The 144,179-nt window shown below is 38.8% G+C and overlaps 1 protein-coding gene, 1 long non-coding RNA gene and 1 pseudogene across 2 annotated transcripts; all 3 read right to left on the bottom strand.

Annotated features, from left to right (window-relative positions):
• Window positions 1–5,844: 5,844 nt before the first annotated feature.
• Window positions 5,845–12,719, bottom strand: LOC149800150 (excitatory amino acid transporter 1-like; annotated as a pseudogene).
• A 42,779-nt stretch (window positions 12,720–55,498) lies between these two features.
• Window positions 55,499–85,353, bottom strand: LOC149800148 (large ribosomal subunit protein uL2). The gene is made up of 7 exons (XM_089959747.1): window positions 85,255–85,353; window positions 82,738–82,882; window positions 71,433–71,574; window positions 60,982–61,200; window positions 59,193–59,308; window positions 58,153–58,239; window positions 55,499–55,877 (listed from the first exon to the last, which is right to left on the bottom strand). The coding sequence occupies exons 2-7, from the start codon at window positions 82,873–82,875 to the stop codon at window positions 55,803–55,805; spliced, it is 777 nt and encodes a 258-aa protein (XP_089815873.1). The 5' UTR covers window positions 82,876–82,882; window positions 85,255–85,353; the 3' UTR covers window positions 55,499–55,802.
• LOC149800149 (uncharacterized) lies at window positions 76,412–78,142 on the bottom strand. Its single transcript, XR_016420944.1, has 2 exons — window positions 77,672–78,142; window positions 76,412–76,861 (listed from the first exon to the last, which is right to left on the bottom strand). It is a non-coding gene; the product is annotated as an uncharacterized LOC149800149 (long non-coding RNA).
• Window positions 85,354–144,179: the final 58,826 nt, after the last annotated feature.

The following is a 144,179-nucleotide window of genomic DNA, read 5'->3' as shown; positions in this document are numbered from 1 at the left end:
ATGCCTATTTTCTCCAACAAAACATGGCAGAGTATATCTCGATTTAACACTTTAACAGAACGAAACTTGCAGTGTTTAACATTGTTTTAATACTACTCATATGCACAAGAAAATACACCCGAACTCGGGATGTGGTCGTTAAAGTAGGATCAAATCACGGTGTGATACCAGTGATAGTGCACCACTAGATGTAGTAAGAGTCACACTAGAATATCTGAAAGAAAGGGCCGAAACAACAATATCATACACATTAAAGCAAACAGATGAAAGAAACATACAGATATGCGAACACCTGCGAATTTACTATAAAAAAACGCATATCATGCACAATTATACCATTTCTTTAAAAATCCTTAGAAACAAAAATGCATGTATTTCTAGAGTATGACTGTGGTCCACTGTAGTAAAAGCGATAGGGAGGGCTATTCTATTCGGGACTGGTGTCGCTAATTCGTGCCCTTCTCCCACTGTCAACATGCCCTAAATATTCTGACTCCCATCTCTAAATAAAAAAAAACTGTTCGTATATACATCAGGAACAAAGGGTGATACAAAGGGACATTTTGATAGAAGAGTCCGGGATGACCAGTCAGCTGGGACTGGCGTTGCTAATGCATACCCACCCTTCTGTCACTCCAACATGCCCAACCTATCGAAACCCCATCGGACACGTATTACTCAATATTGTTCAATTTTTCATTAATTATCTTGAGAAGAAAAAAAAATTGAATGTTCGATCATAAACGTATACACTTTTAGGTAAAGAAAACAAAATATAACAATGTAACAAAACCTATTTGTACACACACACACATACAAAGGACAAACTGATCCCTTGCAAGAATCACTAATTCGATTAGGCCGAGGCAACCGTATATAATGCCGTACAAACATTCATGCACGAATAAGGGCAGAAAAGAGACCAAGAAATAGGAATCTAACCAAGTCACTATCTCTCCACTCCCAAGAAAAATAAACAAAAATAGATTATCCCTGATTCAAACGTATAAAGCAAATCCTTTTTTCTTCAGAATCTTTAATTATGATAAATACCCACATGGACAGATCGGGGGTTGGGTCAGAAGCACAAATACAGGCACCATGTCAGATTCTCTCGCGCGAGTTCCCGATTGTCACAGAATAAGGCAAGAAATAACTTGGTTTTGCCTTAGAACGATTTGACTATCTTTCGTTGTACATGCGTACAACGTTACCTAGGGCGACTGTACTAGCATGTATCTCGTCGAAAATTACTTGCGACGAGAGACACTGAAACCTCGATATGCACGGGTATTTTAACCTGGCTATTACTCACTCTCCTATGGATTTAAGGTAGAATCCATTTGGAACCGACACTGGTCATTTTGGATCTTGTCAAGGAGTGAACGTTCTCCAATAAGTGCTCCAGCCATAGGGGTAATTTTTTAATTCATATTTTATTTGATACGTGAAGCTTATTAAAGTTTTAATGTCATATCGTATAATTATGCATTTACTACCACACAGATTTCAAACGTTGTAAACTCTGAATTACAAGTTGCTATTAGAAAAATGTATTAGTATATATCTAAATATTTTTTCTGAACGCATTATTATGACCAGTTTGGTTTTATTATAGCTGTCAGGGCTGCTTAGGGATGTCTGAAGCTGTTCAGGGTTGTTCAGGGCTGTGTAGAGCTGTCTGAAGTTGTTCATGGCTGTTTAGAGCTGAATGAAGATGTTATGGGCTGACAGTAGCTGTTTAGGGCTGACTGTAGCTGTTTAGTGCTGCGTGCTGTCTATACGTATGTGTATACGTGTCTGTACACGTGGTGGAGCCACGAATGTAGACGTAGCCAGTACAAGGGTGATGTATGCTGTCTGTACGTATGTGTATACGTATGTCTGTACATGTGGTGGATCCGTGAAGGGTGTGAGCGGCCGATCAAAGTGTGAGCGAACCCAAGGACTCGGTGAAACTGTGTGGTTCATGAGTTTATGAATCGTACGACTGTACAAGGGTCAAAAAGCATATGTTTGTTCCAAATGATGTTTCAATTGAGTACATTTTCAAATACATGAGATTATTTTGAATCTTATTTGTAATAGAGGAGATTAAGTGGAATCTCACTTACATTGCATACTATAAGAGATTATGTGAATCTCACTTACAGTGCACAATATTTTTTGAAACATATTTGAATTCCTTAAGATTATTTGAATTTTATAGTATTCCATACGTGATATTATGTGCATCTCTCTTACATTGCATATTATTATTTGAAACGTATTTGAATTCCTTAAATTGATTTGAATCTCACTTTCCATATATAAGATTACATGAAATCATATTTTCGTTTTTCAATTTGTTAATGTTTGTGTAGAGTGATTGGATCAATCGTCTGTTGAGAGAGTGAGAGGATCATTGCATTTAATATATATATATATATATATATATATATATATATATATATATATATATATATATATATACATTATTATTAATTCAATTTATAAATTTCTATCGTCCATCACATTGTGTTTGCGTTATTCATTTAATCCAAAACCCACTCGGTTACAATTATGTTACACCGATAACATATCAGTACTTACCTAATCAAGATAAACTTTCCAGTATAGTGTTACAGAATGGTTTTAACTAGGTTATGTAGTGATATATACATGAGATTAAAGTTTTGGGGTTCAAAATATAAACTGAGTAACAGTCAGATGTTGACCATCTATGACGATGACGAAGAACCAGTCTCCTCACCGTTTGCACATTACCTAGGAAACGTCTACAATTGCATACTGTTGATGTAAAGACGGGTATGATCTAATATTTTTTTCTTTCTATTTTTAGGGATTCTATTTCATTGTTGAACCATTTAATACCCTGAAGTAATGGCAACAACTATAATACAAGTCATAAGGTCATGTAGGAGTTTAGTACCGACTATTTCAGTAATGAATGCTACTTTTTTACGATGTGATTCACCTTATTTGTATAATCATATTCCTTTTTTTAAGGTCATTATTTACAAACTCTCCGAAACTTACAGTCACCAAAAAACCAAAAGTAAAGTTCGTGGATACATCGAATGAGGTCAGCTTTAAAATGTGAGTGTGTGATTTCACAAATGAAAAGCAGAATATCTTGAAAATAAAAATTGTACTACACTGTTATTTGTTGATTTGATCTGAGTCGTCTACTCTTGACCCAGTTTAGTACCTGACTACCTTTGTAAATGTCCATTGCGTTCAGTGTTTTTCGTCTGGAGTCATCCATACATAACGTCCTGCAATTTTTTTTTATTACCCCGACGACCACCTTCACAAAACCTCAGCCATCCCCTCCCCCGCCCACACACAACCCTCGCCCACACACACACACACACACATTTATTTCGTCACAAAACTTTGACACTCTCGTAATAATAACCTTAACGAATAAAACTGGTTTGAAATCGCTGTTTTCTAAATTGTTTATTTTTCTGGTAGAAAAACAAAGCAAACTAACCAGTCTTGGCATGGCGACTCCATACGAAATTGTTAATGTTCTTAATGTAACGTCATCAGTATATTATGATGCCTGATGCATGCAGCATTTTGACGTCATCCGTCTTCTGCTCATCCAATGCAACTTATGCGTTATGTCCCTTGTTGACAGCAACTTATGAGTTATATCCTTTTTAACTCCTGTTTCGCAAAATCTTCCCATTGCTTACTAAAGTCATCGTAGTTAAAAGGTCAAAACAAATGTTATCTAAAGTGAATGTCATGCCATTACGAAATCGGGTTTTCTTCGCGTGGTACTTTACCAGCAAATTTACATCGTTTTGGCGAGGCATGGCCCTAGGATGTGCGTGGCCCAAGGCAGCAAGCTATGAGCGAGGATCCCAAGCAAACAAATTGCATTTCGGAGTTGATTTCCTGAAAGCGCGGGGCCCAAGGTTCGCCTTGCACCAGGGCTTGGCCTGGTTGCGCCAGTTGTATTATTTTAAGCATGGGAAGTTATCCATGGTAAAACATATGATCATGATATATATGGCGCTCATGTTGTTTTTCGTCTTTCAGCTATACTCTAGCAATCGTCACCGGGTCATCGTGTCAAAGAATGTGCAGTCACATTTTCTTTACTTATTGTATTGCCAAAATATTCAAGCACGGAATTATATCCCTATAACTAATTTTCCATTCCTACTAATTATGACCATCTAAAAGTTATATTACTCTCTGATTGATTGATTTTCTTGTGGTATACGTGGTGCGGTGTTACAGTAATATTTAACCACGAATGAAGCGGCTGTGTACACAGTTTGTTTATTGAACTGCTTCTGTATCTACTTGTCTGCATATTTTACTTCTATTTGATATGCATCAAAGATCAATAAAAGTTCACACATGAAGTCGCATATATTCTGTTATTACTCTTAGATTAAACAATCCATCAACCTGTTTCAGTTGTTCTCTTATTTTAAATCAACTAAAATATACTGAACAACTGTCAGTTTGTACAGTCCATGCAAATGAAATACTAGCTTGGTTGGTTGTGAGAAGAGAAGAGGAGAGGAGAGGAGAGGAGATTTGGAATTTAACGTAGCTTTAACAATTTTCCACGATGTCTGCAGTGTGGCAGTTTATAGTGATGTCTAGCACTGAAGCATCATGCCGCAGACATGTAGCATCATGTCAAACTCAGTCTCATTATCCTGACACCAGGTCTTAACACTAACCTTTCAATGCTGGTATAACTCTGTGCCGGGGTTCGAACCCACAACTTCTCGCATCCATGGCAGACGTTCTTACCTCTTAGGAGTACGGAGCGGCCACAGAGAGAGAGGAGGTTGTCGGTCAATAATACGTATGCTGGTAATTTTACAAATATACAATACTTTTCACCTTTATGATCCTAGTTTTTTGTGAAGATGGAAACCAACTATGGAGCCTGGATTATGGTTAGCAAACTTACGAGTTATGTAGGTATAGACTGATGGTAGTGACAGACAGACAGACAGACAGATAGATGACGGGAAGCATATATTCAGCGAAAGTGTGTGTGTGTGTGTGTGTGTGTGTGTGTGTGTGTGTTTCCAATATCTAATATTAATATATGAAGTTAAAGATGCAAAGATGAGTTGAATCAAACATGAACTTTCCTTCATGGTTACCTGTAACTGTACCAAAACAAGAAAAGTTATATGTACAGAGAAGAAACCAGAAAGAAATACAGATCCCGGAGCTCTCATTCTTTATTTCTCCAAAATAGTGACTTCACACAAGATATAATTTTAAGACGGTATGAGAATATAAATGAAAAGGACAAGACTGTAAATTAAAACGAACCTATATAAAATGCAAAAAAACACTAGTGAAGTCCAACATGCAATTAAATATCACAAGCTGTGCTAACCATTGGAAGGTTGCATTCAATTTGCACAATGGGATGTACAATATGTGGGTTACTTGACAAGTCATCTTAATTCCCATATTCCACAAATGAAAGCTGAAAATGAATCAGTTATATTCTAATGAAACTATTCCAATTTGTATTGGAAATTACCTTTTGCGGAACCAAATCTCATTGTATTGTCATCACGCTCAAAAGTCACTAAGCTGAACTCACTGAACATTTTATTTTGTGTTTGAACTCGCATGTTTTCTACTTAATGTAAGCAACATTCTTCTCAGGTCACACAAATGTCCTGGATAAATCTGGAAAAAAAAGTAGTAATGCTTTTCTTTGGGACCATAGTAGTTGCAATAACCGCTGACTGACTCACTTGGTGTAATGATACGAAAGATGTCAAATAATGAGATAAGCATCGGTTTAGTTAATACAACCAACTATTAAGAGATGTTCCTTTTCCACCACTTTTCCATTACAGCTTTACATTCAACAGATCCTTATTGTAATCCTGGTTAGAAATACACATTTTCTCTGTTTCCTCTTCTACTTTCATTTCCATGTCAAGTTGCCTCAAATTTTCTTTACACAACTTGCAGGTTACTGCGGCACACATTGTATGACTGACAACAATGCTTGTTGTCCTTAGACGGTCCCTGTAAATTTGATATAAAGAATTAATTTAAATTGGAAATTGAATTAGTTGTTGTTGCTTTTGTTGTTGTAAGGTTTAACGCCATTTTTCAGCACAAGAAGACTATACATGGCGGCCAGTATAAGACTTTTACGCTTTCAAAATATTTGTATGCACAGTCTGAAACAAATTTAAAAACAAATTAGCGTTTGTCAGAATTTGAATCGGACATCAATGAAAATACATAAAATATTTCCAGTCTTTTGGGTGAGACACAGAAATACATATTGAATATCGGTATCAAACAACAGTGTAACAATTAAGGATCAAATGGGTGCGTAATGGATAGGACGCCATTATTTCCATTTAGAGAATGATCAGCTGAGAGAGGGTGACATATTGATGCTTACAAGATCCACTCCATGGCTATGAGAAGGGATACCATGTCTACTGGTAAACCGAGAGAGTTTAGGATCATGACGATAGACACAATGCTGGCACTAGGAACAGACGGGATAGCCATTGATGCAACAGTCGCCAGAATTCTAGTATAGATATGAAAATGCAATCACTTAATTAGCATCTTTTAATACCTTTAACATCGTCTTTCTGCAAGGAATAAACAGTTAGATGGATATAAGAAAATAGATTCGTTTATTAACTAAGCAAATAGACAGAGATAAATAAAAAAATAGGAATACGTGTCCACACAAGGACGCGTGCAAGAGCAACAGAGAGACAAAAGTTTGGGAGTTGGGTTTAGTGTGTCATGACGCAGTCAAACATGGGGGAATCCAAGATGGAAGACGATGACGTATGATGTAACCTGTAGTGTTGAAGTCTACAGTTCCTTGTAGAAACAAGAAATATCATTCCGGTTTTGGAAATCTGAATAAATTTTTTGCTGTCCTTGTTCAACAATTTCATATTAGCACACATATTTTCCAGGAAAAACGGAACATTAACCCTTCTGAATCCATGTAGTTTGAAATAACTCTAAACGACACAATAGTCACTTTCCAATGTAATAGCCCAAACGTGTTTCTCTAATACGATGGTTTAAACCTTGAATTTTACGCACCGGATAAGTGTCATGTGGTCATCTTTACATATAATTTAAAAAATCACGTAGCCTTTAATGCCCTTGGGAAGACCCAACCATTTTACTCTAAGAAATACAACTTTCAAAAATTGTTTACATCTTAAATCAGTTGTCCCATCATGACCACAACAAAAACCAATCATTTTAAAATAAAAATAGAACTTATTTACATGGTTGCTACTAATTTTAATCAAGATCAGGATCTAGGTCAACACCTGGTGTTTACTAAAACGAACAGCCAACGTCAGACTATTTTCTATAAAAAAAAATATAAGTTTCTAACAAACAGAACTACATCATTTTGACATATAATGAAAAATAAAAATACTTTAAAACTTACAAAAACTTAAATCAGATATAATTAAATCAAGTATAAATAACACGAATGCAAGACAACAGAGAGACATAATTTTTGGCGATGGGTTTAGTGTGTCATAACAAAGTCAAACATGGGGGTTATTTAGTGCGGGGGAAATTGTGGCCAAGCGCCTTATATACAGCGACACCACGCAAGTCAACTCCTGACTGATCAGATGGTAGCGTTCGAATCGACGCCCTTGCAGACATAGACCTGCGCACTCGCCACTGGGCCAACAGATATAATCGTGTGTATGTGTCTATATATATATATATATATATATATATATATATATATATGATGCAATGTATATATATATATACTGGGCCAACAGACATAATCGTGTGTATGTATGTATGTATATATATATATATATATATATATATATATATATATATATATATATATATATATATATATATATATGATGCAATATATATATATATATATATATATATATATATATATATATATATATATATATATATATGATGGAATGTCATGTATCAAACTACAAAGTCTACTATGCCATAGTCACATGACGCTATGTCGTGACCCCGATTAATCTGAATATTAGTAATACAAAGGAGTACTTACCCAATAAGGACGAAATCAAAAGCCGGACAGATTGTAGCAGAAAATGGATGCTGATGCCATGTAGAGACCGGAACCATTTGCACTAAGTGTTACACTAAATGGAATCACAAATCGCTTGTCTATCTTGTTTGTGTCTTCACAGGAGGCTATCATTTCTGGGATTGCTACAGCCCTAAGTAAAGATCGAACGGAACAGTTTATCAGAGGTTTTATTGAATTAAGTGGATGATAAATTAAGAAGCAGTAAATAATGCAATAATAAATTATTTCAAGTGTACTCTGGTTCATTTATTAAAATTTCTACCATCTGAAATTTCTATATGGAAATAGCTGTTAAAATCATCTGCTTTTCTGACTCAATTCGCATTATTTCAGTAGCAAAAAAAAAAGTATTCGTTTTCTCCCTTTGCATAAAATCTATTGGAGTTATTTCCCTTACTATTCCTGTACCAATCCTGTGAGAAGATGAAGAACATTAAGAACAGAGGAATGAATCAAAGCTAGAAATGATGGCAGCTGTAAGATAAATGGCAGTTCTACAATTATAAGATGGTTGGATATATTAGTACTAGTAGGATCTTTATCATTTTTTTGTTGTCAATGTTCTAATTTTGTTTGTTTGTTTCTAAAACCAGCAATGATTGTCTTGAAGAAATCGTCCATGGTTATTCATATATACCGTTCTTACCTCACAGATATACCAACTTTGTCCTCATCTATCTCCATAAAAATTTACTTTCCGTTCCGACTTATGTTCTTTATCTCGTTCTTCTTCTTCTTATTATTATTATTATTATTACAACTTCAATCCTCATCTACTACCACTACTACCAAATAATATGGAACTTGCAAGATACATCAGTAACATTGCTTGTGGCAGCGAAGGCGATGGACCAGAGTCACTCTTATCGACATGAGAAAGGCCTTTTGATTTATCCTTGCGAACGTACTCGTATTACCGCCACCACCAACACAACCACTAATAATATTTATGTTAGAGGTACCACTACTACTACGACCGCCAAGTACTACGGAACATTCCAGATAGAGAATTAACGTGTTTGTGGCAGCAAAGTCAACCATACAGGAGATCGCTATGCATACGATGAAGGCGTAGGAACTTCTTACAAAAACACTCATGCCATTATGTTCAACAACAGAACTACTACAACTACAACTATTGGTCCTGTTGTTGCTGCTGCCACCACTATTACTACTACTTGTACTACTACCATTATTACTACTACTGCTACTACCACCACTACTACTACCCCTACTATTAATACCACCGTCATCATCAACAATATTACTATTATTATTACCACTACTACTATCACAACTACTACCACTACTACTACTACTACTAGTAACAATATTATTATTGCTTCTACTATTACAACTACTAATCAAACTACCACTACCAACACTACCACCAACAATACTACTACCACTACTAATACTACTATCACTACTTACTACTACTGTTACTACCACTACAACAACAACTACTACCACCGCTAGTATTACCACTAATACTACTAATAACACTATTATTATTACTTCTACTACTATCACTACTATTACTAGCACCACCACCACCACTTTTTCTACTACTACCACCACCAATACTAGCTCAACTACCACTACTACTAATACTATTATTATTATCATTATCATTATTATTATTATTATTATTACTACTACTACTACTACTACTACTACTACCACGACTCCTACTACAACTACTACTGTCACTACTGCTACAGCTAGCATTATTAAGCTACATCCTCGATATACCAACTCACCTGCTTGTGGCAGCGAAGCCAATCACCCAGGGTCGCGCTATGGAGAGCAGATAGGCATAGGGATTTCTCTTTGTGAAAGCAAACAGTATGGCTGGCAGGACAATCAGTTACTGGATTACTATGGCAACCGCAACCGTAGCAACCACGATACCCATGGATCCGAAGACGCTAATGATGTCTGCAGTGCCCGCTATTGCCACGGCAATCAGACTTACCACGCCTATTAGTGTGGTCCTGATTCAAAATAAAATCACATCAATCTGTATTAAACGTGTAAGGTCATTTGCCTGACAGGTGGATCCCTTTAAGAATGTCTTGAAAATAAAATTATTTTGCTCAGGAAATATTTAGATGAATTATTTACTTGGGATATGTATTTCAAAATTTTGAAACTGTTGTTAATCCCAATCATAACAATTTTATGCTTTTGAGTCCTTTATTATTTCACAGGCAATCCTATATTATGTTTCAATTAGTGTTTAAAAACTTACAAAATCACAACACAGAAAATTCAAGGAGCACATTTTATCCATGTTTATTTGTCATTCAATATGAATCATAAAACTCCCGACTAAAGTATTAACTAATCTGAGGTAGCGTTTCCAACTGAACAATGCCTTTAAAAATAATTCAGTCTCTTTGGCAATATACCAACGATAACATTTTACAATATTTATATACTCACCATATGTATTCTTATGCAAATAAGAAGTGCCTGAAATAATGTACTACAAGTCAAGGATAACATACCACATAAACCACCTGACTATCACGATAACTATATCAGATGCCGAGACAAAGAAGTGTAAGAGTGGTTTCCCTTTCTCTTTCAACGTTGACGCAGCGATGCCAACAAGAGTGCAGGCGACAATCAGACCTGCAGAAACACAAGTGATTCTATACAAAATGACAACGCTTATTAGAAAGCATTCCAATCTTCGCATCATATCTTACACGAACCTAGGTTCTCAATACACGAAGTGTATCATATAGTGATGTCCTTATTTACAAGAGTTTGGAATGTGTACAGGTATTTGATAAGGCTGCTCAAATAATGCTAGGCATTTCCATTCCCACTTCTTCCATAATTCGTTTTTGTATTACCATCATCATCTTTTCTAGTGTACTTGTTTTTGTCTATACGTTAACCATCTCTGTTCAGGTATAAAAGTGTTCATTATTTAAACGTGTGGTCTTCACCGAACTACAACCTCGTTTTCGCAAGGAGAAACAACTTGATTTATAATTGTCAGACCATTCATTTTTGTTTTAAAATTCTTATATTCCATTATCGACGAATTTCTCAAAAATATTCTCTGGAATAAATTTCAGCATCTTATTAGGAGTACGTATTTAAATTCTGAAACAATACTAACATGGTAGAAGGATTTTATTCACCTTCATCGAAGTCCTCAACTTCAACAAGCCAGACGAAGCACTTACTCGAATCAAAAACGATAGAGGTTTTTGATTGGCTGAAGGATCGAGATACTAAAATGCCATAAATGATTTATTTCAAAAGAAATGAATAAATGTGATCGTTACATTTAAAGAGATAAATGACTCCAACAGTATTCGAACTAGATACCTCTAGATATAGTCCATTCACTTTATCAAGTGAGTTAATGTCAACAAAACGTACGGTGTGGGAAACTGTATATATTATCATGAAAACATTATCAGCTTAAACCGCATTCTCTGCTTAATAAAAAATAAGTAATACGTAAAGATTATAATCATTAACCCTAGTAATTTATCTTTAAAAATAAAACGTTTGCTTCTTCTGAGACAAAAAAGACCTTAAGACGTACACACTAGCGCTCTATGGTAAATGTTACGTTTGAAAAAACATAAACCGCACAATACAACATCCACGCACTCCCCTCAGCTTCAAAACTCAGACTGAACAAAAAGACATGTTGTACTTTTTTACTTCAAATTATTGCCGCAAAAAACAGTTATATTTATAGGTTGCCAATTTAAGATCTAGTTTATAAAAAAATATCCACAATGGGTTTTCTTTTTGTAAATTAAATATTCAAGTTCAAAACATGGCCTCTGTCAGGTTAAAAATACTCTTATCCTCAGCCTGGCCGTTGGACAAGATGAGAAAGACGAAAGGGGTTTACTTACTTGCTTAATCTTAGGTATGCTTTAGCAAAACCTCTCGTTATAAAAATAGCGTAGAGGCTTGCGATTGTATTCTATTATAAATCTTGGGTATGAATGCCTTGTGAGACCCCAGTTTGAAACAACGCTCGGTAGCATAACACACACATGAATTTATTCTCAAAAAATCTGATCGGAGTTGTAAATAAGTATTCAAAAGGTAGAAAAAGAACGTTCGTTCATATTCATACTAGTAAGTAAGCATGCTATATAATACAATGGTATTACTATGATTCATACTGGTAAGTAAGCATGCTATATAATACAATGGTATTACTATGATATAAGTAACTCACTTCAGGTGATGGCCACTATTACTTATCACCTATTACCGTTCAAACATATTTCGCCGCAGTTACACAACACTCAGCTCCGACAAAGTAACTGACAGTTGGATCGTCCTTAGATCGTTCATGTTACGAACTCATACCTATTATATTAGCGCTGTCTGTCTTTCCAACATTTTTCGTCAACCTTTCCACAGTATCAACTAGTATAGTGCCATTTGAAGTATTCCTTTCGACGGTCTCAGTCAGGGTGCTGTACCTGGTTTGGGTCTTTCGGAATGTAGCTTCCAATAAGTTGTCGGGGAAAAAGTCCCTAGAGTGCAATTTGATCCCTTTTAAATATATGAAAGCTGCATTTCCATTGGCTAATTCTAAGGCCATCAAAAAAGACAGTAGTAAGGTGGGGTACATTAGCCTCAATGGGAATTAGCATTACAGAGACCCCTGGGTCAGATTAGCGTCAAGGGAAATTTAACATGGAGAAAAATCGTGGGTCAGATTAGCGTCAAGGGAAATTAACATGGAGAAAAATCGTGGGACGGTTTAGCGTCAAAGGAATTTAAACAGGGTGGGACTTTATAGCGTCAAGGGAAATTGAACATGGGAATAGAGTGCGGGTCTATCTAGGGACTAGGGGAATTTAACATATGGAAATTGAACATGGTGGGTCTGTATAGCGTCAAGGGGAATTGAACATGGTGGGATTGTCTAGGGACAATGATGGTAGAGGGTCAAACACAACAGAGACAGAAACATACATACACTAGTACAAGCGTGAGATTTATATATAAAGCATTACCAAGACCTGAAATCTTGCTGGGGTGTTCAAAAATTTGCATAATTGTAATGATGCTATAAATAGCTATAATCAAGGAAATGCTCAACGACAAAATGGATGTGACTAAAAGTAACGCTAAAATGACGAAATTGTCCCAGAATTTAAAGGAAAATAAACATATCCCCGAAAATTAAGTTACAATGGTTTAGACTAAAATGGATAAAATTAGTAACTACTTACAATATCAACTTCTGTGACGATCGTGAATAAATACCTATGTATCTATAATCAGCTGAAATTCCTATGAAATCCCACTATCTATTTATAGCTCCAACTTGTGGGTTTTTCCTTTGGAAAATCCCACTATCTTTTTATAGCCTCAGCTTGAGTGACGTTCCTGTTTATGAATTCCAGTATATATGTATAGCTACAAAATGTGGAAATCCCCAAGTCGATATTTATAGTCTCAAAATTTCCAGCGTCAGTGACGTCACTGTACTGAACACTAGGGGATAAATGGCAACAGTGTTGCAAGTGGCTGCCCTGACTACGCGCTACTGTAGGTAGGTAGGTAGAGTGTACCTGATAGGGATAAAGTGAGTTTTATAGGGACAAACAGAGACCAATACACACACACACACAACATACGCGCGCAGACACACTCACACACACACACACACACACACACACACACACACACAGAGGGAAGAGGAAAAAACAAACCCCAAATATACTATCCACACTCGGGAGGAAGAAAAAAAACAACCAAATATACGATCCACACAACGTACGCGAACACACACACACACACACACACACACACACACACACACACACACACACTATAAAATGGATAAAATTAGTAACTACTTACAATATCAACTTCTGTGACGATCGTGGATAAATACCTATGTATCTATAATCAGCTGAAATTCCTATGAAATCCCACTATCTATTTATAGCTCCAACTTGTGGGTTTTTCCTTTGGAAAATCCCACTATCTTTTTATAGCCTCAGCTTGAGTGACGTTCCTGTTTATGAATTCTAGTATATATGTATAGCTACAAAATGTGGAAATCCCCAAGTCGATATTTATAGTCTCAAAATTTCCAGCGTCAGTGACGTCACTGTACTGAACACTAGGGGATAAATGGCAACAGTGTTGCAAGTGGCTGACCTGAATACGCGCTACTGTAGGTAGGTAGGTAGAGTGTATCTGATAGGGATAAAGTGAGTTTTATAGGGACAAACAGAGACCAATACACACACACACACACACACACACAACATACGCGCGCAGACACACTCACATACACACACACACACACACACACGCGCACACACACACACAAACACACACACAGAGGGAAGAGGAAAAAACAAACCCCAAATATACTATCAACACAGAAGGGAGATAATACAAACCCCAAATAAACTATCCACACAAACGTATGCGAACGCATACAAACCCAAAATATACTATCCACACAACGTCGCTAACGCATACAAACTCCAAATATGCTATCCACACTCGGGAGGAAGAAGAAAAAACAACCAAATATACGATCTACACAACGTACGCGAACACACACACACTCACACACACACACACAGAGGGAAGAGGAAAAAACAAACCCCAAATATACTATCAACACAGAAGGGAGATAATACAAACCCCAAATAAACTATCCACACAAACGTACGCGAACGCATACAAACCCCAAATACACTATCAACACAGAAGGGAGATAATACAAACCCCAAATAAACTATCCACACAAACGTACGCGAACGCATACAAACCCCAAATATACTATCCACACAACGTCGCTAACGCATACAAACCGCAAATATACTATCCACACTCGGGAGGAAGAAGAAGAAAAACAACCAAATATGCGATCTACACAACGTACGCGAACACACACACACACACACACACACACACACATACGCACACCACAGAGGGAAGAAGAAGAAAACCATTATACACTATCCACACGCAGTGAAGAAATAACCCTTTATATATATACTATCAACAGAGAGTGAAGAAAATAACCCATTATATTCCATCAACACAGAGTGAAGAAGAAAAAGTTTTTTGAAAGCACCTAAGCCCTCACCTGCAATGACCAACTCTGCCAAACACCTACACCCCACCCACCCCCACTCCCAACACTACAAAACCCATTTAACCCGTTATTTTATGGCATCAGTGTGTGATTTAGGAAACATCAAGACACAAAATGATGGACGAATAGACTGACTATTGTTTACGGACTTGCATGCCTAAAGAGCGTGCGTGAAGGAAAACATCCTTCCATTTCAATTCTAACTAAAACATGATCCAGAGGGATAGAGAGAGGTGAAAGAGCACAATTTCATAAAGTGTGAGTAAAAACAAAACACGCCATCCTTATTATACAATGTCAAGACCAAGAGACACTTACGTTTTCTTTCTGGTCTATTCTCTTTTAGAAGGTAGTATGAAATTTCACATCAGGGCCAACGCATCGGCTCACATTGTCAATTTTTCCATTTCCATGTTTTTACTGGCACAAGTTCTTCATCATCTTCAATTTCTTCTTCTTCTGAATCCCTCTTCTCTGTTTCGTCTTGTTTTTGTTTCTTCTCTTTTCTCGTAGGGCACTCTGAATTCCAGTGTCCTTTCTCCTGACAACGATATTAGGTATCTTGACTTTTGTCTCTCTTTCTTAGACGAAGCAGGTATTCTGGAGACAAATACCCATTTACCTTTGCAGATATAGCAAACTTCATTAGCACTTACACACTTTCGTATGACTCTCATCAAGTCAACGACCAAAAGAGTAAGTTTTGTTGCCACTTTCGCATGTGAATTATGCTTTCGTATGACTTTTAGCAAATATTTGACCAGCAGGTCGATCTGTGCTGACTCTTCCATCTTCTTGATCGTTTGAGAGCGGAATGAATACTCTGACGCTAAGACACTCTCCTTATATACATGGACCTGCTGCGTATGAAACCTAGTCAAATGTAATTTTGCAATAAGATGAAACGATTTCATTGAGGAAGTAAAAAGCAATGATGTACCGTATCGCCTCACACAAAACCTGAAGTTTTAGTTCAAATCCGTGTCAGCGATTTCGAAGACGACATAACTGAGCTTTAATCAATGCTCTCCAATTATGCCACAAAACCACGAGTCCTGATTCACGCCAAAAGAAATTTCGTTCGGTCCATAAAAAATAGTATCACATCTGAGAAACGCAAAAACGAACTTCCAGAAAACTGAGAACGACGGCTTACACCTACAACGTAAATGTGTGAGTTCAAGTAGTGCGTAAAACTTAGTCAAATTAGATTTTTATAGTCAAGACGAAACGATCTCTTTTCGAACAAGAAAGCAGACATCAAGCGACAATGGCGATCCGTGTCACACAACACTTTTCAAAATGTATATTATCAGAGGTTTGTTCTAGCGATCTGCACGGTTAAATTAAATGTTGATGTATTTTGCAATAAGACGGACACAATTTCCATGGGATCGCCCATGGTACGATTGTTCGTGCATTAGTTTAATTTTTAAAAATATTTTTTTTATATAAATCGCCTATAGGATAGACCCAGTAAAGCATGGCCATTCTCGTCACTGTCTGAATAGCTACTCAAGTCAATTCGAAGCGAACGCGGTAGGAAAATAAGTATAGCCAATGAAATGGCTTACAACGGGTGATGCATTGTTTTGTTCTAGGGCTGTGTGGCATAATAATCCCTATGTTCTTGCGTTGTTACCATTACAGTGCAGACAGACTGAAATGTGAACTTACAAGCCCTCTTTGTGTGTGTTGTACCATTTCCTCTTACCACATCAAAATACTGAGCGTCACAGTATTGGTTCGCGTTTTCAAGCTGACCATTTTTTTATATCTCACTTAAACATTTCGACATAAACACTCACATCGGTAGAGTCAGAACAGACGTGTTACAGTATTGAGGGGCATGTTATCTTTTCTTTTTCAAACTAATAAATTTGGGGTTTGTATGAAGTAAAGAACCGAAAGTACAGTGAAACTCAAGGATGATGACCCAATCTGTCTGTCTATTGATGCGTGTATTTACTTAAGAAGAAATATGACCGCTAAAACACAAAGAGATACGGCAAGCATGATTAGATTAAACACAACGATGTTTTCCTTCACCCCCGTGTAATTTAGAGTTTCAATCGTCTTTGAAGACAAACTTGGTCTCCTTTTGTAGGGCTTGAAATAATTTAAAAAACTGAAAAATCTTAAGCACTTTGCTATAGATAATTTCATCAACAGACCAAACAACATAAATACCGTTACAACAATAGAAAGCCTTAAATCTTCTATCAAAAAGAAATGCATGAAAAAAATTAAAGATTAACGATAACTAACCAATTAAACCGAATTTAACAAAGGCAATGACATGTGAAGAAATGCCTCTCACTTTGGAAAGGTAGGCGAATGTACTCTGTCATGCACCGTCAACTTGAAAAAAGTTATAAACAGAGAGAAATCTGAATTCAAAATTCAGTTGTTTCTTTTTCTTCAAAATTATTTCGTTTCTTTTTTTCTTTTTCTTTTTTTTTTGGAACAAATCTAAGCACTAATATAGAGTGGAAAAGGGAAAATGCACATACAAGCTTTGATATTTCTGAAAAAAGGAGGGGATATTCCTAACGTTCATAACCACCTATATATGCTTGGACTTGTCTGTGACTTATCCACAAAACAAGATATACATATTTCTGGTCAAGCTGCAAGTGTGTGCGTGTTTTTGAAAATGGTAAAAATTGGATATACAATTTTCTCGTGACACTTATAAAGTGAAGAGTCTGTGCAAGTGTCAAAAGCCAAAGTCATATAAGTTTTGTATTTTGTACGGCTTGTAAAGATTTCTACTTTAGAAAATGTGAAGTATCACAAGTTATTATCACAAACAGAAGTGGAACATAGGGGCTTGCAAGAAAGAAAATAACCCAGACAGTTGGTGTCATCAAGAGTGCTAGAGACGGTACCCGAACTTGCTTGCCTGCTTACTTGAATTAAAGTGATTTTCGCTCTAATGGAGCATGTATCACTGGTTTAATAACGCACCGCGTGATTTTTAATTACTCCTGGGGAAGGAAAGAGAGCCTCATCCCCCAGGCTTTTATGTACTCACAGATTATTTTTAAATTTAGCCACTCAGGTGTAGGACTAACTAGTCCTTAACAACCTGACTGAAAGACTTTAAACATGAGTGGGAATTGTCTCACCACACACTCATTTTTCTGTCCGAGCGTGGTAAAGGAGGAAAAAGGTGCTCAGCAAGACAGCCATGGATGTTAAGTACTCACCAAAACGCTAGCCCGTACTTATTTCAAATCAAGTCCCGTTTTTGCTAATGGACAATAAAAGGTACCAATAATGTGTTAACCACCTGTGCAATTAGTTCAAATCTAACGAGTCTGTTAAATTTCCTACTTCCTAACATATCTGTCTAATATTAGTACTTAGTGTACATAAAAATAGCCATACTGATCTTATTTTAAATTATTATGTCTAAGCGACATATACCAGTTTGGTCACTGTTGGGTTTAAAAAGTTAAGTTTGTTGTGGTGTTCCAATGGGTCAAGTTTGTTTCGAGAATAGTTTAGTCAAGGAGGGATACCAAGCCAAATATGGTTCCCTATTTAATAAAAAGCAATCTTTTGGAGCCCTAAAAAAAGTCTGTTTTTTCTGTTAGAAGGTAACACGTCTCTCTTTTGCTTTCACGTTCTTTCCCGCACTCCTAGTCTCATGATTCTTGATATCAGGAAATGCGTAGCCATGATGGGCGGTAATGTAAGCAGCGGTTTCTACCAGTTGACTGAGGGGGTATCCAGTGTAGGCTTGTCTGTAGAATTGGGGAAGAACTCTGACCCCTAATCCCCATTGAGAAGGTCTTGGTTTAAAGGTGTCTAGAGATTTGTAGGCAACGTATTGTATGGCTGTAATAAACTGCCCTGCTATGTTGACGTCATACAATGCTTGATCTAGCCCCATTTCGGTGTACTTCTCAACGAGGGTCAGCGTCCCCTCCTCCTCAATCGCCTCAATTTCCTCTTCTGGTTCTGATACTAATTCTTCAGTTGAGGTAGATAGTTTCAAATCCGCTGCTATGGTGTCTGTCGCTGTTATTGTTGTTGTGGTTGTTCTTACAGCTGAGATTGCCTGTAGTATCGGAGTGAGAAAAGAACGTAGTGCCTCCGATAATTACATTTGAGTTTGCCATACCGTTTGTGTAACATAATTGGACCTTTGTTTTGCCACCACTCTTTCCGGGACGGGTTGTTTGTTAGGTATAGTCGGCTGTTGACTAGCTGTTATTTGTGTTCTCGAGGTGGGTGGAGTGCTAACTGGCTAGGTCTGCATTTCAGGGCTACCCCATACTCTCGAAAAGAAATCATATTCCATTGCCTATGATACGTTAGTCAGTTAGAAGAAAAAATACAGAAGTGAGTCTATCAGCACATGATTTCTTTATCTTGGTTAGAAAGTGTGACTCTAAGTTGTTCGTTTCCGTCGCTTATCAAAATTTTAAAAATAGTAATGTTCTGTAAAAAGTGAGTGAGTGTTTCTTTTAGGTCTGTGCGTTTTGTTTTCTTTTGTTGGTGATAATATGGATAATGTAAGTTCGGGTACAACGAAATTTAAAGAATTAGGTCCAGAACTCGGTGTGGAGGGAAGAAATATACACAACAGCAGCGGGAGCAAAAAATGCAGACCTAGCCAGTTAGCACTCCACCCACCTCGAGAACACAAATAACAGCTAGTCAACAGCCGACTATACCTAACAAACAACCCGTCCCGGAAAGAGTGGTGGCAAAACAAAGGTCCAATTATGTTACACAAACGGTATGGCAAACTCAAATGTAATTATCGGAGGCACTACGTTCTTTTCTCACTCCGATACTACAGGCAATCTCAGCTGTAAGAACAACCACAACAACAATAACAGCGACAGACACCATAGCAGCGGATTTGAAACTATCTACCTCAACTGAAGAATTAGTATCAGAACCAGAAGAGGAAATTGAGGCGATTGAGGAGGAGGGGACGCTGACCCTCGTTGAGAAGTACACCGAAATGGGGCTAGATCAAGCATTGTATGACGTCAACATAGCAGGGCAGTTTATTACAGCCATACAATACGTTGCCTACAAATCTCTAGACACCTTTAAACCAAGACCTTCTCAATGGGGATTAGGGGTCAGAGTTCTTCCCCAATTCTACAGACAAGCCTACACTGGATACCCCCTCAGTCAACTGGTAGAAACCGCTGCTTACATTACCGCCCATCATGGCTACGCATTTCCTGATATCAAGAATCATGAGACTAGGAGTGCGGGAAAGAACGTGAAAGCAAAAGAGAGACGTGTTACCTTCTAACAGAAAAAACAGACTTTTTTTAGGGCTCCAAAAGATCGCTTTTTATTAAATAGGGAACCATATTTGGCTTGGTATCCCTCCTTGACTAAACTATTCTCGAAACAAACTTGACCCATTGGAACACCACAACAAACTTAACTTTTTAAACCCAACAGTGACCAAACTGGTATATGTCGCTTAGACATAATAATTTAAAATAAGATCAGTATGGCTATTTTTATGTACACTAAGTACTAATATTAGACAGATATGTTAGGAAGTAGGAAATTTAACAGACTCGTTAGATTTGAACTAATTGCACAGGTGGTTAACACATTATTGGTATCTTTTATTGTCCATTAGCAAAAACGGGACTTGATTTGAAATAAGTACGGGCTAGCGTTTTGGTGAGTACTTAACATCCATGGCTGTCTTGCTGAGCACCTTTTTCCTCCTTTACCACGCTCGGACAGAAAAATGAGTGTGTGGTGAGACAATTCCCACTCATGTTTAAAGTCTTTCAGTCAGGTTGTTAAGGACTAGTTAGTCCTACACCTGAGTGGCTAAATTTAAAAATAATCTGTGAGTACATAAAAGCCTGGGGGATGAGGCTCTCTTTCCTTCCCCAGGAGTAATTAAAAATCACGCGGTGCGTTATTAAACCAGTGATACATGCTCCATTAGAGCGAAAATCACTTTAATTCAAGTAAGCAGGCAAGCAAGTTCGGGTACCGTCTCTAGCACTCTTGATGACACCAACTGTCTGGGTTATTTTCTTTCTTGCAAGCCCCTATGTTCCACTTCTGTTTGTGATAATAACTTGTGATACTTCACATTTTCTAAAGTAGAAATCTTTACAAGCCGTACAAAATACAAAACTTATATGACTTTGGCTTTTGACACTTGCACAGACTCTTCACTTTATAAGTGTCACGAGAAAATTGTATATCCAATTTTTACCATTTTCAAAAACACGCACACACTTGCAGCTTGACCAGAAATATGTATATCTTGTTTTGTGGATAAGTCACAGACAAGTCCAAGCATATATAGGTGGTTATGAACGTTAGGAATATCCCCTCCTTTTTTCAGAAATATCAAAGCTTGTATGTGCATTTTCCCTTTTCCACTCTATATTAGTGCTTAGATTTGTTCCAAAAAAAAAAGAAAAAGAAAAGAAACGAAATAATTTTGAAGAAAAAGAAACAACTGAATTTTGAATTCAGATTTCTCTCTGTTTATAACTTTTTTCAAGTTGACGGTGCATGACAGAGTACATTCGCCTACCTTTCCAAAGTGAGAGGCATTTCTTCACATATCATTGCCTTTGTTAAATTCGGTTTCATTGGTTAGTTATCGTTAATCTTTAATTTTTTTCATGCATTTCTTTTTGATAGAAGATTTAAGGCTTTCTATTGTTGTAACGGTATTTATGTTGTTTGGTCTGTTGATGAAATTATCTATAGCAAAGTGCTTAAGATTTTTCAGTTTTTTAAATTATTTCAAGCCCTACAAAAGGAGACCAAGTTTGTCTTCAAAGACGATTGAAACTCTAAATTACACGGGGGTGAAGGAAAACATCGTTGTGTTTAATCTAATCATGCTTGCCGTATCTCTTTGTGTTTTAGCGGTCATATTTCTTCTTAAGTAAATACACGCATCAATAGACAGACAGATTGGGTCATCATCCTTGAGTTTCACTGTACTTTCGGTTCTTTACTTCATACAAACCCCAAATTTATTAGTTTGAAAAAGAAAAGATAACATGCCCCTCAATACTGTAACACGTCTGTTCTGACTCTACCGATGTGAGTGTTTATGTCGAAATGTTTAAGTGAGATATAAAAAAATGGTCAGCTTGAAAACGCGAACCAATACTGTGACGCTCAGTATTTTGATGTGGTAAGAGGAAATGGTACAACACACACAAAGAGGGCTTGTAAGTTCACATTTCAGTCTGTCTGCACTGTAATGGTAACAACGCAAGAACATAGGGATTATTATGCCACACAGCCCTAGAACAAAACAATGCATCACCCGTTGTAAGCCATTTCATTGGCTATACTTATTTTCCTACCGCGTTCGCTTCGAATTGACTTGAGTAGCTATTCAGACAGTGACGAGAATGGCCATGCTTTACTGGGTCTATCCTATAGGCGATTTATATAAAAAAAATATTTTTAAAAATTAAACTAATGCACGAACAATCGTACCATGGGCGATCCCATGGAAATTGTGTCCGTCTTATTGCAAAATACATCAACATTTAATTTAACCGTGCAGATCGCTAGAACAAACCTCTGATAATATACATTTTGAAAAGTGTTGTGTGACACGGATCGCCATTGTCGCTTGATGTCTGCTTTCTTGTTCGAAAAGAGATCGTTTCGTCTTGACTATAAAAATCTAATTTGACTAAGTTTTACGCACTACTTGAACTCACACATTTACGTTGTAGGTGTAAGCCGTCGTTCTCAGTTTTCTGGAAGTTCGTTTTTGCGTTTCTCAGATGTGATACTATTTTTTATGGACCGAACGAAATTTCTTTTGGCGTGAATCAGGACTCGTGGTTTTGTGGCATAATTGGAGAGCATTGATTAAAGCTCAGTTATGTCGTCTTCGAAATCGCTGACACGGATTTGAACTAAAACTTCAGGTTTTGTGTGAGGCGATACGGTACATCATTGCTTTTTACTTCCTCAATGAAATCGTTTCATCTTATTGCAAAATTACATTTGACTAGGTTTCATACGCAGCAGGTCCATGTATATAAGGAGAGTGTCTTAGCGTCAGAGTATTCATTCCGCTCTCAAACGATCAAGAAGATGGAAGAGTCAGCACAGATCGACCTGCTGGTCAAATATTTGCTAAAAGTCATACGAAAGCATAATTCACATGCGAAAGTGGCAACAAAACTTACTCTTTTGGTCGTTGATTTGATGAGAGTCATACGAAAGTGTGTAAGTGCTAATGAAGTTTGCTATATCTGCAAAGGTAAATGGGTATTTGTCTCCAGAATACCTGCTTCGTCTAAGAAAGAGAGACAAAAGTCAAGATACCTAATATCGTTGTCAGGAGAAAGGACACTGGAATTCAGAGTGCCCTACGAGAAAAGAGAAGAAACAAAAACAAGACGAAACAGAGAAGAGGGATTCAGAAGAAGAAGAAATTGAAGATGATGAAGAACTTGTGCCAGTAAAAACATGGAAATGGAAAAATTGACAATGTGAGCCGATGCGTTGGCCCTGATGTGAAATTTCATACTACCTTCTAAAAGAGAATAGACCAGAAAGAAAACGTAAGTGTCTCTTGGTCTTGACATTGTATAATAAGGATGGCGTGTTTTGTTTTTACTCACACTTTATGAAATTGTGCTCTTTCACCTCTCTCTATCCCTCTGGATCATGTTTTAGTTAGAATTGAAATGGAAGGATGTTTTCCTTCACGCACGCTCTTTAGGCATGCAAGTCCGTAAACAATAGTCAGTCTATTCGTCCATCATTTTGTGTCTTGATGTTTCCTAAATCACACACTGATGCCATAAAATAACGGGTTAAATGGGTTTTGTAGTGTTGGGAGTGGGGGTGGGTGGGGTGTAGGTGTTTGGCAGAGTTGGTCATTGCAGGTGAGGGCTTAGGTGCTTTCAAAAAACTTTTTCTTCTTCACTCTGTGTTGATGGAATATAATGGGTTATTTTCTTCACTCTCTGTTGATAGTATATATATAAAGGGTTATTTCTTCACTGCGTGTGGATAGTGTATAATGGTTTTCTTCTTCTTCCCTCTGTGGTGTGCGTATGTGTGTGTGTGTGTGTGTGTGTGTGTGTGTGTGTGTGTGTTCGCGTACGTTGTGTAGATCGCATATTTGGTTGTTTTTCTTCTTCTTCCTCCCGAGTGTGGATAGTATATTTGCGGTTTGTATGCGTTAGCGACGTTGTGTGGATAGTATATTTGGGGTTTGTATGCGTTCGCGTACGTTTGTGTGGATAGTTTATTTGGGGTTTGTATTATCTCCCTTCTGTGTTGATAGTGTATTTGGGGTTTGTATGCGTTCGCGTACGTTTGTGTGGATAGTTTATTTGGGGTTTGTATTATCTCCCTTCTGTGTTGATAGTATATTTGGGGTTTGTTTTTTCCTCTTTCCTCTGTGTGTGTGTGTGTGTGTGTGTGTGTGTGTGTGTGTGTGTGTGTGTGTGTGTTCGCGTACGTTGTGTAGATCGTATATTTGGTTGTTTTTTCTTCTTCCTCCCGAGTGTGGATAGCATATTTGGAGTTTGTATGCGTTAGCGACGTTGTGTGGATAGTATATTTTGGGTTTGTATGCGTTCGCGTACGTTTGTGTGGATAGTTTATTTGGGGTTTGTATTATCTCCCTTCTGTGTTGATAGTATATTTGGGGTTTGTTTTTTCCTCTTCCCTCTGTGTGTGTGTGTGTGTGTGTGTGCGTGTGTGTGTGTGTATGTGAGTGTGTCTGCGCGCGTATGTTGTGTGTGTGTGTGTGTGTATTGGTCTCTGTTTGTCCCTATAAAACTCACTTTATCCCTATCAGATACACTCTACCTACCTACCTACAGTAGCGCGTATTCAGGTCAGCCACTTGCAACACTGTTGCCATTTATCCCCTAGTGTTCAGTACAGTGACGTCACTGACGCTGGAAATTTTGAGACTATAAATATCGACTTGGGGATTTCCACATTTTGTAGCTATACATATATACTAGAATTCATAAACAGGAACGTCACTCAAGCTGAGGCTATAAAAAGATAGTGGGATTTTCCAAAGGAAAAACCCACAAGTTGGAGCTATAAATAGATAGTGGGATTTCATAGGAATTTCAGCTGATTATAGATACATAGGTATTTATCCACGATCGTCACAGAAGTTGATATTGTAAGTAGTTACTAATTTTATCCATTTTATAGTGTGTGTGTGTGTGTGTGTGTGTGTGTGTGTTCGCGTATATTGTGTAGATCGTATATTTGGTTGTTTTTTTTCTTCCTCCCAAGTGTGGATAGTATATTTGGGGTTTGTTTTTTCCTCTTCCCTCTCTGTGTCTGTGTGTGTGTGTGTGTGTGTTCGCGTACGTTGTGTAGATCGTATATTTGGTTGTTTTTTTTTTCTTCTTCCCGAGTGTGGATAGTATATTTGGGGTTTGTTTTTTCCTCTTCCCTCTGTGTGTGTGTGTGTGTGAGTGTGAGTGTGTCTGCGCGCGTATGTTGTGTGTGTGTGTGTATTGGTCTCTGTTTGTCCCTATAAAACTCACTTTATCCCTATCAGATACACTCTACCTACCTACCTACAGTAGCGCGTATTCAGGTCAGCCACTTGCAACACTGTTGCCATTTATCCCCTAGTGTTCAGTACAGTGACGTCACTGACGCTGGAAATTTTGAGACTATAAATATCGACTTGGGGATTTCCACATTTTGTAGCTATACATATATACTGGAATTCATAAACAGGAACGTCACTCAAGCTGAGGCTATAAAAAGATAGTGGGATTTTCCAAAGGAAAAACCCACAAGTTGGAGCTATAAATAGATAGTGGGATTTCATAGGAATTTCAGCTGATTATAGATACATAGGTATTTATTCACGATCGTCACAGAAGTTGATATTGTAAGTAGTTACTAATTTTATCCATTTTAGTCTAAACCATTGTAACTTAATTTTCGGGGATATGTTTATTTTCCTTTAAATTCTGGGACAATTTCGTCATTTTAGCGTTACTTTTAGTCACATCCATTTTGTCGTTGAGCATTTCCTTGATTATAGCTATTTATAGCATCATTACAATTATGCAAATTTTTGAACACCCCAGCAAGATTTCAGGTCTTGGTAATGCTTTATATATAAATCTCACGCTTGTACTAGTGTATGTATGTTTCTGTCTCTGTTGTGTTTGACCCTCTACCATCATTGTCCCTAGACAATCCCACCATCCATGTTCAATTCCCCTTGACGCTATACAGACCCACCATGTTCAATTTCCATATGTTAAATTCCCCTAGTCCCTAGATAGACCCACACTCTATTCCCATGTTCAATTTCCCTTGACGCTATAAAGTCCCACCCTGTTTAAATTCCTTTGACGCTAAACCGTCCCACGATTTTTCTAAATGTTAATTTCCCTTGACGCTAATCTGACCCACGATTTTTCTCCATGTTAAATTTCCCTTGACGCTAATCTGACCCAGGGGTCTCTGTAATGCTAATTCCCATTGACGCTAATGTACCCCACCTTACTACTCATGACCCCTAAGCGGTTGCTGCCAGATCTTCACTCAGGACGGTGGAGATCTAATTTGAATCAGATTGAATTAGACTTGGCTTGTCTTTACCTGACACACTTCTGATTTCTGTTATATATATATATATATATATATATATATATATATATATATATATAATTTTGAAGTCCAATGAAGCTGTTCCTGTTGTTAGAAAAAAATACAATCTTGTATATAATAACCCTCGTTTATCTTTCTCATATTTGTCCCGGCTGCCAAACAAGAAGTCGCAAATTCAAACTGGCAGCGGCATCTAACTTTTTTTATTTAATTTTCTTCTTTTTTTGACTGGGTTTTCTATGTTCAAACTTTATTTTAAACTCGCTCATCCCATTTTTCATTTATAATACTTTTTGATTTGTGTGTCCCGGCTACCAAGAAAGGAGGAATTCAAATATTTCTAATTGTTTCTAGAATTAAAATGTCTCTTCTGTCTTTCTTTTAAACTTGCTATCAACACATTTTGTTTTATATTTTATTTCACTTTTTATATTTTTATGTTGAAACAATTTTTATTATTTATTTCATACCTGACTACAAAAAATTAAAGCACACATATTAGATTCTGATAGCAGAACAAAATTTAAAATTGTAACGTAAATTAATAAGTCGTACGCAAATTACCCAGTTTCTGTTGTATAAAAAATAGTCAAACTTCTTTATATCAACAAGCGAAAATAAAAATAGCTGACGTACTTTTTTAATCTGCTGTGAACAGGTTACTTAAACTTCTTTCATATTTCTCGCATATTTCATTTACAATCAATTCAATTACGACATACATTAACAAGAATGTGGCCTTATCACGATCCTAAAATAACAATAATATCAAAGTGTACATCAAACAATTCTTCACAAGGTCAATTGCGAGAACACGATGAATGGTGCACTTCTAGGGTTATATTCAACGAAAATTTTACAAAAGCATTAAACATGAAATTAACTTTTTCAAAAAGTGTTCCAATTGCGTTTTAACGATAACGTGTTCATTTTAATACCTTTTATGACTTACGTCCTAGAAAGGGCAATTAAAGTAGTTATTAATACTGTGCTTGGTTTTGCTGCTGCTACCACTGCGTTTAATTGCTCTTCTGCGTCACATATTACAGCACCACCATCACTACAACTACAACTATTATTTAACGCATATTTTGTTCTCAGTTACTTTTACATTGATAGAAGGGGCCCCGAGAGACCGAGTGGTCTAAAGCACACTCCGTTACGGATCACTGCATCTCACCTCTGTCAGTGTGGGTTCGAGGCTTGGATTCGGCAAATGTGGGTATGTGAGAAAGCTTGCCAGTAGCTTCTCGTAAGTCGGTGGTTCTTTCCGGGGTTTTCCCGGGTTCTTCCTCCACCATTAATACTAGCCGCCATGTATAGCCTATCGTGTGCTGAAAAATGGCGTTAAACCCCATAACAACAACAACATTATTAGAATCGTGCAGTATTTTTCCATACTGCGCGGCATCTGATTGCAAAACACGTGTGTCTAAAATTGTATCTTGTAATAACAACTACTTGCAAACAATGTACGCTCATGTAGCAGCGGTTGAGCTTTTGGTTTACTATACTTGCTTGTGGATGAGCCAAACAAGCTGTTTTAATTCATCCGAATTCAGAAATAATCAAGTTAACGATGTCGACGAGTTCATTGAATCTCGAATGAAACATTTAAAGAAGCAAACAAATGTAAGAGATGCAGTATTTAAAATACCATTCGTATCATTTAAAGAGTTATTTAGGAGCAATATTCGTAACTTTTTTGCAAATAGAATGGTTCCGACTATGACCAGTACTCTCTAGCGTCTATGACAATAGCATCGAAAAGCATACCGAGGCCGAGGGATATCTCATATCTATCAGAGAAGTACCGTTGTATCAGTCAGTAGACAATTAGGAGGATCAGAGCAAATAAGCAAATACGACGAAGTCGTATTTTCGCTAGCTGTCATACAGTAGCTGCTTTGCAAATTTGCAAGCTTAAGCTTCTCAAATTGATACAGTGTTTTGTATGTCTGTTAACGACAGAAGCCATAGAGGTCGTGTACTTAGGTGATAATAAGAATGGCAATAACATATACTTACATTTGTACATCTTGAATTTATTTAAGCCAATCCGAATTAGATGATCTATGTCATGGGTTCCAAAACATGACGCACACTGCAAAATTGTACAGTAATTCATACTACATCCCTAACATAAATCACATTCTCCTTTATTCACTCAGAACTAAACGAGTGTGTTATTCCTTAGCGTATTTTGATAATTTCATTTAAAGGAATTAACATTTTTCGTACATTATTGTTCAGTCAATGAAGGAACAGATGTGCGGTTGATTCAATGCCAGTCCACTGCTCAAATCACATGTACATCGTACGGACATTTGCACCATCACATTATAAAATCAGTGCAGTTTATGGGACAAACCAAAAACACTGAAGAGAATGAGAACGATGACGATGTGCAGGACTTACATACAGCTAAACCTTTAAATAGAGGAAGAAACTATTTTAAAAGTGGCCACATACATCAATGAAAGACTGCGAGAAGAAAGATACATATTATTTAAAAGGAAAGTCATGGCTTCTTATTTAACGAGTACTATGTATGCTACAATGGTACAAATATCTAAAGACAGTGTTTTTCTTAGATATGCCTCCTGTATATGCAGATGTAGCAATGTTTGTGTGTTTCTTTTTGGAATGCTGGACTATATTAAAAATAATGGAACTGATGATCAATAATGCTCATCAAAATAATGTGAATGGAACAAGTGACGTACAAGATATAAGGACCCAAATGTTTCAGATGTGAATTATGAAAATATCAAGAAACTAAAAGGTAGTGATGTCATACGGTAGTAGTAAGGTGGGCCACTATACGTACAATGGAAATTAGCATTACGGAGACCCCTGGGCCACTATACGTACAATGGAAATTTAACATGGCGAAAAATCGTGGGTCAATATACGTACAAGGGGATTTAACATGACGAAAAATCGTGGGTTAATATACGTACAAGGGGAATTAACATGGGAAAAAAATTGTGGGCCGATATACGTACAAGGGGAATTTAACATGGGGGAATAGAGTTTGGGGATTGTTTAGGGACAAAGGGGAATTGAATATGGGATTTTTTTTTTTTTTAATTTTTTTTTTAAAAAAGGGGTAGGCAATGGAAAGGCTATCTCTTTTCGAGAAATATGGCTGGCCCTGAAAAGGGCCTTTGGGTTTTCTTCTGCTTCTAGTTTCTTCTTTTTCTCCACCAAGTTCTTATTTTATCTCCAACACTCTTTCTCTTCTTTTCTTTCTTTTTTTTCTCCTGCTCTTCTTTCTTCTTCTCTTCCTCCTCTTCTTTCTTCCTCTTCTCATTTTCTTCTTCTTTTTCAATCTTTTCGTTCCATTTGCTTATTCTTATTCTTTCCTGTTCATCCTCCTTCTCCTCCTTTATCTCTTTCATGACACCACTAATCTTGTCCTTTACCTTTTTTAAGTTATTAATTTCCATCTTTACACGATGGGGACTATAGGAATAATGGTCTTCAACCAGTCTTATCAACATCTGCTCCATCATTCCTAAGTTGTCTAAAACGTCTTGTAATGTTTGTATTTTGTCCATTTGGTTAGAAGCCATCTTCTTTTTTTATTCTTTGCAGAATGGTTTGAACGACGAATACTGTGGGTTCTTATACTTAAGGCGCGTACGTGAAGGAAAACATCCCCCTAAAACGTAAAATTGATCTTACCTAGATCATGACCAAACAACGCGCGGACGTGAAGGAAAACATCCCCTACTTTTTCATTTCATATAATAAAACCCAAACTATACTCTCCACATACGCTAAGAAACAATAAACAAATCCATAATCTACTATCCACACAATCGTACGTGAGCGGGTACAAACACAAACACACAAACACATACGCTAAGAAACAATAAACAAAATCCATAATCTACTATCCTCGCAATCGTACGTGAGCGCTTACAAAACCCAAACTATACTCTCCACATACCCTAAGAAACAATAAACAAATCCATAATCTACTATCCACACAATCGTACGTGAGCGGGTACAAACACAAACACACAAACACAAACACACAAACACATACGCTAAGAAGCAATAAACAAATCCATAATCTACTATCCACACAATCGTACGTGAGCGGATACAAACACAAACACACAAACACAAGCACACAAACACATACGCTAAGAAACAATAAACAAATCCATAATCTACTATCCACACAATCGTACGTGAGCGGGTACAAACACAAACACACAAACACAAGCACACAAACACATACGCTAAGAAACAATAAACAAATCCATAATCTACTATCCACACAATCGTACGTGAGCGGGTACAAACACAAACACACAAACACAAACACACAAACACATACGCTAAGAAACAATAAACAAAATCCATAATCTACTATCCACACAATCGTACGTGAGCGCTTACAAAACCCAAACTATACTCTTCACATACGCTAAGAACAATAAACAAATCCATAATCTACTATTCACACAATCGTGCGTGAGCGGGTACAAACACAAACACACAAACACATACCCTCACACTATCTTAAAAAAGAGTTAGTGTTTATATTCACACTACTCTACCTACACATTGGCAAATTGATGGTTATTTCTTTTCTAGAGTATTGGGTAGCCCTGAAAAGGGCTGTTTTTTTTTTTGGAACTTCATGGACACCTGGTTAATGGTGGCACCTTCCAGGCCTGGCGCCACATACACATCTTATCCCCCAGTTACTTTTTACTTTTTTGGGGGAGAGAGCAGAGGCAGGATATGTCGCTTCAGAATCCCAATTTTCGCTCTCTGGGATTCTGAAATTTGTTCTTCTTCTCTTCTTTTCCTTCTCCTCCTCCTCTTCTTTGTTTCTTCTCTCCTCCTCTTTGTATCTTCTTTCCTCTTCTTCTTCTTCTTTATATCTTCTCTCCTCCTCTTCTTTTTTTCTTCTTTCCTCCTCCTCTCTTATCCTTCCCTCCTCCACAATGGCTTCCGCGGCCAGTTCATTCAACAGGCGCCTGGCATATTCCAGATGCACATGAAGTTCCAACAGTTTAGACAGTCTCGTGTTCATTTTTGGTGTTGATCAATCAACAAGGGTAGCTAGACTTCCCAGCGAGTTTCAATTTATAGTGAAAGCGCGGACGTGAAGGAAAACATCCCCCTAAAAACATAAAATTGATGTTACCTACATCATGACCAAAAACAACAACGCGCGGACCTAAAAGAAACACTCACTCACTTTTTTATGCTACCCATCACTATTTTAAATTTTTTTATAAATCACTTCAATAGACTATCCACATACGCAAAGCAATCCAATCTAACCTCAAATCTACACCTCAAACACCAAATAAAGACATCATTTTAATCTACTATCCACACCAATGTACTTGATCACTTACAAACACACAAACTCACAAACACATACCCTCACATTTTTTTAAAAAGAGTTAGTGTTTATTTTCACACTACTCTACCTACACACATTGGCAAATCGATCGTCATTTCTTTTCTAGAGTATTGGGGGGTAGCCCTGAAAAGGGCTGTTTTTTTGTTTGCTATGGCATTTTTTAGTTTCTAAGAATGCGATGTCCTCTGAGGATAGACTTTCTGGCGATAGGTCTGCTTCTTCGGAAAGAGAAGAAGAACTCTTTGGTGTCGATACGACAATCGACAAAGCCTCTGTCAGCTTCAGGTTGCTGCTGTTGTTGTTGTTGTTGTTGTTGTTGTTGCTGCTGTTGCTGCTGTCTCTGAAGTCTGTACTTCTCTGTCCATTCTTCTTTTTCCCTGTTTATTTCTTCTCTGAAGAGTTCTTCTATCAGGTCTTCAGTGATTTTTAACATTCTCACATTCTCTATTTCTTCTGGCTTCGGTATCAGACTGTGTCTGACCCTATGCAAATTCACGTAGGCTTCGTTGAGTTTAGCTAGTTTGGAGCACATCTTCTTAGGAGGATGAGTCGACAATGGATGGTTAGACTGGAAACAACCCGGTTCTTAAAGTCAAAGCGCGGACGTGAAGGAAAACATCCCCCACACGGTTTTTGAGTCGCAACGTTTAGTGAGTGTCATGAGAGGGATAGTAAGAAATGAAAGAGCATCAATCCAACATTCTTATAGCTAAACAAAAGACAAAGGCATTTTTTTCAAAACACAACATTTTTTATTCAAAAACCACTTAACACTAAACAACAACTCTAACATTTTTAACAATAATCCAACAATATAACATCAAACAATTTTTTCAAAACACAACATTTTTTATTCAAAAATCACTTAACACTAAACAACAACAACTCTAACATTTTTTAACAACAATGCAACACTAAAAGTTTCTCCACTAGGTAAAGAGGGATAACAGTCTTCCATGGTTTCTAGTAATCTAGGATGACTTCTCTCAAACTGTTGATTTCTATGGTATTATCGAATTCTGCATACAGGATGACGTTCACCGTTTCATCAGGGTCTCGGTCTTTAAACTGAATTTCCACACGAATCTGGCCGGATTTTATAGGGTGGAAATGTCCCTCGTCGCTGCCTTGGTCTGGAGTGAAATCGAAAGCCCACAAAGCGTAGCCTCCTGCATAATCCTCGTACGTAATACAGTGACTGGTATTGGTTCCTAACTGTCCGGTGGCTTCGTACAGGGACAAGTACGATCTCAAGTAATTCTTCTTGGTAAAGTCAGGTTCGAAAGGTCGGGTACACAAGGTCTTGCCATCGCGACTGACTTCGATTTTGGACACGCCAAAGTGTTGAAAGTAGAAAGGATTTTTTTCGGCAGCTCCGTTGAAGGCTGTATTCTCGACGATACCAATGATCAAACGTTTGGGTAACTGTCCTTGGAACAGATGATCTTCGATCATGGATCGCTGTCCCTTGGGAATGGTGAAGGTTTTCACTTCCACGCGTCGTATGGGATACTTGGCGGTCGTTCTGCTCAACGTCTGACTGATGTCGTTTCCCACTTTAGGTAACACTTCCACACGGCGTACGTAGAGTCTGGCTTCTAGGATTTTGGTTTTGTAACCGTCACTATCAGCCATCAAATGGAAAGCGGCACTGCTACGATTCAGTCTCAGACGGACATCCACCCCGTTCAGCAAATACTTTTCTTGCAACCACATGTCCAAATGCAAACGATCCATCAGTTCTAAACTTGTGTCGGCTCCCGTGATTCTCTTTCTTCGTTCTACAAATCCATCATTGTTGTCTTTCTTTTCATCAGTTTCCAATATTTCAAACTTGGTAGGTTCGTCAGCTTCCCATACCACACAGGCATTGAGATGAGTGTTCTTGGCATCTATTCCGTACGTCAAGAGATTTTCCAGGTAGGCACGATAAGGGTAAGTATCCATGCTGCTACTGACCAGTTTGTTATTCAAGTACAAGTCCACTCCACTGAACAAGGAATGCATGAAATTGTTGACGGGAGCTACTGCTTCATCGTCTATAGCACCTCCAGTCTTATCTAGAATTTTGACTTTCAGGTACAAGTAACTGCTATTCAGATCGATGTAATCTTCGGGCTGTCCTTTGATTTCAAACTCGATGGGAGCGGAATCGGTCAGTGAGGAGACGGGGTGAAATTCCACCCACTGGGATTCTTGCATCGTCATCATCGTGGGGGGCATGGCAAACAGGTCCAGTTCCGTCTTGGAACAAGCGCAAGATTCTCGGTGCATCATTTTTTTGTCTCTTTTCTCAATAATCGAAAACGTCTAAGTCTCGAACGGTTCTTCTTTTCTTGGCCTGTCTCGCTTGAAGTCTGGTGAAAGAGTGTTTTCTTCGTCGTCTCTTTCTGCCTTGTCCTTGCTGAATGCCTGACTCGGTAGCGTGCAGGGCATTTATAGGTGTTTCTCGTTGGCCTAAAATGTCTTTGCCCGTTTGCAGCAAGACATTTTTGCCTGCCCTCATGAAGGCTTCTTTAGGGTTTTGTTTGTCGATGATGACATTTTGGAGAAATTCTTTGCCTTGCGTCAGTGCCTCATCTTTCAAGGCGTGCAATCCACGTGTCACCATCGGTTTCAACACCGGCGCCACCGAACGAAAGGCCGATTTTAACATATCTCCTAAGCCGTGTCCTCGCTGTCGAGCAACCCCTCGGTACACTGGATACATGACTTACTTACGAGTCGTGAGAGAACCGTTTTCGAAAATGGAGTTTCACCGTGACTTTTCCTTTGGTGAATGGAATATTTTGTCCCAGATCTCCTTTTATAGCAATGTTGACCGTGTCCAAATACGACTTACTGACAGGCAAATAGTGAGGATGTACAAATTCGCGGTGGACGTGGTAAGTGTTTCCACCTTCCTCGTCAGCGCCCGTGGCAGAATCTACTTTGAAAGGAATGACACGCAGTAACGGTACGGAGGTGTGTCCCACCACGTTATACTCCACCACATCGGAGTACACAAACATCAAATTCAGTCCTTGGTTCAGTTCTACCGGGGCACGAAATAACTTGCTAAAAGACTCGTTGTCGTAAACGATGGGTAATTCGTTTTTCTTGAGCATGGTCTTTCTCATGTCCATGTCTCCGCCCAACATGTCAAACAATTCAGGACAAAATAAAATGGACATGATTTTACTCCGTTCAAATTTCATCAAGAAGCGACGAGCTGTTTTGTGGTACTCCATGGTGACACTTTTGTTGACATGCTCCAAAGCTTTGAGAAACACGACATTAAACCTGGAGGTTATGGTGCTGACCAAATGTTGACACTAAAATAATAGCCTGGTGGAATGAACAAGTGATAGGTGGTGTACTTTTGATTTTGTGTACGGGTTTTCTTGTCATATTTGACATTGCTATCCATCCACTGTTGCATTTGCTCGTCATGAACTTCCACATCAAAAAAATTTTGATTGGGAAGGACATTGAGGACTTGGGTCGGGTGAATCATTTCTACTAAAGCCACTTCCCAATGGGCTTCGTGATCTAACTGGATGGCTTGAGGTAATTTGGCCGTGTAACAGCACTACGTGTTCTTGGGAAACACCTCCATGGAACTGTCACTGGGTAAGGTTAAGTAAAATTGGTTTTGGTGACTCATAATTCCAGAGTTCTGTGGCTGTCCGAAGGGATATTACTGGACGTCAGAGGCGTGTCTCCGTCTAAACTGGGGTTCTGGTTGTGGTTGAAGTGGTGACTGGCACTGGCACTGGACACAAGGTTCCCGGGGTTCCCGTTCGAGGTGAATTTCAGGGAGGGATTAGGAAGCAGGTAACCGATGCAACTGCCCAATAAAATGGTCCACAATTGTTTGTCTCCTTGTTGCAAACTCAAATTGGCGATGGCTGCCCCGATGACACAATACACCACGAAGATTTGGCAGAAAAAGACGATTTGCGTTTTAGGCACACGTTCTCCACACCACACCCACAAGGGTTGTTTTTGTAAATCTTGCACAGAAGAACTAGGTGAAGGAGGAGTGGTCGACGTAGCTGCGTCTGCTGTGTGAAAGGGCATGATGGTCACTTCTTTTTATAGTCGATGACTTGCGAAGCGTCGATCCAAGAATCGAAACTGGGTGGATATCCTTTCCAACGTACTTTGACTTCTTTGACACGTCGTTTGCCCACTTTACGGGTTCTCCGTTCGAGAATGCTTTCGATGTCGTACACGTCGTCTTCTTTTTTGGTGACACGTTGTAACTCGGGCAAATAAAACGTTCCTTTGAGCACTTCTCCGTTCATGTCTTCCAATTTATAGACGGCAGGATGACGGCCATGCACTCGTCCAGTGACGCGAAACAATTCGGTCGTCCAGTTAGGTAAGTAACCTTTGTCGAAAGTGCGTTTGGTTTTGCCAATGCGCACCCAATCTCCTACGGCCAACATTCCACTTTTCTCGGGGACAGCCCTCGTCGGGGACGTACCAAACAGACGCTCAAACACCAACACTTCGTTGTCGGGAGTCACGTCTTGCGGGGCACGTCCGATGCTTCGATGGTAAGATTGGTTGTACGCTTGCACCAGGTGCGGTAAGATGTCGATGTACTTCAGAGTGTGGTGATGCGTAAAATATTTCCACATGCGTTCTTTCAAAGTGCGTTGAAAACGTTCCACGACGCTGGCTTTGGTTTCGGGATTCTCGGTGGTAAAAAAATGAATGTCACGTTTCTTTAATTCTTTTTGGAAAGCTTGGTTCAGAAATTCGGTGTCTTTGTCCATTTGCCATCGAAGAGGGTGACGACCGCTTTGTTTCAACACCCGTTGCAGGGCTCGCACTAACTCGCTGCTCGATTTGGAAGTCAAGGGCACGACCCAGGCAAATTTGGAAAAGACGTCGATGACACAAAACAAATATTTGTAGCCACGATTGTAGCTGGCCAAATGAGAGACATCGGCTAAATCGGCTTGCCATTGATGATCGATGCCTTCCACTCGGGTGCGACTTCTGGCAAACTTGCGTCGAATGGGTTTGTGTAAAGTGTAGGTAGCTTGTTCTTGTAACCATCGTTGCGCTTGAGGTAAACGGAGACTTTTCAGTCGCGTTTTGGCAGCACGATACAATTTTTGAACTCCTGCGTAACCTGCAGGATGGGAGGGATCGTAGTAAATGCTGGCTAAGACTTTTTCCATTTTTTTTGTGTTGGTTGGTGTGTTAATAAGACATCCACTCTTGAAGGATGCTACTCTTTTTCTCTTGGGGTATTTTCTTGGATTGCAATGCTTTGCGTGTGCGGCCAGCAATAGGTGTCGAAGAGGAGAAGGATGTCTGAGCGGGGGATATCTGTTCTTGTTTCACTTTTGTCTTCACTTCTGTCTTCACTTTCTTTTTCTCTTGTGAGGAAGAAGGGGTGGCCATCATCTTTTTAATCCATCCAATTCTGGAGGTAGGTGGTGTTGTTAACTTGCGTACTTTTTCTGGTGGAGTTTGAAACCCTTCCTCTTCTTCTCCTTTTTCTGTCTTGGTCACGGGTACTGGTGGTACTGGTACTGGTGATGGTGATGGTGCTGGACTTTTCATCAAGGTCTTAAAATCTTTCAGAGTGGGTAGAGCTGTTTCGTCTAAAGCTTTCTGGTGAAAGAGTTGCAGTCGTTGCAAGAGTTGACCGTACTTTTGCGATTTTTCTGTTTCGGACAAATCTTGGCGATCCATCAAGGACTGCAATTCGTGTTGTAACTGGGACATCTCGCTCAAATGGGGATTGGGAGGTAAATGCGGGGTGTGTTGTTCTTGCCACCGATGGTATTCCATCCATCGTTTGTAAGGTACTAAAGCTAGTTTTCGTCCTTCCATGGGGTTGTCAGGGGTCGATTCTGAGATCTTGGAACTTTCGAGGCCTTTTTATCTTGCTCCCACCAGTCCTCCCAACATGGTTCCCAAGACTCCTTTCAGTATGGGGCTAACAAGAGAGGTAAAATACCTCCACGTTGCACTAACATCTTTTTTTGACGAATGGGAATTTTCTTTTGAACCATTTGGCGAAGAACGTGACGATGTTTGCCTAAGCATTGTTTCTGGTGTTTGGACAAAGGGATCGTGCCTTTCAAAACGTTCAAACAACATTCGCACACGGTATCGATGACCTCTTTGGAGGCTGTTTGAATGAGTTTTTTTCGTACGGGTGGAGAAGCTTTGGACAGGAGAGATAACATGTCCCCATGTTTGGCTAAACGTGGTGGCAGTCCTTTCCTTTTCTTTCCTTGGGGTTTTCTGGAGGGTGACATCTTTGAGTCTTCAGGTGCACCAAAAAAACACTGATACCCGACTTGGTCACAGGCCTTTTTTATACTGGAACGCGTCGCCACTGATTGTCTTTACGTCGTATTAGTTTGAGGACAGGCATGACACGTCGTGCAGGGGTACGTAACGGACTAAATCGAGCCAGTTCTTGCTTGGACAAATCCAGCAAACTTTGTAACATGCCCGATCTTTCTTGAACTTTGATTTTGGGAGAAGGTACTTTGTGAGCAGCAGCCACTGCCACTAAATTGGAAGGTCCTGCCACTGGGGAAGTTCTTTTGGGGGTCATCAACGGAGAAGTTCTTGGTGTGATCAACGTCTCCAAGTACTCTTCAGTTCTGGGTATCATTAACGGAGAAGTGGACAAACGTGAAGCTGCCGAAGACGCAGTCACCGCCGTGGCAGGTCGTGGTTTGCGAGTGTAAGGTTGCGTCCTGGCCGAAGTGCCTCTCTTGCGACTAGTTTTCTGTGGACTTTTCTTTTTCTGGGGGCTTCTTTTCTTTTTCCGGGGGTGGTGGTGGTGTCTGGTCAGAGGAGGGTCCTGCCACTGGAGAAGTTCTCCTTGGGGACCTGGTCTTTTTCTTCTTGGGGTTTCGTTGGACTTTTGTCTTGGGGATAACTTTGGGGGCATTAGGATCCCATCTTAAGAGTGAGCGAATGATGACCCCTCCTAGAGTACCGCTCCCTCCAGGTTTCAAAATGATTTGTTTTTTGGTTTGAGTGTCGATGCGGGGATCGGCCAGTTGGACCAAAGCGACTTTGTTTCGATCGAAAAAGCGTTTGGTTTGATGAGGAATCTGAATGATTCCTTGGAGTAATTGACGTGCTGTCACCGTGAACCATCGTAAGACTTCTTTGAGACTAGCTTCTAAGACACGAGCTCGTGTTTGTGGATCTTTTTCTCGACTGATGCCATACAAGGCACGAATCAATTTGACGGGAAGATGCGACTGAAGGGACGTCATGTTCGCACTGAGAGTGAGACAGACGAAAAAGGGTCTGAGGTTTTTATAGATTTTTTGATGGGGAGTGAAATGAAGTCGAGGACGGAGACGTGTACAGGACAGGCCCTCCGTCTTGGCACCAGTGGTGAAACAAGTGAGTACGAAATCGCAAATCCTCGGGAGTCGTAGGTTTCAAATCGACGAGTAAATAGGCGTGTGGAGTTTGAGTGGCATCGTCGTACGCCTGAGTCAACCAAGGCGTTCCTAACTGTTTGGCTAAGACTTGCACTTGCGATTTATCTCGAGGGCTTTTAAACAAGACCACGTAATGCGCATTGAGACTGATGGTGCGATGGGCTTTACTTTGTTGAAACAATATTTGGGTGATGTAAACGACACTGGCATTACGGTGATGCCCTTTGCGCGTGAACCACAGTTTAATTTCTTCTTCGTCTTCTCCTAACATGTCATCGAAAATGACCAAATGGGTTAGACGGGAGTCAGAGACGATGCCGTCGTCTTCTTTAGGAATGCCTTCCACAAACACGATGGAATCGCCTTGACTTTCTCGCAAGAGGCTGTACGCCGATTGCCACTCTTTGTAACACCACACGATTCGTTGAGGGGGTCGATCGATCAAATGATGTTTATGTTCGATCAAACGTTTGACGAATTCGGTTTTGCCGGAACCGCTAGGTCCAGCAATGAGCATGTTAAAGGGATGGCGAAGATACAAAGCCTCCCAACTGGCACAATCTAAGTGTTCGTCGATGACTTTGACAGTAGAGGAAGAGGGAGCAGAGACAGCAGAGGTAGCCATGGTGTGAGAAATGTCACTTGTGACACGAAAAACAAACAAGACAAGAGTTTATATACTTTTTCAGAACACGTTTATTGAATGTTTTTTTCAAACATGAATACGAAAGACAAAAAATACATAAAAGCCAAAGGCTTAAGTACAAGAATAAAAGGCACATGAACGTGGAATAAAAAACAAGTGTCTGTACAACAACCACATGTTTTGGGTAAAGTTCTAACCAGTTCTATAGTAGGGGGTAAGGTCACACAAGTGTCCTCCCGAAAGGGTCTTTCAGGCCTGTCCACGACAGTCCTGTCCTGGGTGACGGGTTCTTCTGGCACCGTCACTAACACAGTTTGAAAAGTACCTTTTTCCTTGAATAACTCTCGTGCATACTGGGCCACCTCTTGTGTCCAAGCCTCAAAACCCTGGTCTCGGTGATGTCCAACATTTGACTCCTAACCAATCTGGTTTCTTCTTCGTCAACGACATGGTAAGTTACTTCAATGAACAATGAACTATCGATCTTGCCTAGGGTTCCTTTTTATATACAGACCAATATCGACGTGACCGTACGGTAAGGTGAAGTGATTGGGAAGTCGCACTCGCTTCTGGTATACAATTTGATAGACTTTTTCCAAGGGTCGACTGACGATGTGGTGAGTGGGTAAACGTACAATCTTGTTCGGTTGATAGGTGGTCACTTTAAAGTTTCCATCCTCTCCCGATTGCAAGGCTTCTTTCAATACCCCAAAGTTGACCACTCGACTGGTACGATGATTCAGAGTCAGTCCTTTCACTTTGCACGTCGTGTGCACTTCTCCTTGTTTGTCCCGGTATTCGTAGCCGTAATTTTTGGGACCACCACTGACGAAACTTAGAATCTTGTCGTCGGGATGCTCGTCTGTCCAGGCTCCTAAACGGTCTCCTTCGATGTCAGGGTGCTGTTGAATCGGGTGATGGATGTAAATGAAACTGTCCGTGTCAAAGTACAGGACGCGTTCTTCTAACAATTCTAAAGCTTCGTACAATTTTAAGCGAGCATGAGCATTCACGTAAGCCGCAATGATGACATTTCCAAAAGGGTCGTCTTGTACAAAGTCCAGATCTTCTTCGTAATTGACCAAGATCAAATCCTCTCGAACGACGTCCACGTGTTTCATGTATTTGGTTTTGTCGTGAATCATCTGGAAGTAGCGGGAAGGTTCTGTCAAATATTCCGTCTTGGGTAAACACGGTCTTTGTGCCATTTTACCCCACAAGCAATTTAACATCACTTTGGCAAACGATCGCCTGCCTTCGTTTTTTTCGATGTGGTCTAAAGAGATGCCTTCTTGTGCGTAGTATTTCTCTTTGAATTGTTTTTGGTCTTCGGGAGTGTGACACCAGGAAGGATAGCCGCTGGCTTCTTGTTTCAGTTTCAAAAAGGCATCCACGTAGTCGGCCAAAATGCCTTTCTGAGTAGGGTCACCCTTGTTGTACTGTTGTGTCTTGGGAAAGTGGCAAATTTCGTACACTTCTAACAGTTGGTATCCCATGTCCAGAGCTTTGAACAATTCCACGCTGACCCATGTTCCCGTCAAGGCACGTTCTTCCTGGCTGTGATGGCAAGGTTGGTCCTGGTTGCACGTTTCGGCACAAGTACGGCACAAGGGAAACATCAGTTTGCCTTGACAATGATGAGGTAAGACGGGATGGTATAGGTTCGTGGGAGGCAAAACTTTACACTTGATCAAGCCTTCGTATTGTCGAATGTTTTTCAGGTCGATGTGTTCCGTGAACAATTGCGGGTGCCCTACAGGAAAGCGACAATATTTGCACACGTAGGGATACAGCGAACACAAGTCCAAGTATTTGATTTCTTCTCCTTTCTCTTCGTCGGCTTGGTACAGCAAACAGGTGGCATTGGTCCTTCCTTCGTACAAACTATCCCTCGGGTTCAGCGGGTCCATGAACTGGTAACTTTCCACGAGGCGTTTAAACTCGGGATCGGTTTTCAAACGGTGATCGTACTCGTGTTCCCACATTTCCACCACTTGGTATCCTTGCTGTTCTAGCTTTAGGCGTCGCTGACAAGTGTCCTGGTACAGGTCTTCCATGGTCCGTTGTAAAAACTGATTTTTACTGTCACGGTCAGGGTAGCAGACGGGACATCCGTGAAATAAGCAACCGTTAAACTCGTACACGATCTTGGGGTTTTCTAAGTTCCAGCCATCTACCGAATACGTTCCGATGGTCTTTTCGCCTCCTCCGTTGCGGGCATGCTGAATCCATTTGTCTTCCTTGTCGCACAAGTAATGTAACCAACGTAGGGCTTTGACCGAGTATTGACGCTTGACATAGTGGGTCGTTTGAGGACTGATGACAGCCACGGTGTTTTCAGGCATGAATCGTTGGCGGTACACTAAGGAACACGCTTTGGCAATGGTGCAAGCTTCTTTCAAAGGATCGACCCCTCCGTGTTCCATGAACAGTTCTCGAAATTTTCCACAGCAACGTCGTAAAATGTCCACGTCGGAACGACAATACTTTAGCATTTCTTCCTGAAAGTCGAAAGGGTCCGAGGCGTGAGCTTGGTACCAAGCGTAGAAAGCTTCTCGTTGTTCGGTACGCATGTTGTCCGGGTCGTAATAGTGAGCCTCAGGCAAATGGGGTAGAACAGCATGTTGATTGGCTTCCGTATTGAAAAAGTGTGGAAAGTACCCTTTAGCCATTTCTGTCATTCCAAACGTTTTAGGCATTCGGCTCAAAGGCATGGCCAAGTAACTCATCGAATCTTTAAACTGTACTTGTCCCACTTGCATGAAAATGATTTTGGCTCCGTTCAAAGTCACTTTAGGACGTTCGGTGCCTTGTTCCGCATAGTACCTCAAAAGAAACTGTCCATCGTATCCGGAGAAATTGTGAGCCATCACCGTGGCATGACGATGACAATCTCCGTAACGTTCGATGTCCTCTTGGCTCCACGTCTTGTCGACGGGGTCTAAGACCCATTGGGCAAAATCGGCTAACGTGTTTGGTCCCCGAAAGATTTTTTCACGTCCTCCAGGAATCTTGCTGCAGTGAGGGCAATGACTGAAGATAGGTTCTTGAATGCACTTCTCGCACGCTCGATGAGCCACGCAGAAATTAGGAATGTGAATGCCGGTCTCTTGCATGCATTCGAAATCGAAAAAGATGAAATTGCCTTTCTTCTTGTGACCGTCCTCTTTCTCTGGTGGGGGTTGGTATTTTTGCACGTAACATTCGTGTTCCAAGTCCACGATGTGGTGACAAATGTGACATTTTTTCTTTCCTCGACATACGTGTGCCTTGGCATTGTTGGTACGTATGCCTTGTCTACACGTAGGGCACAATCTCAGGAGTTGACAAGCACATTTCTTCTGTGAACCTTGTGTTTTCAAATGTTGTTGGTAACAGGTAGGGCTGACAAACGTGCGCAGACAAGTCGAACAAGGCACTGGTTCTTCGCTCAGACAGGGTGGAGAGGCCAAACATCCTGGGCATTTCCATCCACAATGCTTGTGTTGCTCTCGATTATTATAACCATAGTCACATTTCTCACAGTAATATCTGTATCCCAGGAATCCGGTGATACTGGTAATGGTATCGAAATGGTCATCGTGATGATAAACATGAATGTATTTTCCGTCCTTAAAGTCTTGGCCTCGAAACAACAGAGACCCGCGCATTTCTTGAGGGTGCACTTTCAAGGTGTAGCGTGGAGCAAGGGCATCTTGCAATTTTTGCATCTCAGGAATGCCACAGGGTGTGTCTTTGGACAGGCCAGCTTGTTGCAACAGGAGTTCTGCGTCGTTTCGTTGTTTGGCTCGATCGGATCGTTGAATAGTGTTCCAGGTTCTTTTCCATTCTGTCGTGTCGTTCTTGTTGGCATAGGTTCGTCCCACCACGATGGCACGGGCTAAACACATCTGGTCATGAGGATTGTGAATTTGGACAAGACTACGCTTAATGCTGCGAAGCTCGTTCACCAATAACATCTTTTTGCGTCCTGTCCCTTGAGGAAGAGAGACGTGGGCCATTTTCAGTGTGGCTTTACCATCGGTGATGTCAAACTGATCATTAGATTGTTGTACGTGTTGAATCTTGTCCATGATTTTGGAAGGGGTTAGTTCTGCAGGTCTGCTAAACTCGATCCAAACAGGGGATTTCAAACCGTCGTGATCTATGGATAGTGTCAAGCGATCGTCTTCTTTGGGTTGACATTGTCGCTTGAGTGCGGTGAGCAAAGAATCCCACATCTCGGTGATGAACCCTTCTGCTTTCTCCAAGGGTACGTCGGCCTTGAAATCTTTAAACTTCACCGTGTAGGTGTAAGCCGTGGTTCTAAATTTTCTAGAGGAGCGCTTTTCCGTCTCTCGAATGGAATAGTATTTTTCAGGGTTGACTAAGGGTGACGAACTTGGTTTAGAGGTTTCAAATTCTGGTTCACTCATGTCCTCTTCAAAATCACTGGCATGAATTTGTGCCAAGATTTCAGCCCTGGTACGAGGCGATAGATCACGTTTCTGCCTCTTACTTTCTTCTTCTTCTTTCTTCTCGAATGAATGGGATCGTTTCATCTTGAGTGCAAAACGTCAAATGACTCAAGTTTAAATACCACAGACTAATTTATAGTCTTGGCAAACCAGCGTATATAAAAAGGGTGTGTGTCTTGTCCTTTCACTATTCATTTCACTCTCAAGCCGAGCACAACGATGGAAGAGACTACCCAGATGGAACGTTTCGTCAGAGCTTTGCGAGGGGTCATTAGAAAATTCTCTTCAGACCAGCCGACGGACTACTCTCCTTCCTTTCGAAATAAAAGTCAAGATACTTGCTATATCTGTCAGAAGAAAGGGCATTGGTCTTCAGAGTGTCCAGACCGTCAAAAAAGAACAAAAACAGGGACTAAAAGAGACAAAAGTCAAGATACCTGTTATTATTGTAAAGAAAAAGGACATTGGTCTCCAGATTGCCCAAAAAAGAAACAAGAGGAGTCAGAAGAAAAGAAGGATTCTTCAGAAGAAGAGAGGGATTCTTCGGAAGAAGAGAGGGATTCTTCAGAGGAAGAAGAGGAAGAAAGAAGACAATTCTATTTAAAAGAAGCAAAGAAACAGGAGAAGAAAAGAAGAAGGGAGGAAAATGAGGAAAAAACGGTGAAGAAATTAAAAAAACAGAGAGACTAAACAAGGAGAAAGAAGAAGTCAATGAACTTTTAATTAAAGTGTTCTGTGGTGAATTGTGAATTGGATTGTAAAAAAATGGATAAAAGAATACATGAATGATATAAGGTAAGTGTCTTTGAGTTTTGATTTTAAAATAAGAAGCTACACTCACGCACTCATACACAGACACGTACTATAAGGGTAAAATGGGTGGGGTTTATTTTTGAGTTATTGGCAAATTGAAATTGTATTTCTTTTCGCGAAATGTGGGTGGCCCTGAAAAGGGCCTTTTTATTTCGGTGTAGGGGTGAGTTTAACCAATCAACTTTAACTGCCTTAAGCCTTTGCCACGGCCAAGGCCTACTTCTGATGATTGGGTTGAAATCACTAAGGGTGGTACGACAGGCTTGGTCACAGGGTTGGCGTGTTTAGCTCGGGAAGGTCGTATTCTCTTCGGTCGTGATAAAGAAGTCTGATACATTTGTTTCAGACTTCTTAACTCCGCTAAAATGTCCAACAGTACCGTAGCCGTTTGATTTTCACCCTCTTGTTTCTTTGCTGCTACTTCTTCTTGCTGTTGTCGCTGTTGTTTTTTTCTTACCTCTTCTTGTTGCTGTTGCTGTTGCTGTAGAAGAAAAGCTTGTTCCGCTTCCTTTTGTCGTTGCATAAATTTCTCCAATTCTTCTTTCTGTCTCTGTCTAAAATTCTCCACTTGCGGTAATGAAGAAGGTAACGAAGGTTCCGGAACAAATTCTTGCGAGGTAAGAAAATCCACAAAATCCCAATGTACCTCTTCTGAAAGTAAGTCCGGGTTCCCTTGGGCAGTCTCCCCTGCTGGTGCACCCCAATGGATCGTTTTCTGAGTTTCCGTCATGTTGAATCACTGTCGCATAGATTGACTGCACACAAGCGCTAACGAATCTATATAGACCACGTGACGTCACAGACTGCTCTCTTCGGAGTGGATGCGAGCTGACTGAATTTTGTAACGCGTGTTCGGATTGGTGAATGAATTCAATCCGTTTCAATCCTTCCTGTACCTATAAATAAGCGCAGTTCACTGCATTGATTCACTTGTTCTCGTCGCTTCAAGATGTGGACCGATGTGCAATCTTCTACGCTTGTGTCTTCCATGATGTTCCGGACGGACATGCTCATGTATGTCCGATCCAAGTGGACTGTTGTCCACAGGACAAACACCAGCCTGTGGATACGTAGGATCTAAGTTGAAAGACAAGGATGCCTGAAAAGAGTGCTGATTTACGGACCAACAGTGAGACGTAGCCTAAGGACAAGAAGAAGACCAATGCGGTACCATTTATGTTAATGAATACATTAACATAAACCCAAAGGCCCTTTTCAGGGCCAGCCATATTTCTCGAAAAGAGATAGCCTTTCCATTGCCTACCCCTTTTTTAAAAAAAAATTTAAAAAAAAAAAATCCCATATTCAATTCCCCTTTGTCCCTAAACAATCCCCAAACTCTATTCCCCCATGTTAAATTCCCCTTGTACGTATATCGGCCCACAATTTTTTTCCCATGTTAATTCCCCTTGTACGTATATTAACCCACGATTTTTCGTCATGTTAAATCCCCTTGTACGTATATTGACCCACGATTTTTCGCCATGTTAAATTTCCATTGTACGTATAGTGGCCCAGGGGTCTCCGTAATGCTAATTTCCATTGTACGTATAGTGGCCCACCTTACTACTTACGGTATGATCCAACATCAGCATAGTCAAAGAACTCCTGAAAGCTGTCACAGATCTGTTAATAGGAACCCTAAGTCATCATCAGAAAATATGAGGTTAATCCATCCATTATAGGCAATGTGCGGATAATGAACTGGATACGGAATCAAAAGCACTTCTGTATGAAAAACGGAGTCTTCTTCTCCAAAACTTTATTATCAGCTATAATTATTATTAGCAATAAATCGGAATGAGAAGAATATTTATTCTGATTCAAATGTATTTCTGATAATATTCATTCTCATTCAGTCATTTTTTATTCCTGATTCAAATTTATTTTTTTTATTTATTTCTGATTCAGATTTAAATTTATATTTCTGATAATATTCATTCTGAGTTAGATATTTTTGATAATATTTATTCTCATTAAGTCCTACAATTATTATTCAGTATCATTTACCCCAAAAAATTCGATAATCAGTGAGGAACAAGTTTTTTAATTTTATTCTGATAATAATATTTATTATTATGATAATAGTATTTATCCAGATTAAAATATTTATTTTGAAAATAAAATTTATTCTGATTCTGAAATTAATGTTTTTTAATTCTGATAATAATATTTTTTTATGTAATTTTCTGTTTTTCGTAAGATTTTAACAATTTTTAGTATCATTTACCCCATCAAATTATAAAATCAGAATGATTTTCACAATTTTGAGTACCATATACCCCATCAAATTATAAAATCTGACTGATTTTAAGAATTTCGAGTAACATTTACCTGAAATCTGAACGAGAATCAGTGAAAACTAAATTATGTCATATTTTATTTCCCCTGATTATGAGTCAGGATTGAAAATCAATCACAAACGTGAAGATCTGTACTCTTAAATACTATTGGTGGAGTAGAAGATGACTTTAAAAATTAAACAATTAGTCATGGGTGCATATAGACTAACCGAAGTAGAATTACCAGCATTTGTCATACCAGAATATAATACCGGCAGACTATTTAAAAAAATCAGTCAGTGATATTATTGATAAATACTTTCCACCAATATTAGCTGCGTGGACAAAAACTAAACCAACCAGCAAGTATTCTCAAAAACATAACAATGATACGTGCGCGATAGAGGCCGTTATATTTCACCAGGAATTGTTAATATAGCATCAAAAATCGCAGCCAATCTTGTATGTGCTGGCAATCCACCGAATGATTTTGATCTAATATTTGGCCAAATATGATATACTCGTAAATGTGCTAGTGCAAGTTCTTTCGCTGGAACTGCAGTGGGAAAGTTGACGCTAAATTCAGGATTAGTCGAACTTGCGGATATCATCATAGTTTTTGACGGAGTTGTATTAACGACGATCTGTTGTAGTAATTAGTTCGACTTTATTATTATTATTATTATTATTATCAGGCGAAGATTCTATCACAGTCATTACTTCTTTGTAAATTGTAATCATCTCCGCAAACTCAGTATCTGATAGTATTCCATCGCTAAGGCCTCATGATAATAACGACGATAATTTGGAATATGCTAGCGTCAATGCGTGTTATTTTATTATATACTCATGCAATTTTGTATTTGTACATGTTCATATATTTTGCGATGATATTATGAATACCAGCAATTGTTGTTGCAGCTGAAACACAAATTGTTACAACTGCTGGCGATGTCATTGTTATTGTTGATAATAATACGCCCGTTCCAACAATAATAGATGCGGAATAAACAATTATATCAACAACTACACGTCTGAGATATTTTTTTATACTTTTACTGTATATTTATCAACAATAGCTTTTATTTTATTTTGCCATTCAAGTGCTTGATTATATCTAAAGCGTTAAACATCAATCGGGATGCACATTATATTTTTATTATTAAGTAACCAATTGAGGTGTTTCAGCAATAAATTCCAGATACAACCAGTAAGACGCTCGGTTAATTTTTTATCAGATGATTCCAGCATAAATGTTTAAGCGTCTCCTTTATTTAACACAATAGACACAGTTCCAGAAAAATTATCGGTTGCATGACGCCAGGGATACGTGGTAAATATACTAAATTTTGTACCGCTGAACACGGACAACCTGTACACACCAGTTACTTCCACGGTATGTTTGATAGTGTTATTCTGCTGTGACCATGTTGATGATCCTGATGATACTGTGTATACCACGTTCATGATCTGCTGTGAGGATTTTTAATCAGATTAAATTATTTAACGATATCGGGAATTCCACTGATAACATCTTCTAGGTTTTTCTTCTTCTAATATCATTGACATTTCTCTGCGCTATCGTGATTAGCTCCGAAAATGATTTAAAATCTCTGATAACACACAATCGTTGATTAATCGTTTCAGTGTATGACATAGCTGTGTTAATATCGCCGAGTTTTGTGTTAATTTCAGAGTTTAATACCGGTAACTACAAGTTTTGCAAGGAAATCATCAACACTTCCATTTATTCTTTTGCGATAATTCAAAAAATGTGTTTACACGAGTATTATAATCAGACTTAAATGTGGTAATTTTATTAATTGAAACTAGCGAATTCATCATTGGCAGGTTTCTACTGTCGATATATTGCTTCCTTACAGCATTATTGTCTGATTCTTGTTCACCAAGATCATTAATTTTATTATTAGCCATATCCAGAGAACCAGTCATTATATCATAGGTGGATCGTAAACAATTAGAAAATCTTTTTATAATTTCATTTCTGATAGTTGCGATTGATACATTTGAATCTCTGATTCTACCACCGTCAGTAAATTCTGGAATGTTATCCGTGGTAGCACCGAAAAATCGATGTACTGTCGACCTACTTAATGTTACTCGTCTTTAAAACACCGTATTTATCCTGAAAAATAACAATTTCATCCCGGTCAACTCCAGAGAGGTTCATAAGAGCAGCAAGATCATCTCTTGTAGCATAATTCGACAAGTCAATATCATCTTTTTTCGTTTCAATAGAAGATCTTCCATAAATACCAACCATTATATAATTAGTATTTTTTTAAAAATTAAATCGTGTACGCATGAGGTGAATCGGAAGATTTTTAAACAGCGTCAAGTACTGCAATTAGTTCACGTCCACATATTGTTGGATCGGTTATTGTCTGTGTTTGTTATATTGAATACCAGACGGAGTGTTTTGAAAATGAGTGCGTTGCACTAAACAAGCCCATGTGGATCAATCGCATATACAACCCAACGAGTACCTGGACCAGAACTTTTATCGAGATTAATGATACCAGTTTCATTATTATTTGGTTCTTGTGTTAATTCATCTGATCATTTTTAGTGATATTTTTATTCCACAGTTCTTTGCTGATTTTGATTGAAGCTTTTTATTCTGACCAGGAGTCAGACTGACACTAACTAACATGATGATATGACATTATAAATATCATAAGCGATTTAATTACATGTTTTCTACTGGGGCGTCAATGACTCTCATTCATCCGCCAACACCTTCAAATAACATTGTTTTGTCTGAGAGAATAACTGCAATTGTTCTATAATCACCCGCGGGAAGTCGAGCTACAAGAGCTCGGAGCTGTATATCAACGACTGATTGTCTGAACAAACCCAAATGTTCCAGTGAAAAATAATAGATTGGATATAATGTTATGAAATCCCGTTGAGATATCTGCAAACCAGAATCAACATTCTGATCACGTCCCATGAATGTCATCAACCGATGACACGTGCAACATGATTTTGATCAAAATTTAGCAAAACGTCTTCAGAAGGTTCTTATGTCCATTTTTCCTCAAGGAACTTAACCATTGAATTTCTTTCCTGTGCATCTACTCTGGCATTTTCCTGAAATGCGATGAATATATTTCGTGTTGCTGACACGCCTTGCTGTGATGCTATCTGCCTTGTGAATAAGCCAGTAGCATTACTTTGAACGCTATCTGTAGTCATTGTCAACCATGACACTGTTGATTTACCGCCTTGACCCATGAAAGATAACAATCGTTGTTCTTCATCGATCGATGGAGCCATTACTGGCATCCACAGCGACAGGTTTGTTAGCATTATTTTACCAGCATCAACTGCGTTGGGCCGCCATATTGTATCATTGTCGGTGGCTTTTCTTTCAAGAACCACGGTGTTTCTACAACATCCAAATATATGTGAAAATTTTCTTCTCCATTTAACATTTGTCTGCGTATGGAAAATCCTTACGTTGAAATTGTCATTTATCGATGCAACTGCGTCCCCAGCTGCATTTAATCTCACGTTGATACTTTCGGGGTGATCATTGGTATCCTTTGCAAACATCACTGACAAACCAACTGACCTCGAGTAATCATCTGAATATCTTGTCAGACCCAATATCGTCGTAGCAATATCAGCATTTTCGAGACAGGATTCAATCTTTTTATGTTCATCATGTATATGGCACTGTTAAATAATGCCATAACACCACTGTTAACAAAACCAGGTCACTTAAAAGTCTGTATGCCGTACCATCTGCTTTCAAAAGTCTACCATCTACTTCAATAAACGCTCCAGCAGATTAAAAGATATCTACTTGTATCTAGAACTTATAACTCGATTCGTTCACATGCGTAAGGTACACGTGCGTCATAAGAATAATACTGATAATCGCCCACCGATCCATCATTGAGAACGGCGCATCCAAGTCAAATGCTGCATCAGATACACGTTTAAACATTTTATTATGTTTTTTATTGTTCACTTCCTGTTATTTAACTATTGGTACATCAGCCAACTCTCCTAGTTTCTGATCTGCAGCTCGATTGATTATTTTACTAACATTTGCAGGGTAATTTTACTGGCTGTGGTTTTCTTCGTATTAATCGTGCTAGTCTTTGATTGCCGAGAATGCTTTACTAGCAACATCACCAATACTTTTATCATAAATAACGTTAATAGCTTTCGTTCCCAATTGCTTTGCAATCGGTATTGCTTTTGGGGCTATCCTTCTAAATGAACCTTTAACAACATCACAGAGTCCATCTCCGTAGGTAACTTTATATGTTGTTAATCGTGAATTTATCAACCCGATTATCACAGGTCCACGATGAGCATAATGTATAATCATCTTATTTTCTTGTCACTGATCTAAGTGTATACCCTCAATCACTGTGATAATCATCAACGATTTCATCGATGAGAGGCCGATTAAACATTAATATCCAGGATACCGCCTGTAAATAATCGTTGACAAATATCAGCTACTTGATTAACAGTTTCTGGGGAATTATTACCGTCTCATTTTCCGCCAATCAGAATTTCTAATCGTTCAACATCGGCAAGAACGTTTCTAGGACATGGAGTAACAAGACCACTGCCTGGTACTTGAACCAATACCACTTCCACTTGCTTATTCTTCCTCAATACGAGGTGGGATGCAAACTCCGGGTAAAGACTTTCTTCTAAATTCTTCGACTTTTTCCTCAAAATTTGAAAATCTATCTTAAATTTTTTAATAGTGATTTTAGGTATACCACGAGACTTTCGAAATACAAAATAAATCCAATTCTTTTCTGAAACACTGGCGGTATTTTGATTTAATTTATTACGACATGGATGTCCTGTTGCAGAAACCTGTACAGCGTCTTCTTGAAGTTGTCTACGACCTTCTTCGGTAAATCGGGTTGGTGGTCTTGATTTTGGTTTTGGTGTAACAAGATCCCTTACATTACCAATGTCATGGACAGTGTCAATAGTCTCAAGTACTTCTGTTTCTTCTTGTAATTGTGGTTGAGCTGCAGCTATTTTAGCTGTAAGTTCTTATATAATTTTTAGGATTTTTTTGTTGTTCATTCTGCCATTTTTCCAGTTCCTTTAACGGTTTGCTCCAACGTTGGAAGAAGACCTTTGGTAGCCTCCTTAACTCCTTGGGTAGCCTTCATAACCGGTTTAAATAATTGTTTTGTACCTTCTGCAAATTCCACCCGAGGTTTCCGACGTGCTTGTAGTTACTGATTGACAGCATCACAAACATGGATATATAAATTCAATCAATTAAGGGATTTAGGTCGCCCATGCAACTAGTGCTTTCGTGACAGGTTATGTCATGAAGGTTGAGATTTTCAATTGATCGGAACTGTAGGAATGGAGCCACTACAGTCTCGCTTTTATGTGCGAATGTCGCACTTTTTAATTCTTGTACATGTCTGGTGGAGGAATGAATGCAAGGGGTCCGCAGGACGCGAAACGCCACAGGAAAGCTGTACGCCCAGAAATGGCAAAGCGTGCAAGATCAAATCTTGGCTCTTCACAGTACATTGTGCTCTAGACTAAACGAACTGGGATTACATTCCTTATTACCTAAATGTAAACAGAACCGGAAAAAGAAATGTTTCAAAGCTGGCCGGCATAGAACAGGAAGAATTCCAGTTATCTCCCTTATTTTGGCTCAACAATTTTTAAAAATGTTCATCTGTTAATTTAGATAACCTAATTCAAATCCCAATTAATTTGTCAACCTTTGTGTCAACTATCCAAGAGATACCTCTGCGTATTGCATTAATCAATGCCCATTCAGTAGGACCACCGGAAAAGCGCACAGAAATAGTTAATTTTATCAATGACCAGAATATTGTCATTTTTTTCCCCCCGACAGAAACATGGTTAAAAACATCAGGCGTTGAGCCCAAGTGTGTGGATCTAACACCCACTGGTTACTCCAAGTCGTTCCCCCATAATTCTCGCAAAGGTGGAATTGCTGTCATCACATAGAACTCCAAGATAAAACGTCTTAACCACACCACAACATTCAATTTCAACCACACATCATTTGAACTAGTCCAAACCACACTCACACTGGAGCAAAGGTCAGTCCATTTGTTCTGCCTATACTTCCCTCCTCCTAGTAGAAAAAACAAGCTGGCTGACTCTCTTTTTAGAGCAGTTTCTGAATCTCCTGGAGTATGGAAATTCGATAGGTGGCAACCTGATTATTCTTGGAGATTTCAACTTTCACTTTGACTGTCCCGGAAACCCAAATACATCAAAACTCATAGATTCCATTAACATTTTCAACCTCAAAACAGTTAACCAACCCACCCATAAACAGTCACATTTTAGACTGGATTCTTCATAGACCTGATGATAACATTCTACGGTCCTCCCTGGTATCCCATGACCTTTCATCAGATCACCTCTGCATTTTATGCCATCTTGATGTATCAGTCATCAAAAATGTTTAAAAGTCTTATCATTTTATTCTATTGCTTATCCGTTTATTTTATATCTGCCCAGTTTCTCCTCACTATATTCCAAATTACATCTGGGTTTCTATATTCTATCTTAAATCATATATTTTTTACTTAGTTCCTTAGTTATAATGGCATGCTTTTTGCTTGCCATGAATCAATCTATCGGAATATTGGACTCTGCTTTAAGCGTGTTAATCAGTGTCCAAATCCAGTGAGGAAAAGGACCAAGTGTTATTGTCGGCGTAGTTATATAAAGACCCATGTGTAATAAATTAAAAGACAGCATTTAACAGTGGGGTTGGAGCTGATTAGTTGTCAAACATTTTGAATTCCCTACCATCTGGAGAATGACCGATTCATCAAGCATAGAGTGCTCATCAGCAATGTATTTGTTTACATCACGTGATGTGTTCTCTATTTGATCAATCAGGTTTTCTCCAAGATGCTGGGTGTATGTGGGTGTGATTTAGATTTTTTAACGTAGCTTTAAAAAAAAAATCCAGTCATATTGCTACGGTGTTTGCATTGTGGCAGTTTAAAGTGATGCCTAGCACTGGGGCATCATGCCACAGACATGTAGCATGATGTCCCATCCTGTCACATTATCCTAACACCAGGCCGATCAGTCCTAAACCTAACCTCTTAATGCTGAGAAGCTAGCGAATCAGCTGTTAGTACTATTTTTAAAAGTCTTTAGTATGATTCTGCCAGGGTTCGAAACCCACGACCTCCTGCATCCGGGCAGGACACTCTATGCTGGAACAAGTTTCTGTCAATGTTCTCAGAATATGTTGAGAAATTATGGTTTGTTCCATTTAATATTTTCCAATTTTATGTTCAGCAATAATGATTGAAGAGTTCTGCAATCTCCAAAACTACAAGAACTCAATAAATTTAACTGACAATCGGTTTAATTTAGACTGATTATGTATTCCTTCTGTCATGAAGTGGTAGCTGAAAATTTCCAGATTGTACACCTGACTTTGATCAATACTTTCATAATTAAAGCATCGTTCCCAGTCGGGAAAAATGAATTTTCTGGTAGCATGGGAAGGCCATCTCTCCTCACAAAGATTTTCAATATGAAATGGAATCCTGTTTTAAAAACAAGTTCAACGTAAACAGCTTTATGATGCTGACGATATCATCTTTTATAAGGCAAGATAGGAATGCAAGCATTTTAGTGAACAAATATTAGGTATATATAATATTCAGCCAACTATATAATGCATAGGTTACAAGACTTTCAAACTGTTAACAAAATCTTGACAATTATTTGGATGTCAATGACAGAAGTGCTGCTATGCTTCATCATAGACATAAAACTTTAATGTTTAAGGGAGAAATAAAACAGCGCAAGACAGTTTTTTTTCTTTGTCTTATATTTTTTCCTTGTTTTCTTGAACAGACTGAAAAATGACCACACTGGTTTATTCCTTTTCTGTTGCCTTCTTGACAATTGTACCACGGAGTCGTCCTGTTCTTCTGGCAGCAATAAGACCAACCTGGAAGAGAAATAATTACAATAGTGATCAACATCATCTTGATATCTGCTTAAAACTGGTTAGGACAAATATTACAACCAGCAAATTATTGACTATAATCATTTCCACCTGCCTGCCATGGGGGGCTGAAATTCTGTAAGGCCAAGCTCTGGAATAAAAATGTAGAATTTGGGATCCAATTATTTCCTCCATAAAATTAGTCTAATGGATTCACAAGTGCCTATCAAAATGTAAAGAAACAGAAAATTCCTCAAGTTTAATTTCCTAATAAAGCAGTATTTTAATGTAGTTTACAGAAGACATGCCAAGATTTACCATAAACCACAGCCAAAAGAATTTTGCCAAATTAATTCACTGCTTTAACTCTCAGGTAAAATGTCACTCTAAAAGTTAATCCGACGTGCCTATCAAGACAATGGAAAGAGAACAATTTTTCAATTCAGCTTTCAAAACAGCAGGTACTGGTGATACCTGAAAGGCAATTAAGGTCAACATGTGACTGGAAGTTCCCTTATCTCTCATCATTACCCTCTTAATGAATTTGAATTGGCTAACCAAGAATGTGCAAATATGACTGAATGCCAGGAAGAGAAGTTTCATGCATTTCATGGAATGATCTAGCTTTCTTTAGTTTGATAGGTTAAAGCAAATGCAAGTACTGAAATGTGCCAGTACTTGAAAGGGGTGATGAACATAAAAAAGAAAACATGAAAAATTTTGGTACCTTATTTTTGCTCACACAATCGTATAAAAACATCCCCAAAACAGAGGTGCAGGTGTGAGAAAAAAAATGTTTCAATCTCTGCACACACACATATATTAACATAGCATGGCAGACTCTGGACAATGACAACTTTGAAACTAACTATTGTAATGTGACAATGACCTTTAAGATGTCCAACCCAACATTTGTAACTTATTTCCCTCCCATATCCCCAAGCTAACCTTTAAGTTCTGTACCATTATACTGTGTATAATACAGCACTATTTTGTTTCTCAAGAGTCTTGTTCGTTTTTTGACCCATCACAGATGGGAATTTATCCCCATCCATGTTCACTCCCAGATGAAGCATAAATACCCACCCCCCTGCTAATGAACACTGGATACCAGACAGTAGCCATCCCTTAAAATACTTTAGAAGGACAAACTCTTCTAAATAAATGTAAACAGGAAATATGAGATAAATGATAATTTGAAGATATAAAATATCATGGTAATAAACATAAGATCATAAAAAAATATTGGGCAAAACAATATCCTGATAAATCAACATGCTAATGGATAAAGCAATAATTAATATGACCATCTGTTTAGAAGGCAGAGACTGCAAAATTCATGTAGGACAAACTTCACACCATATCAAGTCTTTAAGAGAAAATAAATAGTCATTCTGGTGAAGTATCAATAACAATTTCTAAGATGACTGCAATTGTAACTATGTTCAAGGTCAGAATAGCAGCATGTTTCATTAATTTATCGAGTACACATCACAAGTTTTATGCTGATAAAACCATTTGTTCAGGAACAGCAGGAGTTACAACAGGATTCTCAAGCTGGCCATAGTCATCCCAAGTGCAAGTCAATCAAAAACTAAATTTTACTGAATGTTGAGTGAATCTGGACTCTGCTTTCACTTTTTCGCTCTTGTTCCCCGAATCTATAATTTAAGGGTTGTTTCAGTAAACACTAGTGAAATCATGATGGTTGGTATGTGTGCAATGAAATAAGTTTAAGTAATCATTTCATGTATAGACAATAGAAATATGTCGGTATGACACATATGCACTGCCAACAACATGCCTATGACTTGCAAACTGTACACTCAAACAAGGGGACATAACTCTAGTTCAGATTCTAAGATGCACAATTGCGTGAGCCATTCTAATTTTACAAAACTAATTAAGCAAAATTCACACATCAAATTGTCAAGCCCTACCTTTATGATTTGTTAAATCCATCCCATATTTAGAACACCCTCCTAAATGTTCAATTTAAAACAGAGCCTGAACTCCATTAAATCAGCAAATGATTATAACTTAACTTTAGCATGTCTTTAAAATGTAAAATCTTGCAATGAATTTGGTTTAAACCCATCAAGCCCCATAAAAGTTATTAAGCAGAAATGAGATTCAATAGATGTGACATGTATGGGCATGTATGCATCCCACCCCACCCCCATGGTCAGGACATAAAATCTGGTTGCATCATTATTAATATACAGCCATTGAATATGTGTATATAGGTATATGGAAATAAGAAGAGAGATTTGCATACCTTTCTACCAGCTGAGGCATCTCGCCTAACAGTGGAGGCCTTACCAATGTGCTGATGGTTACCACCACCATGGGGATGTTCAACAGGCTGGAAAAGAATTTTTAAAAAAGAACAATGAAAATTTGCATATAAACATATTATGTTTTGGAAAGTAGAGCAAGTTATGTCATATAAACACCATGCCACTATTTGAAGAACAACAGGAATTAAAACAATGTGACCTTAAATCTGGAATGAATAGATATGATAATTGCTGATACCTGATCAATGATTAAGTTTCTGCAATTCATTTTAGCATATGACTAATAGGTGTAAATATGAGTAACTGCTAAAACTGTGTCAAGTGCAATGCCCAAGTACACACCACTGTAGTTGACCCTGGCTGGTCTGATGCATAAGCGGGTGAAGAATAATTTTATAATTCCATTGGGAATACATTGTTATAAACAGCTTTTTCTAATGAAGCTGCCCCTTTTCGGTTTTTATTACCTTTATTTCCCAGATAATCAATCTCAGAAAAATTGTTCCAAAAGGTTTCAACACATCAAGTTAGCATTACTAGCACTATATTAAAATTTTTGTCAAGTATTGCTGTTCACTGTGTAGTGAGATTTCCTTTAAAGAAAATTTATCAAACTATTTTAATTCTTATTAATGTTACAAATTTCACAATACTGATTCAAACCTTCAGACAAAAGCTGCTGTTTGAAAATGATAAAACAGCAATATCTCATAATTTTATATGCCAATTTTGATCGTAATTTATGTCCAACGAACACTGGCCTAGGTTTTTGGCATCTTTTTAACAATAAAAGGGATCCACATCAAAAGCAAGGCTGAGAGTTTCCAGGGAATGCTATGAGGAGTGATGTATCGTTATTATGAAGAGCCACCTCTGAAATCTGATGTAAATGGGTAACAGATGCCCATGTTTAACTAATGCAACTATTTACTATTTTGTACAATTTTTGTCCCTTTCTTTTGCTAAGTGCTTTAAAACTGACCTTGATATACTATAAACATCTATGATGAATACTTACGTTCATGGCCACACCTCTGACAATTGGCCAGCAGTTCCTCTTTGCTTTGTATTTGTGATACGATCTACCTGCTTTCAGGATCGGTTTGTCTATACGACCACCACCAGCCACAACACCTGCAGAAGGAAGGTTTAACATTACATTTAATAGGGGTTAGGCTCAAAGTTTCAACTTAATTTCGATCTCACATGCCATTCAAACTCAAAATGGGAAGCTTTATTTAAAAGTTTTTTTTCTCTGCCATTTTTTTAATACTAACTCTGCTGTGCTCCAGGTCACACTTGCAACGAAAAATCAGGTGAGTGAAAATTGTTGATTGGTAGACCTCTGGTGACCTTAAATAATATTGTGTTTACTTGAAAATTACACAAACACTTTGTAATTACATGTGTATACAATAAAATATGCCAGAAAACGACATATGATGTAACATAATCATGGCCAAATGTACTTTAGAAACTTATCACATACAAAAATACTTCAACTCCGAGACTAATCTAGAGTATGGAGGGATTGACAGGCACACATGGATGACAATGTGACTGTGATGTTGAAATTCCATCAAGGCAGGTTGGCAAAAATATTGACAGTTTTGTGTCTTTCACAATTATTAAAAATGCATCATTTCTGTAACAAAACTATCGTAGGTAGTTATGGTTTCCATTATGACATCATAGTTAACGATGTGCTTTTGAGGGACAATCAATCCAGCATCAATTGCTCTGTATTTCTAAGGAAAAGTAATTATGTTTTGTGCATAGGTTTTGCTTGATATCATCTTATGAAATCCCCATACTTATCTACAATTTTTAATTAGCAATTAAAATAAATTAAGGATAATGAATCAGGGTCTGGCCTAAAATTGTTTCCTTTGAAATGTCGTTTAATATACTGAAAAGCTGATTTGCAGTCCAGAAAGTCAGTCTTCAAACAATAAATTTAATCTGATTTTACCTGTATTTTAGATTTTTTATTCAGTATCATTTTCATTGTTGAGGGTGACTTTCATAATGCTTTTCACACCCATGCACCTTGAATTCAACATGAAAAACTGTTCCAATTTCAAGCAAGACAGTTCCACTAAATACTGAATCAAGAGGCTCAAGTGGCATATCACTCACCTCTTTACATAACAGTTGATCATTTTACTGAGCATACTTGAGTAATACTTTAAAATTTTACTCATCTGATTGGACAAGCTTCTTGAAAAAGTGACTTGCCATCCCCACATGTCACTTGCAAATACAAGTCCATATTTCCAGTCTGGTAAGAAATACAATTTCCTGAGCAGCAATGAGCTCAGTCTATCAAATACAAACTCACGTCTTAATATCAGTGAATGAATCTACTTGCAATGTGAAATTGTCCCAGAACTTGATAAGCATATAATCCAAATTTGATCAATAAAATCAGATCAGAAATAGACCCTCCAGTTTGGTAACAAGCAATTCTGTTAAATAAAAATAAAATCTGAGCTGAACTGCAAGACTTGAAAATAATTTACATGCGTCTCTTGTAGGGACTTTTTAATAAAGACATTTTGGGTGTTCTGTACCAATTTAAAATTGAACATATTAACTTTTCATCTGGGTAAAGACAAGCGGCAGGCTAAAAACAGCCTGAGACACCATGTAAAATCCATTCCTTCTATTCTGTTGTATCAAACACTCTATTACTATGCTTTAGGACAATGTCTACCTATCCACCCACTTACACTTTAATTCTGGAACTGCCCCAAAATAAGCAAAAATTTCAAATTTACTTTAACTCTTTCCGGAACTATACATACCGACCATGGCTCTGTTTGCTGAAGGGATCACTTTCTTGGCACCTGAGGGCAGCTTGACTCGACTTTTCTTAGTTTCGGGATTGTGTGAGACAACAGTGGCATAGTTCCCTGAAGCACGAGCCAGTTTGCCCCTGTCTCCAGCCTTCTCCTCCATACAGCATACGATTGTACCTTCGGGCATCTGACCAATGGGCAGGATGTTACCAATCTGTAAATTGGCTGGAATAAGTGAAGTACAACTGTTAGAAAAACAGATTTTAGGATTACATGCAGGATGAAACAATAAATATACTGATGTATATATACTTTTTCAATATTAATACCATTATCAATGCAAGAGGTGGAGAATTGATGCAAAATGATACATACTTGCCTATACAAGTTTCTTTAATCTTCAGCAGTGTTGAATAATTATGCACTCTTTCTCAGAGTTTAAAAACTAAACCCCTCCCCACAATAATGATAACACTCACTCACCTTCTACAAATTAACACATGGCAACTAACTTACATGGTTTGAAATCTACCCACCCACCCAACGACTTTCTTGCTATCCCACAAGCATGTACAGCCACTGATAGTGTATATAGACGTAAAGGTGACATTCCAGACATGTTCCTCGTGTGCAATTTAAATACTTTTTTGATAATTTAACAACCACTTTTATGCAAAGCTTGTCTGCTACTTTATAGCTTACCAACTTGAATTGAAGTAAACAAAATTACACTTCCAGTGAAAAAATGTTGCATTCAAATTCAATTCAGACTGGTATGCTTGTCCAGGGTACAGTAAAACAAAATCCAACTATCAGAACTGCATAACACACACCACTGCAGAAAAGCTTGATCAAAATAAGTCCAAAACCAATAGGCTTAGCATGATGGAATCTATTATCTTCAAGTACTTCCAAACACAAAAGAATAAAACAAACGAGCACAGAATCAGCAAGGAAGCAATTCCAATCCACACAAGTTGTAGTCACCATCTTGCAAGGCTGTCAAAGGAAGCTTCATCCTCAAAGGAGGGTTTCTTAAGAGATGAGACACATGTGAGATTTCATTAAGGCATTAAAGAGCACCTAAACATGTCCAATTATCAAAAATGGGGTGGCAATAGTAATAGAGTAAAGTGATGTCTTTTTTTAAATAACAAAAACAAGCATCTATCTGTAACAGATGTCTCTGATGAATTTTCACTTTCAAGAATAACAAGGCAAATGACTAATAATTACTGATGACTGCTGAGGACTAAGATAACTTTCATGTATGGTATAGATTTTCCATCACTTGTATCATTTATGTATTGATGTTGATGAATCATTTCACCCCTAGCTGAAAGTGATTGCTCTGAAGCCCTCAATAGTGGAGACAGAACATTTCTTTTTTTAATGGACAAGAAAAGGTGAAGAATCCATGGGCTGTTGCGTAAGACAGCCCAGGTACTGACAGTCCACCAGCTGATTAAGAATATCGCTGAAAAAGGATTGCTCGAGCCGCAGAGGTGCTATGAAAACGACCTCAGCAGTCAAGTGCCTGAAAGGTGGGAAGGTGCAACTGAAAATACAGTTGCACTTGAGGTTGAAAGCACCAACACCCAGGAAATCACGTCTGAGACTGGGCAAATGTAAAAGGGGAGCTTGTTGTTTAGCTTGGTGATGAATGAGGTATCAGCCAAAGGGACACTCCCCCCCAAAAAAACCCAAACACCAGTTAAGAGAGTGGTATGCTCAGTCAAAAGACTGAATCAATCCAATCATGCATTCATCAAGTAATTTCTTCTCTCCTGAATCAAGGTTTTGTAATTTTTTACACTCCCAACACTTACTACCAAAAGCCTTGTTTGCCACAAAATTTCAAATAGTAAAGTTCTGTGTACAGATTGGACCAAAAAGTGTATATAAATGAGGTTTTCCAATGTAAAGCATTGCAAAAGCTTGTCCAATCAGGACTTTCTCATCTAAAACCCAATGGTAAATGGACCAGGAGCTGACAGACTTGTGGCCTGCTAGAGATCTAATTAAAACTGGCAAACACTGTTCAAAATCTCATCTGATTCATGGTATGGATAAAGTGATTTGTGTTGGGTTTATTAATTGTTTCCATGAATTCAAAAGGTGAATCCTTTTTAAACACCATTTTCACAGAATGAATCCAAGGGTCACTGCCACAAACAATCAAGGTCAGAGTTCAATTCAGATTTCTCAATGATTTAATTTTATACCCCTCTTTCTTCATTTTCACAACTTTTGGTCACTTCATCTTTGGAACCAAGTATGTATTTAAGCACCCATTGCAGGATCATACTTTTGTCCATATCAGTGATATTTTCACACCCATTGGCAAATGGGCAGCCAGATCTCACCTTATTGCATGATCATATGGGTGAATTTATAAATACATGTGGTCACATTTTTTTGAGGGGTCCAATATAAGGGTAGTGTTCCATTATAGGCAGAGTTCAAATGCGCTATCCCAGTGATTTGCATTATGAAATTCAACATCATCTATATCATTAATATTTATAGATACTGGAGATGAGTTCTGATATCTGTTCAAACTGTATCGAAAGATTTATATTTACAAGGTTTTGTGTATACCTTTATTACCTCTGATGGCATATCTTTAAAAATAGCTTCAAATCGTGGTCAATCTTGCATCATTAAACCGTTTCTCTTATAAACAACATCCAAGTGTAATAGCAAACATTGTTTTCTTTTAGGGGTATTTTCAAGGATACTTCTGGCTCTTTTCTTGAGAATTTCTAAATGGGAGGCAAATCATTTTGCAAGACCTATCATAAAGATATTATTATCTAGTCACTTCACTATGACACAATACTGCGGAGTTGTCACAACAGATTATTTAAATCGAATATATTTAAACATATTACAAATATATTAAAAAAATTAACAAAACGCTGACATGCCAACCCTGACGAGTCAAGTCTCAATATGGCAGTTGCTTTTTCCCCGTAAGTTTGACCAGTTTTCAGTAAGGTATAACAAAATATCATAAACTGCTATTGTAAAGCTGGAAAACGTAACTAAAAGTTCGTTTCTCGAAACACGCATCAAAGATCAACATCATGTTCAACTGAAAAGTTTGTAAAGTATGTGTAGACTTGATTTACCACTAGTACAGTTGCACAACCATTATTTCCAAATCCTATGCAGCTCAATGACTTGTTGCTATCTCTCAACTTGGACATAATTCTTTCCCATTTCATAAGATGACAGCAATCATATCTCCATAGCTGCCAACCTTCCAGGCTCACAATTAGTGAAAATAGGGATAAAAAGTCATGAACTTGGACACGAATTCGTGAATAATACTATGACAATAACTCCATCCACTCTGACTACTCCGACTGTCAATACTACACTATATCAAGTTAGCAAAATAAAAATAAAACACTATATATATGCAGAAATATTTATTTATCAAGACATGATACTGTGGCAGACTTGAACTTCCTCAACTGCTTGATCGTAAATTTGTTTTCTAAACAGTTCTGACTTCTGGCCTGTTGGTTGATCTTGGGGACTAAAATTGCTGACAAATTTTCTGCAGCTAAGGAGGCCTTAAAGTCTGTCTTATTTTTCCTCACTAAAGAAAATACTCTTTCGCTGTCACTGTTGCTGTGAGGAATGCACAGGAGCTGCAGCATTTTTGGTTCTTCCACAGGAAAATTTGGAAGCGATTTTCGAGTCCGGGAACATATGTCAGAACAAATGTTTAGCATGGTCTCCAGCTGATAAAGGTAGATTGTGTTCGACACAAGAAAACTCACAAATAATGCTTAAGCGTTGGTAGCATGCGGGTCTTCCACCAATGGTTTAAAATATTCCAGAGCTGAAATCTGCGAATTCTTAATTTTCCCAACTTCTACGTGTTTTTTGCAACCAACATTCTTCCTCACATCGTCTCTGCGATGGCACACTGAGTGCAAAAAGCATGAATGAATATCAATGTTTAATGGCAGAATGCACGGCCAAGTTTTGATATATTCCAAATTAAACTTCACTTTTTGAGTAATACATTTCTTTTTCCTTGGCGGTGAAGACATTTTCAAAATCTTACATGCGATGCTGAACGGTAACTCGAATTAGTGTTTTGACGCATGCGCGGAGCAAATTTCCGGTTAGGCCCCAGTTTCTCTCAAAAGCATTTGTAAAACTACTCTTATACATATAGATTAAAATAGGCTAAAATGCTTGCGACCGGGCCAACTGTACTAATCGGCTGTAGATCTACTAATATCGTGACCAGCGGTACCGGACCGTTTCAGCAACTGCGAATATCACGACTAGCGCTTAACGGGAAATCGGTTATTTTATTAAAGATTTAAAATAACTGAGGATCGGAAAATTCGTGAATTTTTGTCTTACAGCGTGAATTCGTGAATCGCTGAAAAAGTCGTGAAATTCACACCAAATTCGTGAGGGTTGGCAGCTATGTATCTCCTGCCACAAGACATACTCAAACTGGCATGTGATGTCCAATAAACATAATTGTGTCCCTTCCAGCTTTTATTCACAAGAACCTGAATATTTCTTTTTAATTCTTCTGTGTTGATTATTAACACTTTTCCAGAGGCTTATTTTCCCTTTCGTCTTAAACAGGAATTGCTTGCTGGACACCAATTTAAAAAAATTCTATAATCAATAGTTTGATCATGCACACTGGTCACATGAACAAACTGGTGCAGTTTAAAGCATCTGAGATACTGCTATAAAGTTAGTCTGGTTCCCTGACTAATTCCACTAATTCTAGTATGAAACCTGGGTCCAAATCAAACATGGATGTAAAAATTATCTGATCTTTTCACCGATGGTCATTTTACCGTAGTTTTTGCTTTTATGCTGCAAGTCCATATTTTAAGGGTAATTTTCTTAAGACTTGCAGCAAACTCATAAGGGTTGGCAACTTTGCAAATGTTTATATTTTTCAAATTGACTGAATGGAAGCAGCCATTTCATTATATATATATATATATATATATATATATATATATATATATATATATATATATATATAATGTTGCCAATTACACTTTTTGTATACCCTGTGAGTGCCACATAATTTTCTTCTACCCCATCCTTAATTCAGTACACCATTTGATAACTGCTAATCCCTAATCCCATGTGTTGCCTATTGACCAATTGAAAACCTAGCACCTAGTTACTAATGGGACACGGTTCCTAAATGAGAAAAGAAAGAAGTTCCAGTTTTGATATCACCCTTTCACACATACATTACAATATCCCATTATGAAATCGATATAATAAATTTTTTCTCATTAATCTTTAAGGAAATTTCCAAGCTGAAAACAGGTGTCTCCGCGTGGACGATCTCAGTTACAGATAAATGCCATCTCACCTCTGTCTGCACCAGTTCGAGTCTCGGATTCAGCCAATGTGGGTATGTGAGAAAGCTTGCCAGTAGCTTCTCATGGGTCGGTGGTTCTTTCTGGGGTTTTAATGGGTTCTTCATCTACCATTAATACTGGCCACCATGTGAAGCCTATCGTGTGCTGAAAAATGGCATTAAACCCAACAACAACCAACCAAGCCAAAAACTAAATTCCTGATGCCAGTGCAAACTTCAAAGTTAAAAAGTGGTCCTCTACTTGTAAGTACTGCCCAGTTTTTGTTTGTTTTTTTTCTTAAAATTTCTGCTTGTGGTCAGTTGACAGATGCCCTTGTGCATTAAAATTAGCTTGCAGGAAGTTCAAAGGCAGTGGTCTCAATACAAAGATCTCTTTGCACTGTTAATTAGAAAACAACAAGCACTGCTCAGTAGAAAATGTCCACATTGGGTTTTTTTCAGGTCAAAGTGAAGAAAAGTTTCATTCATCACAGCAGTGATTCTGACTAGCATGCGAGTAACAAAATCAAAATTATACAATACAACAATGATCCTAAATTACACCCAAAATGAGTAGTGATCATTAAAAAGTGCTCAGGATTCCTGCAATCTTTATTAAAAAAATGTAACCCCATAACTTTTCCAAAACCTTTTCTTACAACCAATTTTAAGAGTACTATTACATAAATTTAGGACCTCTAATGCTTACCTAACACATAAATTTAACACATCTGGCTTTGGGCATACTTCATCCTATCAGATAAGTCATTCTCTTTTGAGTACCAGTAGTACAATGATTTTGAATGGTGGCAAGATCCCTGGATGTAGTCTGATATTTTAGGGGAACATACTCTAACAAATCCATCATCAAAATTAAGTAGGTTGGTAAACTTCTATGCCAGCAAATTAAAACATGACCAGAAAATGCAAAATAGCTAAATTCCAAGACTTTAAAAAAAACTTGCGAATAGCTTATGAAAATTTCAAAACTGTTCAAGGCACTTGCAATGATTTTCTGTAATTTACAAACTTTTCCATGACTTCCATGACAGCAGGAACCCAGAGTGCTACATGGCCTTATCACTTGGAAAATAAAAAGCAAAGTCTACAATTTCAGCCAAATTCAATACAAACCAGTCCTGCACATTCAAAGTACACGCATCAATCAAATCCAGAACTTTTCCTGATGTCTAAAAATGTTTAATCAGGTAATTGCTGTCCCAAGCTGCCCACCTGTGTTCATTCCAGAAATAGTGAAACAGAAGCTGTAATGACACCCCCCCCCAATCAGGTTGAAAAATGGGGTAATTTAGAAAAAGAAGGTAATAAAAAAAACGGCTCAAAATACTTAGACCACTCTACCTAGTGCATTCAAGAAATTAAATGCATAACAGACCTGCCAGCCCTGAGGAGTCAGTCTCGGTAAGGCAGATCATTTTTTTCGTCAAGACTGACCACTTTTCAGTAAGGTGTAACAAAATATCAATAACTGCTATTATAAAGCTGGAAAACATAATTACAAGTCTGACGCATCAACAATAAACATTTTGTTCACCTGAAAAGTTTGTAAAGTACGCATAGACTTTATTTACCACTAGTATAGTTGCACAAACTCTAGTAGTTCCAACCCTATGCAGCTCAATGGCTTGTTGCTATCTCTCAACTTGACATAATTCTTGGAAATTCTTTACCATTTCACATGACGGCAATCATATCTTCCACCACGAGACATACTCAATTTGGTATGTGATGTCTAATAAACGTAATTGTGTCCTTTCCAGCTTTTATTCACAAGAATCTGAATACTCCTTTTTATTCTTCTGTGTCGATTAATAACACTTTTCTAGAAGCTTATTTTCCCTCTCGTCTTAAACATGCATCGCTTTCTAGACGCCATTAAAAAAAATTCTATGATCAACAGTTTGATCATGCATACTCTTTGGATGAACATATAGATACGATTTAAAGTGTCTGGGGTGCTGCTGTAAAATTAGCCTGGATCCCTGACTAATTTCACTACTTCTAAGATGAAACACGGATCAAGATGACACACGGATGAACCAATCATCTGGATTTTTTGGCAATGACCATGTTCCCATAGTTTTTGCAAGTATGCCATACGTCCATATTTTAATGATAATTTTCTTAAGGCTTGCAGCAAACTCATAAGGGTTGGCAGGTTTGCAAATGTTTAAAATTTGATAATTGACTGACTGGAAGTAGCCATTTCATTATTTATATATATATATATATATATATATATATATATATATATATATATATATATAATGTTGCCAATTACACTATTTGTACACCCTGTGAATATGTCACATGATTTTCTTCTACCCATCCTTAATTCAGTACACCATTTGATAACTGCTAATCCCTAATCCCATGCGTTGCCTATTGACCAATTGACACCTAGCACCTAGTTACTAATGGGACATGGTTCCTAGATGAGAAAAGAAAGAAGTTCCAGTTCTGATATCACCCTTTCACACATACATTACAATATCCCATTATGAAATCGATATATAAAATTTTTTCTCATTAATCTTTAAGGAAATTTCCAAGCCGAAAACAGTGGTCTCCGCGTGGACGATCTCAGTTACAGATCAATGCCATCTCACCTCTGTCTGCACCAGTTCGAGTCTCGGATTCAGCCAATGTGGGTATGTGAGAAAGCTTGCCAGTAGCTTCTCGTGGGTCGGTGGTTCTTTCTGGGGTTTTAATGGGTTCTTCATCTACCAATAATACTGGCCACCATGTATAGCCTATCGTGTGCTGAAAAATGGCATTAAACCCAACAACCAACTAAGCCAAAAACTAAATTCCTGATGCCAGTGCAAACTTCAAAGTTAAAAAGTGGTCCTCTACTTGTAAGTACTGCCCAGTTTTTTTTTTTTTGTTTTCTTAAAATTTCTGCTTGTGGCCAGCTGACAGATGCCCTTGTGCATTAAAATTAGCTTGCAGGAAGTTCAAAGGCAGTCATGTTTTTAATATAAAGATCTCTTTGCCCTGTTAATTAGAAAACAAAAAGCACTGCTCAGTAGAAAATGTCCACATTGGGTTTTTTTCAGGTCAAAGTGAAGAAAATTTTCATTCATCACAGCAGTGATTCTGACTAGCATGCGAGTAACAAAATCAAAATTATACAACACAACATTGATCCTAAATTACACCCAAAATGAGTAGTGATCATTAAAAAGTGCTCAGGATTCCTGCAATCTTCAAAAAAAAAAAAATGTAATCCCATAACTTTTCCAAGACCTTTTTTCAAACCAATTTTAAGAGTACTATTACATAAATTTAGGACCTCTAAATACTTACCTAACACGTAAATTTAACACATCTGGCTTTGGGCATACTTCATCCTATCAGATAGGCCATTCTCTTTTGAGTGCCAGGAGTACAATGATTTTGAATGGTGGCAAGATCCATGGATGTAGTTTGATATTTTAGGGGAAAATACTCTAACAAATCCATCATCAAAGTTAGGTAGGTTGGTAAACTTCTATGCCAGCAAATGAAAACATGACCAGAAAATGCAAAATAGCTAAATTCCAAGACTTTAAAAAAAACTTGCGAATAGCTTATGAAAATTTCAAAACTGTTCAAGGCACTTGCAATGATTTTCTGTAATTTACAAACTTTTCCATGACTTCCATGACAGCAGGAACCCAGAGTGCTACATGGCCTTATCACTTGGAAAATAAAAAGCAAAGTCTACAATTTCAGCCAAATTCAATACAAACCAGGTCCTGCACATTCGAAGTAAATGCATCAATCCAGTACATACACATTTGTTCACCCAACTCGCCGAAACTGTATTGAAATAAGACCAGGATCTAAATCTTGAGCACAAGATTGAAGCTTGATGGTGGAACAAGAGACCTTGAACCAGTAGAATGAACTGTCTTTGCTTTATGCTGATTCAACCAAAATAAGAAAGTTAATGAAGGGGTTTAGGAAATATAAGCAAATGTCAAAACTTCAATGATAACCTAAAAGTAATTTGCTATGACTATGACCAAGAACCAAAGGTCACTGGACCAGCAGGAATGTTATATAATGAATGTTCGCTTCATAGTGATTCATTCCAAGCATGAAAGAAATCCAGAGCTGTGCAAACTTAGGCAAATTAATAACTTCAACAAAACCTGATGCAAATTATGTCTGTGATGTCATTGTTGTAGTAGGGTTTAACGCAGTTTTTCAGCACAAGATAGGCTATATATGGTGGCCAGTATAAATTGTGGATGAAGAACCCAGGGAAAACACCAGAATGAAAACCACCGACCCATGAAAAACTACTGGCAAGCTTTCTCACATACCCACGTTGGCCGAACTGGAGACTTGAACCCACACAAACAGAGCTGAGATGGTAATGATCCATGATGGCAAGTGCTTTAGACCACTATGTGCCCTGACTGTGATGTCATATCCCCCAAGGTAAAACAGTCAAGTAGCTGTGTTCTAGAATTAATCTTCTCAGCTTCATAATGATTCATGCCAAGAATATATCAAGATGTTCAGGAAATATAAGAAATTGCTTTATTGCAAGTGTAATGAAACCTGTAAATTTCCAAAATAATAACAGAACTCAATCTAATCATGTAAGCACCTACCAAATGAATCTTCGCAAGTGAGCTATGAGATGGGTTCATTATCTGCTTATTAAAATCATTCAACCAACTGCACCTGGTGAGGTTGTACAATGGCATCCATACGATTTTCAATATACAGTAGTAATGACTCTAACGTACCAAGTTCTCGTGCGTATGACACAGTGCCATTTTCACATGATCACTACCTTGTGCCAAGAAATAACATTAAAGCTATTTATCACACATATTCTGATACTATTCTGACACAAAAACTGACCCTATCCCTAAAAATGCAAAATCCTCATTATGAAAATATCTTACTCAGTAAGAGAATCTCGGAGAAACTACTGAATTATCCTTCAATCACAAAAGTAACCGCTTCATGTTACTTCCAAATAATGTGTATCCAACTAAAATGGGCACCTGCAAAACAGTAATGATGATGCCAGTGAAATCAGCACTAAGAATGGGGTCATTACCTTTCTTGCCACAATAAATAAACTGCCCAGTGTACATTCCCTCAGGGGCAATGAAAGTCTCTGTCTTCAGTTTGTAACGGTAGGGATCACGGAAAACTACCTTTGCCAGTGGAGCACCACGTCCAGGATCATGGAGTATGTCCTACAAGTAAAAGGCTACAAATAATATACATGAATTACGCGGTTCAACAGTGCAATACTGGCAATATATGCAAATTAAAACTAAAATTTTAAAAATGTAAATATACAACACAGAAAAAAGAAACTTCATGCATACAAACCATTCCAAAAACATGCATTAAATACCACGAGATTAGATAAAAGGTAAGACACTGAATTTCTGTAAATAGTACAATAAATCCTAGTCTAATCAATGATGATATAGTGCTTTTAGTAGTCCCCTGTGGCCAAGATAAACATTAGCTGCCTCGCTAAAAATACAAAATGTAAGTCATCTTTTCAAAACTTTTTCTATTTATATTTTCACTTTTCAAATTAAAAATGTCAACTTTAAATCAACTGTATATAGCCAATACAATTTATTATCATTCAATTTATTACCAATAGAAGTCAAATTACAAAATGGACAGATCAATTTTCCATTGGAACCACATTCGCTTTAAACATGGTCAATTAACTTTCCTTTTCTTAATCTGCCATGTTGTTGAACCATGGTATTAGTACATGAGATATAGGTTGCGTAAAAGTTTCACCGGGAATCCACTGACATTCAAATGATCAAAGTTGCATCTGAATGGTTCTTCAATATTAACTAACCCTTTCTTCACTATGGACCGGTTTTTCGGTCCAGGGGCAGTGTTCTTCTCTAACGTTATAGCACCAGACTATATAAATTTTGGGATACCTCTAATAACTTCCTACTTGTAATGTAGATATTATATTTGGATTATCTCGTGAGTTTAGCTTGTTAACAACTAGAAATATAGAACAAAGTAGACACTTTTAACAAGCTTTCTGAATGGTGAAATTTGTATACAAAATGGCAGAGTTCGAAAGTGAGTGAAGTGTTAGATTTTGAATTATCAGAGGATTTTACCAATTTTGACCTAGTAAAGTTGGATGAAAATGAGAGAAGGCGTCTGGAGAGGCAATGGAATGCGCTTGTGGGTGACAGTGATGACAATGAAGAGGACTTTGAAGGTTTTGAACAATACAAATTTGTTTCAGTTTTCTGAGAGAGTTGGACCCACTGGAGTGTTAGATGGCTCCAGGAGTGCTTTGGAATATTTTCAAATATTCTATTCAGATGAAGTTTTTGGAAACATTTTCCATCTAACGAATTTGAATGTGACGATCAAACGTGCCCGAGGCAATACAGGCGTGTGGACAAATCTCACCTTGGATGAAATCCAGGCATTTTATGGAATTTTAATTTCTACCTGTCATATAGCTGAAAGAAAGACTTGTGTTGCTACTGAATTATTCATGAGTACATCTAGGGTCAATTGAACAAGTTTTGGGAACTTTCTAGGTTTTCTAAGTAAATAGATAATTACTTGTATTTTACCTGTTGTGTTACCTGTTTGCACCTGTATTTTAACCGTTATAACAGATATGCACATTTTAGTCAATGAGTAATAAAATCTGAATTTAAACCTTGATTTTGTCACCTAATCCAGCCAATATCTTTAAATTTGGCAAAGTGGTGTTATTTCAAAATCCACAAGTCATTTTGCTTTTACAACTCCAAATTTACTTAGTGTTGACGACTCTATGCCCCCTAAGTTACTTAGTGTTGAGGACTCTATGCCCCCCAAGTTACTTAGTGATGAAACTGTTAATTATCTGGCAAGGTAGCCCAGTAATCTGAAATGACAACAGGAGGTATGGTTGTATCATTCCAAATAAATTTATTGGCCATCATTGGATTTTATGAATAAAACTCGACAGCAATGAGAAACCAGTTTAAAATAATTGATATACACTGAGATGATACAGACAGATCTGTCTGCAATAAATGCAATATTTATGAAATGCCAAGCTCAGAAAGTCGGCTAATCAACTTGCAAACATTTAGGGGCTGATTAATAAAAACGATATTAAAAATGAATCAAAATGGAGATGTTGTGATAATGTTTTGGAAGACAAAGTTTTGTGCTACTGATAAATTTCATGAATGAAGACCATAAGCAAAACAGCTAACAGTTTTGAATCAATTTAGACCATCAATTTCACCACATGCACAATGTTTATAGTCATCAATACACTTAGTGATTACATTACGAAAACCTCTCCATCTCAAAACAGATGCACGTGCGTTTGTGTTGATTCTATAGTAAAGAAGGGGCTGCAACTTTTGGTGGTGGGACCCCTATTATTACCAAAATGGGAGTCCTGGACTCCTAGTTTTAAAATCATGGCGAGACCTCTGGTGACCAAAACACGTAATGAAGTCTTCCGTCTTGTAAGGCTGTGAAATATACATATTATCAGCACTGTTGCATTTGAGCTCCCGGGTCCAGCACACTTCATTATTAGCATGTGATAACCAACACTCTTGATTACGATCGATTGGGTGTGAAAGAAAAGAGACTGACAAGGTTAATGGGCTGCCAGCAGGGCAAAAGTCAAAATTGTATGTCCTCACTATTCATAAAATAAATATACGCAAGTCACAAGAACTACTTTTCTTCTATCATTTTATGCATAAATCTTTCTTTTTCTTTCATTTTCATATTTAAAAATATGTCTGAGGCATGTAAAGGGCATAATTTGTGCAGCGGCATTTTGTCCGAACAGTGAAACTTTGCATACATGTTTATTGTAATGCTTGGGATTATGCATGACATTTCCCATGTTAATATATTTAGCACCATTGTAAAGCAGAGAGAATGACCTACATTTTGATATCTTAAAAGCGTAAATCAGTATTGTTCTTGCTTCAAATTTTACACACTGAAAACTTCTAAATGACAATTTTTCAGGTAAATCTCAATTTTAAAATACAAATTTGATATCATTTTAAAGCATGTTCATTATACTTTATATCTGTATAAACAGCGGAATTTTCCATGTCATGCGAGATCACCACACTTTTTAAAGCATGCTGGGAATAAGCCATATGCAATGGCTAGCCTCCGATATTCCATCCATGGATTATTTATCACTAGTTTTTAAGTAAAATGATTTGTTTTTAATGTTTTATGTTCATATTTGTCTTTATATCTGTATCTCGAGTACTTGAAGTCATTAACTGGAGGTCCTATTCTAGAATTCAAGGAAAACCTTTCAAGTCCGATTTCTTCGGCTAAGTCATTTTTACATATGAAATATGCATGCAAAAATGGTCTCTGACAAAGCTTGGTATGTTATTTTACACAAAGTAAATTTGTTGATATTTTTTTTCTACTTGTATTTAACCGAGCAAGTAATAGATTGAAGTGGATAGCGATAAACTTGTGACCTTTGACTCAGTTTGTAAACACAACTGATCAAAAGGAAAAATGGGCTTTATTTCTTGTCACTTTGTTTCTTTTGGTTTTTAATTTTGAGCAAGGTCCAAAATTTGGGATATATGTTAATTAATGATGAAAGGGCATTGTAAATCTATCTAGCTAAAGACTGGAATTTTAGTACGTAAAACTATGAGACCTATCCTCAATTTCCAATTTTTTATATATCTACACGGCATTTCTAATTTTTCCAGTCTGTAACAACTCTGTACATCTTCAGGTCAGCATCAGTAAATGCAGCTAAAAGAATCTAATTCGTTTTATGTTAAAGATGTTACTTTTTCGGATTATTTTAAACAAAGCATGTGAAATTAATTTGGCCTTATTTAGGAAATCAAAGAACAAGCAGTGCTCAACCACAAAACTGGACCATTTTTAAAAACAAAAAACTATTTTGGGCAAATAATCTACACAAATTTAAATTCCTTTACTTCTCAATATTTTTCTTTTGCTTTGTTGCATTCATCAGTTAAAGTACATCTGACTTAACTCTTTCGACCCTTATACATTTCAGGTTTATGAGTGGATCAAGAAACATCCTATCCTCATACTGCTTTACATGGGTAGCTGTATATTACGATGACCAATATTACATTGGACAAGCGTTGAAAGTCACGTTCTAATCCTTTAATTCTGTTTCAATTTGAACATTATAATCGCAACATATTCTGTTTTATGAAAACATGAAAAGAGTCAATCGACGTTCACATCGAAACCATCAGTACTTCTGTGAGAACCTAATTACATGCCGGCTTTGGTTTGATCAACAACTTGGGAAAGTGTTTCTTGCATTAAAAAATCGATTACAAAAGACTTGTCTTGTTTTATCACTTTGTATATGTCTTTTGTATCAAATCAAGCAAGGGAGGCACACAAAAAAATTCAAAGGAATGCAAATCTGAGCATAAGGTCTTGTGGTCACTAATGTTATGTACTGGCAGCCAAAATTTCAACTTAGAAATTCTGTGTGGATTTAATAACCAATAGATAGATCTTTATAAAACTAAAAGAACAAAACAAAGATTACATGTCTACCTCGTCTGGTTCAAAAGTTATGGGTAAAAATATTCTCCATAAAATGCAGAGATTTTCTTCAAATTTGTCAAATTGCATAAATGGCCAAATTAAGTAGTTGATATTATCGAAACTAATTGCAGTTTAAGTCTGGAACTTTCCAGATCTCTTACATTCTATACAGAGACATTGCTCAATTTTTTGGGGAACTCAATTATCGGAAATAACAATGTAGCAGACCCCCCAAATTAACGATCTTCACTAAACTGGTCAGCGGCAAATACAGCCGCAAATATTAAAAATTCAATATCTTGGCCATTTATTTATCAATTTTTAAAATTTAAGGTGTATTGTGTTCAGATTGCTGTAATCTATCTAATAATTCTATATTCCGTGGATTTAAAAGAATTTTCAAAAAAACATCTCCCTACCCCCTGGGCAGAACTTACATGACATCAACATACAACCACACAAAAAAGTAAAATCTGCACAACCAATAACAAAATTTTATTGAAATATAAAAATTCATGTTATATAACAAATTCAATATCAAAATGTCATGTCTGTTTGGAAAATCCCCAGTCAGCTTTGCATAATATCAAAATCTCAATAAAACAAATACTGCAGGAAATCTTTAAGAAACAACAAAACATCTGATTCAGAAATTGATCCTAAATTTGCTTCTGCAGCAGCTATCAGCGCATGATGCATCTCCTTCTGCAAATTTGTATGCCTAAAATCATCTTGACATGAGGCTGAGCAAATCTTTTCAAAAAGTTCTTTAATTTGATCAGAAGTGACCGGAAATTTACTTTTAAGCTGATGGAGCTGAATCAAAAAACTTGAAGGTGATGACATCTTGCTCTTGATGCTCAAGGGCTATTTTTATCCCTTTGCCCTTTTTAATCAACCATGTAGACATACGGTGGAAGTCTTCATTCTCTGTAAAAGTGAAAAACAGCACAGTTAATAATTTATAAGACCTTTATCAGTGCAAGATTTGGGAAACTGATTTTTTTTCTTCCCCAGTTTGAAACTTAAACATTGCAAACAAAAATTATCAAACTTTTAATATTTTTTTTGTGTATATTCTAGATTGAGATATTCAGGTGGTAGAATTTTAAATGTTTAACTTTGTGAGCATATTTTGTTTTATTTTACTTTACCAAAAAACGTTTTGATATATTTATACATAATACCAAATCATGACATTGAATGATTGATTGCTAGATTGGGAGGATGGAAATGTGTTTTTTATTTATTTTTATAGCAAAGAAACAGACAGACATACAGAGATTAATTACTATTTGTGTATGATAACAGTATAAAAGTGTTGATTTCCCAGAGAGACCAACTAAAAATAACAACGAAACTTCGACCAAGAAAAATATTTGGATGAAAACAACAGAACGAAGAAATACATTGTAACAGAAACCTACTTTCGGTTTATAAACGTCCAATAACTGTGAGAAAATGAGCAAAAAAACAAAATATTTATGAACAGAATGATTAATTATTCACTCATTTTACTAATTCATCGAAGCAATATAGGTAGTTACTATTTATTAAAATTAAATCACTCTCGCAGTCTCGGAATGCAAGATAGGTTAAAATACGGTAATTGTGAACTTCCTGTCGCAGTATACACGCATTTTATCGAAGAGTATCTTATTTAATCCATTAAAATTAAAATAAAAGAAATGCATAAAAATATTCATGAATGTTTGGAAAAGCAAGAAAAACAATACTTACCAATGTGCTATGCAATTTCTCACAAACGAGAACAAAATCTGGACCACCTGTCGATGAGAGGTCAGCCATTTCATTCGGAATCACCTCACAGGGCGTGACTCGAGATATTTGAATATGACCTTGCGGTTTACACGCTTGCGATTGGCTGCCTTTAATAAGATATCGAAGCCATGCATATCATTAAATTCAGCGAAAATTGGGCTTTAAAACGCATATAGGTATCATATATCAATTTTTAAAAATGGCCGAGATATTTAGCCGGGAAAATGAACCTATTTTTTGAATGCTTACCAAGAAAAGTTAATTTAAACATACATATTTCAAACTTATATGAAAATAAAGGCCGTTCCCTGCTCTACCATGTGGTGCTATTTTTAGGTGTTGACCCGGTGACTTCGGAGTTTAAATGGAATTTCCCTAGCGAAGGCAATATTTCTTGCTTTCACTGCGAGGCGCTCAGCTGACCGAATCGTGCCCAACAATGAAACTGTTTTTTTTAGATGAAAATTACTGTTCATTCTCTTATTTTTATCAACAAACCAAACAAACAGTTAAAAAGAGCAAGAAATAAACTTTATTTCAGCATAAATTGTAATACTGGTGGTTCATCTAACAATGACGATATAGCTGGTAGAAGATGATTGTTTTTACGTCGCTCTGTCGAAAGTGCTACACGTCTTAAGGGAGGCTGCCAGTACATACTAATGTTATCAAAAAATGTATTTTATGTCACTACCGTTATCAAAATTCATTTTATTTGACCAATCGAAAATGGTTTCACATTTGTATGTACTTAACATCATTAAAGTATATATTATAAATCAGTAATGTGTCTTTATCATTTGTAAATGTGACCATGGAGAGTAGAGGAATCAAGCAAAAGACTTATTCAGTGACTGAAAAGCTGTCCATCACAGATAGGGTTCATAATGGTGAAGTGAGAGCCAAAGTTTCCCATGAACAAAAGAGAGCAGAAACTTCAGGATTACATACATGTTGTTGATACAGATGATGGGATCAAAAGAAAATGATGACGCACTGCACAAGATACCGAATTAGATGATGCTGTGTACACATGGTTCACACAGCAACGTCAACATGGTGTTCCCATCTCTGGAACAATTCTAAAGGCCCAAGCAGAGAAAATGGCAAAAATTATGGACAATAAATCACATTTTAGGGCAAGCCAAGGATGGCTTTGGTGATTTCAGCGCGACATGGAATTAAACAGAATTCGTTGTCGGGAGAGATATGCTCAGCTCAGATGAAACCGTTATGTACTGGCAAATACAAGTCCCCTCATTGTTTCCATCATATGAACATGGACAGTCTTCCATTTGTATACAGAAACAGTGGAAATGCGTTGATGACTGCAACCGTATTTACAGAGTGGTTTTTCAAAATATTTGTCCCAGCCATCAGAAACCACCAGCGATCCAGGGGCATAGAGAAGAAAGCTATACTTTTATTGGATTATAACCCAGCCCACCCCCCTCCTGATTCACTCGTAACAAGCGATGGAGAGATCCGGATGGAATACCTCGCAAAAAATACAACATCTATAATCCAGCCACTGGATCAAGGAATTATCCGTACTTTTAAACAGAATTTGCTGTCGACTGTTGATACAGTCAATGCTAGACAGTGGAGAAAGTGTTGTGACCTTTTTTGAGAGCGTGAATTTAAAAGAGCTGTATTCATGAGTGGTCAGGCTTGGAAAGCAATCACTCCTAAGATCATAGAGGGGTGCTGGATTAAGGGTCTTGAGCTGCCTTTGATGTAAAGCCAAACGGTAACAGAGACAGCGACGATGATAGTGACTTTGAAGGTTTCAGTGAAACCGTCATTAATGCCAAGGCTGTTTGGGAGAAATTCGTACAGACTCATGGTCCTGAGATGGGCATTTCTCTTGATGATATGGAGGAGTCGATTTGTGCTGACAATGATTGCCCCACAGCCGAATACATGTCAGATGAAACAATAATTAATTTTATAATGAACAAATTTGCAGCAGAAGACGATTCTAACTGGAGTACCACAAGTGTTGAAAGTGATGCAGATGTTGCACCTCCTCCCCCCTCTGCACAAGGAGCAATCAAATCTTTTGATATTGCCATACGGTCACTGGAGACCCAAAATGCTGACTACGTAAAGCTCATGCAGTTGAGAAGTCAGAGATGCCAACATTTTTTAATGGGGAATAACTGAAGGTGTTTCCAGGGGTGGGGGAGGAGCACATCCTGGGCTGTACCTAGTACTAATATTAGTACCCTTACTCGTTTCTCATGGACAGGGTACTAACATTAGCATATACGTGTCAATAGAGAAAGCCGGGTGTGAATCGCACCCGGCGCTCTGTTAGCGTAATATCAACAATTTAATAGTGGAAATATCGAAAATCATTGTAGAAATAGTTGTAAAATCTCATTGACCCTTTTTATCTGATATTTTCATTTAGATCATCTGCCATATTAGTTCAAATAATGATTGTTTCTGTTCTCTGCCTCGTTTGTTTGTGTTCCATATGAGGACATTGAGGCCTTAATTGGAAATGTAAACAAATCGTAGTAAAAATTTGGTGCAGTTCGAGTAAAAAATTCTGCACATTAAAAGTAAATACAGTTTGTCGGCAACTTTGAAATTGCACCAAGAAGCCATTATTTGCCACTGATTAATAACATAGCGTAGAATATATAAAAATGGTCTGGCAAGCCTTACGTAGAAAAGGGGTCATGGTCATGGCGCAAGTCTCACGTTATCTGTCATGGTGGACACGATGAGGTTAGTGTAACCATGCCAATTCATTTTATCATGTAAGGGCTTAATAACTTCAAAATAAGCCAAACGTCTTTCACAACATGATTATACTTATGTAGTAGATTTCTACACGGTTAGTTTATCTGACTTCAGTGATGATTTTTTTGGCTCCATTACATGATATGGACTCAGTTCGTAGCCTCAACCAAAACAAATCAAGTTGAGGCTACGACATCGTTTCTAGGCTGTACACACTGCTTGAGGTACATGAAGCCCCTTGGAAGGGTATCTTTGGGAAGTTAGTCCCCATAACACAGAAATGATTCTCAATTTTCATCTTGCATAACACAAATAATGATGTGAATTATTGTAAACAAATTATTCAATTTATGATGTTCAAATTTGTGTAAACAAGACTTTTAGTAGTAGAATTAATTTTTTTTTAACATCAAATCCATGTTTCTGATACAGGTGTGAAAGACTGAAAATAAAAAATTCCACTGGTGTCGGAAGTGAGAGTCAGACTGAGTGTAAAAACAATGCTTAGTGTCAGAACTGAAGATCCAATTAAAACAACTGGGGGATCTCTGATTGACAAATAAAGGTAAAGGAAACACTGATATTGTTCAGTGTGGGACAAAAAAGTGGTATAGCTATATGGACAATGAATTGTATCTCATAGTCCTGGTTTTACATCTGTATTCTTGGTTATGCTGGAACTGGAAAGCATGTTTTGGAACATCTCCAGAGCTTAGTGGTAATACAGGTACAAGGACTCAGTCCACTTTAATGATTGTGTTGCATAAATGATTCTAACATTTTTTGCATATAATTACAATATCTACATTTTTTTTAGTACAAGTGCATCTTAACATATCAACCTTCCTACATGTGAAGAGATCTTGCAAAATTCTTAATGTTGCCCAAATCAGGATTGGTGAAGATACGGAACATAACACAATATTCTTCCAAATATTGTTGATTGCGACTCAAAATCCTTTTTCTTGGTGGTGATTCGTCAGATGCCATTTCCCCATGGGACTTTTAAGTATTTTCTTGGGAGGCCCTCAGTGGCCAAAAGCGCTCTCCGTTATGAATCACTGCCATCTCACCTGTCTGCGCCGGTTCGAGTCTCAGATTCGGCCAATGTGGGTATGTGAGAAAGCTTGCCAGTAGCTTCTTGTGGGTCAGTGGTTCTTTCCAGGGTTTTCCCGGGTTCTTCCTCCACCATTAATACTGGCCTATCATGTGCTGAAAAATGATGTTAAACCCTACAAGAACAACAACAGTAACAACTATTTACTAGTACTGTACCTATGAACAAGATGGAAAAATTGTAGCACTAGTTGCCAAAAACAGAACTGGTGACAATACATTCTCTTTCCTGGAAAATGTTTACTGCCTAAAAACGTCACTTTACCATTAAGCTGACATGCTAAATACAAGTCATCCACAATGCTAGGTCTCAATGTATGAAGTATAACTATGTTAGTCTTGACTTGTGCAGTCCCAGAGGGTTGTTTTCAAAGGACTAAAAGTTACCAAGGAGTTTAGACAAATTTTAGGATTCCATGAGCAGGGGAAAATATGTTCCCCAACCCTTAATGAAGGGGATGCACGCAATATCAAAGAGACAAAGAAAATTCCAGCAAAATAGTAAATACTTAATTTTATTATTATTAATTGGAATAAAATGCTCTAAAGGTAAATGCACTTTTTTAAACGTACAAATCTTCAAAAGGTTCATGAAGTTACCAGTTTCCTAATTACAGACCTCACCTGTTTAGACTTGATTTCTCTACTCTTTCCAATCATTAGCTGTACATCTATTAAAAGAATTTTGGCTTTAAAATAATGAGAAAATCTTCTGAAGTTTCAGAATTATATAACCAACTTGGGTGATCTGCACTACCTTCCTTGGTCCATGAATGCTTACACTGCTGCAACAGAAACAGTGTTCCTGCTATTTCTAAATAAAGTGGGCTTTGTACCCCGAAAGTGACAAAACTGTTGAGCTGTTTGTGAAATTCTTATTCAGATTGTTCCATGTCATAGTGGCATCCATTTTACAGTTTTGCAACTCGTTTTACACAACAATAATATAGTCATGGTTTTATAAGCAGGACAGGCCATTGGCAATTAACTGATGGTCAGGGCATGGTTTATGTTGTACGAGAGTACATCATAATCAAAACGATTGATTTCTTTTGCCAGAACCATTTTAATTCATGATCAGCATGTCTGGACAGACATTATCAAAACTATACATAATGCAGTCAGTTAAACTAAAAATTCAGTAAAAGACTTGCCTTAACCACACCCTTTAGATATCCATGGCGTTCAGCAAAGTCAACAGGTCTCAGTGCTGCCTTTCCCTTCCTGTGTTTGGTATGTGCTTTAAACACACCTGCTGCTCCCTTACGCTGAGAACGAATTACACGGCCCATGTTTTTTCTACAAAAGAAATAATAAACTGATGTGTCCTTTAAAATGACTGAAAAACAGCTATCTTGTTTGCACTGAAATGTTTGTAAATCAGCATACTACATGTGATTGATGAACCAGTGATATTGTTTCCTATAAAGGCCACCTTATCAATGCAGTAAAAGACCATTACTTTTCTCTGTGCTAAGAACAAGTTTCAACAAATACATTTACTTTGCTATCCATTTAATGATTGTAGAAATTCTTGAGAAATGTGTTTTAATAATACCATAGAAAATTGTTTTTCTAAATGATAAAAATATTAATGCAATTCCACCTTTACAAGTGCAATCATTAAATACCCATCAGTGTAGAACTCATTATAAAGGCTACTGTTCCTGAGGCCGATCTGAAACATTGCACCAGATGCATGTCCAATACAGATTTAGATTCCTCGATCAAGAATGATAGTATGTAACAACAAATCGGATTAAGCTGATGTATGTCCGTTCAAGATTCATATCCTTTTAACTGATTTTGGTATTACCGGCTTCCGTCATATTCTAGGCAACTGAAATGTAGGCCAACGAAGTTGAAAAAATAGGTCTAACCACTACATGCATGCCAACCCTTGGCGAGGAAAAAAAGTGTAATGCAAGTAGACAAAAAGAGTAATCCGTGCAGAAAAAGAGTAATCCACATATAACATGATAAAAATTCAATAAGCATATGTCAAAAATGATTTATTTATCCCAATGAACTTTTAACATCAATTGCTGCTTGAAGTTTTCATATAGAACACTTTGAGCTTCAAAAAGCAACACTCTCATACTGCATTTCAAAACACTTTGAAGCAGCCAAGACTATAAATATTTTGCACACCAGTAGAGCACTAAGTGCTGGGTTACAAAGCCTGGATCTGAATTCAGTTTTACTTTTGTTAACTGTGCTGAACAAACTCTCACACTCAGCATTAGAATGGTAAAGAGCCAATATTCCTTTCATAAACTGACAAAGAGGAAATTTATATCTTCCAGTTATTGGGTCTTTTAGCTTCGTAATAAGATGAACATTCTTACATAGAGTACCAACTTGATACTTTGGGAGTTCTATTTCTAATTTATCAGCAGCCTTTCCTGCAGCAAGGTGCATCATATAACAGAGACAATCTGATTTGTACAATGTCAAGTCATGTTTTAGTCAGATTTTACTTACTGATGTCTTTTCTCTAATAAATTCAAATTCTCACAAAAGAAATGGACACATTCTCAAGTTTCGTTGGCTGGAAAGCAATGAAAGCCAGGAATGCCGAAATCGGGTTAAGCCTAAATATTATTCTTTAACAAAATGAATACAAATATACTATGCCTATTGAAACTGTAAGCAACAGTTCGTTTCGTTCCAAGAAACGTATCCCCAACATGTACCTACTTCAGCATACCTCAACTACCATCGCATGGCAGCAAATTCAAATGAATGTCAACAGAATGTGAAAATGCGTCTATTTACCAGTATATTTTCATTCCACCAGGATAAAGACAGCACAGTAAGTATATTAATTACACATAAATAAGTGGAAGAATGTCGAGATAGTGTGAGATGTTCCTAAAACTTTGGTTACTCATTTCAATGTCAATGACATCGGAACACACTATACAATGCCGTTATTTGGATAATAAGACATAGCACTAAAACAAAAACATATGCTATATCTTAACATTGTTGGACTATGCTGGGGGATACACTGATGAAAACGTATCCATTTGCTAGTGTCAGATTCCGAGTCCATCACGATAAAGACAGCAAAGTCAGTATATCAATAGCACTTAATTATGTGTAGGAATGTTGATATTTGTTGACAAATATGGTCTAGTCCTGAAAATTCGACCTCTCGTTCTGCTGTCAGTACAGTTGGGAACACGCTACACAAGGCAGTTGTTTAGGCAGCAAGACCCATCAAGAAAAATACCGAGTGATGTGTCTTAGTTGCAGACTAGGTCGATGTCTTACATTGTAGGACAACCATACCTGGAGATTGTCCGACTAGCAATGGCACTACAATCCTAGAATATTAATAAATGGAGTTCTGCGTTTTATTAAGGGCGTGTGAGTCAACATTTAAAAATGAACATTTAAAATTCCAAGCAGTTCGCCCTATTGCTACTAAAATCTGACAGGTACTTTAAATGCTGTAAATAATAAGCCTGAAAATAAATGTATGTGTGGCCAATCATCTTTCACAAGATAATTCACTTAATAACTAGTATATATAAAAACTAAGTATATACATATTTATGTCACGCTTTAATGGTTCGTAAGGTACTTGGTTCCATTTAAATCATGATTTGTAAAAGTTTTGATGAAATGGATTTATTATTGACCAACACACAACATGTAATCACCTTCTTGGCCTCTACACCGGAAAAGGAAGAAGCGAATGTTCGACTGTCGTAAATCGACGTTTTACTTCTTTAGTTAAAATAAACTGAACAATCCAATGTCCTCACTGAGTTATCCAGAAATGATTCGTTTGCAATTTTACTCCTGTTTATGCAAATTGCGATTAGCTCAATTTTACGACTTAAGAACAATTTCTGACTATTATGTACCAATGGAGGACTCACGACACTAATTCAGCTCCCACAGTAAACCTATGCAAACACCATGATATTAAAAATTTAATAACTTAAAATTTCTTAGTGTTCATGATCAAACCTATATTTATCAGTATAGATGAATCCTGGATGTCAGCTTCTGTGTAGAAGAAAGGATATAAGCCACTGCATTTTCTGGACCTGAATGTGTTTGAAACATGTGCTTTTGATTCCGCACCAAAGAGTCAGTTGCTAATTTTAGTTCAGAGTGTTCCAAACTCAAGTCTGTTAAAAGACTGAAATTCCATCAATAAAACATTGTCTCTATTTTGTTCACTTACAACTAGGATAAACTCTCAAAAGATTATTTTTCCTAAAACATAACTTACATTATTAACCAATCCTGGTCAGCCAGACCCATATATACTAAATTTCCCAGGCTGGTTCCCATTTTCCATATAATATGTACCGTGTGTCCTGGATATGTGCAAGGCATGTCTTATTGGAATACACCAAAATATATTCAGATGCATTCAAATATACTAAAACCCACAAAAAAATGTATATGGAGGTATATTTATTATATACGTAGACTTGTTTGTAATCGTTAATGGACTAATGTAAACACTACGTTTCTACTTTCTGGGTTTTTGACTGTTGCCGTGATTACGATTTCAATTTTTAACCGCAATTATAGCCCCAGATAAACTTGATACACTTTAAAACAGTGACTGGAGATCTCGGCCAATAACTAAGTCAACCCATTAAGATTCGGCTAATACAGATTTAATTAAGAAATCTCTCCATAAAAAACATTCGACCCATTACTGAGTCGGCCCACAACAAGTCTGCAATCCGTGATCTTACTTGGCTCCAAAAGACCAACAGTTGTTGCTAGTGAAGAACAAATATAAGACAATTTAGTGTTATTGATCAGTGCAATAAAAAGCGAAAATATCACCTTTTTTATTTTTCTTTGTCAACTGCTTATGTTTGGAGCTAATTAAAGCGTATTTAATCGTGGCCATGTAGGCTCGTTTACTCCTATCAAATTAAGCATTGCTTTTTTTCCAGCATTTATTAATAATATATCTTAACCAAAATCAATTCCGTCATAATTGTTGAATGATCAGCAATTTAAACGTCATTAATAAAACTTCCTGACGAAAATTGATCATCCTATGGACGTTTACAAGTACTAAATTGGGTCAAGAAAAGAAAATGACGAATATAAACTGCTAAAGTTAAACTTACATAAACAAAAAAAAAATTAATTACGGTTAATATTAAGAAAATTAATCTGACGTACAAAGATACAACATGTTATACTACAAGCCTAAACACATACGAATTAGAAATGTTTTATATGCCTCTTTACTTATCGTTTTCTGTATATATAAAAAATATATTCAACCAAATTTAACACTGCGGCCGTACAAGGACAGAAACGTGTTAAAGTTAGAATACTGGAACATATTTACTGTTGATAAGAAATTTACTGTATAAGGACGGGAAGTGCGACTGTAATCAGATACACGTGTCAACGCATATTTACAATCGCAAGTATTAGCGTAGACACGTGCTGCCTTGAACTCAGGATACACCTATTATAGAAACTGTACAAGGACAGTTTCACAACGTTGCTTATAGATTATACAAAATAATTAATCTGGAATTACGATTCATTCGATATAATTCTATTGAAAAATAAATGACTGTTGAAATAAACGTACAAAATTTAATAAAATAAAATAAAATGACCGTTGAAAATAAAAGAACACTACATCCACATCAGGTTTTTCCCTGAGAATTATTGGGGTGTGGTGTAATGGTCAGCTAATCAGTTTTATGGATGTAAGCCGAAACAATTGTAGAGGTGAGATGGGGAAGGTAAGTGACCTCCCCCCTCCGCCCAAGTGTGCGGGCGCCCATGATCAACATTTCTACTATGTAAGGCGTTGGCCGAGTACGTAATGGGCCGATCTGGGTAGGCTGATTTCGTTATTGGTCGACAACGTTAATGGGACGAGTAGTCCCGGAATCCTTCAAAGCACTTGATCAATTAAACAGTAGTGTCCTTATGTCTTTTTGCTATTTAGTGCCCATGATACTTGTAAAAACCTCTATCCCTCATGATGTTTTAAGCGAACATTATATTATGTGCAATCCCTGTGTGTTTAACAATTAATAAATCCGCGAAAGTGGTAAAAACGCAGACAAGTTCTTGAGGATGTGTATAGTACCATTATACATCATTGGCAGGCGGCTGAATCGATGTTCCCATGTTATATAAGTTCGCTGCATGATGACATCATCCAGTTACAACCAATGCAGATTTTGTCAAAACGGTGCATCTTATGTGCCTTAAATTCAGAGCGAGAGATAGCCTATTTTGATTTTATCTTCGCAGAGTTAGAACAGTTTTTGCAATATTGAAAAATAAATAAAATATTTCCAGTGAACGCGCTGGAAATGTCTGACTTAAAGTTAGTATCTGTGCTTAGCATTACACTGGGCTGTTAATATGCATAGATCATAATGGCGTACTTTTCGAAATTAGCATATTATCGGGGTGGGGGGGGGGTCGCTCGTGTGTTTTCCAAACAATTTATTAACGCCACATACGTGGTTTTTCATCCAATATGTTAACACAGACGCTACCCGTGAACTCTAAAGTATCATACTATCAGACACAATATTGCTGATTCGAGTTGAAGTTTTGGATATAATTTTTCTTTAATAAGCAGGATGTACCGAGTTTGGGTTGGTGAAATGTGAAAAATGAAGGTCAATTTGATGATTGTATAGTCGATATCAGTGACTGATACGTGGCACGCGTAATCTTTGAATCGTTTCTGAAACTGATATGGACTGTGCACATTAGTTGGTCGTAAACCTCGCATGAATCATGCTTGCAGTTAGTCGCGTACCAATAATTTCAAAGAACTGATTCAAAATTTATAGCTTGGACGGACAAATTTCATGTGGTATACAAAGGCAATAAATCAGATTGACTCTCAATACATCTTGAAGCAGTTTATAGATGTGCCTAGCAATTAATCGATCAAAATGACTGGGATATAAGGCATGTGGCAGATCAAATGTGATCGCTGTAAAGTTTTTTAATGGATCATACACATTTATGAAAGTGGCACGAAATATGTTCTAAGCGTTTTCAGGCTCTTTTCTAAAACCCTGGTCTAGGTCACCAAAAACGGCGGAACCAGAGACAGCGGTTGCGTTTACCACAGAGTATGTCGATGATACTAATGATACAACAAAATAATACATGGATAGACAAATAGCCGATATGTTTCATATTCGATGGCTATCGAGGATAAAATAGATAGCGCTGCGGAGTTAGATACTGTGCTGGCGGAAATTGAAAATCGCCGACAACTACGAGCAAAGAGAGTCGTGCGGTTTCTGATTTACATACAATCAAAGTCGAGTAAAACAATATTCGCTTTCGCGGATTATATATGCACGGGCTACATATCAGTTACATATCAGTATACATATCAGTATACATCATGCTGGCCAAGTCATGTGGAACAGAGGCTGCGAGAGTATCAAGAACCCAAAAGGCACAAAAAGACAAAACCCGCATAGCGATACTCTTAAAGTAGTTGATAAATATGCATACGCACAAACGACAATAAAATCCTGATGCCAATTTGTAATGAAATAATATTGATAAACATAAATAATATATTAATCATGAACAAACGAACAAAAAACTTCACAAAGGTACTAAATAGTGATATATATATATATATATATATATATATATATATATATATATATATATATATATATATATATATATATATATATATATATATATATATCTATATATAATTATAATAATAATAATAATAATCAGGACTTTGTATGGCGCCTAATCCTTAGAAACTCTAAGCGCTTTACAACATTCGACAACATCTATAACATAAAAAACATATATAATGATATGATTACAAAATCAAACACCATGAAATTAGAAAACATAAAAAATCATGCTGAAAATATTTAAGTTAGTAAACATTATTAGTTTTTTAAGTTTGTTCTTGCAGCCGAAATAAGTGAGTTTTAAGAGCATTCTTGAATGCGATCACCGTGTCTTTGTGTCTAAGTTCAGTGGGCAATTCATTCCACGTTGTTGTGCCTGGTATGCAAAAGAACGCTGTCCATATGACTTCGTTTTCTTAGTGGGAATAATGAGTATACGATTGTCATCGGAAGAAGGTAAGTATCTTGATGGTGTGTACACATGGGTGAGGTCGGATAGGTATGTTCTGATCGTTGTACTCTAAGGATGATCCAATCAGTTGTGTTTTGAACGTTCTGAACAAGACAGAATTGAGTTAGTCTTAAAAGTACTAACGAACACACGAGTGTTTTAGTGGCATCAATTGAAAGATATTTGCGAATGGAGCTGATGGGTCTCAGCTCAAGAAATGCAGCCTTGCATATGTTCATGACATGTTAGTGCAATGTGAGAGTACTGTCCAGAGTAACACCTAGGTTTCGTACTGATTGTGTGAATTTAATGTTGGTGTTGCTGATATTTATTGTTTGAGGTAATGATGTGAATGAGAAAGTCTTTGTGTTGTGATCAGAATGACCTCAGTTTTATCATCATTCATCTGCAGCTTGTTGCATGTCATCCATGATTAAAAATATTTGAGAAAACCTTTCTTCTAGTTTTATTAAACACAACAGAAACACAATACAAATATACTTTTAATATTAAAATTATGTATTTGTGTGCATTTGACCATATCTGAGTGTATTTGGGCATATTTTAGTTAAAAGACACACCCGACAAAATTACGAGTTTAATGGGGGCGCTATGCTGATATTATGAACTTCTGAGAGAATGACAGGTGTAAGGTGAAGTTGTTTACGTTTGCAATGGAGATAATGTTGGCTATATAACTTTCATGTACTGTATCTGACATTTCTATGGATATTGTACTTGTGGAAATTGTACATAATCTAAGCATACAGCTAACCAAAATTACTGTTCCCATGTGCTCAAAATTCATCCTGAATTAGTCTAAAGTACACTATCTTTAGCAGCTATTAAAATAGGGAAAATGATATTTGCCAGACTAGACAATTCCAGCTTCTGAATGGTCAATGAATGACTTACCAAATATATAAAATGCAAAATAATGTTTCTTTTTTTTTTTTTGTTTTTTTAACAATTTATTCCTGAACGTCCAGGAAATGAAAATGAGCATGCGGAGTTTTACAATACCTAAGAGTAGTGAAGTGGGATACTATAGGGTCTATGGGATTTATCATTAAAAAGACCCTTGGGACAATATAGGGTCTATGTAAATTTAACATGGAGAAAAATCGTGGGACAATATAGGGTCTATGGGAATTAACATGGCCAAAAAACCCTGGGACTATATAGGGTCTATGTAATTTTAACATTAACCACCCTGGGACAATATAGGGTCTATGTAAATTTAACATGGCCAAAAAAACCCTGGGACTATATAGGGTCTATGTAATTTTAACATTAACCACCCTGGGACAATATAGGGTCTATGTAAATTTAACATGGTCAAAAACCCCTGGGACTATATAGGGTCTATGTAAAATTGAAACAGGGAGGGTCTCTATTTTTTTAAAATAAAAAAAAAATATAAGAAGGGGTAGGCAATGGAAAGACTATCTCTTTTCGAGAAATATGGCTGGCCCTGAAAAGGGCCTTTGGTTTATGTTAATATGCCCTTAACATAAAGGGCATTTGCGACATCTTCTTGTCCTCAAACTTCGTCTTACAGCAGGGCCATACATCAGAGTCCTCTTGAGGCAACCTTGTCTCTCTATATAGACTCTTCTTATCCACAGGCTGCTGTTGGTCCTGTGGACAACGGTCCACTTGGATCGGACATACATGAGCATGTCCGTCCTGAACATCATTGTTGACACAAGGGTTGAAGATTCAACGTCTGTCCACATGTTGAGGCTCCGACAATAGGTGAATCAATGCAGTGAACTGCGCTTATTTATAGGGACAGAAAGGATTGAAACGGATTGAGCTCATTCACCAATCCGAACACGCGTTACAGAATTCAGTCAGCCCGCATCCAATCCGAAGAGAGCAGTCTGTGACGTCACGTAGTCTATATAGATTCGCTAGCGCTTGTGTGCAGTCAATCTATGCGACAGTGATTCAACATGACGGAAACTCAGAAAACAATCCAATGGGGTGCACAAACAGGGGAGACCGCCCAAGGGAACCCGGACTTACTTTCAGAAGAGGTGAATTGGGATTTTGTGGATTTTCTCTCCTCGCAAGAATTTGTTCCGGAACCTTCGTTACCTTCTTCATTACCGCAAGTGGAAAATTTTAGACAGAGACAGAAAGAAGAATTGGAGAAATTTATACAACGACAAAAGGAAGCGGAACAGGCTTTTCTCCTACAGCAACAGCAACAAGAAGAAGAGGTAAGAAAAAAACAACAGCAGCAACAGCAAGAAGAAGTAACAGCAAAGAAACAAGAGGGTGAGAATCAAACGGTCACGGTACTGTTGGACATTTTAGCGGAGTTAAGAAGTCTGAAACAAATGTATCAGACTTCTTTATCACGACCGAAGAGAATACGACCTTCCCGAGCTAAACACGTCAACCCTGTGACTAAGCCTACCGTACCACCCTTAGTGATTTCAACCCAATCATTATCATCATCATCAACATTACGCAGTCCAGAAGTAGGCCTTGGCCGTGGCAAAGGCATAAGGCAGTTAAAGTTGATTGCTTAAACTCACCCCTACACCAAAAAAGGCCCTTTTCAGGGCCACCCACATTTCTCGAAAAGAAATACAATTTCAATTTGCCAATAACTCAAAAAAACCCCACCCATTTTACCTTATAGTACGTGTCTGTGTATGAGTGCGTGAGTGTAGCTTCTTATTTTAAAATCAAAACTCAAAGACACTTACCTTATATCATTAATTTATTCTTTTATCCATTTTTTACAATCCAATTCACAATTCACAACACAACACTTTAATTAAAAGTTCATTAACTTCTTCTTTCTCCTTGTTTAGTCTCTCTGTTTTTTGAATTTCTTCACCGTCTTTTCCTCATTTTCTTCCCTTCTTCTTTTCTTCTTCTCCTGTTTCTTTACCTCTTGTAAATACAATTGTCTTTTTTCTTCCTCTTCTTCCTCTAAAGAATCCCTCTCTTCTTTCCAAGAATCCCTCTCTTCTTCTGAAGAATCCCTCTTTTCTTCTGACTCCTCTTGTTTCTTTTTGGGGCAATCTGGAGACCAATGTCCTTTTTCTTTACAATAATAACAGGTATCTTGACTTTTGTCTCTTTTAGTCCCTGTTTTTGTTCTTGTTTGACGGTCTGGACACTCTGAAGACCAATGCCCTTTCTTCTGACAGATATAGCAAGTATCTTGACTTTTATCTCTAAAGGAAGGAGAGTAGTCCGTAGGCTGGTCTGAAGAGAATTTTCTAATGACCCCTCGCAAAGCTCTGACGAAACGTTCCATCTGGTTAGTCTCTTCCATCGTTGTACTCGGTTTGAGAGTGAAATGAATAGTGAAAGGACAAGACACACACCCTTTTATATACGCTGGTCTGCTATGACTATAAAGAAGCTCATGGTGTTTGAACTTGAGTCATTTGACTTTTTGCTTTCAAGATGAAACGATCCCATTCATTCGAGAAGAAAGAAGAAGAAAGTAAGAGGCAGAAACGTGATCTATCGCCTCGTACCAGGGCTGAAATCTTGGCACAAATTCATGCCAGTGATTTTGAAGAGGACATGAGTGAACCAGAATCCGAACCCTCTAAACCAAGTTCACCACCCTTAGTCAACCCTGAAAAGTACTATTCCATTCGAGAGACGGAAAAGCGCTCCTCTAGAAAATTTAGAACCACGGCTTACAAATATACAGTGAAGTTTAAAGATTTCAAGGCTGAAGTACCGTTAGAGAAAGCAGAAGGGTTCATCACCGGAGTGTGGGATTCTCTGCTCACTGCACTCAAGCGACAATGTCAACCCAAAGAAGACGATCGCTTGAGACTTTCCATAGAACACGACGGTTTGAAATCCCCTGTTTGGATCGAGTTTAGCACCCCTGCAGAATTGACCGCTTCCAAAGTCATGGACAAGATTCAACACGTGCAACAATCTAATGACCAGTTTGACATCACCGATGGAAAAGCCACATTGGACATGACCCACGTCTCTCCTCCTCAAGGGACCGGACGCAAAAAGATGTTATTGGTGAACGAGCTTCGCAGCATTAAGCGTAGCCTTGTCCAAATTCACAATCCTCATGACCAGATGTGTTTAGCCCGTGCCATCGTGGTGGGACGAACCTATGCCAACAAGAACGACACGGCAGAATGGAAAAGAGACTGGGAGAACATTCGACAATCGGACCGAGCCAAACAACGAAGTGAAGCAGAAGTCCTGTTACGACAAGCTGGCATGTCCAAAGACACACCCTGTGGCATTCCTGAGATGCAAAAATTGCAAGATGCCCTAGCTCCACGCTACACTTTGAAAGTGCACCCTCAAGAAATGCGCGGGTTTCTGTTGTTTCGAGGCCAAGACTTTAAGGACGGAAAATACATTCATGTCTATCATCACGATGACCATTTCGATACCATTACCAGTATCACTGGATTCCTGGGATACGGTTATTATTGTGAGAAATGTGATTATGGTTATAACAATCGAGAGCAACACAAGCATTGTGGATTGAAATGCCCAGGATGTTTGGCCTCTCCACCCTGTCTGAGCGAAGAACCAGTGCCTTGTTCAACTTGTCTGCGTACGTTTGTCAGCCCTGCCTGTTACCAGCAACATCTGAAGACGCAAGGTTCACAGCAGAAATGTGCTTGTCAACTCTTGAGATTGTGCCCTACCTGTGGACAAGGCATACTTACCAACAATGCCAAGGCACACGTATGTCGAGGAAAGAAAAAATGTCACATTTGTCACCACATCGTGGACTTGGAACACCAATGCTACGTGCAAAAATACCAACCCCCACCAGAGAAAGAGGACGGTCACAAGAAGAAAGGCAATTTCATCTTTTTCGATTTCGAATGCATGCAAGAGACTGGCATTCACATCCCTAATTTCTGCGTGGCTCATCGAGCGTGCGAGAAGTGCATTCAAGAACCTATCTTCAGTCATTGCCCTCACTGCAGCAAGATTCCTGGAGGGCGTGAAAAAATCTTTCGGGGGACGAACACATTAGCCGATTTTGCCCAATGGGTCTTAGACCCCGTCGACAAGACGTGGAGCCAAGAGGACATCGAACGTTACGGAGATTGTCATCGTCATGCCACGGTGATGGCTCACAATTTCTCCGGATACGATGGACAGTTTCTTTTGAGGTATTATACGGAACAAGGCACCGAACGTCCTAAAGTGACTTTGAACGGAGCCAAAATCATTTTCATGCAAGTGGGACAAGTACAGTTTAAAGATTCGATGAGTTACTTGGCCATGCCTTTGAGTCGAATGCCTAAAACGTTTGGAATGACAGAAATGGCTAAAGGGTACTTTCCACACTTTTTCAATACGGAAGCCAATCAATACGCTGTTCTACCCCATTTGCCTGAGGCTCACTATTACGACCCCGACAACATGCGTACCGAACAACGAGAAGCTTTCTACGCTTGGTACCAGGCTCACGCCTCGGACCCTTTTGACTTTCAGGAAGAAATGCTAAAGTATTGTCGTTCCGACGTGGACATTTTACGGCGTTGCTGTGGAAAATTTCGAGAACTGTTCATGGAACACGGAGGGGTCGATCCTTTGAAAGAAGCTTGCACCATTGCCAAAGCGTGTTCCTTAGTGTACCGCCAACGATTCATGCCTAAAAACACCGTGGCTGTCATCAGTCCTCAAACGACCCACTTTGTCAAACGTCAATACTCGGTCAAAGCCCTACGTTGGTTACATTACTTGTGCGACAAGGAAGACAAGTGGATTCAGCATGCCCGCAACGGAGGGGGCGAAAAGACCATCGGAACGTATTCGGTCGATGGCTGGGACTTAGAAAACCCCAAGATCGTGTACGAGTTTAACGGTTGCTTATTTCACGGATGTCCCGTCTGTTACCCTGACCGTGGCACCAAGAATCAGTTTTTGCAACGAACCATGGAAGACTTGTACCAGGACACTTGTCAGCGACGCCTAAAGTTAGAACAGGAAGGATACCAAGTGGTGGAAATGTGGGAACACGAGTACGATCACCGTATGAAAACCGATCCCGAGTTTAAACGCCTCGTGGAAAGTTACCAGTTCATGGACCCGCTGAACCCGAGGGATAGTTTGTACGGAGGAAGGACCAATGCCACCTGTTTGCTGTACCAAGCCGACGAAGAGAAAGGAGAAGAAATCAAATACTTGGACGTGTGTTCGCTGTATCCCTACGTGTGCAAATATTGTCGCTTTCCTGTAGGGCACCCGCAATTGTTCACGGAACACATCGACCTGAAAAACATTCGACAATACAAAGGCTTGATCAAGTGTAAAGTTTTGCCTCCCACGAACCTATACCATCCCGTCTTACCTCACCATTGTCAAGGCAAACTGATGTTTCCCTTGTGCCGTACTTGTGCCGAAACGTGCAACCAAGACCAACCTTGTCAGCACAGCCGGGAAGAACGGGCCTTGACGGGAACCTGGGTCAGCGTAGAATTGTTCAAAGCTCTGGACATGGGATACCAACTGTTAGAAGTGTACGAAATTTGCCACTTTCCCAAGACACAACAATACCACAAGGGTGACCCTACTCAGAAAGGCATTTTCGCCGACTACGTGGATGCCTTTTTGAAACTGAAGCAAGAAGCCAGCGGCTATCCTTCCTGGTGTCCCACTCCCGAAGACCAAATACAATTCAAAGAGAAATACTACGAACAAGAAGGCATCACTTTAGACCACATCGAGAAAAACGAAGGTAGGCGATCGTTTGCCAAAGTGATGTTAAATTGCTTGTGGGGCAAAATGGCACAACGCCCGTGTTTACCCAAGACGGAATATTTGACAGAACCTTCCCGCTACTTCCAGATGATTCACGACAAAACCAAATACATGAAACACGTGGACGTCGTTCGAGAGAATTTAATCTTGGTCAATTACGAAGAAGATCTGGACTTTGTACAAGACGACCCTTTTGGAAATGTCATCATTGCGGCTTACGTGACAGCCCATGCTCGCTTAAAATTGTACGAAGCTTTAGAACTGTTAGAAGAACGCGTCCTGTACTTTGACACGGACAGTTGCATTTACATCCATCACCCGATTCAACATCACCCTAACATCGAAGGAGACCGTTTAGGAGCCTGGACAGACGAGCATCCCGACGACAAGATTCTAAGTTTCGTCAGTGGCGGTCCCAAAAATTACGGCTACGAATACCGGGACAAACAAGGAGAAGAGCACACGACGTGCAAAGTGAAAGGACTGACTCTGAATTATCGTACCAGTCGAGTGGTCAACTTTGGGGTGTTGAAAGAAGCCTTGCAATCGGGAGAGGATGGAAACTTTAAAGTGACCACCTATCAACCGAACAAGATTGTACGTTTACCCACTCACCACATCGTCAGTCGACCCTTGGAAAAAGTCTATCAAATCGTGTACCAGAAGCGAGTGCGACTTCCCAATCATTTCACCTTACCGTACGGTCACGTTGGTATTGGTCTGTATATAAAAAGGAACCCTAGGCAAGATCGATAGTTCATTGGGACTACCAAGACCGAGCAAACAAGATGAATACTTTGAAAGAGACATCGTTCCAGTTTGGGGATTGTAGAAAAGTTGTATCTTCCTCTAGTGTGACTAATACTGGATGGATAAGACCCAGGCATTGCGACGGAAAATGTCCGGAAGGAAACTGCGATTGTCCATGTGGTTACCATTGTAATTGCGTAACGGAGTTTGCAGACGAGTGCGATTGTGAGCCTTGCGATGTGTACGATGCTGTACGTTGTGACCTGAGCGATGCCGTAAAGCATCATGGGAACTTTAGTGTCCCTACCCCTATCATGGAAAGCGATGCTGTGCGTGTCAAACCTGTGGGATGCGAAAGTGATGCCGCTCGTCCTCTTGGACATTTTACTGGGTTTCGTTTTAAAGGGGAATGTCCACCTTCACGTCTACCCCCCTACGGATGTCATCCAGCCCTGAGCAAACTCCTACCTATGTCACTCAATCCTCATCGAAACGAACCTGTGAAAGACGAATATTCGTTCCCTGTGCGTTTGTCGGAATACTGCGACTTTGAAAATCGTCTTCAATCGTTCAAAGGAAAATGGCCTAAGTATCTGGGAGGACCGACCCCCGAAGAATTAGCCAGAGCCGGATTTTTCTACTTGGGCGAAGGAGATAAAGTCAAGTGCTTCAGTTGCGGTGTGTCACTTCACCACTGGGAACCGCAAGATTCGGCCTACGTAGAACATGCTCGATGGTCACCGAATTGTCATTACTTACCCTTAGTGGGACCGAGACATTGAAGTAACTTCTTACCATAATAATCTGTTCATGGATACTTTACAAGAGAACATTTGTGCTTTGCCTGTGGAGTTGAGAGAACGCATTTACCGAGAGCTGGTCAAAATACAAGTGAAACGTAAAGAACAATTGCATCCGTTACGTCACCGGTGTTTGAACCACTGGTACCTGAAGGCTATACAAGGACTGATTCAATTGAAAGTGTTCCATCGGACGGACATTGATGAACGATCCTCTAGTTTTAAAAAGGATTGGTTTGGTATGGACGATTCTATCTACTACATCACTGTAAACTTACTGCATCGAATTCCAGAGGAAGAGTTAACGAATTACCAACATCTTCAACACAATGTCAACTTAGTGAAAGAGGAAACTTCTGAACGAATTGTAATGTGTAGATTAGTGACTCAACGATTTAAATTCGACACTGAAGTAAAACCATGTTTGTGCAAAGAGTACATTTCTTGTGTCAGACCAAAGAGGATTTAGTATGACCTATTCATGGATACTTTGCTAGAGAACATTCGTGCTTTGCCTGTGGAGTTGAGAGAACGCATTTACCGAGAGCTGGTCAAAATACAAGTGAAACGTAAAGAACAATTGCATCCGTTACGTCACCGGTGTTTGAACCACTGGTACCTGAAGGGTATAAGAGAACTGATTCGTCAGAAATTGTTTCAATGGTCAGACCTTGTTCAATACTTCCAGGCCCCCGATGATTCACGTGTTGATCATTTTGGTTACTTCGAGATTCACCTAGAGCAACCCATTGAGGAAGATGAGGTAAAGGATTACCAACATATTTTCCGTGGAATCTACTTAGCGGAAGAGGAAACTTCTAATCGAACTCTGAAGTTTCGGTTACAGTATGCAAGATTTACATTACCCACTGGAAAACGAAGATCACTGGCTAGAAAGTACGTGTATTCTTTTCGAAACAAAGAGACTATAAAAACAGGCAGCTATGCCACGACTTATGTCGTATGTAATCCAACAGATTCCGTGGAAGGAACTCAATGACCATATTCAAACCGTGGATCATTACCATCGATTATTACAAGAACTTTCTCCATTCAATTTGGGACGACAAGTGATGTGTGTCTTAGTGACTTGTTTTCTGGGATTTCGTTTACCAGCCGATTCTTTGTGGACTCTTTACGATCAGTACTTACCACCTCCATGGCCTTAAATGGTCACGAAAAACTCCTTTTGCTCAAAGCCTTGCGGTTTCATCTGGATACTTCTCGACCTCAACAGGAAAATAAGATTCGTCAACTTTTAGCTACCCAAGACGTGTATGACGATGTGTGTGTAGCTTGTGACTTACACCCTCATTGGACAGATGTTCGTGACTGGAAAAAGGGGGGTTTTGAGGCTTGGACCCAAGAAGTGGCCCAGTATGCACAAGAGTTGTTCAAGGAAAAAAGTTACTTTTCAACCTGTGTTAGTGACGGTGCCAGAAGAACCCGTCACCGAGAACAACCACTCGCTTCAGGACAGGACTGTCATGGACATTCCTGAAAGGTCATTCCGGGAGGACACTTGTGTGACAATACCTCATGTAGAGACTGTAAGAACATTACACACTGTCCCTAGGACATCTTGGTTACCCAAAACATGTTGTACAGACACTTGTTTATATTCCACTTTGATCGCTTTGCTGTGTTTTATATTCCTGTACATCACTATTTGGGTTGTATGTATTTTTGTCTTTCGTGTTCATATTTGAAACATTCAATAAACGTGTTCTGAAAAAAGTATATAAACTCTTGTCTTGTTTGTTTTTCGTGTCACAAGTGACATTTCTCACACCATGGCTACCTCTGCTGTCTCTGCTCCCTCTTCCTCTACTGTCAAAGTCATCGACGAACACTTAGATCGTGCCAGTTGGGAGGCTTTGTATCTTCGCCATCCCTTTAACATGCTCATTGCTGGACCTAGCGGTTCTGGCAAAACCGAATTCGTCAAACGTTTGATCGAACATAAACATCATTTGATCGATCGACCCCCTCAACGGATCGTGTGGTGTTACAAAGAGTGGCAATCGGCGTACAGCCTCTTGCGAGAAAGTCAAGGCGATTCCATCGTGTTTGTGGAAGGCATTCCTAAAGAAGACGACGGCATCGTCTCTGACTCCCGTCAAACCCATTTGGTCATTTTCGACGACATGTTAGGAGAAGACGAAGAAGAAATTAAATTGTGGTTCACGCGCAAAGGGCATCACCGTAATGCCAGTGTCGTTTACATCACCCAAAATTTGTTTCAACAAAGTAAAGCCCATCGCACCATCAGTCTCAATGCACATTACGTGGTCTTATTTAAAAGCCCTCGAGATAAATCGCAAGTGCAAGTCTTAGCCAAACAGTTAGGAACGCCTTGGCTGACTCAGGCGTACGACGATGCCACTCAAACTCCACACGCCTATTTACTCGTCGATTTGAAACCTACGACCCCCGAGGATTTGCGATTTCGTACCCACTTGTTTCACCACTGGTGCCAAGACGGAGGGCCTGTCCTGTACACGTCTCCGTCCTCGACTTCATTTCACTCCCCATCAAAAAATCTATAAAAACCTCAGACCCTTTTTCGTCTGTCTCACACAGTGTGAACATGACGTCCCTGCAGTCGCATCTTCCCGTCAAATTGATTCGTGCCTTGTATGGCATCAGTCGAGAAAAAGATCCACAAACACGAGCTCGTGTCTTAGAAGCTAGTCTCAAAGAAGTCTTACGATGGTTTACGGTGACGGCACGTCAATTACTCCAAGGAATCATTCAGATTCCTCATCAAACCAAACGCTTTTTCGATCGAAACAAAGTCGCTTTGGTCCAACTGGCCGATCCCCGCATCGACACTCAAACCAAAAAACAAATCATTTTGAAACCTGGAGGGAGCGGTACTCTAGGAGGGGTCATCATTCGCTCACTCTTAAGATGGGATCCTAATGCCCCCAAAGTTATCCCTAAGACAAAAGTTCAACGAAGCCCCAAGAAGAAAAAGACCAGGTCCCCAAAGAGAAGAACTTCTCCAGTGGCGGGACCCTCCTCTTACCAGACACCACCCCGAAAAAAGAAAAGAAGCCCCCAGAAAAAGAAACAGAGAAAAAGTCCTCAGAAAAAGAAAAGTCCACAGAAGAAAACTAGTCGCAAGAGAGGCACTGCGGCCAGGACGCAGCCTTACACTCGCAAACCACGACCTGCCACAGCGGTGACTGTGTCTCCGACAGCCTCACGTTTATCCACTTCTCCGTTGATGTCACCAGGAACTGAAGAGTACTTGGAGACGTTAATCACACCAAGAACTTCTCCGTTGATGACCCCCAAAAGAACTTCCCAAGTGGCAGGACCTTCCAATTTAGCGGCAGTGGCTGCTGCTCACAAATTACCTTCTCCCAAAATCAAAGTCCATGAAAGATCGGGCATGTTACAAAGTTTACTGGATTTGTCCAAGCAAGAACTGACTCGATTTAGTCCGTTACGTACCCCTGCACGACGTGTCATGCCTGTCATGAAGTTGATACGACGTAAAGACAATCAGTGGCGACGCGTTCCAGTATAAAAAAGGCCTGTGACCAAGTAGGGTATCAGTGTTCTTTTGGTGCTCCTAAAGACTCAAAGATGTCACCCTCCAGAAAACCCCAAGGAAAGAAAAGGAAAGGACTGCCACCACGTTTAGCCAAACATGGGGACCTGTTATCTGTCCTGTCCAAAGCTTCTCCACCCCTACGAAAAAAACTCATTCAAACGGCCTCCAAAGAGGCCATCGATACCGTGTGCGAATGTTGTTTGAACGTTTTGAAAGGCACGATCCCTTTGTCCAAACACCAGAAACAATGCTTAGGCAAACATCGTCACGTTCTTCGCCAAATGGTTCAAAAGAAAATTCCCATTCGTCAAAAAAAGAAGATGTTGGTTCAACGTGGAGGCATTTTGCCTCTCTTGTTAGGCCCCATACTGAAAGGAGTCTTGGGAACCATGTTGGGAGGACTGGTGGGAGCAAGATAAAAAGGCCCTCGAAAGTCCCAAGATCTCAGAATCGACCCCTGACAACCCCATGGAAGGACGAAAACTAGCTTTAGTGCCTTACAAACGATGGATGGAATACCATCGGTGGCAAGAACAACACACCCCGCATTTACCTCCCAGTCCCAATTTGAGCGAGATGTCCCAGTTACAACACGAATTGCAGTCCTTGATGGATCGCCAAGATTTGTCCGAAACAGAAAAATCGCAAAAGTACGGTCAACTCTTGCAACGACTGCAACTTTTTCACCAGAAAGCTTTAGACGAAACAGCTTTACCCACTCTAAAAGATTTTAAGACCTTGATGAAAAGTCCAGCACCATCACCAATACCAGTACCAGTGACCAAGACAGAAAAAGGAAAAGAAGAAGAAGAAGGGTTTCAAACTCCACCAGAAAAAGTACGCAAGTTAACAACACCACCTACCTCCAGAATTGGATGGATTAAAAAGATGATGGCCACCCCTTCTTCCTCACAAGAGAAAAAGAAAGTGAAGACAGAAGTGAAGACAGAAGTGAAACAAGAACCGATATCCCCCGCTCAGACATCCTTCTCCTCTTCGACACCTATTGCTGGCCGCACACGCAAAGCATTGCAATCCAAGAAAATACCCCAAGAGAAAAAGAGTAGCATCCTCCAAGAGTGGGTGTCTTATTAACACATCAACCAACACAAAAAATAAAAAATGGAAAAAGTCTTAGCCAGCATTTACTACGATCCCTCCCATCCTGCAGGTTACGCAGGAGTTCAAAAATTGTATCGTGCTGCCAAAACGCGACTGAAAAGTCTCCGTTTACCTCAAGTGCAACGATGGTTACAAGAACAAGCTACCTACACTTTACACAAACCCATTCGACGCAAGTTTGCCAGAAGTCGCACCCGAGTGGAAGGCATCGATCATCAATGGCAAGCCGATTTAGCCGATGTCTCTCATTTGGCCAGCTACAATCGTGGCTACAAATATTTGTTTTGTGTCATCGACGTCTTTTCCAAATTTGCCTGGGTCGTGCCCTTGACTTCCAAATCGAGCAGCGAGTTAGTGCGAGCCTTACAACGGGTGTTGAAACAAAGCGGTCGTCACCCTCTTCGATGGCAAACGGACAAAGGCACCGAATTTCTAAACCAAGCTTTCCAAAAAGAATTAAAGAAACGTGACATTCATTTTTTTACCACCGAGAATCCCGAAACCAAAGCCAGCATCGTGGAACGTTTTCAACGCACTTTGAAAGAACGCATGTGGAAATATTTTACGCATCACCACACTCTGAAGTACATCGACATCTTACCACACCTGGTGCAAGCGTACAACCAATCTTACCATCGAAGCATCGGACGTGCCTCGCAGGACGTGACTCCCGACAACGAAGTGCTGGTGTTTGAACGCCTGTTCGGTACGTCCCCGACGAGGGCTGTCCCCAAGAAAAGTGGAGAGTTGGCCGTAGGAGATTGGGTGCGCATTGGCAAAACCAAACGCACTTTCGACAAAGGTTACTTACCTAACTGGACGACCGAATTGTTTCGCGTCACTGGACGAGTGCATGGCCGTCATCCTGCCGTCTATAAATTGGAAGACATGAACGGAGAAGTACTCAAAGGAACGTTTTATTTGCCCGAGTTACAACGTGTCACCAAAAAAGAAGACGACGTGTACGACATCGAAAGCATTCTCGAACGCAGAACCCGTAAAGTGGGCAAACGACGTGTCAAAGAAGTCAAAGTACGTTGGAAAGGATATCCACCCAGTTTCGATTCTTGGATCGACGCTTCGCAAGTCATCGACTATAAAAAGAAGAAGTGACCATCATGCCCTTTCACACAGCAGACGCAGCTACGTCGACCAGTCCTTCTTCACCCAGTTCTTCTGTGCAAGATTTACAAAAACAACCCTTGTGGGTGTGGTGTGGAGAACGTGTGCCTAAAACGCAAATCGTCTTTTTCTGCCAAATCTTCGTGGTGTATTGTGTCATCGGGGCAGCCATCGCCAATTTGAGTTTGCAACAAGGAGACAAACAATTGTGGACCATTTTATTGAGCAGTTGCATCGGTTACCTGCTTCCCAATCCCTCCCTGAAATTCTCCTCGAACGGGAACGTTGTGTCCAGTGCCAGTGCCAGTCACCACTCCAACCACAATCAGAACCCCATTTTGGGCGGAGACACGCCTCTGACGTCCATTAATAACCCCTCGGACAGCCACAGAACTCTGGAATTATGAGTCACCAAAACCAATTTTACTTAACCTTACCCAGTGACAGTTCCATGGAGGTGTTTCCCCACAACACGTTGTGCTGTTACACGGCCAAATTACCTCAAGCCATCCCCTTAGATCACGAAGCCCATTGGGAAGTGGCTTTAGTAGAAATGATTCAGCCGACCCAAGTCCTCAATGTCCTTCCCAATCAAAATTATTTTACGGTTCAAGTTCATGACGATCAAGTGCAAAAGTGGATGGATACCCATAGCAAATATAACATGAAAAACCCTAACAAAGAAAATACAAAGTGGACCGACTATCACTTGTTCATTCCCCCAGGTTATTATTTTAGTGGTCAACATTTGGTCAACACCATAGCCACCAAGTTTAATGGCGTGTTTCTGAAAGCTTTGGTGGCTGCCCAAAAAAGTGTCACCCTGGAGTACCACAAAACAGCTCGTCGCTTCCTGATAAAATTTCCTGAGGGGGATAAAATCATGTCTTTCTTATTTTGTCCTGAATTGTTTGACATGTTGGGCGGTGACATGGAGCTGAGGAAGAGAGGAGAACAAAAAACAAAACCCGAATTATCAGTCATTTCTGACAACGATTCTTTTGCCAAGTATTTTCGTACCCCGGTAGAACTGAACCAAGGACTGAATTTGATGTTCGTGTATTCCGATGTGGTGGAATACAACGTGGTGGGACACACCTCCGTGCCGTTACTGCGTGTCATTCCTTTCAAAGTGGATTCTGCCGCAAACGCTGACGAGGAAGGTGGAAACACTTACCACGTCCACCGCGAATTTGTCCATCCTCACTATTTGCCGGTCAGCAATTCGTATTTGGACACGGTCAACATTACTATAAAAGGAGATTTGGGACAAAATATTCCATTCACCAAAGGAAAAGTCACAGTGAAACTCCATTTTCGAAAACGGTTTTCTCACGACTCGTAAGTAAGTCATGTATCCAGTGTACCGAGGGGTTGCACGACAGCGAGGACACGGTTTAGGAGATATGTTAAAATCGGCCTTTCGTTCGGTGGCCCCGGTGTTGAAACCGATGGTGACACGCGGATTGCACGCCTTGAAAGATGCGGCACTGACGCAAGGCAAAGAATTTCTCCAAAATGTTATCATCGACAAACAAAACTCTAAAGAAGCCTTCATGAGGGCAGGCAAAAATGTCTTGCTGCAAACGGGCAAAGACATTTTAGGCCGACGAGACACACCTATAAATGCCCTGCACGCTACCGAGTCAGGCATTCAGCAAGGACAAGGCAGAAAGAGACGACGAAGAAAACACCCTTTCACTAGACTTCAAGCTAGAAAGGCCAAGAAAAGAAGAACCGTTCGAGACTTAGACGTTTTCGATTATTGAGACACAGAAAAAAATGATGCACCGAGAATCTTGCGCTTGTTCCAAGACGGAACTGGATCTGTTTGCCATGCCCCCTACCATGATGACGATGCAAGAATCTCAGTGGGTGGAATTTCATCCCGTCTCCTCTTTGACGGAATCAGCTCCCATCGAGTTTGAAATCAAAGGACAACCCGAAGATTACATCGATCTGAATAGCAGTTACCTGTATTTGAAATTGAAAGTGAGCAAAACGGACAACACTAATCCTGCAGACGTTGCTAGAGTAGCTCCTGTCAACAATTTCATGCATTCCTTGTTCAGCGAAGTGGACTTGTACTTGAATAACAAACTGGTCAGCAGCAGCATGGATACTTACCCTTATCGTGCCTACCTGGAAAATCTCTTGACGTACGGAAAAGAAGCCAAGAACACTCATCTGGATGCTTGCGTGGTATGGAAACCTGACACAGCGGGTACAACCACGTTTACCGACCTAGCTATTGCACCAGAAGATGACAATCCTCACAATGCGGGATATATGGCTCGACGACAGAAAATTCTGCAAGGGCGAAGTTTAGAACTGATGGATCGTTTGCATTTGGACATGTGGTTACAAGAAAAGTATTTGCTGAAGGGGGTGGATATCCGTCTGAGACTGAATCGTAGCAGTGCCGCTTTCCATTTGATGGCCCATGCCAATGAATACAAAACTATCATTCAAGAAGCCCGACTTTACGTGCGTCGTGTGGAAGTGTTACCTAAAGTAGGTAACGACATCAGTCAGACGTTAAGCAGAACGACCGCCAAGTACCCGATACGACGTGTAGAAGTGAAAACGTTCACCATTCCCACTGGACAGCGATCTATGATCGAAGATCATCTGTTCCAAGGACAGTTACCCAAACGTTTGATTGTTGGTATCGTCAGGAATTCAGCCTTCAATGGAGTTCACGATCAAAATCCTTTTGAGTTTCAACATTACAATGTATCCAAGATCGAAGTCAGTCGCGACGGCAAGACCTTGTGTACCCGACCTTTCGAGCCTAACTTTGGTGCCGCAAAGAATTATTTGAGATCGTACTTGTCCCTGTACGAAGCCACCGACCAGTTAGGAACCAACACCAGTCACGGTATTACGTACGACGATTATGCAGGATGTTATGCTTTGTGGGCTTTTGATTTCACTCCAGACCAAGGCAGCGATGAGGGACATTTCCACCCTATAAAATCTGGCCAGATTCGTGTGGAACTTCAGTTTTCGAGTGCTCTACCAGAGACGGTGAACGTCCTCCTGTATGCAGAATTCGATAATACGATAGAAATCAACAGTTTAAGAGAAGTCATCCTAGATTACTAGAAACCATGGAAGACTGTTATCCCTCTTTACCTAGTGGAGAAACTTTGGACATGAAATGTGAGGAGACTGTGGAAGAAGAAGTGATCATGATGAAGTCAAGATGGCCAGAACAAGAAGCCCATTTAGTCTCCTGTTTTGCCAAACACTTGGTCGACAAAATAACAGAATTGATCAAGAAAAACTGCTATGGATGTCAAAACGATCATCCCAGTCAAATTCAACACGATAAATGCCTGATGTTAAGTCAAGAAGAAAAATTGGACGAGTATCTGGACGAAGCTTGGAGTCTCATCTCGAACAAAGACGTGTTGCACCAGTGGTATAAAGACTTGCGTGAACATTCTTGTCCACCATTAACCACTCAAGAGATCCATCGTATCGAAGCTCTCGTGAATCAGAGTGAGGAAACAGAACGAATAACCGTTTATTCGTCAGACATTTTTAAGCAAAAAGTCAGGATCGAACTGACAACTTATTATTACCTGTGAAGAAGAAAACACAAAACAATGGATACCTGGGAACTTTATTACCTTTTGAACCACAGTTCGTATACGGCTTCTTGGAATCCTGTCGTCTGTGCTAAAGATGAACTCCCTCATCGCAAACCTAAAGACCATCAAGCTTACGTGATCAACACGGACGACAGTCATCTCCCAGGAACCCACTGGGTAGCCGTCTACTTTCCTCAAGAAGGATGTGTGGAATATTTCGATTCGTACGGATTGCCCCCTTTGGAAGACGATATCATCGACTTTATGAGAAGAAATGCTCAAACCACCCGATTCAATAATGTGAAATTACAAGGCACAGATTCCTTGGTGTGTGGACAGTACTGTGTGTATTTTCTGCATCATCGCAGCCTAGGCTATTCCTTAGAACATTTAGTGACTCATTTCGATCCTCGTTCTTCTGCTAGAAACGATGTGAAAGTAGATCGATGGTTTTGTGACCATTATGCTTATCTTTTGTCTCAAGCTAGGAAACGTAGTGTCCATCAATGGCCTAATGATTTCCAACAGTGGAAATCACAATTTCATTCACAACGTTGTCAGCCCTGTTTAAAGTAGATTGTAGATTGAGAAAAAAATGTTTGTGATTTGAAAAAATTGTTTGATGTTATATTGTTGGATTATTGTTAAAAATGTTAGAGTTGTTGTTTAGTGTTAAGTGATTTTTGAATAAAAAATGTTGTGTTTTGAAAAAATGCTTTTGTCTTTTGTTTAGCTATGAGAATGTTGGATTGATGCTCTTTCATTTCTTACTATCCCTCTCATGACACTCACTGAACGTTGCGGGTCGAAAACCGTGTGGGGGATGTTTTCCTTCACGTCCGCGCTTTCACTTTAAGAACCGGGGTTGTTTCCAGTCTAACCATCCATTGTCGACTCATCCTCCTACGAAGATGTGCTCCAAACTAGCTAAGCTCAACGAAGCCTACGTGAATTTGCATAGGGTCAGACACAGTCTGATACCGAAGCCAGAAGAAATAGAGAATGTGAGAATGTTAAAAATCACTGAAGACCTAATAGAAGAGCTCTTCAGAGAAGAAGTGAACAAGGAAAAAGAAGAATGGACAGAGAAGTACAGACTTCAGAGACAGCAGCAACAGCAGCAACAACAGCAACAACAACAACAACAGCAGCAGCAACCTGAAGCTGACAGAGGCTTTGTCGATTGCCGTATCGACACCAAAGAGTTCTTCTTCTCTTTCCGAAGAAGCAGACCTATCGCCAGAAAGTCTATAATCAGAGGACATCGCATTCTTAGAAACTAAAAAAAGAATGCCATAGCAAACAAAAAAACAGCCCTTTTCAGGGCTACCCCAATACTCTAGAAAAGAAGTAACGATCGATTTGCCAATGTGTGTGTGTGTGTGTGTGTGTGTGTGTGTGTGTGTGTGTAGGTAGATTAGTGTGAAAATAAACACTAACTCTTTTTAAAAATGTGAGGGTATGTGTTGGTGTGTTTGTGTTAGTAAGTGATAAAGTAAGTTGGTATGGATAGTAGATTAAAATGATGTCTTTTTGGTGTTTGAGGTGTATATTTGGAGTTAGATTGGATTGCTTTGAGTATGTGAATAGTGGATTGAAGTGATTTATAAAAAATTTTAAAATAGTGATGGGTAGCATAAAAAAGTGAGTGAGTGTTTCTTTTAGGTCCGCGCGTTGTTGTTGTTTTTTTTTTTTTGGTTATGATCTAGGTAAGATGAATTTTATGTTATTAGGGGGATGTTTTCCTTCACGTCCGCGCTTTCAGTATAAATTGAAACTCGCTGAACAGTCTAGCTACCCTTGTTGATTGATCAACAATAAAAATGAGTAGCAGACTTGAAAAACTTTTTGAACTCCAGATGCACCTGGAATATGCCAGATGCCTCCTGAACGAGCTGGCTGCGGAGGCCCTTGTGGAAGAAGCCAGGATAGAACAGGAGGAGGAAGAGAGAAAAATGAAAGAAGAGGAGGAAAGAAAGAGAGAAATCAGGTGTCACCCTATGATGAACCCTGTGTGCAAGGTGACACCTAAGGCAAGAACATCTCCCCAACCTGTAGCTACACCACATTTACAACAGGAGGTTAGGATGCCAATTCATCCTAGAATAAGAAATAGAAGAAGAGAAAGGGAAGTATTCACTATTCCAGAGACAGAAGATTGGAATAATGAAGCCACTCAACCCGCCTCTGCGCTTACAGCAACAAGGGTGAATTGGCAAGGAGACTGGAGTCGAAGATGTGTGTGTGGTGCCAGACCAGGAAGGTGCCAGCATTAGATAGGTGCCTCTGGAGTTAAAAAACAGCCATTTTCAGGGCTACCCCCAATCTCTAGAAAAGATATAACAATCGATTTGCCAATGTGTGTAGGTAGAGTAGTGTGAATATAAACACTAACTCTTTTTTTCTTGTGTGTGTGTGTGTGTGTGTGTGTGTGTGTGTGTGTCTGTGTGTTAGTTTGTAAGCGCTCACGTATGTTAGTGTGGATAGTAGATTTGGGTTTGTTTATTGTTTCTTAGCGTATGTGGAGAGTATAGTTTGGGTTTGATTATATGAAATGAGAAAAGTGGGGGATATTTTCCTTCACGTCCGCGCGTTGTTGGGTCATGATCTAGGTAAGATCAATTTTATGTTTTAGGGGGATGTTTTCCTTCACGTCTGCGCTTTTCGTATAAGAACCCACAGTATTCTTCGTTCAAACCATTCTACGGAATAACAGATACAAGATGGAAGTGTCGGCGTTGTTCAATGACTTAAGAAATGTTTACTTTTGGATGATGGATGGAGAGTACACTATTGAAAGGATAGAAAGAGAATGGAGGTTGAGAAAAAGTCTTGACTATGTCAATGAACTACAATTAGCGAGGAAGATGATAGAGGAGATGATAGAGGAAGAAGTTAAGAGATTGAGAGGATTGATTAAACCAGAGTATGTAAGAGTGGGGACTATAAAAGAGTCTATGGACAAAGTAAAAGCAGTGAGATGCTATTTAGAAGAACTAGAGAAATGGTCAGAGTGGAAGTTCGTGAAAAGGGGCATTGAACAACTAAAGAAAGCGGAAGAAAAGATGAAAAAGATAATAGAGGAAGAAGTGCAGAAAATTAAGGACAGGTGGGCAAAAGATAGAAAAGAACAAGAGAATAGAAAGAAAAAAGAAGAATATGAGAGACTGAACAATAACTGGATAAAAATCCAACAGAAGTTCCGAGCCATGGGTCACCCGGACTGGATACCGGAAAATGAAAAGAAGAAGAAAAAAGGAATTTGGGGAAAGATTAGGGGCTGGATGAGAAGATGGAGGAAATAGAAGAAGAAGAAAGCCAAAGGCCCTTTTCAGGGCCAGCCATATTTCTCGAAAAGAGATAGTCTTTCCATTGCCTACCCCTTCTTATATTTTATTTTTTATTTTAAAAAAATAGAGACCCTCCCTGTTTCAATTTTACATAGACCCTATATAGTCCCAGGGGTTTTTGACCATGTTAAATTTACATAGACCCTATATTGTCCCAGGGTGGTTAATGTTAAAATTACATAGACCCTATATAGTCCCAGGGTTTTTTGGCCATGTTAATTCCCATAGACCCTATATTGTCCCACGATTTTTCTCCATGTTAAATTTACATAGACCCTATATTGTCCCAGGGGTCTTTTTAATGATAAATCCCATAGACCCTATAGTATCCCACTTCACTACTCCTAAGATATTTAACGTCTTTTGTAATTGGCCAGTATAACCAATGAGGACAACCATGTAAATATTTTTCTGTAAAACTATAACCCATATGCAAAATAAGAAACTTTAGAGCGTGACGACTATGAAATGGATGCTTACAGTGGTTGTCCGTTATTGCATTATTATTATTATTATTATTATTATTATTATTATTATTTAAGAGCTTTATATATCTCATAACCGATTAAAACCTAATGATAACAAGTCTCTTCTCCATAATGTTTCTTTTTCTTTTTAGATTTGGTTTTATGGTGGATGTGTGTTTTGGGGTTCCTTCATTCTTTACGTTGAAGAGTACTTGCTTTGTTGGAATGTTTATCTCATATGTATATAAAAGAGATATAATATAATAAACTAATACTGTACCTGCCCCCCCCCCCAAAAAAAAAAATTCAATCGGAGGATCGATCAGTCATTTCCGTCATTTCATGAGATAAACCTGTGATGCAATTCGTCGCCATCGAGAACTATATTCTGGACTACTTTCTTTCACTTTAAGCAACATAGTCTAGTTCTCTTCTTTTCACTCAGCTATAGGAAGTCAGATGAACGCCTACATCATATTGTTATATGATCAAAGAGAAAAAAAATTGCCGCATATGAAGACAAATAGGTGATCAAAACGTTGCTAGTTTACATGTTTAATTTTCTGTAGTAGTAGTGGTTACCTTGTGTTCTAGCTTAACCAAGAATTCGGTCATATGAGTTCTTTTTGCAAATATATTTACTAGTATGCACATCATAACGAAGTGCAACACAGTGAGCATATGAAGCAGGGTACGAGACTAAGAATAAGATGTTGGCGGAAGGAGACAAAGTCACAATCGGAACAGTTTTGGCCTTTGCTGTCTTAACGTACTCCGCCAGACGGAAATGGCCAAGTTCGTGAATATGATTAAATTTATCATTTTATAAGTGATGGACTTAGACCGTGGTGATGAAGTTGCGGAATTTAGTGACAAGGCGATTGATGACCGAACAAAGGATGTAAACATCGGTAGTGATTATGTTCCACTTGTCCCGAATATATGCTTCAAAAGGGTGCTGGGTGCTGTCAGACCCTCGTATGCGCTCAAATATAATCGTGTTAGAGGACAAATAGAAATCAACCATTGGGACCACCCTGGTGTATCAATACCTGTTCCAGGCCAGCTTGGAATTATCGTAGGTGCAAATGCCCAGTTGTTGACTGCACCACGAGATGCGAAAGCATACCAGGATTGTTTCTTTGAAGTGGAATTCACCGCATATCCACATATGTATCCTTTTCCAACGAATATATAAGACCAACATTAACTCAGCTGACAAAATTATCAACATTACATTTCACACAGATAATTGTTGTTGTTGTGGGGTTTAACGCCATTTTTCAGCACACGATAGGCTATGCATGGTGGCCAGTATAAATGGTGGAGGAAGAACCCGGGAAAACACCGAGAAGAACCACCGACCCACGAGAAGCTACTGGCAAGCTTTCTCACATACCCACATTGGCCGATTCATAGACTCGAACCCACGCAGATAGAGCACACAGATAAAGAAATTTGACGAGATGGTGTTCGCGTACCTCTGACGTTATGTCTCCTTACTTGTCAACAACGATAAACCCGCTTTGATACATTGCTGAAACGGAATGGCAATGTTTTCAAAAGGATCCAACAAGTTTAAAAAGTGAACAAAAATGTAATTTAGTGCAACAGATTAGGTCAGCCTCATCCTACCACTTTCTTAAAGGGGACCACCATGCAAAACTGAAATTCGCGCAAACTTCATATATAATTTGCTATATGTATAAGGTTCATTTTATGAAAATTTATACCTTTTATTCTTACTCGTTACGAAGAAATGTATGACAAACCGATCATCTATCCCGTTCCGTCTTGAATAGAACAACGCGCTTCCCTCCCCCTGTAAAAACAGTAGAATCAGGTGAACTTACTGGTGCAATCTTCATTGGTTTTAAATAAGCATTCGATTTGGTTGACCATTCGGTGCTCATTAAAAAACTTTCAGCATACAAGTTTTCTCCAAACTCAGTTGCCTGGTTCACGTTGTATCTCACAAACAGACACCAGGTTGTTTGCACGGGTAAACATATATCCGAGCCAAGTCATATCTTAAGTGGTGTTCCTCAATGATTTATATTAGGGCCTCTTCTTTTTGTACTATTTATCAATGACTTGTATCCAGCGCACGCTAACACAGATCTTTTCGCTGACGATTTGACATTGCATTTATCTGATAAATCTCTAGACTCCATTAAAAATAAACTTCAAATCGACCTCAACAATATATCAGTTTGGTGTCATCAAAACAAAATGCATATTAACATCTCTAACACGAAATGTATGGCAATTGGAACAAGGCAGCGTCTATCTACTAACATGGATTTACTTCTAACTCAAAATGGCTTAGACGTATCTATTGTCAAAAATCAAAAACTTCTTGGTATCTACATTGATCAACACCTCAGCTGGAATGCGCATATCGATCACTTGTGTGCAATGGTAGTCAAAAGAATAACTATTAAAATTGCTTTCAAAATTTCTACCTCCACAATCACTTAAATTTATTTTTCGGGTTATATACTACCACTGATAGATAACGGCTGTACCATATGAGGAAACACATCAAATTATAATCTGTCCAGAATTGATAGACTCTAGAAAAGGGCAGCCCGAATAATACTGAAACTTCCTGTTATGACTCCCTCAAATGTTTTGTTTTCACGTCTGAAATGGCTACCTGTACAAAAACGTATTCTTTAGTTTAAAGGAATCGTGACATAAAAGTCTTTAAACGGCCATTCTCCAGATTATATCTCTAACATAATTGTACTAAGATCATCGAATACTGAGCGTAATCTCCGATCGACGACTAACAACGATCTCCAGATTCCTTGGTCGAAAACCAATCATTACAAAAGCTCATTTACTGTATCAGCACCTGCTGTATGGAATTCCTTACCAATGAGGATGCGTAATTCAACTTCCCTTGCTTCTTTTAAAATATCATTAAAGAAATTCCTTCTAGACCAGCTGGAATGACACATGAAAAGCTCTGAATAGAAAACTTTATAATCATATCCATAATTGATATATATTTGTATGTTTCCCAGTATAGTCACACAGTCATTCATGCCAAATATATACGAATGAGTGTGCGACGATACATGGTTATGTGCATGGTCTACTATTTTATTATTTTTTTATTTTTAATTTTTTTTTTTTATTACAAAAACTGATGACCACATGGCAGATGGGTCAGCCATGACCAAACGTGTTATCCTCGTTAAAGATAGTTTATTATCATTATTATTATTATTATTATTGTTATTAAAAACTCGCACTGGGAGAATTCATCCCAGGTGTTAGGAGAAGTCGCCCCAAGGATCATATATACTAATTCTGAGATGTCGTCACGTGCTTGTTAAAGCTTTATTTAGTGTTGTTTTTCTTCAACTTAATAACTTATTGAATCTATGAAATTTGCAACTTTTCAACTTTTCCATTTGATCAATTCCGCTTCTGCACTTAACGAAACAAAAATGGCATCTATCCCTTTTGATCTGCTCTTCAAATCATTAAATGCGTTTTAATTGGAAAAATAGAGCGGGTGTAAGCTGATGTGAATCTGCAGTTTTATACATGAAATCTACTGAATTCTTGCCGTCAATAATCTAAAGGGTTATAGTATCATCTCTCTAACTGGACAATTTAATCTGATTTTTCATTGAGATTTGCTAAGCATTGACGAATGATATTTGAACTCTGTAAAAAGCACCAATGACGCCTACTCAGGAAATCCGGTCGCTATTGAGTTCAACATTATGGCTAATGCACATAATTCGGACGGTTTCTGAAAGCTATCATGTACTATGCCCTTCATTTAGCTTGTTTCTTCTTTTTTGTCAGTGTTCGTAATTGTATTATTTCTCAGTAAAACACTATTTAACGTTGAACAAGAAGTTTAACAAATATTTCACTACTAAATTGCTGATGCACAATAAACATGAGTACTTTATTTTATTATATATAACAATACCATGATCACGCGTACTAACGGAATTTAAAAAAAAAAAAACACAACTTTAAATGCATATTTGAACTGCTCAACGTACTTGGGACATAATGAGAAGATCATCTTTAAAAACAAATATAAATGTCACATTCAGGTCCTGGACTAAACTGAAAAACATTTCACATGGTCCGAACCAGCTTGGAAGTTTGGAGAATCAGGCAGATATATATGGGCCGAATCAGTCAGCGTTTTGTACCGAATCAGCCTGGTCCGAGTTTGAGAATAATTACCACAATAATGAACAATGTCACTATAATAGATTTATCAATCAAGAAAGTTAACAGTAAGATTTGTTTAAAAAATTGTATCGTGGTGTTTTGGTGTGTGTATTTATAAGAAATCTAATGAGTTTATATGAAGACACAGACTTTCAATTATAAGTGATTTATTTTGCTAGTATCAATATTACACAAACAATATGAATGCAGAATGGGAAGGATGGGTTTATTATGCAACGAGTGGAAAACATTTTTGGGACGTAAGTGTGGAAGAAAAATGCATATTCATCCGATGCATTTACATACAAAATCAAACGTGCATAATACATTGATGTTGGAAACATTGAATGAAAAAGCTTAAACATTTCTTTAATGTTATTTCATTTGGTGGATAAATTCTTACTTTTCAAAGATGGAGAAAGAAAAAAAAGAGTAAAATAATTGAGGGTTGTTGCAGAATTGCTATTATTCATGCAAGTTAGAGCTGCGCATTGAACTTGTCGCAGAATTGCAACCGAGTGGGTCTTTGGACTAAATGAACAAGACAAACACAGTGTGAGAAAGATGGAAATTTATGAATGAATTAAGATAAATATATGATGTTTAATAAAAAATACAATGATTCTCTCACGCTCTCAACATACGATTTACCCAAATCACTCTGCACAACATTCACACATCGAAAATAAACAATAAAAATATTAAATCAAAAAATGAAGTACAGATCCAAGAACCCTCATGGACTGCACATACACCTCAAACAGTATTTTACACAATAAGAGATTCACATAATCTCGAACATAAATTCTATTAAGATTCACAATAATCTTAACACAATTAAGATTCAAAATAATCTTGACACAACTAAGATTCACAATAATCTTGACACAACTAAGATTCACAATAACCTTTAAACAACTAAGATTCACGATAATCTTATGAATATAAACAACAACAGAAATGCAATGGAACAACAATTGATCCAATCGTATGCTGCTAGACCCCTTGTACAGTCGCACGATTCCTTGGGTTGGTCCACACTCTTATCGACCGCTCGCACCCTTTATGAATCCACCACGAGTACAGTCATACGTTGCACGTACCTACAGCATACACCACTTTTTCAATTTTGCTACGTCTACGTCCGTGGCACAGACATACGTACATACATACATACGTATCGACAGCACGTAGCATTAAATGTTCTGGAAACTCCAGATAGCTCCAAGCAACTTTAGACGGCTTCGGACAGCTTCAGACCGCCCTAGTCATATTCGCAGTCACATTGACAATGACATTTCATAGACACAATCACAGCTACAAACACGGTCAGCTACCATAACAGTCAGCTACAAACACAGTCCGAATCAGCTACAATAAAACCAAATTGGACATAATAGTTTCTGTATAATCTCTAGATATATGATAATGCTTTAAATCTGCGTTGTAATAAACACATTATTACGCGATAAGACATTACAAACCGAATAAGCTTCATCAAATAAAAATGTAAATTTAACACTTACCCCTATGGCTGGAGAACAATGGAGAGTGTATACTCCTTGACGTGATCCAAAAACGACCAGTGTGGTTTTCAGAAATTGGTCTTACTTAAATCCATAGGAGAGTGAGTACAAGTCAGGGTAGAATACCCGTGCATATCATGTTAGTCATGATACCTGTCACAAGTAATCTCTGTGGCTAGGTACATGTTAATACAGTCGCTTATCTGGAAAAACACATTCATCGTAGATAACGTTGTACGCATGTACAAAGAGAAATAGTCGAATTGTTTTAAGACAAAACCAAGTTATTTCTTTGCCTAATTCTGTGACAGAACCATCTTGTTTCTACTTGACACTTCGCTGCACAAATTGAATACAACTCTTAAACGTTTATCGTCTCAAATGACGTCACATCCTGTTTGCATGGAAGGGAGCTGATAAATTCGGGGCAGGTTCTTTCCGTTTGATCTAGTAATACAGGACAATATTCTGTATGAAATGTTTGTTCAAATACAATAGATGCAAGGAAAAAATTAGTCGGAATAGATTATGTACACAAACTACTAAATATCCTTCTGTTTACAATACAATTGTGCAGGTCGGGTTTTTTGTTACCTTTAAGTCACGTATACAATCAGCATATGAAAGGGAGGTGAATGTACAAAAATGGGCTGAGGTGAGCACGTTGTGCCAAAGTGAGTATAATCTTTTAAAGTTAGCCTGGTATGTAATAAAAAGAACATTTCCTTTTCTTACTTTGATGCCAGATATATTTCATCGTTTGCCACTTTTTTAAATATATCTTTTATAGTACGCACGCTGAAATATATACATAATAAACGTAGGGAAAGAAAATATCCTCTATACATTATTTTTATTTCTATATTATTTACTGATCAAAATTTGTATAAAAGTGTTACGAAAAAGCTTTCTGTATCATAACCTTCTTCCCATTTCTTGCTATGATAAGAAATTTGCACACAAACACACAGAGGAGAGAGAGAGAGAGAGAGAGAGAGAGAGAGAGAGAGAGAGAGAGAGCTCTTAACAAAGGGGTGTCACTCATAACGGTGCAGATATGCTACATCTTGGGGAATGAGGTACGGAATTGCTGTAAAGAAAAAGAGAGCTGTTGTGGCTCTCGATGAACGAATTTTATTTAAATGATTGATATATGCATATAATACTACGTTCTATAGATACATCTATAAAACTTTTAGATTTAAAATACACGAAATACATATAAAATTACACTTGTCCTTCGAACCATTATTGAGAAGTTCAATTTAAAAATCGTCTGCATTATCATCACAAAGTGCTGTTAATATTTGACCACGAACTTCCAACATCGCTTTATGACGTACAGTAATAGAAACACATGTTCATTTTGAGTATCAAACGTTTTAACACCTGCTTTATTTCGTTCATTTGAATGTTCGTCGAGGTATTCGATGCGCATAAATTCTGTTGAATCATAAACATCTAGTTCCTCATCAAAACCAAAGTAATTTTTAATAGGCATGGTTATACCAAGGCGCACATAAAACTGTGTTAGAAAGCTGGTATATCAATTTTTGTTTTCTTTACAAGTTCACGTACTATTTGATCACCTTTCTGCGATAACAATTTCTATGTTCTTATTATCATCTCCTTTTTAGTGTCGGACGATGGAGCAATATCAGTAATTGCTTTTACTATTTCAATGTGTGTCGGCATATCGCGATGCGATTCGCCTTTAATCTTGTCGCTGATCTTTTGTCAGACGGCGGTTTCAGCGGCAGACGCTGCCCCTGTAACAAATGCTTTTGATGCCTCAATATCAATTGGAGCTACTCTGTTCGCCATTCCTGGTTTGTTTTCAACTGTTTCTGTCAAAATATTTCCAAAAACATCATCCTACGAGTTTTCTTTGATAATTTCTTCTTCGTATGAAATATTGTTCATTGTTTTTATTAAATGCCCATTGATAAAATCAAGGTTGAAAAAAATCATTGCGCCTAGGCAAGCGGTGAAACCACCATGATTATGCCATGTTGCGTAGGTGTAATTAGTCCGTAACGATCTCATTGTTAAGATCAAGCTGACGTCCGGACTGATGCGAAAGTTGCATTGTTACACTTGATATATGCGTTTCAAGATTAACGGGGTAATAATTTTTTGTCTAGGATTAACCTACATTAGTGATCACGCTGTAACACCTGGTGAAAAACTATAAATTGTTTGTCCGTGACTAATCCGTGTAGAATAAGAACATGATGCAATTGAGCAGTTGATCAAATTTGTACTAACCTGCGTTATATGAACTGCAGCATTTCCGTCTCTTTGTTCGGTGAGGGATCCATATTGTTAATTATTAAAACCTAGCAATGACGCAATACTGGTTGCTGTCGAAATGTTCACTTACAAATTATTTTTTTACGTAATTCTTGCTCGTAGTGTGTTTTAATTTGGCGTCAACTCAAAATTGGCCCCATTAGCACCGCTAATAGCGTTTTTCCCCTTCTCATTAACTCCTTGATTATTTTGTTAAGATTGGTTACGTTATACGTATATTGTGGAATTTTAACTGTCGTTTGTGGTGATGCTCCGTGATAAAATACAAAATGGTCATTGATGTTTGTTTTTACATTTGCTATGGAATGCCATGCTGTAGCACAATTTAATCCTATTTCATATTGTAAATCAGGGTCGAGTTGTATTGGTGAATTATAATTGACAGAAACAAATTGCGCTATCATTTGCAAGTGTAGAATCAAATAGTGTTGTTGATAACATTTTTATTCATAATGCTACATTAAAATAAGATTGTTTTGCAAATTCTCGTATTGGTCTGATGGTATTAATCCATTTGCTCGAAAATGATCCAGTATATCAACAATATCATTTTCGAATTTTGTGCTAACATTTCCATCTTCTTTTGATGGTGTTAATAACATTATTCGGTCAACCATTTTCTCGTTTGAGGTAAATACTCGAACACCTAGTCAAGTTTACACTTTTGGTAAGTCTTTTGATTGTTTCTTATCATACCAATAAAATAATATCTTCTGAAGCTCCAACCATTTACATTTCATCTGTTCCATAACCCGGAAAAATCCACTGGCAATAACCCTTACTCTTATAACATCAAGTTTATTTAAAAATTATTTTTCCAACCACAATTTTTTTCTTTCTGTATCAGCAGTTACACCATCATGATAAGTTTTTCTGAGTCTGATAAATCAGAATATTTTTGTGTATCTTACCTAAAAAATATTTTCAATATCTTTGATTTTATATTTTTTTTCATAAATTCATCGTACTCTTTGTTCATTTTTTTCTCTCGCTTTTTTTCTATAAAATTTGATCTTTTCTGCAGTGTCCATAAATATTACAGTGGTTTCTGCTAATGTTTTTTGTTCCTCTGATATTCCTTCGGTTCGTCTTAAAACTTATTTCATCAAAGTTCGTGTTTCAACAGCTGACGCTGCAGCAAATCTTTTTTGTAATGCAAATGGATTATTGACTAATCTACCAATCTCAATTTGCCTCGCAACGGGATAAGCAATATTTGCTACAAGAGTCTCCTCAATTTTTATTTAAATTATTATAGAAGTCCCACCCAGGCTCAGTTTGGTTGGAAGATAAATTAGTGAAAGATAGATGTAAAGCTCCCAGCCCGCAGTCAGCAATGCCGACGGTTAAATGATTGAATATACAAAAAAGTGAAATTCAACTAACAACAATTTATTGACAATTCAGTAATCAAATGATTAAAATTTCCCAAGTACTATCCTTCCGCTCGATAGCATATTGCATCATTTGATTTTGTAGTGTGAGATAGCTTTCCATATGTCCATCTATTCTACTCAACTGTGTATTCTTCTCTCATATTCCTCCAATTTCTTCTGCTCTTCCTCCCGATTTTCTCCAAAATCCTTCTCCTCCTCGACTTCTCTATACTTCTCATCCTTTCCCATCTTCTCCTCCTCGACTCCTTTTCCTCCTCCTCCTCGACTAGACTTATCGACTCCGATCGCTCTGCTAGTCTCATTTCCGTCTCCCATCCAAGAGACTCGGGACATAACTAAACCCTAAGTTATGTCCCCCAAAAAGCTTCCTGTGAAAACACAAGGCCGGTACAATATTTTCCCAAGCCCTCTCATCTCACGCTACACCCAGTCTTTCATTAGATAATGGCTATTACATTTCTTCGGTCACGCATTCATTCACATCGAAATACTCATACGTTCTTGTATGGTAAAACAACGTCGTAATAAAAGCACGGTATCAATTACTTCTCATACATAAATCAATAAATTCCGTCACATTATTAAATATTACTAATCCCATTATACTAAACAATATCGCAACAATCAGAAGCATTTCTTTACAACTCATACAAAGTACACAAATATTCAAATATCCATGCTCTGATATATCCATACATCTATATTAACTAATCTTACACACTTCAACCATTATGCAAATTCACAATTCAAGCATGTGTAAATTCTAAATCATCACATGAATAAATGCACTAGTTTACTACGAAGTAACTTATTAGCGAATTACAAAATTAATGCTGACCACAAGCTAACAATCTACATAATTCTCTACATAGTACTCAAACTCATTTCTCAAATACACATGCAAACTAAACTAAACTATGTACTTAACGATCTTATTATTTAAATCTACATACTACACATAATTACAATTACAATTACAATACAGTCATATTCTGCAAAAATAGAGCAAATAACTTAATGGCCTTACGAATCCATGTCTTTCCTTAGAATCTCCTCTCTACGTTTTCCCGCCAAATTACGAGTGGCTCTCTCGAGGTAATCGTATTTGCTCAACAATCGTCCCAGGAGAATTCAATTTTCGCTTGCTAGTTAGAAGTTATAATTTGGACCGAAATTGTTATCCCACTCTCTGTCTCAGTTCGGATTGGATGTCGCTTTGATTCGATCCAATCAAACTTAGCGGACAATGTGCTTCTCCCTTGTCTGTCCAGGTGGGGACGGATTTAGAACACGCCCTGTTTCCCCCTCGCGGTTCCTCTGATCTGTGTAATACATACGTGGGAAGTCGCTCGTTCTAACGCCAGTGCCGATCCAAGATGCTGGATCGTCTCTCTGGTCACGGTAACCTTGCTTAAGATATTAACTCTAGTCAGCGGCATGTTTAGACATCAAACCATGACTTGTACTAATACCTTAGTTTATAAACGACTTACAAACTGGGGTTGAGAAAACGTGACAATTGCCATTGTCAATGTAATCATCCATCATGTTAAATCAATGGACATTGTTAACGTTACATTTATTCTTGTAGCAATAAACCCACAAAAATGGATCTAAGGATAATTTACCTTTGTCGCTTATATAGTGATCTGTACAACTATAACGTCCAGTCTGAAGACTAGACCCCTTTCTGAAGATTTGTCAGCTTTGATTGTTTCATCTTATTTAATGTCTTCATGGAATTTTGGCGAAAAGCGTATTTTTTTTAACGTCTTTTCAAAGCACGGTTTTGAGCAAACGCCATTACGAAACAGAAGAGTTAATACTCTTCACTTGTCATTTATACTCAAATTGATTTTTATAAATTTGGTTCATGACAAAGGAGAACCTAACGTAGTCATTATTTGTGTTATCATTTAATTTTTAAATAGTCGATGTTGTGGAAAAGCTGCTAAATATGGCTAGCCTCTTTGTCCTGCCCTCTGTTGTCATAATAGAAACTGGCGAGGAGGAAAATTTTTAGAACAATTTACACATATACAACATTAATTTTCAAGGCATGTCACTTCCTACACATCGACAATGACTGGCTATAAAGTATTCATCTGGGACCAGGGGTGGGTGAGCTGGTATCCACGTCAAGGCAGATGTTTAAAGTTACAATGTTGCCTGCTACTCAGTCGTTGCGAAGTATGTCCAAACAGGGCGGTCCAGCACGTTATGCCAGCATGGAAGCTACTCATGTTGTATAATCAGTCCTAGTCCGATAAATCAGCCCCCCCCCCCATCTGTATTGATACTGATGGACGATGTGTGGGTCTGATTGATGTCAGCTGTTAATTCAAATATACAATTTTGCTGCATGCAAATCACCCCATAACACACCTATGTACAGTTTAGATACTTGGTTTTTCAAAATAACCACATTACACAGGGTTGTGTTATTGCACGTTGATTTACAAGTCGCTAAACATTGGATATGATCGGAAATAGCATGTACATTTTGCCAAAACAACCCTTCAGCCAACGGTAGCTCAACAGCTGCGACACATAATTGTGTTTAAAATACACACCGATGTGTCAAGGCAAAAGTGGCAGCAGAATTTTGCATGTTTTAATGAATATGAGATACCAGTCCCTTAACCGCCAGTCAATATTATTATAGGTGTATGTGTGTGTGGGTGGGGATGGGGTGGGGTGAGGGTTATCGGCCTAAATCAGTCCTAGCTCCTACACATATACGGGCGAAGGACATTTTTGTTAAATGCCAGGAGCTCTGTTTTTATTAGTCTATCTTAATAGCTGGTTAGAAACCATTTCTTTTTATTTATAACAAATAAATAAATAGTATTCATGAGCAGCAGAGGGGGCGAATCTCACAAGGTTTTTCCGCCTGAAATCGTCTCTATCAATCCATTTACAAAACTAACTCTTATTTTGGAAAACAAACCCTTATTTTGGCAACAATGACAATAAAGGTGTCTATTTACTAAAATAACAGGTTTAAACATGTAATCTAGTCTTGGAAACGTTATTGCTGCACCGATTACATAATAAAACCATCTGATTTAGCGCCCCCTCTGCTGCTCTTAGCTAAATAACGTGTCAAGTCCAATTCGATACCGTGTCCGAGGATCATGTAACGCTATCGTCACAAACCCGTGTGGTTTTCGTTGTGCATGACTGAAGAAATTTCTGAATCTATTTATGTCCATGTCTCCGCTGCACCAAGTCTGATGAATATTTCGTAACGTGTGTACGTCAACTCCGTTGAACACCGCAAGGATGTTACAATTGTCTCTAATTACTTTTGGAATTTGTGTATAACGTTGAGTTACATAAATGACATCTACGTTTTTATGACGCCCACGAGAAAATATTATTGCAGGGTTTGTTTGTTTATCCAACATCACATCGTCGTACACAACTAGATTGTTAATTGACCCATCTATGTCATCAATGCCAGGCGCGTCATTGATATCAGTTATGAACTCACCTATGTCGTCATCGCTTCCAATGGCCGCTTTTGCGCTCTCGTTGAAATCTTTTATCACATCGTAGCATCGCTGCTCATCTGCAGACGGGGCTACCAAATATAGTTTATCCCATTTCATCCACTTCATTATCAAATTCAACAACAGCTGTGTCTTACCTGATCCGGATGGTCCTATGATAATCATACGGATAGAATTTGGTAGCACACTATTATGCTTTACTGGTTCTTTTTTCTTTGTCGCAGAAAAGTCAGTGACTTCCATTTGTATACAAATAAATAGTATTATGGATTTATATTGTGTGAAGTGCAAGACGCGGACTCTAACAAACGACTTAACAACAATTACGACAAAAAATAATCGACAGGCGCTTTCTGGTAGATGTGCTCGATGTGGCACAAAAAAATTTAAATTTCAAAAAAAAAGTTTAGCGGAGGTGACATCGCAGCCCAACTTGGAAAATTCCCTGGAACTCCCTGGGCAAAGTATCCCGGAGAAAAACATCTTCCCGGATACAACTACTGCGGTCCTGGAACCAGACTTGACATCAGACTTGACAGCGACAACCAGCCCAAACCCGGCGAGTATCCGATAAACGCTATCGATGCAGCTTGTCATGTTCATGATGTAGCTTATAAAAATCCTGATTTGCAACATAGACATATCGCAGATGTGAAATTAATTCACGCGTTATCCACGATAAAAAATAAATCTCTTAAAGAGTCACTCGCTAACTGGTTAATAAGATCCGCAATGAAATCTAAACTAGTATTAGGCGCTAGTAATTAATAACGATGCAAGCATCTCCAATGAAGTCGATTTATTATTCCCCGATCGGATACTGGAGAGGTAACGCAGCAATTAATAAACTCGCCAAGTCAGCGTCGGTAACAAGAGAGGTTGCCAAAAATTGGCTATCGAAACAGGCAATATGGCAAATTTATTTACCACCGCCCAAACAAATTCACTTTGCACATTTTGATGTTAGTGTACCCAACGAAGTTCATCAGGCTGACATACTATTTCTGCCACATGATGTTGTTCGTCGGAAAACATATAAATACGCGTTAACAGTGGTTGATGTTGCAAGTAGATACAAAGATGCGGAACCGTTAACAACTAAAACGGCGTCTGAAGTAGCCGATGCGTTTAAACGAATTTATCAGCGAGGACCTGGACCACAAGGTGGTCTACGATGGCCACATCTGCTACAAGTTGATCCTGGCAAAGAATTTCAAGGTGCAGTATCATCGCTGATGAAGCAACATAACGTTACCATACGACGAGTACACACTGAAATTCATCGTGATCAGGCAATCGTTGAGAGATTTAATCGAACACTCGCCGAAAGATTATTTGGATATCAATACGCGAAAGAATTCATTCAAGATGCGAGATCCTGCGAATGGGTTGCAAGATTACCAAGTGTAATAACTGCGCTAAATAATGAAATAACTCGAACAACCAACATGAAACCTTCCATCGCGATCACAAAAAATATATACAAATACAACGAAATAATATTTCAACACAGCCAGTGTTGGGTAATGTTACAGTTAGATATTTATATGAACCAGGCGAACTTGAAGGTGGTAAACGAAGAGCGACTGATCCCATTTGGAGTGTTACCACACATAAGATATCCACCGTGACAAGATCCACTGGCAGACCAGCAATCTATAGATTAGATTCAACTGCTCCTCAACGCGGATTCACCCGTGAGCAACTTCAGGTGATTCCCGATGATACACAATTGCCACCCAAATCAATGAAGTGACTTCAATCACTAAAGTGATCCACTAGCTTCAGCGGCGCCTCTGCGTCTATTACACTCAAGACAGGTCAGCATAATATTTTCACTTGTGTGGCCAAGGTTGCTATTTTTTCTGTCTAACGTAAACTGTCTTGGGTCATTTTTCGGATATCTCCATAACATTACACAATTGCAATTCACGCAGCGATTACGTTGTTGTTGTCGTAGCGTAATTACGAATTCAACATCAAGATCAAACTCCCGATTATTTTTTTTGTCGCTATGTTTGCAATTGGTTAATTTTTTTCTTATCGTGTCAGTCATCGCTGACTCATCGACGACTGATGTTGTTGACGTATCCAGCACAATTCTTCCCAACTGAGACATTCTTCGCACTCTTGACACGGCTAAGTAAACTAAATTTGACCACTCGATGCGATCATCAACAATCCAAACTTTTGTGTCTTCGATGGTTAATCCTTGTGCGGAGTGAATTGTCATAGCGTATCCTAACATCCACGGGGATTTATTCGCGGCAAGTGCAGCATCAACAACACCGATATCAACTAACACAATGTCATTTAGCACTAACTGCTGATTTTCCGATTTTCCTGGAATATCAACATCGATATTTTGTAATCGTGTATCTGTTGGTCTATAACATAACGGTACCTGCAGCGTTGGGAATTTTTCTTTATGCAGTTGAAGTAATCGTCGCTGAAGTGTGTCTCTGCCTACTTTTCTACTTGCCACTATGAGATCACTTGGGGTCCACGCTTCCAGGAAGTCTCTCATGGGCGTCCTCGGAATTACCTTGCGCATAACTATGCACTGAATTTTATTATTCTGCAACCTAATCAGCTTTTTAAACTTCTTTAGTCGATCATCAAGTGCTCCAATGTCGTCGTCGATTTCTTCGTAATAATCAACAAAATTCTTCAACCAATCATGCGGAGATTCGCCTGTAAACGGCGGTGGTTGACCATGATCGCCGCACATAATAACCGCAGTATTTTTTGTCATTAACCATTCAAGGAACCTTTTTAGTGTATCCAGCGGTACAGTGTCTATTTCATCCCACATAATTTTTTCAGGAATATACTTTGTGCCCATTCGTTCAGGAGTCCATTCGCCTCCGCTATATTTGAAAAAACTGTGATACGTGCAGGCGCTAACTCCGCGTTGTTTCATTTCCCTGGCAAGTCTGTGTGTGGGAGTTAACACTATCATGTCCGATTTTCCAAATAACTCAATTACTCGAGTTGTCTTGCCACAACCACCTGGTCCGTTCAGATAAACAGTTCTGTGTCTGGCAATAGGATCATGCACAGACGGTAACAACTTGTTGGATTCAGTCATCTCAAATTTACGATAATTATCTTTAATTTCGACATCAGCTGATTCACAATACTCGTGTAATCTTTCATTTTTTACTCTCCACGAACCCAATCCATTTCCGCCGCGAATTATATCGGTTATTAACTTTGAATGTTTCTTGTCGACGTAAAATGAATCCGTGGCAACTCTGACTGCGATACCGGTGTTATGTGGATCAGGAAATCTATTTATCATATCTAACAGGTTTACGGAAACAAGTCCAAGCATTGAAGATCTCAAATGTGTGTACTGACATAATTCTCCATCAAGGTAACTAACAATTGTTCCTAATTTTTTTCCGTTCGACAACAATGCATCTTCACGGTGACAAAACACATCTCTGGCGGCGACGTCGGCTATTATAAAATTTAATTCTGCGTCATCAAAGATTAATCTGCTGTGATGTATCTTGTGATCAAATGCTGCACCTTGAGTAAATTTACCTATTATTTTTCGTCCGAGATCTTTCGCATCCATTTCATTGCTTTTGAGTTTAATCTTGAGCAATTTTGGGTTATCTTGAAACAATTTTTCGGTAGCTGGCGTTGGCAACCAAACTGAGGTTTGTTTGTGATAGCATATAATTGCCTCACCGACAGTCAACGATGTTAGCACACCATGATCAAGCATGTATCGCAGCAGCACAATCGGAGCCCAGCCTTCCTCTGCAAAATGTCTGCCGAACCACACATAGTTAATCGGATGTAACTTCTCAGCGAATTGAAATGATGTTATCTGGGCAAATCCAGTCAAGTCAAAATCGGGCAGCTGACCATTAACGGATACTCTTGTCATCAAGTTGGTCGGATGTCCAAATCTATTAAAATATTTATTATATGCGCCGTACCCAAGAAAGCTTCCCGGGTAACACGCGGCCATATCTACGGATATCATGTCGCGGTAATCATACGGAATATTCCACAATCCACCGTGACCATATTCAACACAGCTCAGCTTGATATCCTCAAGGAATCTATCGCTGGTTGGTTTCCATGAATTTCGTTCTCTGGCGATGTGCGCGGCAACACTAGAAACAGTAAAACAGCGTGACAATAACTCATCATCGGCTACGAATGAGTATTTTCCGCGAGTGCTTTCATTCGTTGTTGTAGTTCTTGTGTTTGGTATACTTCTCCGTTGGGTCTCACAAACTGATCATACTCGGAATCTACATCGCTTTTAAACAACCATACCGACACAGGATCTGTTTTGCTCGCTTCATAAATGTTGTCGAATATGTTTCCGTGATAAAATCTCACAACACGGTCTCGCGGAAATATCCTAACTGATTCCGTCCACGCGTGACTGTTATGATCAATAATTGTTATCGGTGATCCACGACGGTTGTATTTTGGTTTGTATAATTCTTCTCCGGTCAACGATGCTACCCTTATAGGAAATCCTAGTGAACGTTCTAACGCAGCAACATCCGCTATTGATGCTCCGCTATCTTTGACTCGATTAGCCCATGTTGTTATCTTGGATTTTCTCGACGGTGTTAAACCGTTGCCTCGCACTGCGTTACTGAAATGTTCCATTACTCGCTCGGCTACACAATTCAACACCGTAGAAGTTTTCATCGGGGCAAGTTTATCAATTTTTGGTTTTTTTATAGGATATAATCCGTAAACAACTGCAGATGCAGGATACGCTCTGACATAATATGGACTATCAACTCCAACGAGCATTCCTGGTCTGCTATGACGACTTAACAAAACTGTTTTTCCGTTGGCAAGTACAGGATCACGTTTATCACGGATAATCCATTTATCCTCGCCGGTTTCATCATCGGAGACACCGGTTATAAATTTTATTAGCATACCATATTTGCTATCATCAAGATATCCAATAATATTGCCCGCGCGCGTAACGGTCATTGTGCCGTCGATGACATTTTCCCCAAACAGTTCTTCAAAGATATCTTCAAAACTCTCACGGATACTTATATAGGTCGAGAATACGTGACTTGCACCATCATCACGAAATTCCTGTTTCGCGCGTCCGATGATTCTATTCAGCGTTGTTAAATTTTTTCGTTGCGCATCGCCGGTTAACCTATCAAGATCAAATCTCCCCCGGGCCGGTCTTATCGATGACAATCTGTCAAATTCTTCCATAATATAACAATAGGACAAATAGTGTCTGATTAAAAAAATGACAAATATATATGCCTGAAAACTATTGTGAGTGGAAAATTGCGGGGACTAAACAACGATGTCAGCGAAAATGTGTCGGCAAATATTGTGCATCTCATAATCAAAATTTCAAACGGGGATCTAACGGCGGAGTTACTTGTGCCGTATGCGACATTGCAGTCCGCGGGAAAACAAAATTATGTTTAGGATGTGGCGGTAAAAGATTTCGTGAGCTCGCCAGGTATTACCGGCGCAAACACAATCGTGTATTCACAGAACAAGAATACGTCAACAGCCACCCGAACTACTATTTGAACAAACAAGAGGTATATAGTATAGACAAATGGAATTCAGAAGACACCCAATCTACGATAACTACGAAGCTTCCACAGACGGAACAGCTAGAAACTGCAGATTAAAAAAACCACTCGAAAATATTGATAAATATGGTTATAAAAAAATTAGGGTCGGGAAATCAAACGAAGGAAAAAATTATCGTCTTCACAGATTTGTTTTTGAATGTTTTCACGGGCCAATCAATCAAGGATTAGTTATCGACCACATCAACAGAGATAAATTGGATAATCGCATAGAAAACTTAAGGGCTGTTACTCCAAGCGAAAACTCTCGTAACGCAGCAAGGGCTACTCAAAGGCTTCCTCCGAGACCTGTTATTGCTGTTATGGATTCAGATGAAATAGAATTTCAATCAATGAATTCTGCCGCTAAATATTTCGAGATACACCCGGAATCAATCCACCGAAATATTAGTCTTATGACAAAATTTGTATACTCGAAAAAGTACAATAAATTTATGTCTTTCTATGAACCTGCCTAACCTTGACAGCATATTAGAGAGACAAAAATGCTATAGGTATAATGAACGAAGAAACAGTTGCAACACTCACCGAAGAAATTAACGCTGTAAAAAAATTCGCAACATTGAGTGAAATTTTTAATTCCGCGTGGTTGCAGGATCAATACGATAGCATCGCAGAAGCTCGCGCACAAGGTTATAAAACTCATAAGCGCGAATACAGAACGGTAAAGCTGCTCAGTGATGAACTTCGATATAAAATTATTTGTCAACACCGAGACCAAATTAAGACTTTCGTGCCGGTAGCTCGCGTCATAAAAAAAATTCTTGACGACATCGGAAAAATATTGGAGCGGGAAAAACTTTCAAAAGTTCTTTCTGATCAGCTCGATAAATTACTCATCGACGAATAATCAGCTCATCAACGAATAATAATTATTATTACTGACAATTTTCACGGTAAAAAATTTTTTTTTAGTATTTTTTTTTACCGTCGTCGTAACGCGAAAACCCACGGTGAAAAAAAGATTGCCTCGGAAACACCCTGTGTTTCAGACTGGGAGCAACAACTGCGTGAACTTGAAAATCACTGGTGATTTTCAGGGATTAACTTGATAACACGATTATAATAATTCGTTCAATAAATTTAAGCGCTTCAATGCCGTGTACCGGTTGTCCGCGGTTGTTGTATTCATGGTAGTCTTCATGGGATCTATGGCGGCTATTGTACCCGTACATGATTTTGAAGAAGAAAATTTTTTTACGATCTTTATACTCTTCTAGAAGACCATCGCGGGAAAACGTCAGCGGCAACGACAGCGGAGATATACGACATTGGGGGACTTTCCCTCAAATGGTGTCAGGAACAGGGATATATTTAATGTTTTCAAACACCGACAAGTATTCGAATGAAGTAAGATTAGTTATCGTTTTGCAGCTGCGAAGTCGGGTCGGACAGCGATCGTCCATGAAACGTGAAAATCTCATCACTATATATTTGCTTGGCGAATATATCTGTTTAAATGCAATATTAAGGAATATTTCCGCCCGCGAGAACGTCAACTAACTGCTCCCTGGTCAAACAAGAATGTGCATAGTTCAAAATTTCGTCATCGCTGAAGAACACGTAAATGTAATCACGGTCACGCAATCGTTCGATATCATCGCTACTTAGTAATATCTTATCGGTGCCTGCGTTTCCCACACGTATCCGGGTATCTTTCAACGGGTATCGAATATTTTCATTTCGTGTAAATGCGGCTCTGATCGCATCGGCAAGTTCTTTTCGGTCAAATATGTGCACGCGAACATGCTGATAAAATCCCTCAGTCATTATATTTATTGTGTTTATTTAACATAATTTATCACGACGTTACTGTTGTTAATTGAAATGTTTCTGCCCACCGGGCTATCATCGGAATCACTGGAATCACAAAGTGATTCAGATTCACAATCACTGGAATCACAATGTGATTCAGATTCAGATTCAGATTCAGATTCAGTTTCACTAACAATAAAATCACTGTCGGAATCACAGTCGGAATCACAGAGTGATTCAGATTCAGATTCGCTGTGAGATGACATATTATTATGTTATGATATCGCTAATTGAAAGATTTCACCAGTAAATTTACACTAATCGTTTCCCCACGCAGGTCCAACAGTCGCTGTTGTTGGTCAGTGACTTTAAAATTTATCCTTGTCAGCGTCGGATTATGACACCGCAGAAATACTGGATTGATTGGCTCTTGCACGATTAAAAATCCAGGCGGTTGTGTAGGAGTAAACGAATACAATATAAACCGTTGCTGGGCTTGATTTGATTCCATCGTGGTTACGCTGTAACTGCCATCGATTACATCACATACAAGATTGACCGCGACGACGTCGGTTATATTTACTATTCCTGGAGAAATATGTCTGCCATCACCGCTGGTGGAATTATCGTGTCCTAAGATAGCAGGTTCCGGGAATAATCGCTTGTGCGCGGCAAGAATATCCTCGAAGGATTGATCCAGGAGATCAGACAACGATTTTAACATCTCAGGTACTTTATATCAGGGAAATTTAAAATTTTTCATAATTCAGCCTCCGTTATTTTAAATTCTTTCAAAAGATTTTGTTTATCCCGAGTATCAATTACCATCTGAACCAGTCGTCGGTTAAAATATCTCATGTCGTCGATTAGTTGATTTATCATTTCAATATGTTTTATGATTTTATCACGTGGACTATATAGGTCAGAAATATGCTCCTGAAAGGATTGTTGTAGAGGTTTAAGTTGTGTTTTAAATAACTGGTTAATTTCATCAAAATTTTCTTCGATATCAGGAAGGTACATGTAAAGACTAGATATTGATAAATTTAACCCGGCAAGTATATTCCCCAATAGGAAGGAGGAGGGATTTTTTTCAGGAGAAATTACGAACCCCCAAGATGGTCCCTTATACTTTTTCCTATTAATGCTTAAGTCAGTCGTACCCCGATCGGCATAAAATGCTTCATATTTTGGATCTTTCATTTTTGACACACGGTTGTCGTAATGTGCGCTGATGGCATGATACGCCATAGTATCCGTGTGATAATCGGATTTTACAGGTTCTGGTAGACGCGGTTTTACATCAGGGGCGTCCGCTGGCCATCCTAGCACGGCTTTGATTGAACTGTTATAAATGTCTACGTGGTAACCGGGTGTTGAGATTTCGATGACCGTTGACAACGTTGGCTCGTGTGCTGATATGCTGATCTTTGCTTCTTTTCCGGTGACACGTTTTATTTGACGCTGTATTTCTTTGTTGATTTCTTCGATCTGATAACTCCCAGTGGGTAACGCAATGACGTTCCAAACTGGTGTGCCGTCAGCGCTATTCTGATATGAAAATACAAATGAATTATTCGGCGATTGTCCGTGAAATGGTGTCGACCTGATGTTCGGCCAGCTATGATATACTCGTAATTGTGCCAACGCGATTTCACTTACTGCAATTGCAGTTGGAAAATTAACATTAAATTCTGGTTGCGTCGAAGATATTGATATCATTGTGGTCCTTACCGGAGTTGTATTCGCCGCTATCTCTTGAAGTATCTCCGTCATTATTTATCTTCATCGTTTTCAAATGAAAACCGTTTGCGGTTTCAGTATTCGCTGCGCGCTCGTAATCGTTGTATATACCGGACATCAGCGTGAATTCGGAATCTGATATGTTGTTGTCGTCTACGCTGGATGATATCAACGAGGACAATTTCGAGTAGGCGCTGTTGGCCGCGTTGGCTACCCGCGTATACTCGTGTAATTTTGTTATCGCGCAAGAGGATATTTTTTTCGCGATGATGTTGGCGACTCCCGCAATCGTCGTTGATGCTGAAATTGTGATTGTGATAGCGATTGCAGTTGTCACTGGTGTCAGCGCAGACAATAGCACACCCGTGGATGCAACTACCGCGGATACCGAATACACTGTTATGTCCAGCGCGGTCACACGGCGTTTATATTTTTTTATTTTTGTTGCGCATCTGTCAATGGTGTTTTCCAACGTTGATTGCCATTCGCGTACCTGATCATATCGGTATTGCTGGGCACTTAATGACTGTGTTGTCGTTGACATTATTCAATTACGCGGTAACCAATTGAGATGTTTCTGCGACGAATTCCAAACACCACCAGTAAGATGTTGCGGTTAATTTCTCGTCTGCGGCTTCAAGTATAAATATTTCTTCGGTTCCGCTGTTTAGTATTATAGTTACAACCCCGGAATACTTATCGGTGGAATGTCTCCAGGGATATGTTGTGAAGATTTCAAATTTAGCGGCTGAAAACATAGACAACCTGTACACGCCAGTGGCTGTTGCTGTGTATTTGAGTGAATTATTTTGTCGGGACCATGTTGCGAATCCCGATGATACCGTGAATACGATGTTGGTGATATGCCCGGGAGTAACTCCAGTGGGGACTTTAATCAGACTGGTTTTGTTAACGATATCAGGAATACTCGGTACGATATCTTGCTGTGTTTGTTTGATCGTGTCAATGTCGGTCTTGACTTTAGAAAGTTTTATGTCGACGACTGGAGAATCCCCAAAAAACTTATCAATGGACTCATCGGTTTTTCTTTGAAGGTTTCTTCGAAATCTTGTAAACGCACCCACGTGAACATCATACTCAGCCCGCAACGTGGCCAGTTTACCGTCGACAACGCTATCGCCTGCGTCTACATATTGTTTGTTCGCGGAATCTCGGGGTGATTCCGGATCCGCTAACACAGTTATTTTATTGCTGTTCATGTTGAGTTCACCCGTCATTGTGTCGCCGGATTTTATTACTCTGTCATTGACTAAGCCAACAACCAGTCTGTATTGCGAGTCAACATATTGTTTATTTTTGGCGTCCTCGGGACCTATCGGATCCGCCAACACAGTTATTTTGTTGCCGTTCATGCTGAGTTCACCCGTCATTGTATCGCCGCTCTTTGCCACACGTCCCCGGACGGCTTTCTGTGCATCATCTCGAAGCGCCGCGATTGATATCGACGATTCTCTGATTCTGCCGCTGTCAGTGAATACAACAATGTTGTCGGTGACAGCTCCAAGAACCCTGCGAATTATGTCATTCCACTTAATGTTACTGGTTCTTAGCTTGCCGTGCCTGTCTTGAAAAATAACAACCTCATCTGGGTCTATCCCGGTTAGATTTAAAAGATCATCAATTTCATCTTTGGTCGCATACTTCGATAAATCGATATCTTTTTTTTCTTCCTTGGTTCTGCTTGATCTTCCGTAAATATCAACCATTATCTGTTATGGAGTTGTTTAAATTTGGAAATCACATATGTGATTGGAAAAATCGATGATTTTTCAACGTGTATTCATGCACGACTTTATGAGGAGGGCTCGCTGATTTTGAGATCGCATCAAGAACATTTAATACTTCACGACCGCATATCGGAGGATCAATCAGTGTTTGTGTTGGTAACGTTGACTGCCAAACTGGAATTGAAAATCTTTGGACGTACCTGAGAAACTCAACTGGCGGTGCTAGCCCGTACGAATCGAAATAGATAATTCCACGTGGATCGATCGCGTAAGCAACCCAGTGAGTTCCAGGACCTTCGCGGTTGTCGAGATTAATAATTCCTGTTTCTGGATTATTCGGTGTTGCTGGTAATTCATCTCGCATAAATACACCTCTGAAGTTCTTTATACGTAACCGTGAGGCAGCATCAAGTAAATCAAAATTGCTCAACGGAGACTGCGTCGTTGGAAGTGTTTTTAAAACCTTTTTGGGTACCATGACGCCGGAGTTCCCGGTAGTCTTAGACCGGATCCCTTTTTTTGTATCCTTTCCCGGTGGCTTTCTTTAGTGCCATTCCAGCTGCGGTTCCTACTGCTCATAACGCGGCTGCCTTTGCGACTGCGGGAGCAGCAGCAGCTATCAGTGCTGGTATCGCTGCGAGAAGAGGAAATATACCTCCCTTTTTAACCATATCTTTGACCGCGGCCGGAGAGAGATCAAGTCGAACTCCAGTCGATCCCTGCTTCGCGCTATTGAAATGTTTTAGCTGAGTTTTGGTCAATGACAGTTTGTTTGGACCGCCCGCTAGCTGATCATGTTTTAACGTTATTGATGTCCCACATGTGCTCGCGTTTTTCGATTGTAATTTCTTCACCTGACCAGGAGTCAATGACACATTAACGTAACTGTATGACATTTTATTTAATACGATATTGATATAATTGTTTACAAGTTTTTGGAGCACGTACAGGTTTTCTACTGGTGCATCAATGACTCTCATTCGGCCGCCAGCACCTTCAAGCAACATTGCTTTATCGGAAAGTATGACCGCGATTGCTCTAGCACCTCCAGGAAGTGGTGGTTCCGCAGCTGGTACTCGAGCTAGGCGAGCCCGAATAACTATATCAACAACAGATTTTCTGAATAAATCCAAATGTTCCAACGAAAAGTAATAGATCGGATACAACGTTGTAAAATCACGCTGGGATATCTGCAGCCCAGTGTCGACGTTTTGATCACGCCCATCATAAGACATCAATCGATAATATGCCCGTGCAACATCATTTCGTTCAAAATTTAGATTGACATCCTCAGCGGGTTCTTGATGTCCGTTTATTCTTAGTGAAACTTCAGAAACTCCAAGTGTGTCAAATATCATTGGAGTTGCTTCCTGGTTATTTATTCTAGAATTTGCCTGAAACGCGATAAATATATGTCGCGCTGCTGATACTCCCTGTTGTGATCCCAATTGCCACGTGAACAGTCCAGGAGCGTTGATAGAAGTACTATCTGTTGTCATTGCTAACCATGATAACAACGATTTTCCACCTTGATCCATAAAAGAAAGTAATTTTTGTTCTTCAGCGATTGATGGCGACATTGTTGGCATCCACAGAGATAGTTTTCTTAACTCTACTTTACCAGAATCAACTTCAGCAGCTCTCCATATTGCATCATTATCAGAGTTTTTTCTGACAAGCGTTACTGTGTGTTTGGCACCAAATATAACCTTTCGGACATCTCTACAAAATCCAAAAATATGAGATAACGGAATTGCACAGGAAAACTCCTCCTCGCCGCTCAGCATTGCTCGACGCGCGGCAAAACCCAAGTTGAAATTTTCGTTCATGGCTGCAACTGCATCCCCGGCCGCATTCATCGTTACATTTCTATTTTCGGGATGATCAGACGTGTCCTTTACAAACATCATTGTTGGACCAGCTGATCTTGTGTAATCATCAGAATATCTTGCAAGACCAAGTATTGTCGTGGCAACATCAACATTATCTAAACACGACTCAATATCTTTTCCATCAATCGAGTATGTGGCTTTGCTAAATAACGCCATCACACCATTATTAACAAAACCAACACGATCGCCTATTCCGTATCCGGTATCATCCGCTTTTAAGATTCTGCCTGTGACCTCAATAAAGGCCTCACAAGGCAGAAAATATCTACTCGTGTCATGAATTTGAAATTCAATTCTCCCCCTCGCGTTAGGTGTTTTTGCATCATAGGAATAAAATTGATAATCGCGCAAGGATTCATCCTTTCTGACTGGTTTGACCATATCAAATGCTACGTTGGATATGCGCTTAAACATCTTATTGTAATACATTATTATCTAAAACGAAGACCACTTCCCGCTACTAAACTTGAAGCTATATTTTTTTCTATTTCTTTGGAAGGTATTAGTGACGCTAGTTTTTGATTCGCAGTTTCATTTATTATTTTGCTAACATTTGCAGGCATATCCGCGGTGCTTGGTAATTTTACCGGCGGAGGCTTTTTGCGTATTAATCGTGATAGTCTGTCCTTGATCGCCGCGAACACTTTACCGGCGGCTTCACCGATTACACCAGGAGCTTTGTCTTTGATAACATCAATAGCTTTTGACGATAATTGTTTTGCAATTGGTCCCGCCTTTGGAGCTATTCTTGTAAACAATCCTTGAACAACATCTCCAAGTCCATCTCCATAATATGCACTGTAAACAGGATATCGCGAATTTACCACTCTCTCTCGTCGGGTCATATGATTAGAGTCATGTATGATCATTTTATTTAATTAGTTATTTCTCTAATATACTTTCAATCGCGGCGACTTTCAATCGCTGTCCACGAGTTCATCAATAAGTTCTCGATAGATGTGAGTATCCATGATGCCGCCGCGAAATAGTCGCTGACAGATATCAGCCGCTTCATTAATTATTTCCGGAGAGTTATTTCCGGCACGTTTTCCTCAGATGAGAACTTCCAACCGAGATACATCATTGAGAATATTATCAAGGCAGGGAATAAAACCCGATCCAGTTTTAGGTTCCATCCCCCATTCTTCAAAAATATATACCCTCTTCTGGAAACTCTTCTACTTTCAGAGCAGAGTAAGACGGCGCTGGTTTCTCTTTTTTAGGTCTTCCTTTTCGTTTAGGTGGTTCAGGTGGCGGTGATTGATCTCTCTCTGCGGTAACTTTCTTTTGCATTTCTTTCGCTTGCATTTTCGCAATTTTTTCCTCTTCTTTTCTTTTTTTTTGCTTGATCTCGTAGTTCTTTATTAACCCCAATTACTCCTGTTTTATAAAACTATGGATATCATCAGTAGCAGCAGAGGGGCTGTACAGACCGAAACTTTTTGCACAATAAACCCCTCCAGGAAACTATTCCTCGATAGAGGGCTTATTTCGACGAAATAAACCCTTCTATTCAGAATACAGGACAAAAAATAATGTCCCCCGAAAACTCGAAGAGTTTCCAGGGACAAACTCGTTGAGTTTGCACTGACAACTTGGGTTACTTCAATAAATCTGAAACAGTTTCCGTGGCGGGGTCGTTATTGAAAAATCCATGGGTCGGGTCCATCCCCTCTGCTGCTCTGGGAAATGAGTTTCCAAGGAAAAACATTTTTATGTTAGCGGAATTAAATCATTGACAAATAAATAATGGCAAATATTGGAGAAGCACATACGACTAGATTAGCTCGAGAACGTCTCGAAGCAATTCAGAAATTTCTTCCTGTCCGTGATAGTGTCAGACAAAAATTACAACTAAGACAGCAAGCACGGGAAGGCTTTGCAGAGACTACGGAGGAATTATTTAAACCCGTGACCAAAGCTACTGAAAAATCCGCAGCTGTTACCAAAGAGGCTTTAATAGAGCAAAGGAAAATTTTACAGGATATTTCAGCTGGACTTAAACCCCCGCCTCCACCCGATGAAGTTGTTGTGTCAGTACCTGCTGGTAAGCGAGTAACAGGGAGAATTACTGACCCCGCCAAAAGATTTACGCCGGATTATATTGAACTTCTTAAAAATGTACCAGAAGAGAAATTACCTGAGACAATACTGTTAGGATTGATTAGAAGAGATGTGTCTTTAAACCCAGAACACGGTTCTATGACAGATGATAATTTTATCAAATATTCGTATCGTATACGTGAAAATAAAAAACAAATCAGCAGGGACGATACAAAATACGATAGACTTGTAGATGCTATACGTAAACTTGAAATTCCACCATCGCAACCTCAAGAAGAAAAATCACCGTTGCAACACACAGAACGACAACAATATCCTTCACGGCGAAGAGCAATAGATCCTGACCTAACTCCGTTAAGTGAATACGAGGCTGCATCTGAAGGAAGTCCGCGGGGCCAAAAATTCAAACAAACTAGGTCGCCGATAATTAGCTTAACAACATCTTCTGAAAGTTTGCCTCAAGACATTTTATCCCCAAGAATTGTACCATCAACAGGGGAGGGTTTAGGATCCGGTTTTATTGCCTGCCCTAATAATATCATCGATGATGTATCACGGTTGGAAGTTCTCATCGGAGGAAGACGTGCCGGAAACAATTCTCCGGAAATTATAAATGAAGCCGCAGATATCTGTCAGAGACTATTTCAGCGTGGCATCATGGATATCAGCATCTACCGGGGGCTCATTGATGAACTCGCAGACGGTTACCACAGCGACTAATAATTAAATTTGCTAGCAAATTCAGTTAGATAAACAATAATTAAATAAAATGATACTACACGATTCTTTTCGCAGACCAAGAAGTGTCAGAGTAGTAAACTCACGATTACCAGTATACGAGGTTGTTTACGGAGATGGAGTCGGTGATGTTGTTAGGGATTTAGTCACAAGAATCGCTCCGAAAGCTGGACCGTTAGCAAAACAATTCGCGATGAAAGCCGCTGATGTTGTCAAGGATAAAGCCATTGGCACTGTTGGTAGTCTTGCCGGGAAAGCATTTCAATCAATCAAGGATCGACTAGCACAGCTGATACGAAAAAAAAACCCAGTCGAGAGGTTGGTGCCAGTAAAACTACCATCCACTGAAGCTATGCCGGCAAATGTTAGTAGCGTAGTAAATAAGGCCGTAAATCAGAAATTAGCTGAGATCGCAACAGCAGGAATTACCTCCAAAGCGTTGCAAGATAGTGTAACTGCTAATTTGATAGCTGGTAGTGGTTTCCGGTGACGATAACATTTTAATTAGATCATCACAAATAATAATAATGTTTGCACGAAAATCCAATGACGCGTTTGATATGTCCAAACCAGTACTTAAAGATGATTCTGTACGTGATTTTCAATATTATTCTTATGAAGCACGTGATCCTAACCAACGCGGAAGAATTGAACTACAGGTCCAGGATACAAGTAGATACTTCTTGCCCGCTGAGGCCTTCATCGAAGTTGAAGGTAGGCTTTTAAAGAATGATAACACTAACTACGGAATCGGCGACCGAGTTGGATTTGTTAACAACGGCATCATGGCGTTATTTAAATCCGCTATTTACATGATAGATGGAAAAGAAATTGAAACAATTCATGATAACGTCGACGTTGCCACAACAATTCTCGGGTTGGCGAGATACTCGGATGATTACACCAGATCAGCCGGACCATCAATGATGTTTGCAAAGGATATAACCGACAGCCCCGAGAACAGGAATGTAACAATGAATAATGCCGGTGACGCAGTTGCATCGATGAACGAAAATTTTAATTTGGGTTTTGCAACACGTAGATCGATGTTAAGTGGAGATGAAGAGTTCTCAGGTGTGATTCCATTGTCTCACATCTTTGGATTCTGCAGAGATGTCCACAAGGTCATATTCGGTGCCAAACACACAGTTGTACTTGTGCGAAAACCTGATGATAATGACGCTATCTGGCGAGATGCTGCTGTTGCCCCTGGTCAGGTAATACTAACTAAACTGTGGTTGTGGATGCCAGTGTTGTCTCCGTCAATCACCGAAGAACAACGACTGTTGTCTTTCATGGACACGGGCGGTAAATCACTGCTATCCTGGAAAACAACAACCACAGACGTTATTCAGGGTGATAATGGTGGGTTGTTTACATGGCATATATCATCGCAACAAGGAGTATCAGCACCACGACATATTTTCATTGCATTTCAATACCGTGCTAGAACAGATAGCCAGGAAAGAAATCCAATGGTATTTGATACACTTGGAGTTTCTGAAGTTTCGTTGAGAATAAATGGGCATCAGGAGCCATCTGAGGATATATTAATAGATTTCGAACATCATCGTGTCGCACGCGCGTATCATCGTCTGATGTCATTTATGGGGCGCGACCTTAATGTAGACACTGGCCTGCAAATATCACAGCGAGACTTTATGAGTTTATATCCGATTTATTACTTTTCGCTGGAACATCTTGATCTGGTTAAACAATCTGTTGTCGACCTACATTTCCGAGCTCGTGTAGGTGTTCCTGCTGGTGGTTACAGAGCGATTGCTGTCATACTCTCCGATAAAGCAATGCTGCTTGAAGGTGTTGGCGGACGAATGAGGGTCATCGACGCTCCAATCGAGAATATGTAACGCAATTAAAATCAAACTTAGGATATAATGTCATACAGTCATGTTAATGTCACCTTGACTTCCGGTCAAACGAAGAAATTGCAATCAAAGAACGCAAGCACGTGCGGGACATCAATAACACTAAAACGAGATCAGATTACTGGTGGTCCAAACAAATTGTCGTTGACTAATACTCAGCTTAAACATTTTAATAAGGCACTAACAGCAAAAACCGGTGTCCGACTTGATTTCTCTGCTGCAGCTATCAAGGACATGACTAAAACCGGTGGAATATTTCCTCTTCTCGCAGCAATACCGGCGTTGATTGCCGCGGCAGCACCAGCCGTAGCAAAAGCCGCAGCACTCGGTGCAGTTGGAACTGCAGCTGGAATGGCACTAAAAAAGGCAACGGGAAAAGGATACAAGAAAAAAAAGGGACGCGGTCTAAGACTACCAGGAACTCCACCATCATGGTATCCAAAAAAATTCTAACGCCGTTGAGCAATTTTGATTTACTCGATGCTGTTAAAAAATTGCGTGTAAAACATTTCAGAGGCGTATTTATGCGAGATCAATTACCGCAACGACCGAATAATCCAGAAACTGGCATTATCAATCTCGACAACAAAGATGGTCCGGGAACTCACTGGGTTGCTTACGCGATCGATCCACGTGGAATTATCTATTTTGATTCGTACGGTTTAGCACCGCCAGTTGAGTTTCTCAAGTATGTCAGCAGATTTTCTAATGTTCCAGTGTGGCAGTCGACGTTACCAACACAAACATTAATTGATCCGCCCATTTGTGGGAGGGAGGTTTTAAATGTTCTTGATGCAATCTCAAGAAATCCAGCAACTCCTCCTCATAAAGTAGTGTATGAATATACCGCATCGAGAAATGCTAGCATTTGAAAAACAGCAATAAGAATAATGGTGGATATTTACGGAAGACCTTTCACACGAGGAGGTAAACCAAGCACAGATGCTGATCTCTCAAAATATGCGACCAAAGATGAAGTCGATAATCTTTTGAATATAGCTGGAGTTGACCCAGATGAAGTTGCTATTTTCCAAGACAGGCAAGGAAAACTAAGAACGAGCAACATTAAGTGGAATGATATAATTCGCAGAGTTCTTGGAGCTACCAAGGATAACTTCGTTGCATTTAGTGATGGCGGCCGGATCAAGGACTCGAATATATCAATCGCAAGCATCAAAGACAGTATTGATAAAGGTGTTGATAAATGTGTGAAAAAAGCCGGTGACACGATGACAGGCGAACTCAGCATGAGCGGCAACAAAATAACCGCGTTAGCGAATCCCGAATCCGACCAGGATGCGTCAAACAAACAATACGTGGACATCGTCAACGGTAAACTAAATACGCTGCGTGCAGAGCATGATGTTCACGTGGGCGCGTTTACAAGATTTCGAAGAAACTTCGTAAAAACTGATGAGGTCGTGGATAAGTTCTTTGGGACTCCTCCAGTCGTCGATGTAAAACTCGCTGATGTAAAGACCGACATTAACACGATCAAACAAACACAGCAGGATATCGTATCGGGTATTCCTGATATCGTTAACAAAACCAGTTTGATTAAAGTTCCCACTGGAGTTACTCCGGGGCATATCACCAACATCGTATTCACGGTATCATCGGGATTCGCAACATGGTCACGACAAAATAACACTATCAAATATACAGCAACAGCCACCGGTGTTTACAGGTTGTCTGTGTTTTCAGCCGCTAAATTTGAAATCTTCACAACATATCCTTGGAGACATTCCACCGATAAGTATTCCGGGGTTTGCACTGTAATACTAAACAGCGGAACCGAGGAAACATTTATGCTTGAAGCCGAGGACGATAGTTTAACAGCAACATCTTACTGGTTTTGTTTGGAATTCGTCGCTGCAACGCCTCAATTGGTTACCGCGTAATTGAATAATGTCAACGACGCCAGATGCTCAACAATATCGATACAATCAAGTCCGTGAGTGGCAATCTGAGTTAAAAACTGTCATCGAAGTAACTAGTCAAAAAGTAAAAAAATACAAGCGCCGCATAACAGTGCTGGATATTATGGTTTATTCAGTATCTGCCGTTGTTGCATCTGCCGGAGCAATACTATCAGCGGTCACTCCGGTAACTGCAGCAGTCGCCGCCACGATCTGTGTTTCCGCGGCCACAACAACAGCTGGAGTTTTCGGCATCATAGCAAAAAAATATCATCATGTGCTAACACAAAATTACACGATTACACGACAAAATTAAATACAGCCACGACCGCATATCAGAAATTATCATCGCTGATATCATCATCGTTAGACGTGCAAAGTAGCGACGCTACGATATCAGATTCTGAATTCAAACTAATGTCAGATGCGTACAATGACTATTTGAAAACTAAACAAATAAATAATGTCAATAGAACTGCTTCAACAAATAGTCACAAACACAACACCGGTAAGGACCACAATGATCTCAGTGTCCTCGACGACACCAGAATTCGGTATTAATTTTCGAACTCCAATTCCAGTGAGTGAAATCGCGTTAGCAAAGCTCAGTGTGTATCACAGCTGGCCCAATGTTAGGTCGGC

The sequence above is a fragment of the Sinohyriopsis cumingii genome, chromosome 5 (genome assembly GCF_028554795.1).
Source record: "Sinohyriopsis cumingii isolate HCF-2022 chromosome 5, ASM2855479v2, whole genome shotgun sequence".
Classification (NCBI taxonomy): Eukaryota; Metazoa; Mollusca; class Bivalvia; order Unionida; family Unionidae; genus Sinohyriopsis; species Sinohyriopsis cumingii.
This window is presented reverse-complemented; position numbering and strand designations above follow the sequence as displayed.

Bases quoted from the DNA above. Each gene is read 5' to 3' on its own strand.
- LOC149800148 (XM_089959747.1), bottom strand. From the start codon at position 82,875: ATGGGCCGTGTAATTCGTTCTCAGCGTAAGGGAGCAGCAGGTGTGTTT. The intron at 59,309-60,981 runs GTATGTATAGTT...TTCCTTCTGCAG, and splicing joins AGCAAACAGAGCCATGGTCG to GTGTTGTGGCTGGTGGTGGT. The intron at 55,878-58,152 runs GTATGCAAATCT...TTTCTCTTCCAG, and splicing joins ATGCCTCAGCTGGTAGAAAG to GTTGGTCTTATTGCTGCCAG.